Here is a 143721-nt window from a genome sequence, read left to right as displayed (position 1 = left end):
ATCTTGGATAAAAAAAAAACTCCACAGCAACCCCCCATGGATAATGTCTTCTTTTTTTTCCTTTCTTTTTTTTAGGCTGGGACAACTGAATCTCTCAAGACCAAGGCAAGCTTGAGTTACTTGAGACTCGGGCAATGACGTCAAAAATGTGTAGCAACTGAAGTTTTCTCAAATTCATATTCTGGTGTTTGGTGTTTGTTTTGCTCACGGGTGTTGTCAGAACTGACTTGATGGCAGTAACTGAATGATTCTGATCACTTGAGTCAACAGTTGTCCTTCTGCAATCACGCCTGAGGTCTTCATAACAGTAGATCTCGAAGTCAGCCTCCCTATGCATCTAAGGGAAATTCACACAGTTGAACTTCTTGGGCAGCTGTAATGAGTAATTAAGAAAATGGACATTGAATTTAGGTTTCTTTGTCATTGCGCAATTTTCTCGTGGACCTCTTGTTGACAGAAAGCAGTGCTGTCTGTCTTTCACATCACCTTTTCCCATGCCAGCTACAGGATCATGGAGGATCATGCTGTATAGCGGGCCTCATTACAGCCTGTCATACAACGTGGACCTACAGCGTATCTTCGTGTGTGTGTGTGTGTGTGTGTGTGTGTGTGTGTGTGTGTGTGTGTGTGCGTGCGTGCGTGCGTGCGTGCACTTATATATCCAAACACAGACACTAACAAGGCAGCCATAGCAGTCACAGCTTGACACCAGAGAAACAGCCTTGGACAAATGTTGATGACCTACATTCCAATACGCCTGCAAGAACAGTACCCTTCAACAATCACATCACTGCCAACCTTGCTGCTCTGTGCAGCAAACAGGATTTGGTTTGCAGGCACTCTTGTCATTGAAGAAGTTCATCTACAATCCTTATTTCCCAGCCATGAGTGGGAGGGAGGAAATTTGTCTTTCTTTTCTAAGTTAGTGGCATCATTGAGTTTGAAACATGATACTATCTCATGTGTAATATTTCACCCTCTGTGATTAAACAGAAACTCTTTTTGTTTTTCAAACATTATTCATCTTGGTTAATTTTGACCTAATAAATTTCAAATGGAAATGGGATATTGCATAACACGTCTCCATGAGAGTTTTGTTTGATTTGTTGCTCACGAAAGAAAAAGCGCATTTTGACCAAACATTTAAAACATTTATTTATAAATTCATAATATTATACATTTATAAAACCCACATATGATGTTGTTATGGACGTGCGATATTTTTATGTTACTATAGATCATATGTATATATTTTTAATATCATACTCATACTACAGTAGAGTAGAATACATCGTCCGGTGAGTCATAGTAGTAGTAGACCGTTGCCTACCAACACGGGGATCGTCGGTTTGAATCCCCATGTTACCTCCGGCTTGATCCGGCATCCCTACAGACACAATTGGCCGTGTCTGTAGGGTGGGAAGCTGGATGTGGTTATGTGTCCTGGTCAATGCACTAGCGCTACCTCTAGTCAGTCGGGGTACCTGTTCGGGGGGCGGGGGGGGGGACTGGGGGAATAGCGTGATCCTCCCACGCGTTACATCCCACTTGGCGAAACACCTCACTGTTAGGTGAAAAGAAGTGGCTGACGACACCACATGTATGGGAGGAGGCATGTGGTAGTCTGCAGCCCTCCCCAGATCGGCAGAGGGAGTGGAGCAGCGACCAGGACAGCACGGAAGAGTGGGGTAATTGGCTGGGTAAAATTGGGGTAAGGAAAAAAAAGGGGGGGGTCCAAAAAAAAAAGAACACATTTCCATCACATTTACTTTCTGTGGGTGCATGATATCTTTGCTTTGGAATCATTCTTTGAAACACACGTGTTAGGTGTGTAAATATATTTGATGCAGGGCCTATTTCAAAATATGGTGTTCGACAGTGCACAATCCTCTCATAGAACCATACCTTATTATCGCTTTTTGCAAAACGTGAAATTTGCACAAAAGTACTAAAATCACAGTCTTCTCACTATGGCTTCAGTATGGCAGAGGTGCAGAGCGAAACCAAAATGTTATCAGTGAGCCAGGCATTGACAGTCTGGAGGTGGAGAAGTGTGGGGGAATAATATGAATGAAAAACAGATTTTCGAAAATCCTTGTAAATGTCTTAAAATAGGTTTTAATTGGTAGACACAGTCAGAGGATATGATGAAGAGATTTCAATCTCCTTGTTGAGTCCAGGAGAATTTGCATATTTGTTGGCTGCCTGTGGCCCTGGAACGCTAATGTGTGTTTTCTGCGGATACACTATCGCTAATTACTCTTGCGGTTGTCTGAGTGCCCTGTTGGATGTGACTCAAGACTACAGTGGCTTCCTCCAACTTTCCAGTCACATTTGAAGTGTAGTACAAAGCTACATTGGAATATGGAGGAATAATTTCCACCATAACACCACAGTGTCCTGTTTGAGTAAAAACGGCTCCTTGGTGAAGTGGAGTGTTCACCAGGTGGGACTTATAGCTGGATTGGGAGAAAAGGGAATAGCATAGTCAGCGGTCAGTGTAGAAAGTTGAGATACTGCAGACTTCTGAGGGCAGGAAAGTAAGGAACGTCTCATCTGCTCCGTTTACTGCTATCATTGCCAGTCCCGTGTATGAGAAGACCTGTGTGGCGCTCTGCGTGGTGCTGAAGTCACGAGTTTTGAAGTTGAAAATGTTCCTGGCTAAATTATAAGTCTTGCTTTTTACCCAAAAAAACAGGCAAAATCTAAATCCATGCAAAATTTGAAATTGAGGTTCATCATCTCTTTCAGTCAAACATTTGCAAGAGACGTACGGCATAGCATTCCAATGCTACACTTGCCCTTCCATTTGTTTTGCATTAAATACATGAAGGAGCAAAACACAGACCCTTTCTCTAGTGATTTTTTTCTTCATCACTTTCAGTGAGAAGGGTTTTGTTGTTTAGAGTTGTTCTCGGTGTCCAACAAGATTTTAAGTAAGTCAAATCTATTCAGAGACTTTGACCGCAAGCAAGAAAGAAAAAAGAGAGGTAAGGTACGGAGGCAAAATGGATATGTTATAGAAAATATATCAAGATGACATCTTCCACTCGCAAACAGATTTGAGGGAATCAAGCCCGGAGGGTACTTAGCTTCCTGCTTGTCCAAACCTATTCTGGAGATTTCTTCTGTGATGTGTTTTATGGCGACAATAGACATGAAACGTTCCCCCGGCAAAACTGGCAGATGAAAACCTAAACGCACGACTCACAGACAGGGAGGTAACAGCAATACTCGGTGTAACGGTCAAGGCAGGCAGGGGTCACTACACAGGAAATCAGTCCAAGCAAGCAACCAGATAGAAAAGGGGCAGGCAGATAGGCAAAATAGGTTCAAAGCTTAAAGTCAAGTTAGCGGGGTTTTCAGTCCAAACAGGCAATCAGACGAGGGGCAGGCAAGAGAAACAAAATCCTGAAACAAGCAAAAGACTTCAAACATGTTAAACAGGTAGAACATAGGCTAGTGCAATGCTGGATAGATTGGCTGCACACACAAAACACAAGACAATCTGGCAAAGGAACAGGGAAACCAGGGGAGGATATGTGCTGGAGCCGATCAGGGAATGGGGAACACGTGTGAGATACACAGGGTTGACTGAAGACAATACCAGGAGCAGGAACTGACATGACAAAACAGGTGTCCATCCATCCATTATCCAAACCGCTTATCCTACTCAGGGTCGCGGGGATGCTGGAGCCTATCCCAGCAGCCATTGGGCGGCAGGCGGAGAGACACCCTGGAGAGGCCGCCGGTCCATCACAGGGCCGACACACACACACACACACACACACACACACACACACACACACACACACACACACACACACACACACACACACACACACACACACCTAGAGACAATTTAGTATGGCCGAGGTCAGCTGACCTACATGTCTTTGGACTGTGGGAGGAAACCGGACCACCCGGAGGAAACCCACGCAGACACGGGCAGAACATGCAAACTCCACACAGAGGGCGATCCGGGATGACCCCCAAGGTTGGACAACCCCGGGGTTCGAACCCAGGACCTTCTTGCTGTGAGGCGACAGTGCTAACCACTGCGCCACCGTGCCGCCCACAAAACAGGTGTATACTTCAAAATAAAACAGGGGAAAACAACTTTTTTTCCACTTCCAGTGGGGGAAAACAGCAACGCAAATTCACATTTGCAGGGGGGCTCACCCAGTACCGTCCAGACAGTGCCTTTGTCCACTTCTGCGTCTAAGTTTGTCTTCATTTGATTGCCGGGAGAGCTTGGTCTGCTACGCCTGTGGGCCCAGGGACCACGGCCCTGCCTGGAGCTGTTCCCGAAGAGGTAACACTGAGGGCGTTCTGAAAGGATGCAGAGGCAGGGCAGGCTAAGCTAACTGCTAGCCCATGCAGACTGGCAGTTCCAATAACACTGAAGGCAGTCAGGTGGCGGCCTCGCCTAGCCTTGACTGTGTTTTTAGTGTCGTCGTGTGGAGTGCGGGGAGGTGTGTCGAAGATGTCTGGCTGGGAGAGCTAGCATTGGATCAGCTGAGGGAGCCTGGTCTGCTGCATCCTGTGGGCCCAGGGGCCACGGCCCTGCCTGGAGCTGCGCCCAAAGAGGAAACACTGAGGGCGGACTGACAGGATGCGGAATTGGGGCAGGCTAAGCTAACTGCTAGCCCATGCAGACCGGCAGTTCCAAGTCATCATGGCTGGCGTTTGTTTTCCTGTACAGTGATTTTTTTGTTTTTTAGATATATGTGTTAGTTTGGATATACTATGTGGTCTTGTAGTTTTTTTATGTGTTTTTGTCTTTGTGTTGCACTGCTGTGGGCTGGGGGAAATGATGTTTCGTTTCATTTCATGTGTGCAAGTGCATGAAATGACAAAATGTTTCTGATTCTGATTCTGAACAACAAAGGCAAACTGTAAGCCTAAATAAGAGTATGCGGTTATCGGTTTCTTTCTCCTTGTACCAAATCAGAACAATATTTTCCAAGAGGCACAACCTCATGAGTTTCACACCGATCAGCCAGAACATTAAAACCACTGACAGGTAAGTGAATAACACTGATTTTCTCGTTACAATGGCACCTGTGAAGGGGTGGGATATACATGTGAACAGTCAGTTCTTGAAGTTGGATGTGTTGGAAGCAGGAAAAATGGGCAAGTATAAGAATCTGAGCGACTTTGACAAGGACCAAATTGTGATGGCTAGATGACTTTGTAAGAGCATCTACAAAATGTTAAGTCTTGTGGGGTGTTCCCGGTATGCAGTGGTCAGTACCTACCAAAAGTTGTCCAAGGAAGGACAACTGGTGAACTGGTGACAGGGTCATGGATGCCCAAGGCTCATGCGCATGGGGAGTGAAGGCTAGCCCATTTGGTCCGATCGCACAGAAGAGGTACTGCAGTTCAAACTGCTGAAAAAGTTAATGCTGGCTATGATAGACAGGTGTCAGAACACACAGCACATTACAGCTTGCTGCATATGGGGCTGTGGAGCCACAGACCAATCAGAGTGCCCATGATGACCCCCTGTCCACTGCTGAAAGCGCCTACAATGGGCGTGTGAGCATCAGAACTGGACCATGAAGCAGTGGAAGAAGATAGCCTTGTATGATGAATCACTTTTTTCTTTTACATTATGTGGACAGCCTTGTGTGAGTGCATCATTTACCTGGGGAAGAGCCAGGTACACCCCTTCATGGCAACAGTATTCCCTGATGGCAGTGTCCTCTTTTAGCAGGTTAATACACCCTGCCACACTAAAAAATTTGTTCAGGAATGGTTTGAGGAACATGACAAAGAGTTCAAGATCTTGTCCTGGAGTCCAAAGTCCCCAGATCTCAATCCGATCAAGCATCTTTCGGATGTGTTGAAAAACAAGTCCGATCCATGGAGGCCCCACCTCGCCACTTACAGGACTTAAAGGATCTGCTGCTAATGTCTTGGTGCCAGATGCCAGAGGACACCTTCAGTGGGCTTATGGAGTTGACGCTTTAATGGGTCCACGCCGTTTTGGTGGCATGAGGGGGACCTACACCATATCAAGCAGGTGGTTTAAATGTTTTGGCTGATCGGCTACAGTTGAATTTCTCTGTTATCAGCTTCTTTACTCTGAGACTCCTGTGAGTGTTGCCAAGCTACATACTTTTTCTTCTCAGCAGCAAACAATGCATATAAACACCACGCTGCACCAGTGTTTGAAGTGTAATGGACTGACTGAGAACCGTCTGTGAAAGCCCCAAGAACGTAACATGAGTCAAGTTGGTGGTGACAGAAAACCTTGTGAGGTTTCAGATGCTTGTGAGATAGTTTTGCTTCGTATCATCCTCGGAGAGGAAAATGATGTTATATTTATCAGTAAACCATTTCAAATTGCATTGCTTTGCTTCTACAATGTGGAGGGAGAAGACAACATTTAGTCTCATTTGAACACCGAAGGACCTGCAATTGTTTTGGCTTTTCTGTCTTATGCCATCCCCCCCGTGGTAGCAGATGAGCATGTTAGACTGCTGATCCATTCTGTCCAACAGGTGGTCCTAATCTTGTGCAAACATTTTTTTTTGATTTCCCCCCCTTTTTTTCTCCCCAATTGTGATTGGCCAATTACCCCACTCTTCAGAACCATCCCGGTCACTGCTCCACCCCCTCTGCCGATCCGGGGAGGGCTGCAGACTACTACATGTCTCCTCCAATACATGTGGAGTCGCCAGCCGCTTCTTTTCACCTGACAGTGAGGAGTTTCAGCAGGGGGACGTAGCGCGTGGGAGGTTCATGCTATTCCCCCCAGAACAGGCGCCCCGACTGACTAGAGGAGGTGCTAGTGCAGTGACCAGGACACATACCCACATCTGGCTTCCCACCCGTAGACATGGCGAATAGTGTCTGTAGGGACGCCCAACCAAGCCAGAGGTAACACGGGGATTCGAACCACTGATCCCCGTGTTGGTAGGCAATGGAATAGACCACCACGCCACCCGGACGCCCCTGTGCAAACATTTTAATTATCTGTATCATACAAGCAAGCTTCTCTATTTCATCTACTTTATAATAGAGATGAGTAAATATTGAATATCACATGATCGCAACATCACTGATACAGCTTATAAGTCTATCTCAACTCCTGCATATCAGGACACTTACTGGTTTGTGGACAGATACAACATGTCTACCTTTAAAAGATGAACAAGATCTTTCCATATTGCTCAAATCTGGAGCAACTGACTCCTAAAAGGCAGGAGAGATGGGGGAATGATGAAAAACTGTTGGAAATTGCCAAGCATCTTCCTGCTTCCTCTTGATCTTGATGATTGACATGAATTTATTCAGAGGGAGAGAAGATGCGAGATTGAAGGAAGCAAGGTGTCATTTACATTGAGGCTCATTACAACAGTACCAACACAGCACCCAAGAGAGAAGGTGTAATATCAGTGGCATGCCGCTAAGGCAATGTTCAGACTGGCAGCCCAAAACTGATTGTTTATTTCCTATCTGATTTGACTCCGATTGCTACTCAGTAGTCTCTACAGCAAACAAACAAAAAAAAAGGGTAGGTATCTGCTGGTATGACTAACAGGTTTCTTTTTGAATTAGGTTCTAACCACATATGCATGTGGTTTAGCATCCAATTCGAAATGCATTTCCGGAGAAGCATCTCAGTTTTGACAGGGGTGCATTTCCCTAAAGCGCTGTTGTCTATCTATGATTCCATTGGAAGAAACCACAGGAATCGGCTATGATGTAAAACCCCCAACAGGTCCTCTGCATGTCCTCTGCTGTGCCGGGGAAGGTGATGCTGTTGGCCTTGTGAGCAGTAACACCAAGCTGCGACATCTCTCAAAACACAATCGGAATATGCAATACAGAATATATATTTCCACCAGCCAAAATTAGTCTGAAAATATTTTAAAACATTCAGTGACATCACTGCAGAAATAAAACGGTTTATTTATTAAACTCTCAACTACGTGTCTCCACCAGCCCTCAGTTCTCTCATGCATCCATACTCTTCGCTGCGCATTGATGCCAGTGGTGACAGAGTTGTTAGAAAATGTGCCACTAGTCAGTGTGTGCTCGCCTACACCATTGCCATAGCAACTCACGTCGATAGACCAGCAAATGAGCACAGCTGCCTTAACACACCAATTCCATCTGATCACTTGCAAATACCAATGAGGACACTCAGTCATAAAGATCAGATTAAAAGGCCAAAAGGGATTTGTCTGCTATCTGACCTTAGCCTAATTCCACCATTCATTCATTCATTATCCAAACCGCTTATCCTTACTCAGGGTCGCAGGCATGCTGGAGCCTATCCCAACACTCATTGGGCGGCAGGCGGGGAGACACTCTGGACAGGTCACCAGTCCATCACAGGGCCCACACACACACACACACACACACACACACACACACACACACACACACACACACACACACACACACACACACACACACACACACACACACACACACACACACACACACACACACCTAGGGACAATCCTGACCTACATGTCTTTGGACTGTGGGAGGAAACCGGAGCACCCGAAGGAACCCCATGCAGACACGGGGAGAACATACAAACTCCACACAGAAGATGACCCGGGACGACCCCCAAGGTTGGACTACCCCGGGGCTCGCACCCAGGACCTTCTTGCTGTGAGGCAACTGCGCTAACCACTGTGCCACCCTGCCACCCAGGTGCCTCATTAATTCCACCAATTCCACCTAATTCCCCCGATGACAATCAAACCACATCAGGCAACATTGTATTAGACACAGAATCTATTAATCATTTTCATTAATGACAATGTGTTTGAAATGATTGAATACAGGTGTTCAGCAATGCAAGAGCAAAGCAACTGGACAAATTGTCTAAGGGCTGGATTCATCATTGGAAAAACACCTTACAAGTTTTACTCACTGTCCCGATAAACCTAGACACATGACTAATATGTGATCTATCATCAGCCTGACCATAAATATGAGTATATAAACTGTATGTGTGTAATTGGACCTCGCAATGTTAATTGAATTCTAGATCGAAAACTAAAGTGCAGCCTGACCCTTTTTGTAGCATGCAAAAGCGTTATAACTCTAATAAAGGTAGTGATACATGAGGGCAATTTTGCAGCGGAACAGCAAAAAAGTAAAATGCCATGACAAAACACTATTTGGTTTTTCCTGGATAATTGATACTCTTTCCCGTTATAGTTGCAGTCTTCAGGCAAATCCTGAGGAACATCAGCATTGATCGATCATGCAGTCTTTGTTTTAACCTGAGGGTGGCAAAAAAAAAGACTGTGTGAGTCCACCTCCAAGTTTTTGGAGCATGGTCAATAATCTTGAAAAGCATATTAATCTTTATGCACAAGGTGAGTGGACATTAAAACAGGTTGCCAAGAGTCGTGATTTATCTTTTGATCGGCACAGTGCACACGTGGAATATCTTCTTAACCCAAAACACATGGTGGGTTTATGGTTACCCTCAGCTGTCAACTTGAATGTGACACTATAGCCAATAAGACAACTTCCAGTTCTGCCATTTAGAATATTTACAATCATAAGTCTTGACAAATATTATAAGTGCTATAAATAGTGCTCTCCTTGTGCTATTCATGAAGAAATCAGGAAAGGTGAATAAGAGAACATAACCATAAACACAAACACAAACTGTGATCTTGTGATCTTGAGAGCCATAATTAGTTGTGAACAATTCCCTACTTTGGACACAGAAAGCAAACCCTGCTATTAAGTGCTCACATTATTTTAACTGTAAGTTGAGTCAGTACTTTTTTTTCCTAATCCGGCAGGGGTTTGTTTTGCTGTCCTCCCTCACACTGTCACTGCATTGTTGTAATTCAGTGTTATGTTAATTGCTATTGGTGCAATGGAAGAGACTCCGTCTTTGATTCGTTATCAGTGATTTTTTCTTTTTCTTTTTTAGGAGTGGATGCCTCAAGTTTCTTACATAGCGGTGCTGAAGCACTCCTGTTGTTCACCATGTTGGGGGGGGGGGGGCTGGTTATTGCTGCCATATAAGAAATGAACAAAGGAGGAAGTCTCGAAACGACCCATGATGACCCAGCAGGCTTTTGTAAAGATCAATACGGTTCCATTTTTAAAGCACAAAATAGCAGTAAAAAATAAACAAAAACAAAATATGTAAACTTGACATGTCTTTATAATCCAGGTAAGAAAATCAAAGAATATTGAATCAGTTCATCTGGACACAACGTTTATTGAGAGAGAAACGTTTCATCACTCATCTAAGTGACCTCTTCAGTCTCAATTGACTGCAGGTATCCCCACCCTTATAAACAATACAGTGGCATAACGACTGAAACCAACAATCGGTTTCATATTGCCGTGAGCATTAACTTCAGTTTTAATTGCACTGTGTACACTGCGCCAGAAATAAGTCCACTCCAGGGATCGGGTCCCCCGGCACAAACAGAGCAGTATAGTGTACACTGTTAAGTGCCAGGAGTGCCGTGACTTGTACATCGCGTCAGGGAAACCAGCCGGCCAAGAGGATGGTACAACACAGAGGAGGTACCAGGTCAGGCCAGGACTAAGAGTCTACACCCATCTACAGGCCAGTGGTCACTCTTTCAAGGGTGAGGATGTGCACATCCTTGATAGGGAGGAACGCTGGTTTGAATGGGGAGTCAAAGAGGCCATCTATGTGAAGAGGGAATTGCTGTGACTTGTACATTGCGTCGGGGAAACCAGATGCCGGCCAAGAGGATGGCACAACACAGAGGAGGTACCATGTCAGGCCAGGACTAAGAGTCTATACCCATCTACAGGCCAGTGGTCACTCTTTCAAGGGTGAGCATGTACACATCCTTGATAGGGAGGAACGCTGGTTTGAATGGGGAGTCAAAGAGGCCATCTATGTGAAGAGGGAATTGCCGTGACTTGTACATTGCGTCGGGGAAACCAGATGCCGGCCGAGAGGATGGTACAACACAGAGGAGGTACCAGGTCAGGCCAGGACTAAGAGTCTACACCCATCTACAGGCCAGTGGTCACTCTTTCAAGGGCAAGGATGTGCACATCCTTGATAGGGAGGAATGCTGGTTTGAATGGGGAGTCAAAGAGGCCATCTATGTGAAGAGGGAATGACGAGCCCTGAAACGGGGGGGGGGCATAAGAATATATCTGTCACCATCTTACAATGCTGTGATTGCAACCATTCCCAAATCCTCTGAATTGTACACATGGCCATTGAAACTCTAGTTATTGCTCACGTCAATTTGCGTATGAAACCAATTGTTGGTTTCGGTCATTATGCCACTGTATTGTTTATAAGGGTGGGGTTCCTGCAGTCACAGTATTGTTTATAAGGGTGGGGTTCCTGTAGTCAGTTGAGACTGAAGAGGTCCCTTTCTCTCAAGAGACGTTGTGTCCAGATGAACTGATTCAACTTTCTTTGAGTAAACCTGGCAGTTTTGGCCCCTGTGGGACTGTTTGATGGAGTTCAGACACAGATGTTGCTGCCATATTCTCTAGTTTTGCTTTATGCCAACGTCCTTAGGTTGCCATCTCAGCAGAGCCAGCACAGGTACAAACACATTATGCTCCTTTAAAGGGTCATTGTCTGGTGTCGTCCGTTTCATACAGGCGGTCTCTATCCTACACCTAATACCATGCCTCCCATGGTCGCCTCATTTTCTTATTCTGTATCGGCTGGCATCCGTGGTTTAGATGTTCTTATTAATTATGCTCTCTCTTTTTCGTGACTATCTCTTCTGCCGGTGTCCTCTCCGGTACTGTCAGACTGAGCCAGCTTGAGGCTAAAGCGTTTAAAGGAAGACCGGCGCTTCTTAAGTGTTTGTGGATTTGTGTGATGTCGTTAATTAGTTGCACATTCTACTTTTCTGGTTTGGTTTAGTTTCCTGTTTCCTGGATTTATTTATACAAATACAGTGGTATGAGGGGGGAAAAATGTGGTGTATAGTTTCTTCATGCATGCTCAATAATCCAGGCAAGAGTTGAATCAGTTCATCTGGACACCACGTTAACTGGGAGAAACGTTTCATCACTCAACTCAGTGACCTCTTCAGTCTCAAATGACTGCAGGTATCCCCACCCTTATAAACACTGCAGTGGCATAACGACCGAAAATAACCACCGGTTTCATATGCAAATTGCCATGGCCATTAACTAGAGTTGCAATGGCCACAGAGGATTGGGGAATCGTTGCAAACATGCAAGCTCATGGTGTCCAGCATCTCTTTCAGTAAATGGACAGCTTCACACGGGAGTTTTGCAGTAGTAGTCCTTATATTTCAAATGTGACGTTAAACAGTGACAGTTAGAGTGCGTTAAATTTGCACATGAAGTACAAATAATCGATTCTAAAGAAAAAGTATCGTTTTAACAGTGTCTTGAAGTGTTTGTCATGCTCATCAAAAGATTTAAAATTCTACTGGCATTCTGTTTCATAAAGTTTAGTTGGAAGGATAGCATAAAGACAATACACAGGTATATATACAGGAAGGTGACAAATGAAAGGAAAATCCTGAATGTTTGACCCCTCTAGTGAGGGGGTCTGGGGGATCTGTTATGTTGTGGGGGGCATTTTCCTGGCAGGGTTTGGGTCCACTTGTCCACTTAGAGGGAAGGGTCACTGCAACTCAATACAACGTTATTCTGAGTGGTCACCTTTATCCTATGATGAATCATCTCTATCCTGATGGGAGTCGTCTCTTCCAGGGTGACAATGCCCCCATCCACAGGGCACAAGGGATCACTGAATGGTTTGATGATTGTGAAAATGGTGATAAATCATATGCTATGGCCTTCACAGTCACCAGATCTCAACCCAATTGAAAACCTATGGGAGATTTTGGACTGACGTGTTAGACAGCACTCCCCACCACCACCATCTAAACACCAAATGGGGGAATATCTTTTGGAAGAATGGTGTCCATCCCTCCAGTAGAGTTCAGAGACTTGTAGACTCTATGACAAGGAGCACTGAAGCTGTTCTGGAGGCTCGTGGTGGACCAACACCTTACTAAGACACTTGATGATGGTTTTTCCTTTCATTTGTCACCCGTCTGTTCACACAAAAATAGTACTCTCTCAAAAGTTAAAGCCTGTGCATTCAACTTGATGACAGCCAAAGTGATGAGTGTGCCACTGTCCAAAATAATTACCGAGCTCGCTGTATAACACTAGGTCATTTTGCATAACTTATGTTTTAAAAATTGCATACACAAAGGCAACGAGCAACTCCGTGTTAAAGCCCAACTTTTTTTTTCCTCTCCAATGAAACTTGACCAATTACCTCACTCTTCCGAGCCGCCATGGTTGCTGCAGGCGCGTAGCTAGAAATCTGATTGTGGGTGGGCACAGCCAGAAGTCAGATGGGCACAGTCCGTATGTGCATAGCGGTATAACAGCAACAGCATAATCATATAACATAAGCTATGCATAGAGCGGCTGGAATTTCTGCATGCGCTCTGAACATTTTCAGAGGCTGACAAAAATAACCTATAGTGGAACATATTTTAAAATATTGTGCCATATTGCATTAGTGTTATGCAGCAGACTTCCTTTCCAAATCCATCACAGCGAGAATAATCACAAACGTTCAACAATCAATAATAGTCAACATGGTAACGCAAATAACATTTTTTTTATTTATTAGTAACAGTAATATCATTACTCAAATTAGGTAGTAGTGTGTCGCTACACTTGTGACCACAGAAACTACAGTAAACCTCTACTTTGCAATGCGTACTTCCAACTCCAATAGCTACACAAGCACCAAGAGACATGCAGTAGGCTAGCCTAAGATCCATGACCCTACAGACACACAGCAGACACTGCGACAGCGTCATCAAATCCAACCGCAGTTTCAACCAAAACTACGCAAAACAAATATACAGTGAAATAGACAATAATACAGTCTGCAATAAATTAGCCTACCTTTGATTATTAACCTGCATCATGAGACGACGAGGCTTGCTGTTGAACACTGAAATTATGTCATTATAGTCCAGTGATTCAGTCAGTTTTCTCTCAAAGGAGAGCAGGGACAGAGTTTAGACTGTGTGCTGTCATTGATGCCCTGATGCCAGTTTTTATCCGATTAACAGTAGAAAACAAGTCTTTCTACCGTGCAACTTGTCATTGGTAGCATAGGCCGCGGAACGCATTTCGAATGGGTAGGGCCAAGAATGACGTGACCCCCCCCCCCAAGCCACACTCGTAATGCATAACTTTATTTATTATTGCCGTTTTTATTTGTCCTGATTATAGCCTACACTTGAGTCACAATCAAATAGTATAATCAGTATGATTAGAAAGCATAAATCATTTGACACGTCAAGTCCAGTTGCATAGGATTAAAAAATGTCAACACTCACCACCCCGTCTTAAACGCTCCCAGAGACGTTCCTCCGTCTCTCGTTGTGCTGGATGACGTCACTGGCAATGGAGACCATCCACATTGGCCAAAGCATCCGTGTGTGTGGCTGCACATCAAGTCATTGAGTCTCCTTTGAGTCATTGTTGACCTTAGATAAGTCTTCATACGACGAAGGGTTGAGAAAGAAATCTCGGCGCTGGCAGTTGACACGGGAATTGTATAAAACAATTTCAACAGCCTGTGTACATCTGGCGATAGGCTCATAACGTTGAGGGTAGCGGCGGCAGAGAGGCTAGTTGGAGCAGCGGCAGTTAGAAATTCTACTTCTGGTTCCTCACAGGGCTCATTGTGGGCTGGAGTGACGGTGGTTGTCTCAGCTACCTTGGTTAACTTTGACCCGAAGAAATTAGTCAATTGTTCGACGCTTCATCATTCATTTTAACGTTACTATTGCTTAAAGTTTAGCGAACACATTAGCAGTTAGTCTACTTACATAGAGCGCTGGTATTTTGTTCTGTGAAATTCACGTCCGTGTGGCGCTAAACTCACGTGACACAAATAACCAATCAATCATTAGGAAACAGAGTTTGTTGCTTGTGATAGGCTACGTACTGTACGCAGGCTTACAGCTAGTGGAAATTAGCCCGGGAAGCGCGCAAAAGTGCAATACATTAAGAATGTAACGTATTTGTGATTTGAATTTTTACACATGTTTATGTTTGATGCACGCTGTTAAAGTGTGTTGTTTCCTTCTACTAATGAGACTTTACAACTCGTTTCAACCCCACTGGGCTATAAACTTTAATAATAACTTCGGCACGTAAGGTTATGCATCATAATCGGTCCGTTATTCCAGGTGCAACAACATAAACGACCCCTGTGTAAACAAGGAACTAAACAATGGTTCCTAACAATAGTTCCTATTGTTACATCCTTTCTCTTTTCAGAGTTTCTTCTTTTTTTAGAACCTTTAATACATTTTTTAATTGTCTATTGCTGTAAACAATAAAATACAAACAAAACTCTTTGCTACTAACAGTGTACGAATATCAACATTCAAAATGTTTTTCATATCAACAATGACATATATTTATCAGTTACTTATAGCTCCTAATGAAAATTAACATTATCAACGACTGTGTATCAAAGTGCTATGGCTTTTCTTCACAGTTTAACATAACCAATGTTTAAATGAATACCTCAACTTGCAGATAACCAGGTGAACAAGAACACATGTACACAACATTTGTGATTCACTTTTTTTCCTTTTTTTTTCATTCATGCCCCCCCCCAAAGTCCATTAGTGCTACAGATCCATTCATCTGTGTGAGGTCACAAAGTCTTTGTATCGCTGCGGCTGCACAACAGAGCGGCCTGATCTGGTGGTAACAGGGTTGGCCCTGTCACCAGTGTCCTTGGTTTTGTTTCCTGCTAAGACACTGCGAGAAGGAACACTCTCTGAATGTCCGGGTTCAACACTCTCTGGCTGACTGGGGCTGCTGATCTTCATGTCCATAGCGTCAGTGAAGATTGCTCCTGGTGCATGCCTGAGGTGTCTGCGATTTCTCCTGATGACACCACCCGTGTGCAGCTGGACCTCATAGGATCTCCTATCGACCGGCCTCAGCACCTTGCCCACTCTCCAGCCAGTGTGGGGTGCGAGAGGCTGAACTCTCACACATTCACCTGGGGCAAGCGTGTCCAAGTCTTTAGCCAACCTGTCGTAGTATGCCCTCTGCCGTTGTTGGTTATTTTGTAAATCCTGTTTCACCTGCACAACTTTCGGCTGTAACAGGCTTGCCTTGGTTGGCAGTAGTGTTTTGGTACGGCGACTGAGCAGCCGCTGTGCTGGTGTGGTATCAGTACCCTGTGATGGTGTGTTGCGGTGGTCCAGAAGGGCGAGATAAGGATCCTGTCCAGCAGACTTGGCTTTGAGCAAGAGTCTTTTTGCTGTCTTAACGGCTGACTCAGCTTTGCCGTTGCTTTGCGGGTAACCTGGTGATGAGGTTTTATGTTGAAATCCCCACAGTCGACTGAACTTCTGGAATTCTTGTGACGAATACTGTGGGCCATTGTCCGAGATTACAATATCTGGGATACATTGGTGGGCAAAATTAGCTTTCAGCTTCCGTATCACTGTGGTTGACTTGGTATCTGCCAGGTAATCTATTTCCCAAAAATTTGAGAAAAAAAATCAACAATTATGAGGTAGTCTTTGTTTTCAAACATGAACAGATCCGTGCCCACCTTTGCCCACGGCCTGCTTGGCACATCATGTGACATTAGTGTTTCTTTTTGTTGCTTAATGTCCATTGATCTGCAGATGTCACACTTTGCTATATATGATTTTATTTGGTCGTTCATGCCCTGCCAATAGACACATTCCCTAGCCCTCTGTAGGCATCCTTCCACACCCAGATGTGATGCGTGTAGGCGGCAAGTGATGTCTTTCCTCAATGCATCAGGGATGACAGCGCGCTCACTCCTGGACACTATTCCATCTTGGTGGCTTAACTCCTCTTGGAATGAGAAGTAGGGCTTGATTTCCCTTGGTGTTTTTGACTTATCGTCAGGCCATCCTTGCTGCATCATTTTGATGAGAAGCTGCAGTGTTTCATCCTCTTTTGTGGCAGATCGTATATCATGTAGCCTGTCTGCTGCGATAGGTAAGTGTTGTGCCATGTTGACAGTCTCTAGTTCTGCATCCAGTGCACTCTCAGGAAGATAAGCTCTGCTCAAAGTGTCTGCTATCAGCATGTCTCTACCTGGCACATATACTACATCTAGATCATACTTTTGTATGCGCAGCATCATTCCCTGCAGCCTTTTGGGTGCACTTAGTAGAGGTTTTCTCACTATTGTTTCCAACGGCTTGTGATCACTTTGCACCGTCACTTTTCGGCCGTATGTGTACTGGTGAAATCTTTCCATGCTAAAAACCATTGCTAAGAACTCCTTTTCTATTTGTACATACCCACGCTCTGTTTGAGTGAGTGCTCTGCTTGCAAATGCTATTGGCTTACCCATCTGCATGAGCGCTGCGCCTAAGCCTGTGTCTGAAGCGTCACACTGCACTGTGAGTTCCTCATCTGGGTTGTAATATTTCAGTACTGGGACCTTTGCTATAGTCTCTTTCAATTTGAGGAAAGCCTCCTCGTGCTGTGCTGTCCAGTTCCACTCCCTGTTTTTGTGTGTCAAATCTCTCAACACTATGCACTGGTCTGAGAGGTGGGGACAAAACTTGGCTAGATAATTTACCATACCTAGCAGCCTTTGCACTCCTTTCACATCAGTCGGTGCCGGCATCTTCTCACACAAGCACTTTCTCTGGATCCGCCCTGAGTCCATCAGCCGTCAGGCGGTGTCCAATGTATGTGGTCTCCTTTTGTCTCAGCTTGAATTTGTCTTTGTTCAGCTTGATGTTCTTTTGTCTGCATCTTTCAAGAAACAGTCTCAGTTTTCCATCATGGTCACGCTCAGCTTCCTCCTGTGTTTCCCCTTGGCCTGTGATCAGTACATCGTCAGCTATAATGTACAAGCCCGGTACACCGTCCAGCGCTTGTGTGAGCTTTCTCTGAAAGATTTCTGGGGCTGGACTAATCCCCATTGGCATTCTCAGCCACCTGTAAGGTCCGAATGGAGTGGCAAATGTTGTTAAATAGCTGGACTCCTCCTCCAGCTGCACATGCCAGAATCCACTCTTGACATCACACACTGTAAACACTTTTGCTTTTGACAAGTCCAGTAAAATGTCCTCAATGGTTGGCAGTGGGAACTGACTGCGCTTTAGAGCTTTGTTCAAAGGCTTGGGATTGATACACACTCTTGGTTTCCCACTTGGTTTCTGTACCACCACCATTGCACTGATCCAATCTGTACTGCATTCCACAGGTGTTATGATCCCTCTTTGCTGTAGGTCCTGTAGCTCGTCCTTCAGTGGTTTCATCATGGCGACTGGGACCCGCCTCTTTGGCAGCTGTACTGGTTTCACTGTGCTGTCCACCTCTATTTTGTATTTTCCCTCAAGGCAGCCATCGCCAATGAACACATCAGCATACTCATCTTTAATTTGTCCCATTATCCACTGTCCTGTTGTTGTTTCTGTTGTGACAATACTGTCTATTGTCATGATGTTTTCATATTGCACTTTTATCAATTTCATGGCCTCACTGGCTCTCCTACCCAGCAGAGGCACTGTACCAGCTGCATTCACCACCTGGAACTCTAAGTGATATAGCTTGTTGTTTCTCGGGTTTCTTATTTTCACTTTACATTTTCCCAGTGGTTTTAATTTGGTTTTATTGTACATTGCTAGTACACTCTTCGTGTGTTCTAATTTGGCATCTGGATTCAGCAGGTTAATTGGGATGATATTGCAACTGGCACCACAGTCTATTTGGAATTTGATCATGTCCTTGCCTAGAAGCATGCCAGCATAGAGAAGCTGAGTTTTCTTCATTTTCTCAGTTTCTTTTACATCCTCTACAGTCTCTGTATGCACATCTTTCCCTGTGTCAGTCTCTACTGCATCCAGTTTTTTTCTCAGTTTCAGTGACACAGGTGATAATATCTTCATATTCATCACTCTGATTCAGTTGTTATTTTACTCACATATTTCTTTTTCCTTAGTTCCGGTTTTACTCTGCATTTTGCTGCAAAGTGGTTCTCTCTTCCACACTTTCTGCACTTCTTCCCAAACGCTGCGCACTTTTGTTTACTTTTCTCATGCGTTTTTCCACAATATCTGCACTCCACAGTGTTGCTCGTCTGTTTCCGATACTGTGCTCCTTGCACTGCATGTACCTCTTCCAACATCGATCCCGAGATGGTTTTCACATTGTCCTTTGAGAGCTCAGCGGCTCTGCACAGCTGCAAACATGTGTCCAGTGTCAAGTTTTTCTGTCGGAGCAGTCTTTCTCTTACGATTGTGTTGTTACCTCCACACACAATTCGATCCCGAATGAGCGAGTCTCTCACTGTCCCAAAGTTGCATGTTCTTGCCAACACTCTCAGTTCCATGACATAATGGTCTATATTTTCACTGGTGCTCTGGTTTCTTGTAAAAAAAACGATAACGTTCCACAGCCTCGTTAACGCTGGGGTCGCAGTGATCATCAAACTTCTTGATAACGTCATCTAACTTCCATGCATCTTTCGGTGTGTCGCCCAGTAACGTGTCCATAAGTTCCCTGCCGCTCTCCCCGACAAGATAGCTGAACAGTTTCACCCTCTGTTTGTCATCGGCGTCAGCCATGGCTAAATCCACATACAGAGCAAACTCGTCCCTCCAGGCCTTCCATGTCTTCGAAAGGTTGCTTGAGTCCAGACATAACGTTTGCGGTGGTTTTAGCCCATCCATGTCACACGGCAGTCTCACGCTAGCAGCTAATGCTAACATATACTGAACGTTGCTTAGGAACACTAACCGCTCTCCCGCTCCTAGAAACTTTTCCGCACCAAACTTCAAACCGAGTCGTCCGCCGCTGCCACCATGTTAAAGTGAGTTGTTTCCTTCTACTAATGAGACTTTACAACTCGTTTCAACCCCACTGGGCTATAAACTTTAATAATAACTTCGGCACGTAAGGTTATGCATCATGCTCGGTCCGTTATTCCAGGTGCAACAACATAAACGACCCCTGTGTAAACAAGGAACTAAACAATGGTTCCTAACAATAGTTCCTATTGTTACACACGCCAAAGTAGGTATGGCCACGGCCCTACTGGCCATACCGGTTCCGCGGCCTATGATTGGTAGGGTGAGGAAGGCCTGTAGCAGACGATTCATTTGGCTTTAGCTAGTGGACAAACTAGAGTGGAATACGCGAAAGAAAGATGAGACTGGGGACTGCTGGCATTTGCGAAATACACTGCCAATTAAAGTGAAGCTTTCTGATTGGATGGGCAGGCGTGCCAACTGGGTGGACGTTCCCCACCTTTGCCCACCCGTGGCTACGCGTTTGGGTTGCTGCTCCACCCCCTCTGCCGATCCGGGGAGGGCTGCAGACTACATGCTTCCTCTGATACATGTGGAGTCGCCAGCCGCTTCTTTTCACCTGACAGTGAGGAGTTTCACCAGGGGGACGTAGCGCGTGGGAGGATCACGCTATTCTCCCTAGTCCCCCCCCCCCGAACAGGTGCCTTGACTGACCAGAGGAGGCGCTAGTGCAGCGATCAGGACACATACCCACATCTGACTTCACACCCACAGACACGACCAATTGTGCCTGTAGGGACGCCCGACCGAGCCAGAGGTAACATGAAGATTCAAATCGGCGATCCCCGTGTTGGTAGGCAATGGAATAGACCACTACGCTACCCGGACGCCCTAAAGCCAAACTTTTTAGAAAAAAAAAGCAGAAAAAACCTTGATGAACCTATAGACTAAAGTAGCAACACCAGATGCAGCCGGGGGGGACCAAGCACTGGAAAAGCAAGACAGAAAATGACATTTGGAGAGAGAAATTCAAATTCTTGCAGGGACTTGTTAGCATGTTGTGGGAAAGAGGGGACCTGCTTTGAATACCTTACATAACAATCACTCAGTGCTGCCACTCTACAGATAGTCCAGGAGGGGTAGGCAGTTCCGGCAGCACATCTATTTCCACATAACAGCAGTAAGAGCTCTTATCCCTCTCTGCAAGCCCACACTCTGACAAGAGGCTAAGGCACTTGATGAGCAGCAGCAAGGCCAGATACCGTGATTAAAAATTGATGCTAATGTAGAGTGAGAGAGAATGTCAGCACGATGTTACTCTCTCTCTCTCTCTCTCTCTCTCTCTCTCTCTCTCTCTCTCTCTCTCTCTCTCTCTCTCTCTCTCTCTCTCTCTCTCTCTCTCTCTCTCTCTCGCTCTCTCCCTCACTCTCGCTCTCGCCCAATCTCTCTCACACACACAAATATGATAATAATAAATTAAAGTAATATTGCTATCTCCGGATTGGGTGCTCATCGGTGGGTCATTGATTATGGTGAGTGAGCGTAACGTGCTTCGATGTAAGAGAGCCCGGTCCCCAGGGACACACATGACTGATAGTTGTTCTACCACGATATCATCCTCTGCTTGTCAACCAGTCAGCACAGCAGAAAGTGTGTGTGGGGGGGGGGGGGCACATACCGTACCAAATGATGAATGGCATCTTTACGAAATGTGATCTTTAAAATGTTGAATACCAGGAAACCTATGGTCGTATCAGTGGGAAAATCTCTTCTTTATCAAAATGCTCCTATACGTGCAACGTTTGACTCAAAGAACGATTCTTGTTTCCATGTCAGAAAGAATGCTAGAGAGGAAGAGAAACACAGCTGAGTCTTGCAGAGGGCAGGTTTAAATTGAAACTAAATGTGTTAACGTAGGTGAACACTGAAGATTATAGATTACCTTAAACCTCAAATAAAATCAGAGAATAAAAGAAGAGCAACAATAAAATCAAAGTAGATTGGTTTACTTTGAAATGGGGAATTATAGAGGGAAAAAACCTTCTTGCTGTCGCCTCACAGCAAGAAGGTCCTGGGTTCGAGCCCCGGGGTAGTCCAACCTTGGTGGGTCATCCCGGGTCGTCCTCTGTGTGGAGTTTGCATGTTCTCCCCGTGTCTGCAAGGATTTCCTCTGGGTGCTCCGGTTTCCTCCCACAGTCCAAACACTCTGGGAGGAATCAGATGAATCACCATACTAAATTGCACTTCGGTGCGTGTGTGTGAGTGTGTGTGTGTGTGTGTGTTTGTTGGCCCTGTGATGGCCTGGCGGCCTGTCCAGGGTGTCTCTCTGCCTGCCGCCCAATGACTGCTGGGATAGGCTCCAGCATCCCCGCGACCCTGAGAAGGATAAGCGGTTTGGATAATGGATGGATGGATGGCTGGATGGAATAATAAAACAGTTTAGCTTGCTTACAAACATTCCTAGTTTAAAAAAAGAAGTGCTTGAGAGGCCCACCTACATTTCCACTCTTACCGAGCGTGATATTTTTATCCACTTTTCCTGATTTCTGCAAATGAGTGATATTCTACAGGAGAAGTTCTCAGATCCCCATTTTGCATGCTGCCTCTGGAGTATCATATCACCTATCCAGTCAGATTTATGATGGAAAAAGAGATTAGGGATCAGGTTAGCCCAAAGTCAACATATCAAATGTTGACATGAGAACATCCCTCACTTGCTGAAATCAGGATGTCTCTGTGGCACTGTTGTAGTACTCAAGTCCAGGACTCGGACTTGCGTCCAACTCGAGTCCTGATTTTCAGGACTCGTGACTCGACTTGGACTTGAGCACTGATGACTCGGACTCGGACTCGAACACTGGAGACTCGAGACTCAACTCGGACTCACGGTTTAGTGACTCGACTACAACACTGGTGTGTGTGCACATGCTTGCGAGCGCATCTGTTTGGCTAGTGTGTCACAAAGTAAGTAAACTCCCTTTGAAATGGTGACATTTTTGTTTAATGTAGACCTTTTTTATTTGTATGTCAGCTTTTTTACAGTGCCAGAGTGCAGCACTGGAGCCTATCTTGGAACTCGACTCAGACTCAACCTTGATGACTCGGACTCAGACTCAGGTAATGGGGACTTGACTCGGACTCGACGACTCGGACTCTTCTTTGGGGACTCAGACTTGCCTCAGACTCGAGCACTGGGGACTCGAGACTCGACTCGGACTCGAGGTTTAGTGACTCGACTACAACACTGCGGTCCACTACATCAAACACAACACTTATTTCTAAAAGTACTCGAATGCGCACCCCCCCCATATATATACATATATATTTAGCAATCTTAATCAGTGTTGTTTCAGTGGTATGTGTGTGTGTGTGTTTGGCATAGGAACCAATTTCTCAACTTTATGCTTGGTTTTTAAAGAAGTAAACTTTTAATTACTTTTTTTTTTTAGCTGGAAAAGTGGGTTTTTTCTACATAGTGGTGAAACTCGTTGCTCTGGTGCTTAATTAGACAAAAAAAAAAGAACCCATCGCCCAGCGGGAGCCGAGTGGAAAAGATGACATGCCGGCATTAGCTAACTAAACACTCTGGGTAGACTTGTGAGAAGCTAGGGCAAGGTGCGAATGCCACCTTCAGCCCCCCCCCCAATTACTGTCCACCCACCATCACTGGCCACCCCATGCCAACCCCCAGCACTGTCCAACCCTGCTTCCCCCATCACTGTCCTCTTGATTTCCACCTCTTTTTCAAAATGTGCGGCTAAAAATGAGTGTCTACTTACTCTATGAATATTTACGAAACGGCACATTTTTTTTTCGGAGCTTCAGAAATATTTTTCCTGGAAACATTTGATTACAGACTGGTCTGTATTTGCAGAGCAAAGCAGAGACTAGTGCTCTCTTTTTCAGAGGAGAGCACTATTTCACTCAATAAAAGTGTTAAGTATAGTTGGAAAACTTACAGTCTGCAAGGGATGGTCGACAATGCTTAAAACTTTCTTGGCTGACAAGCCATAAACTTTGCATAAATGCTGGATGAGATGGAATTAAGGTTTACAGTTTTGGATCTTCAGCCTTTGCACACTTTTTTGCACCATCACCAGCAGAGAAATATAATAATCTGTGTTCAAAAAGCATGGCAAAATTATTGCATTTAGATGCAGAAAGTAGGCCGTGGTCAGCTACAAAGCAAGGGTTTGATGAACAGTTCAAAGTTACATATGATATTCAAGGATTGTCTTCTGGAAAACTTGGCTGTCATCGCTAATGAATTGATTATAATTCAGAAGGCCTTTAAAATTATAAAGTTGTAACTGCAGTTTGGTGGGATGGAATACTCCCATCCACCCATTTTCTGAACCGCTTATCCTGCTCTCAGGGTCGCAAGGATGCTGGAGCCTATCCCAGCAGTCATTGGGTGGCAGGCAGGGAGACACCCTGGACAGGCCGCCAGACTATCACACAGGGCCAACATACAAACACACACACACACACACACACACACACACACACACATTCATACCTACGGACAATTTAGTACAGCCAATTCACCTGACCTACATGTCTTTTGACTGTGGGAGGAAACCGGAGCCCCCCAGAGGAAACCCACGCAGACATGGGCAGAACACGCAAACTCCTCACGGAGGACGACCTGGGATGAGTAACCCGGACTAACCCAGGGCTCGAACCCCGGACCCTCTTGCTGTGAGGCGACCACACTGGATGGAATATTTAATCTACCCCAAATAACGCTGACTCCTCATATTTTTTAATTTATTTCTTACCTTTTGTTAATCGATAAAGAGGCAAGGGAGCTGATAATTGCATGTAATTTTGCATTGAAAACTGCCAACCAAATGATTTCCTCAGCGGGGAAAAGGGAGAGTTATTGACTGTCTTAAATGGGGCTATGATTTTTTTTCATTTGCTGCTGAGTCAAGACATTTCATTATCCCGTTAAAACGTACATTGCATGGCTTCACAATGAGAAGTGACATCAACGATCAGAATCAGCAATATCATTGTAGGCAATATATCTATTGAGACTCCCTGAGAGATTATCAGCTCCAGACTGTGTCCATGTTCATCAGCGGGTAGATTGATATGCACTATGAAATCTATACAGGCGTAGAAGATGAGCTTCATACTTTTGGAGTCAGCAGGATTGTCTGCATGTGTTTTCCCTGACAATGATCCTGTTGCAAATGGAGTGATGGCATCTCAGAGCGCTCTTCGGCAGACATGGCACTCTATCTGGGGGGAAGGGGGGGGTCACTTTGGTATAGCTGTTGGTATAGTAGGTCTCCATCTTAACCGACAACCAAACGACAGTCTCTTATGACAGAATCAGCATCAGAATAAGAATCTTTTTTTTTTCCTTTTTTGGATTTTCACCTTTTTCTCCCCAATTGTACCCGGCCAATTAACCCACTCTTCCGAGCCGTCCGTCCCGCTGCAGACTACCACATGCCTCCTCCGATACATGTGGAGTCGCCAGCCACTTCTTTTCACCTGACAGTGAGGAGTTTCACCAGGGGGACATAGCGTGTGGGAGGCACACGCGATTCCCCCCAGTTCCCCCCCGAACAGGTGCCCCGACCGACCAGAAGAGGCGCTACTGCAGCTACCAGGACACATACCCACATCCGGCTTCCCACCCGCAGACACGGCCTATTGTGTCTGTGGGGATGCCCGACCAAGCCGGAGGTAACACCAGGATTCGAAGCGGCAATCCTCGTGTTGGCAGGCGACGGCCACCCGGATACCCATAAGAATCAGTTTTATTGGCCATGTAGTTTTGCAAATACATGGAATTTGACTCCGGTTTCGTGGCTCTCTCAGTGTACTTAACATAGAATAACAACACAACAATCTTCAGATATATACACAAGGATTGACTATATACAGGCAAATTAAGAGGTGATAAAGTGCAATGGTGCAGAGAGCAGATATTAACATTGAGCAGTGCCTCCCTTTCTCTTGCTATTTATAGTTAGTTGCCTGTGATGAAGTACCATCAGGCAGGTGCTTTGATTCCAACCAGCTGTTCAATGGTGACAGCTTTCTATTCAAAATATAAAATGTAATTTACAATCCTACATTCGATCATGAGTAATAATTAATCGCTAATAACTGCTTGTTAATGACCAAAAGATTAAAAGTGCCATTTTGAATTTTGCAATGCAAATATTTGGTACCATTTGAGCCCCATTATAAGGGAGAATATGGCAATCACCAGCAGGTTATTTAACGGGGGCAGAAGGTAATATTTTCCTCAAAATCGTTCATACCGGGAAACCATGGCCAAAAAAAAAAAAAACAACAGAAAAAAATAAAAAATAAAAAATCCCACAGCCTCAAACAAAGCCACAACACCAGAAAACAGCTCATTCCTCTGGCTAAGTGCATTTTGATTTCAAATCTTTGCGGATACGTTTATTTTGATGCAACAAAATGTGAGTGGTCCAATATTGGATTGTGCTCAGCAAATATCTATGACACAATATGAATAACACAATACAGCTATGAATCAGCCAGCTATACATTCTGTGCTCTTGACCCCAACAAATGAAAACTGTCAGCACTGATTAACTGTTATGATTATTCATCTGAAGCAAACTTTGCTGTAACTTGGTGCATTTTCCGTAAGAAATAGAGGGTGCAGAGTGAAAAGTGCAGAAGTTACCGTCCAAAATGTGCTCGAGCAAATGTGTCCTTTCTGATCATTGTGTGGCTTCGTACTGCCAGTGGTTAGCGCTGTTGCTTCACAGCAAGGTTCAAACCTCAGGCCGTCCCGGGTCATTTCTGTGTGGAGTTTGCATGTTCTCCCCGTGTTTGCATGGGTTTCCTGCAGGTGCTCCGGTTTCCTCCCACCATCAAAAAGACATGCATGTTATGATTAATACTCCTGTCTGTGCCTCTGGGCAAGGCAATGGAAAGAAGAACTGGAGTTGGTCCCCAGGTACTGCAGTTGCCCACTGCTCCTAGCTACGCAGGTAGGATGGGTTAAATGCAGAGTAAATTTCGTTTGATGTATGTACAAAATGACTAATAAAGAGTATTCAATTATATTATTCTGTTCTGTACACCCCTAGGCACAAATTACCAGCACAAATGCACAAAAGATGGATTTATCTTTAAATGCTCTACTGATATACCAGGATATAAACCGAATGGGAATGGTACAACAACAGCTTTGCTGTGGACAAAATCTCCCATTTGGTGATGGTCTCATACTGTTGTTAAACCAGGCGCTATCCTGGATTATTCATCCGCTAAAGTGTTGGCTAAACAAGGCTCAGTTTAGCCCTTTAGGTCACTGAACAGTTGGTGAAGTGCTGTAGTGAATAATGCAGGCAAGGAGTGAGATGCGTTCAGCTTGATTGGAGCTCTGGTAGTTTGGTATGGATGCTGCAGGGTGTCACTAGCTCATTAATGCAATTATATGTTGAATCATACACAATATTGCATTACATTTGGGGCAGAACAAAGGGCATGATAATTCATGGGTGGAAAGGATAACCTTTCCTTTCACACTGGAGAGGAATGCAGTGGGGGGGACACCATTAGATATCTAAATCTTATGTAAGTTATCTCAATTTATCTCTGCCAGGTCTTCTCTTTTACGGAGGCATATGTCTGCAATAGTTTGTTGTCTTTGGCCAGGTATCTTCAACAATCAATGTACAGAGCTCTAAATACCCTGCTGGTGCTCCTAAGATGATCCAGTACTTCTGCAGATGGAGGGATTTGAACGTTGCTTTGTTTCAGGGTTAGGATGTTCCTGGAATGGATAATGGAAAAACCCTTCCTAAATTACCTTTCTCTGAGGACAGGGCTCTGTCATTAATTCAGTATTTTGTGGTGTATCATGTGGAACCTTTGTTTTTTCCATCCTGCAATGCTTAATTTCCCAGGGCAGATTTGCTTAAGAATCATGTTTTGTTTTGTTTTGTTTTGTTTTGTTTTTGCAGAAAGACTCTACATTACACTCATCCAGCATGCACAAATTCATATCTTAGTGAAGCTTAGTTCATCCATATAGTATTGTATACCCATATAGTATTGGCAACTGGAACAGTTTGGGACTCAACTGGAGCAAATGGGGGGAAAGGCTGAAGCCTAACTTTACCTTGTTCAAAAGATCCCTAATAGAGGGGAATAAAACCGTGACCTGACCGATTGACTCTCCGACCCCTCTTTAAACAAGCCACAGCATCATGTTGACCCCCACCCATGATGCGCTGATCAGCTCCCATAATTAATTTAGCAAAGCACCATAAATCTTTTGTCCATGTAATCTTACAAACATGTTGGCCAAGATAACGGATTTGCTTTATTCTCCATATTTGCAGATACTTTTTTGGAGCCCCACCTCAAGGTGGACACATTGTACTACAGTGTAACGAAGAAACGAAGCAAAACGGACAAAGATCGAGCCACAGCCCCCCCCCCCCCCACACACAATAAGTATTCTGCAGCAAAACGGAATATAATTTTGCTTTATCCAAATGTTCAGGGAATGTTTTCAGACAGCGTGTCTCATCACTGGCTGCAAGTCTTACATATCTGTGTACCCACGGGAATTCTTTGCTGGCCATAGTTCATTTTTTTGTCTAAACTTGAAATGCCCTAGTGTACTATGCACAACAATGATTTATAGGCACTCTGACCTTGTGGATTTCACTGTTCTCCATGTTGTGGAATCGCACACAAGTGTCATAAATTACTCCACTCTCCCTTAAACTGCTGTCTAAAGGGCAGCTCTAATGTCACGTTGAATTTCATTAACCCCTCAATGGAGGACATGATAACCACAATCAATCAATTTTAGTTTGGAGCCTTTAAATATAAGGTCCAAACAACACGTGGGATTTTTCATTTTTATTTTTTATTTTTTGTCAAGTTTAACTCTTGTTTTGCTTTTTGTTTATCGCACATACATTACCCTCCCACCCCATACCTCATTAGGAAAGACATCCCATGCAAAGCACTCGCTATAGCACACAACACTAGCCCCCCCCCCCCAGCAGCATGTATGGGGGGTGGGCTTTTAGAGATCATGTCTTTTTAGATATCATGCACCTTTTCATGTAGTATGTCATATGTGGCAGTACCTGTAGATCTAATTGAATGGCAGTGTATGTATATATACATGTGTGTGTGTGTGTGTGTGTGTGTGTGTGTGTGTGTGTGTTTGTGTGTGTGTGTGTGTGTATATATACACTACCGTTCAAAAGTTTGGGATCACCCAAACAATTTTGTGTTTTCCATGAAAAGTCACACTTATTCACCACCATATGTTGTGAAATGAATAGAAAAGAGTCAAGACATTGACAAGGTTAGAAATAATGATTTGTATTTGAAATAAGATTTTTTTTTACATCAAACTTTGCTTTCGTCAAAGAATCCTCCATTTGCAGCAATTACAGCATTGCAGACCTTTGGCATTCTAGCTGTTAATTTGTTGAGGTAATCTGGAGAAATTGCACCCCACGCTTCCAGAAGCAGCTCCCACAAGTTGGATTGGTTGGATGGGCACTTCTTGCGTACCATACGGTCAAGCTGCTCCCACAACAGCTCAATGGGGTTCAGATCTGGTGACTGCGCTGGCCACTCCATTACCGATAGAATACCAGCTGCCTGCTTCTGCTCTAAATAGTTCTTGCACAATTTGGAGGTGTGTTTAGGGTCATTGTCCTGTTGTAGGATGAAATTGGCTCCAATCAAGCGCTGTCCACTGGGTATGGCATGGCGTTGCAAAATGGAGTGATAGCCTTCCTTATTCAGAATCCCTTTTACCCTGTACAAATCTCCCACCTTACCAGCACCAAAGCAACCCCAGACCATCACATTACCTCCACCATGCTTAACAGATGGCGTCAGGCATTCTTCCAGCATCTTTTCATTTGTTCTGCATCTCACAAACATTCTTCTTTGTGATCCAAACACCTCAAACTTGGATTCATCCGTCCACAACACTTTTTTCCAGTCTTCCTCTGTCCAATGTCTGTGTTCTTTTGCCCATCTTAATCTTTTCTTTTATTGGTCAGTCTCAGATATGGCTTTTTCTTTGCCACTCTGCCCTGAAGCCCAGAATCCCGCAGCCGCCTCTTCACTGTAGATGTTGACACTGGTGTTTTGCGGGTACTATTTAATGAAGATGCCAGTTGGGGACCTGTGAGGCGTCTGTTTCTCAAACTAGAGACTCTAATGTACTTATCTTCTTGCTCAGTTGTGCAACGCGGCCTCCCACTTCTTTTTCTACTCTGGTTAGAGCCTGTTTGTGCTGTCCTCTGAAGGGAGTAGTACACACCGGTGTAGGAAATCTTCAATTTCTTAGCAATTTCTCGCATGGAATAGCCTTCATTTCTAAGAACAAGAATAGACTGTCGAGTTTCAGATGAAAGTTCTCTTCTTCTGGCCATTTTGAGCGTTTAATTGACCCCACAAATGTGATGCTCCAGAAACTCAATCTGCTCAAAGGAAGGTCAGTTTTGTAGCTTCTGTAACGAGCTAAACTGTTTTCAGATGTGTGAACATGATTGCACAAGGGTTTTCTAATCATCAATTAGCCTTCTGAGCCAATGAGCAAACACATTGTACCATTAGAACACTGGAGTGATAGTTGCTTGAAATGGGCCTCTATACACCTATGTAGATATTGCACCAAAAACCAGACATTTGCAGCTAGAATAGTCATTTACCACATTAGCAATGTATAGAGTGTATTTCTTTAAAGTTAAGACTAGTTTAAAGTTATCTTCATTGAACAGTACAGTGCTTTTCCTTCAAAAATATGGACATTTCAATGTGATCCCAAACTTTTGAACGGTAGTGTATATGCATCTCTTTTGTAATTATAAATAAATAATGCCAATAGACAAATACCATTAACATTTATGCAACCCCCCGCCCCTTTACTGGATGGTTAGCGATCACACGTTTTTGAAAATTTTAATGTAGGTACCTCCCCCTTCCCCCATTGGACGTTGTGCAGGTGATGTGCATCAGGAAGCAGTTAATGGTATGTTCTTTCCCATTGAGCTTTATTGACAGCTGATGATTGCTTGTGGCATGAAACAGGCTACTGTCCATTAAAGAATTTATTTCGATCACTGGATTATTTTGCTCCTTATTTGCTGAGCACTTTCCCTACCGTTGAGTGTTTCATTTAATGACGTTATATATATATATAATATATCACCATATATCAACACGGATACAGGAAAAATATCATAATGCATAGCAGTACAGGCCTGTTTCGTGCGTCTCGCACTCATCAGCTGCTAACGCACGAAACAGGCCTGTACTGCTATGCATTAAAATATTTTTCCTGTATCCATGTTGATATTCTGCTCCTCATTAGTCAAACACTCAACACCACTGACGGTTTCGGAAAAACTATATATATATATATATACACTACCGTTCAAAAGTTTGGGATCACCCAAACAATTTTGTGTTTTCCATGAAAAGTCACACTTATTCACCACCATATGTTGTGAAATGAATAGAAAATAGAGTCAAGACATTGACAAGGTTAGAAATAATGATTTGTATTTGAAATAAGATTTTTTTTACATCAAACTTTGCTTTCGTCAAAGAATCCTCCATTTGCAGCAATTACAGCATTGCAGACCTTTGGCATTCTAGCTGTTAATTTGTTGAGGTAATCTGGAGAAATTGCACCCCACGCTTCCAGAAGCAGCTCCCACAAGTTGGATTGGTTGGATGGGCACTTCTTTGAGCAGATTGAGTTTCTGGAGCATCACATTTGTGGGGTCAATTAAACGCTCAAAATGGCCAGAAAAAGAGAACTTTCATCTGAAACTCGACAGTCTATTCTTGTTCTTAGAAATGAAGGCTATTCCATGTGAGAAATTGCTAAGAAATTGAAGATTTCCTACACCGGTGTGTACTACTCCCTTCAGAGGACAGCACAAACAGGCTCTAACCAGAGTAGAAAAAGAAGTGGGAGGCCGCGTTGCACAACTGAGCAAGAAGATAAGTACATTAGAGTCTCTAGTTTGAGAAACAGACGCCTCACAGGTCCCCAACTGGCATCTTCATTAAATAGTACCTGTTAGAGCCTGTTTGTGCTGTCCTCTGAAGGGAGTAGTACACACCGGTGTAGGAAATCTTCAATTTCTTAGCAATTTCTCGCATGGAATAGCCTTCATTTCTAAGAACAAGAATAGACTGTCGAGTTTCAGATGAAAGTTCTCTTTTTCTGGCCATTTTGAGCGTTTAATTGACCCCACAAATGTGATGCTCCAGAAACTCAATCTGCTCAAAGAAGTGCCCATCCAACCAATCCAACTTGTGGGAGCTGCTTCTGGAAGCGTGGGGTGCAATTTCTCCAGATTACCTCAACAAATTAACAGCTAGAATGCCAAAGGTCTGCAATGCTGTAATTGCTGCAAATGGAGGATTCTTTGACGAAAGCAAAGTTTGATGTAAAAAAAATCTTATTTCAAATACAAATCATTATTTCTAACCTTGTCAATGTCTTGACTCTATTTTCTATTCATTTCACAACATATGGTGGTGAATAAGTGTGACTTTTCATGGAAAACACGAAATTGTTTGGGTGATCCCAAACTTTTGAACGGTAGTGTATATATATATATATATAGTATATACACACACACATGAAACAAGCTTGTACTGAAATGCATTAAAGTTTTTTTTCCTACATCTATCTTAATATAGCGTGTGTTTATTTATATATATATATATATATATAGAGAGAGAGAGAGAGAGAGAGAGAGAGAGAGAGAGAGAGAGAGAGAGAGAGAGAGAGAGTGATGGATATATGGTGTGTGTGTGTGTGTGTGTGTGTGTGTGTGTGTGTGTGTGTGTGTGTGTGTGTGTGTGTGTGTGTGTGTGTGTGTGTGTGTGTGTGTGTGTGAAAGTGAGCCTGTTTTCTGACCTGAAGAACTTGTATTTGGATGTTTGAGGGTGAACATATATTTTGATGTACAGCCTGAGGTAACAAATGTCCTCAAGCAGGACATAAAGTCTTATCTATCCATCTTATACTCACAGACCCTCTACTTTCACATATGTGTTTGATGTGTTATTGACTTGAGATTGATGTGATACTGACCTTAATTGACCGACTCGTGCATACGAATTAGCGATTGGGGGGGTGACTCAATCCAGAGAGAAGTGAGCTTCACTTCTGTGTAGGCCAGGTTACTCCGCGGTTGAATGACAAAGATCTGCGATGGTATTGTACACACACAGTAGCTTTGTAAATCAGTTGTTCGCCCTCTCCTGTAACCCAGAGTAATAACATGTTTCTCAGTACCGTAAACACCAAACGAGGATTAAAAGGAGATGTTTAATGTCGTCTTTGAAACAAATGTCCAATGTGAGGTTTATGCAATGACCCTGAGCTACCGTTCACAAGTCTGCTACCCCCCCCCCCCCCACCACCACCCTGAGGTTACAGTACTCCAGAGGGACCCTTGGGACCTACAACACCTCGGTGATTTACAGCACACAGCACTTAAACGCAGGGGTGTGAATGGGCCTGAAAGACTCTCTCTGCTTTCCTGTTTATGATTTACTACAGTCTCTGGAGAACCCAGCAATCCTGCCACGGCTTGATAAAGATTAATAGCGGCAGGAAATCATTAATCCTCCTCCTCCATTTTCTATCAGAATGTAGCTTTAAAGTCCCATACCAAGTGCTCTCAGACTGGGAGATAGGAACCGAATCCCATTTCTTACTGTTTAGGATTGCCCTGAAAGCAGAAAGAAGGCTAAAAGAAGAAAGAAAGAAAGAAACACTGAGCTTGTAGCATTACTCCAAAGTGTTTTTGCCTGTGTTTGTGAATTTGTGAAATAGTGGGTAATTTACTTGAGATAGACTGACTTTATTTGTGCCTCCTATTTTTAAGCAACTTACAAGGACGAGTCAAGAGATGGACGGGCCGTGTTTTCGCTCTCTTGTTTTAAGGTGGAAGAGCTTTCCACACTCTTGACTAAAGTCTCTCTGTCTCTCCGTCTCTCTCTGCCTCTCTGCCTCGCCGTCTCTCTCTCTCTCTCACACACACACACACACACACACACACATATCTCTCTCTGCCCCCCCCTACCTTCTTCAGATGTATGTTAAGTCCCTCCAGAAAAAGAATGCCAGCAGTATTTTCCAGCCTCATACCACCTGAGAACAACAAGTCAGGTATGTTGCTGTGAGATCAATAGCTTCTAACATCACCGTATTTCATGCCCATCTTCCAGCACACTGGACCTGTCAAAGCATGTCTCTTCCTCTCTGCTGTCAACACGGGATGGAGGAAAAAAAACAGGTTTGGATTGTTCTTCTCCCTTTAACGAAAATTGCGTAAATTATTAATGGTTTACATTAAAGATGAAGGCTCGCTCTCTCGAGGGACTCGAGTTTTTCCTCCCAACGAAGAAGTGATGTGGGCCTATTTGGCTTGCGCTGCCCCAGTCAGCAGAGGTGGGGATGACTAGTCAAAGGAGCCAGCCGGGTTGCTGATGGATGGCTCACATCGATGCTGTCAGCAGGCCAGTGGGCTATAGGCAACATCTCTACCCCAAGTCTCTGACAGTGTTGACGTGAAACTAGGGGAAAAGAGTGATTTCAACATTCTCAGTTCTCAGTGGTATAGGAGAGAACTGCTCTCACCTTTCATTTGTTTTTCCAGTGTCTTATAGTTGGTTTACCTGAAGGCTGTTGATTCACATTCACTTGCTTCTACTTTAGCTAGAAAATAAGGGACCAGGTTTTGCTTAGCTGCCTAACGTGCAACATCACACTGGCGCATTTCTTCAGAGGAGGAATGAATTCAGGAGGATCTGGAAAAGATGAAAGTGACTGTGATATTACCTAGCCAGAATCTGTGGAGATGAGGGCTCACTGTCTGCTTTAGAGTTGGCACTACTACAAATGATCAGTGTCAATAAAAAGGTGTCTCTCTTCTTTTTTCTGTCAGTTTAGCAGGTCCAGAGTGTGCATTTTAACATATGACATCTCAGATTAGACTCTTGGTTGACTGGTTTTTCTTCTGGTGTGGAAAGGTGGTGGCACGAACTTACGTTTGCAGCAGCCTCACCCAGTACCGTCCATGCAGTGTCTTTGTCCACATCTGCGTCTAAGTTTGTGTCTTCGTTTGATGGATGGGAGAGCTGGTGCTGGATCGGCTGGGAGAGCCTGGTCTGCTGCATTTGGTGGGCCCAGGTACCATGGCCCTGCCTGGAGCTGCACCCAAGGGGGAAACACCGAGGACGGTCTGACAGGATGTGGAAGTGGGGCAGGCTAAGCTAACTGCTAGCCCATTCATGTACGCAAGTGCCTGAAAAGAAATGACAAATAAATGTTCCTGATTCCTGATTTATTTGGGCCAGATTCAGCTGGAACAGAAGCCAGCATCCCTCGGTTCGTTTTCCAACACTTTTTGAGGGTTGGCCATCTCCTGTTGCAATGAAAATAATTAGCCTACTACTTTAACGTAGTCTCGCTCAGACTCACCAGTCTCTTGCCAGTCTCCCAGTTTGTGTTCCCACCCCCAAAATTTCACACAGCATGTAAGCACAGGCTGTTCATGTTTACACAAATTAAACTAAGGTGCTAGATTTAGGACGTGTTCTTCACCAAAAATCTATTTACCAAGAAATTTTCACGAGGTCAATATCTAGGAAGAAGAGATAGCAGCTCTGTTTACTGCATAACACTGAATTGTTGGAAGCAAAACAAACCTGAGGTTTCTGCTGTGTTCCCTCCAAAAATTCTTATTGAAATGGTGGACCCTGTGGTCGCTGCATTTTAAAACGGTAAAAAGAGAGAGAGAGTGTGGTATGTTGAGTGGCTGTGGGCTTCTCCTCTCCACCCCCCGAGGGAGGTGCTATCTTCCATTGGATATGAACAAGGCGCATGGGCTACACAAGCTTGTTAAAAATATGAGCCTTGTCTTGGTCCCCAAGAAATCCCAAGTGCTCCTATCTCATCTTTCATCTGACAGAGTCATCTCACTAACTGCGTTGGGCAAAAAAGTGAGATGAAATAAGTCTGAGACTGTATCATTGTTCATTGTTTCTGAACTGCAACCAGCCAACAGCAGTTGACTCGGTCTGCAGCTGATTGTATATTGAGGGGAAAATTGTGGTAATTTTCATCAAACAAACATAAAAAGCCTGCATTACTTTAAGTGATCTCAAACCGAACCCAGCTTATGAGTTAGATGGTTACACAGATGACAAGTACTGCTGCGGTGTTGGAGCCCATGCAGCAACAAGAGAAGTGTGTGTGTGTGTGTGTGTGTGTGTGTGTGTGTGTGTGTGTGTGTGTGTGTGTGTGTGTGTGTGTGTACATGTTTAGCTATCCTTGTGCGTACCAAATGTCCGCACAAGGATAGCAAAACCTGACAGAACGTACCTTGTGCAGACCTTTCAGAGGTCCGCACAAGGAAAACGGTCTATTTTAAGGTTAGGAGTTGGTTTTAGGGTTACGGTTAGAATTAGGGTTAGGTAAAGGTTAGGGTAAGGGTTAGGGTTAGGCATGTAGTTTGTGTGGGTAACGTTAGGGTTAAGGGCTACGAAATGAATGTAGTCAATGAGGGGTCCGCACAAGGATAGTGAAACACGACTGTGTGTGTGTGTGTGTGTGTGTGTGTGTGTGTGTGTGTGTGTGTGTGTGTGTGTGTGTGTGTGTGTGTGTGTGTGTGTGTGTGTGTGTGTGTTTCCTCCCACAAGGCCTTGGTCTGCAGATCCCTGGGTTCTGTCTTGCGGATTGTTCACTGACATATACATGTACGTAACACGTAAAATGTAGAAACTGCATGTGAGTGTGTACACTCATGTACATACTTTTAAAAAGTAAACTATCTTCTTCTATTTCAAAGGCCTTACCATCCGGGGATTGGCCTTTGTTCTTGGCAGCATGAGGAAAAAAAAAAAACAGAAAACTTGGTGACGTATATTTACCTCTATTTTTTATTTTACTTGGTTTTTGTTTTATTTAGGGTGGGAGTAGGCTCACCGTATTTGACCCTAACCTAGATAGATGGCTGAGATTGAGAAACTTTTCAACATGGGTGACACTTTTTTTTTTTTTGGGTGAGAGATTGCTTGAAAAGGCTTTGCTGGGTGTACCTCTAGTTTATCTTTTAGGATATTGAGTCATCGTTGTATGCTGTCTCATCAGATAAGCAAAAAGAGCAGAAATGTTTGCATGGTGAGCTGATACCGTATTACAGTTTGCTTGTATTTCCTACTGAAACTGAAGAGGAGTTTGAACCATACTGAGAAAATGTGGGCAAAGATTGAAAGACCAAGTTGGTTCATATTACTCTGCTACAGTAAAACGCAAAGGAAAGATGCTGCGTTCTCTTCAGACTGCCAGAAACATGGGCGAGCAGTGCTGATGCAGATGAAGTCTAACAACATGCTGCCCTCTAGTGGAAAGCCGGCACCTTACCCTTTAAGAAGATTGTGGCGATTTGTGTAAACATGAGCTTGGCCGAGGCCATCGTTTGAAGAAAATGTGGTGGGCTGTGAAGCTGTTGCAACATAAATCAGTTCCTGATGGGAAAATTAACATCGGTCCCAATATCTAGTTAAAGTCCACAGAAGAATAAAGAGTCTATAAACAAATAAATATGTCAATTTATTACACTCTAATTTAAAGAAATTGTGTTGAGAGAAAAAGCAACAGGATGATAATCGGATTGCTTTCAAAACATCATGGTCGTTTTTTTTCCCTTTGCAGCTGTATGATCCAAAATATAGAGAAAAATCACTGCATTGCAACGGAATCAAGAAAATGTGAGGACACCACATTGCTGATCTTACATTCAAAATGGTCCTGCTCTTGTAACAGTTCACATATTATAGGTAGTGGAAAGATCACCTGTGATTAACCTCTCTCTTTGAGTTATGGTGGTTGAAATCTAAGCATCGGACCCCTTCTTTCGTGGACTCTGACTTTTTATAAGTGCTGAGACTGGTAAAAGACGTTGGTTTGACCTTCCAGTAAGAGCTCCCCTGTGTTCTTACAGTAGCACCAATACCAGCCGTAGCACCCAGAAAGTGCAAGGTGGAGGATGGGGCGGGGGGGGGGGGTTAGGAGGAAACTGAGCCAGTGTCTTCGGCGTCCGTGGAGTCATTTTCATCAGCAGATTCTGTGAGGGCTGGGTACGGTCGAGGCTGGTCCAGGTTGACATAGGTGACCTTCAGGCTAATGTAGTGCTCTCCCTCCAAGCTTGACAGGATGTTGAGGACAGCAGACACCAGCGTAGCAAAGCTGGGCCTCAGCTCTGGGTCAGGGTCCCAGCACTGGAGCATGATGCTATACCTGAGGATCGTAAAGAAAACCTTCAGCCGAGCCAAGCAGATTAACTTGCTATTGATACATACTAATGTTGTCAATGTGAAAAAACAATTCAACAAAGCCATAATAGAGATGTGCAGTTCAGCTTTGATTTTTGTTTAATCACTTTTGAGTTATTTTTTCTTTTCTGATGATGTTTTGTTTTTTTCTTTCTCCTTCATTGAGATGTTTTACTAACCTTGATTTTTATAACACTCAAAGAATTAATTGTTGCTTTTCTTTTCTTGGATCCAGTGTTTTAGCATTTTAGTTACTAAAGAAGGTCTAAAACCTAACTGCCGATCAAAGTAGTTCAGGCGTTTTGAGGTCATCTGTTTCTGGAAAGAGCACTACTGTAAGTGGATAGATATGTTTGGGGGTGTTTTTCGTCCCCTTTTTCTCCCCAATTGTATCCGGCCAATTACCCCACTCTTCCAAGCCATCCCGGTTGCTCCTCCCTACCGAGGGGGGGGGAGGCTGCAGACTACCACATGCCTCCTCCGATACATGTGGAGTCGCCAGCCGCTTCTTTTCACCTGACAGTGAGGAAGGAGTTTCACCAGGGGGATGAAGCACATGGGAGGATCACACTATTCCCCCAAGTTCCCCCTGCCCCCCGAACAGGGGCCCCAACCAACCAGAAGAGGCACTAGTGCGGCGACCAGGACACATATCCACATCCGGTTTCCCACCCGCAGACACGGCCAATTGTGTCTGTAGGGACGCCCGACCAAGTCAGAGGTAACACGGATATTCGAACCAATGACCCTCATGTTGGAAGGCAACGGAATAGACCGCTATGCTACCTGGAGACCATCTTTGATTTTTTTTCTTAGTTTAGCCCTCTCATTAGTTATTGATTTATTCTCTGACACTCTAAGTCACTGAGAAAGAGCTCACAGACCATGTGAGTCAACATTTAAGTTTCTGAAAAACAGGAAAAAACAAGTTAATTTTTTTCTTATAATCTCTCCAATTATGTGCACGGTTGTGTATGTGGGAAGTGTTCACGCACATGCATTTTGCATGTGTTAATGTCCTTGTGCATGTGTGTGTGCGCGCACATGTGCGTACATGTGAGTCCATGGTTTTGTAACCTTAAATAAATTGTAATCTTTGAGGGGAAGTATAGCAAGGAACATTAACCTAAAGACTGCATTGTTTAACCACATGGGGGCAAAACACAACGGGCAGTTTAAGGATTATTCAAAGTAGCTTGACCATTCTGACACCGTGCTGTTCCTGCCAGCACCATTTGCTTCTCTGCCTTGTAGAAAGAAGTGAATTATCATTAGCACTACTTACAATGGGTCAGGACAGTACTGCGGCTGGGGAAGCCTCCTGCCTTTCAGTAAGTAATGGGTGATGTCATAGGGGTCCACCTCTGGGTAGGGGCTAGCTCCTCTTGTTAGCATCTCCCACATGAGCACCCCAAAAGACCACTAAATTGGGGAGAGCAAAATTAATTAAACACACACACACACACACACACATATATATATATATATATATATATATATATATACACTACCGTTCAAAAGTTTGGGATCACATTGAAATGTCCATATTTTTGAAGGAAAAGCACTGTACTGTTCAATGAAGATAACTTTAAACTAGTCTTAACTTTAAAGAAATACACTCTATACATTGCTAATGTGGTAAATGACTATTCTAGCTGCAAATGTCTGGTTTTTGGTGCAATATCTACATAGGTGTATAGAGGCCCATTTCAAGCAACTATCACTCCAGTGTTCTAATGGTACAATGTGTTTGCTCATTGGCTCAGAAGGCTAATTGATGATTAGAAAACCCTTGTGCAATCATGTTCACACATCTGAAAACAGTTTAGCTCGTTACAGAAGCTACAAAACTGACCTTCCTTTGAGCAGATTGAGTTTCTGGAGCATCACATTTGTGGGGTCAATTAAACGCTCAAAATGGCCAGAAGAAGAGAACTTTCATCTGAAACTCGACAGTCTATTCTTGTTCTTAGAAATGAAGGCTATTCCATGCGAGAAATTGCTAAGAAATTGAAGATTTCCTACACCGGTGTGTACTACTCCCTTCAGAGGACAGCACAAACAGGCTCTAACCAGAGTAGAAAAAGAAGTGGGAGGCCGCGTTGCACAACTGAGCAAGAAGATAAGTACATTAGAGTCTCTAGTTTGAGAAACAGACGCCTCACAGGTCCCCAACTGGCATCTTCATTAAATAGTACCCGCAAAACACCAGTGTCAACATCTACAGTGAAGAGGCGGCTGCGGGATTCTGGGCTTCAGGGCAGAGTGGCAAAGAAAAAGCCATATCTGAGACTGACCAATAAAAGAAAAGATTAAGATGGGCAAAAGAACACAGACATTGGACAGAGGAAGACTGGAAAAAAGTGTTGTGGACGGATGAATCCAAGTTTGAGGTGTTTGGATCACAAAGAAGAACGTTTGTGAGACGCAGAACAAATGAAAAGATGCTGGAAGAATGCCTGACGCCATCTGTTAAGCATGGTGGAGGTAATGTGATGGTCTGGGGTTGCTTTGGTGCTGGTAAGGTGGGAGATTTGTACAGGGTAAAAGGGATTCTGAATAAGGAAGGCTATCACTCCATTTTGCAACGCCATGCCATACCCAGTGGACAGCGCTTGATTGGAGCCAATTTCATCCTACAACAGGACAATGACCCTAAACACACCTCCAAATTGTGCAAGAACTATTTAGAGCAGAAGCAGGCAGCTGGTATTCTATCGGTAATGGAGTGGCCAGCGCAGTCACCAGATCTGAACCCCATTGAGCTGTTGTGGGAGCAGCTTGACCGTATGGTACGCAAGAAGTGCCCATCCAACCAATCCAACTTGTGGGAGCTGCTTCTGGAAGCGTGGGGTGCAATTTCTCCAGATTACCTCAACAAATTAACAGCTAGAATGCCAAAGGTCTGCAATGCTGTAATTGCTGCAAATGGAGGATTCTTTGACGAAAGCAAAGTTTGATGTAAAAAAAATCTTATTTCAAATACAAATCATTATTTCTAACCTTGTCAATGTCTTGACTCTATTTTCTATTCATTTCACAACATATGGTGGTGAATAAGTGTGACTTTTCATGGAAAACACAAAATTGTTTGGGTGATCCCAAACTTTTGAACGGTAGTGTATATATATATATATATACTGGAAAAGCATACTGGTATTGTCCTAAAATGAGTTTGGGTGTATCAGGAGATTTTATTCAAACATGAAGATAATTACCATTAAATATGCTTACAAACAAAATTGTTTGTCATTTTACAAATGTAAAGATTTCAAATCTACTTTATATGACTTAGTTATCAAAGCTGAAACATCTTTATATGGTCTCAGAAAGGTGAATCAGTTCATCCGGACATAACATTTATTGAGAGAAACCTGACCTGCAGGTACCCCCACCCTTATAAACAAGACAGTGGCATAACAACCAAAACCAATGATCAGTTTCATATGCAAATATGGGCATGACCATTAACTAGAGTTACAATGGCCATGTGTACTATTCACAGAGGATTTGGGAATAGTTGCAATCACAGCATTGTAAGATGGTGACATATGTACTCTTAACCTCCCCTCGGTTCATGAATGATTGTTCCCTCTTCACACAGATGGCCTCCTTGACTCCCCATTCAAACCAGTATTCCTCCCTATCAAGGATGGGCACATCCTCATCCTTGAAAGAGTGGCCACTGGCCTGTAGATGGGGGTAGACTCTGGAGTTCTGGGCTGACGTGTTAGCTCTTCTGTCTTGTGCCATCCTCTTGGCCAGCGACTGTTTGGTTTCCCCGATGTCTAAGTCACGACAATCTTCCCAGGAATTATTGAAACCATTCCTCAATCCTCTGTGAATAATATACATGGCCATTGAAACTCTAGTTAACGCTCACTGCAATTTGCATAGGGAACCGATGGTTGTTTTTGGTCATTATGCAGCTGTATTGTTTAAAACGGTGGGGGTACCTGCAGTCAGTTGAGACTGAAGAGGTCACTCAGATGAGTGATGAAACATTTATCTCAATAAACGTTGTGTCCAGATGAACTGATTCATCTTTCTGGGATTTCCTCATCTGGATTATTGAGCATGCAACAAGACATATTTTTATGGTCTTGCCCACAAGAAAAATATATTGTCACCCAAGACTTTGTCTTTTATACTGAAGCAGGACATTATGTACGTTGGTGCCTCTTACTATAGGAGTGTACCTCTTTGCTTAAAATGATAAACACCTCCACTGAGGTCTTCATCTCAGTAAAGTTGGACTTTTTGTTCCTTCACTTACCACATCTGACTTGGCAGTGAATTTCTGTGTTTGCAGACTCTCAATGGCCATCCACTTGACAGGCAGCTTAGCCTTTCTGTGGTCCTGAATACTGTAGTATTCCTTATCGAAAACATCTCTAGCCATGCCAAAGTCCGCCACCTTGACCGTGTAAGACTCATCCAGCCTAGGGACACAACGATCAAGAGAATAGAATAGCGGCCACTAGTAACTCCACTAAGTACTGCATACATAAAAAAGAATCAAAGTCTAATTTCCCTACATCTCCATATGTAGATCAAAGTAGAGTTAAGGCCCAGTAGCACTTGACTGAATTGGCTGACTTCTTTGCATATCTCCCTGCAATTACTCACATGCAATTTCGTGCTGCAAGGTCTCTGTGCACGAACTTCTTCTGGGCCAAGTACTCCATCCCCTTTGCAACCTGCAGCCCAAAGCCAATCAAATCCTTCACAGTAGGGTTCTGACAAGATAAAGACCAAACAGGAACTTGACAAAGATTCTGATCTTCAACCATTGTAAATATTTCATTTAGTGACATAGGTTTCCAGTAGTGCTGGGCAATATGGAAAATGTCACTATACTATATCACATTATCTGCTTACATATGCAAAAATACCATGTTTAAGAATCCAACTGAGGATAATTACATTAAACTGTTTGGCAATGTAACGTATTATATCAAATCAAAACTAGATTTCAAACAATACTCACGCAAATATTTTGGACCTCATTTTGTGAGAAAATTTAGGTAAGAGATTCTCATTATCATTAGTTTAAACAACAAAATTGTGTCTAACGATGTGACAAAATCTGAATTTCATCCCAATACAATACCACTGAAAGACAAAACATAATTTTGAATGACTGCCCAGCCTTAATTTCCAGTGAGTTGCAAATACGTGATTGGATCATGAAATCATTGACTTTTTTTAGCTTTTAGTTTTCATGCAGCAATCTAACCCTCTTCTCGCAGCGGATGAAATGGCGCAAATCCCCATGCTTGATGTAGGGCAGCACAACTAGGGGGAGCCCCTCCTGGGGCAGCAGGATGCCAAGCAGAGACAGCACGTTGATGTGATGGAAAGACTTCATGATGATGCCCTCCTTCAGAAACTGCTCCACCTCCTCCACATCTGTTATTCCTGAGATCACGCACACACACACACACACACACACACACACACACACACACACACACACACACACACACACACACACAGAGAGGAAATGAAAGAAACAGAGAAGGACAAGGAGACAGGAGAGAGGAGAGAGGAAAGAAGTGAGAGACAGAGGGGGAGAGGGGGAGAGAGAGAGAGAGAGAGACATTAATACACAATCATAGTCAACAATCAACAACTAAGGCCAATTGTTCAATAAATGTTCAATATGATGACTACCACGCTGCACAGCACCATGGGGCTGGATCCAGGTGGCAGTGATTTTACATTAAAGTTGGTTACATGTAGGGTAGCAGTCTCCACACATGAAAAACAGTCACTTTTTTCTCACAGGTGTTTTATGTTATTAGTTAAAGCTGAAACATGTGATCCCCCCCCATTAATACAGAGATACTTTACCCACTTGGACAATGGAGTCAGGATACATAATACCAACTGGGATCTTTACTTGGGTTGGAGACAATCTCCACATACAGTGTTGAAGTATTTGACTGGGTAAAACAAACACTGGTGCAGCAGCAAATATGTTCCCACGAGTGATGCACAGATTAGCTCTGGAGCCACCTAAACCTGCTCCCGACTTTGATAGACCCACCAAACCCATGGTGGGCAGAACCACAACCCTCTACTTCAAACCCACTGTTTAAAAAAACGCTATGGCATCCGGATAGCATAACGGTCTATTCCATTGCCTACCGACACGGGGATCACCGGTTCGAATCTCCGTGTTACCACCGGCTTGGTCGGGCATCCCTCCTGGCACAATTGGCCGTGTCTGCGGGTGGGAAGCTGGACGTGGGTATGTGTCTTGGTAGCTGTACTAGCAACTCCTCTTGTCGGTTGTGGCACCTGTTTGGGGGGGGGGGGTTAACTGGGCGGAGTAGCGGGATCCTCCCACGTGCTACATCATCCTGGTTAAACTCCTCACTGTCAGGTGAAATTAGCAGCTGGCGACTCCACATGTATTGGAGGAGGCATGTGGTAGTCTGCAGCCCTCCTTGGATCGGCAGAGGGGGTGGAGCAGTGACTGGGACGGCTCAGAAGAGTGGGGTAATTGACCAAGTACAATTGGGGAGAAAATAGGGGGGAAAAAAACAAAAAGAAAATATGCTTTGAATTTTTTTTTTCCTACTTGTAAATAAATTATGAAAAGGAAAGAAAGTATTATAGCTGCTTATCCACAGCTACTTACTCACGGCCAGTCGTGGACTGTTGCAAATGAGTCAGTCTTACTGAATAGACGTGTTGATTAATATCTTGAGTGTGTATTACCTAGTATGTTAGAATTCTAGCAGAAATACAAATTTCTCCACGAATTTGGAAATTGACTCTGTATGTTTTGGGACACAACCCATTTTCATCATTAGATTCACACCTGAAAATCTAGTTCCTTCTTTGTTAATGCATTAAATGAATTAAGAAGAAAAACTAAAGCGCATCTCACTTACTGTATCCCAATACAGAGTTTAGCCTGGCCCAAATGGGTTTTTTTTTATTATTCAAAACGATGCTCAAAAATGGCTCAATCAGCTTTTTCCTGCCAGCATTTGAAGGGTGAAATCTGTCTGATGCCAAGGAAAGTACATCTGTTCAGTACTAAAATGGACATCTGCACCTTAATAAATGTGTTTATATTCTGGCCCAAGCCAATTTTCATACTTATATTGACATCTTAACACCCAGGTCCCTGTTCGCTGGAAAAGACTTCAGTAGAGAGTGATCATGTATAGAGTAGTGATGAGCAAGTTTAGGGCTGGATTTGGAGCTTTTAGTCACTTTGGTCCCACCCAAATCTGTTTTTCCCCAAAGAGAATCTCATTTAGTGTACACCAACATAGAGTTCAGCCTGGCCCCAATTTTTTTTTTGATTTTTTTTCTCCCTTTTTCTTCCCAATTGTATACGCCAATTACCCCACTCTTCCAAGCTGTCACAGTCACTGCTCCACCCCTTCTACCTATTTGGGGAGGGTTGCAGACTACCACATGCCTCCTCCGATACATGTGGAGTCACCAGCTGCTTCTTTCCACTTGACAGTGAGGAGTTTCGCCAGGGAGAAATAGCGCATGGTAGGATCATGCTATTCCCTCCGGTTCCCCCTCACCCCCAAACAGGTGCCCTGACTGACCAGAGAAGGTGCTAGTGCAGCGACCAGGACACATACCCACATCCGGCTTCCAACCCGCAGACACAGCCAACTGTGTCTGTAGAGACACCCGACCAAGCCACAGGTAACATGGGGATTCAAACCAGATATTCCCATGTTGGTAGGCAATGGAATAGACCGCCATGCCACCCGGACACCCCCCAAATGGATTTTTATGCTCAAAAATGGCTCAATCAGCTTTTTCAGAACAGCATTTCAAGGGTTAAATCTGTTAGGCCCAGGTAAAGCACACAAGTTCTGTAAAAAAAAAAAAAAAAAAAACTGGACATCTACATTTTGATAAATGTGTTCCTGTGTGCTGTTTTGACTCTGTCGGCTTTTTCGGGACAGTGTTTGAGAAATAGGATTAGAGTAGAATGGACTTGTTCATTACCATTCTTTTGCTGAGTTTTTTAGAGTTAATATGGAACTAGGTTATAAACTGTGAATTTCAGCATGAAAAACTGCTTGTGCATGAACAAAAACTTAGGGTCAATTAGAAGGGTTGAATCTGTTTGCACCAAGTTCTGGTCCAAATAGATTTAGACTGTCAAATGCTAAAAGGAAAAGCTAATAGATCCCTTTTTGAGCACCATTTTGAACATGAAAACCCATTTGAGCCTGCTAAACTCTACATTGAGGCACAGTAAGTAAGATGCTCTTTGGAGCAAAACATAGGTTTGGGTGGCCCAAAGTAAATAAAGGCTCCAGATCTAGCCTCAAACTTGTAACTCAACACCTTATACATGACCATCCTTTTACCAAGTCTTTTCCAGCGAATAAGGAGCTAGGTTGAAGCTGTGAGATTCAGCAGGAAAAACAGCTTAGGCCAGGACAGAATCACATTTATTAAAATGCAGATGTCCAGATTTTTACAGAACAGATATACTTTGCCTGGCCTAAACAGAATTATCCCTTCAAATACTGTTCTGAAAAAGCTGATAGAGTCATTTTTGAGCACCATTTTGAATATGAAAACCCCTTTGGACCAGGATAAACTCAGTGTTGGGGTACACTAAATAAAATGCTCAAGATGTTAATCAGCTCTTGTGTTCAAAAGATTGACTCATTCATAACAGCCCATGACTGACTATGAATAAGTAGCTGTGACAAAGTAACTGACTGCAGATTTGTACCCGCACGTGCTGGGGATACAACCACAGGTAACACAAACTTAATAGTTCCTACTCAAGCAGAAAAATAGATTGACATATAATAAGATGGTAGGCTTTAATTCTGTTGGACAGGTAATCTACCTATTCTACGGTCAATATTACAGTATATTTGTTTTCCAAAATAGTTTGATGTAGTTTGTAGCACATTAAATTGCCTATGTTAGCTTTGTCTGAGGATGATATATTACAGGGGTGGAAACAATTTACTGCCTAACTGCTACACCTTGTTTGTAATTCTCACTGCCAGACGGAGGGATGGATCAGGGAAATTGTTGATTTTGGCTTCAAGAAGAAGATACTCACTGTTCAATGATTTCACTGCACAGTGGATTTCTCTGTTGTTGTGGTCTGTGAAGTAACCATGACAGACAGTGCCAAAATGACCTGCAGGTATGAGACAGGAAAAAAAAAATCAGGAGACAATAAAACACTTCATATGACAACATCTTAAGTGTTTCATTTAACCACATAAAGACAGTGATGCTCCTAACCCTGCCCTATGATCCGGTGGTACTGGACAATGAGCATCTCAGCTGGAATGAGAACGTCCTTCACTTCCTCCAGGAGCTCAGGCCTAAAGCTAGAGATGGAGATCTTCTCTGGGGGCATAAGTGGAGTGAGGATAGGGTCCATGTTGCTCGCAGCATAGGCCAGGCTTGGAAACACTACCGGCCCCGCCAGCGTGACGGGCGGACTAAGGGACACTGCTGGTAAGAGCCAGGGGTAAGGTTAGTTTTATAAACATAAACATGTTGAGAGCAGAGATTTAGATCAAGTTTAAATTGAAAGTTTGAGGGATACATTTCAGTGCCTTTATTCTGAGCAAGAATGTCACCTCTCCTGTAGTCCCCGATGGGTGACAGCTCCACGCTGCTGGTGCCAGAGCGGTTAGGGTTATGGGCCAGACGGGTCTCCACCATGGAGGCTAAAAAAAACATTTCACAACACTTCTTCAATCATCAACCATAGCATAACAACACCACATCACATGTACGTCCTACGCAACTAGAGTTGTTCTGGTTGAAAGGATTGTCTAATCCATCTCAAATTCTAAGCTGTTGTAGGTTGTGATTGTATAAGCTGGTCTGGTCAAGGTCCAGACACATCGTAGGAGGCCACCTTTCTTCTTTTTCCTCAGGTGCTTCATGACGACAAAGGCCAGCACAGCCCCGGCCACCAGTGCTGCCAGGATGCCCAGGACGATTCCCACCATGTAGTGGTTGCTGACCCTCACTACTGTGCCAACATTGTGGACCTGCCCATTGATGGAGATCTAGAATAGAGGAATAAGAGTCCTTCAAGTTAATCTTGTAACGCTCACACATTTCATGTAAAATTTCCAGTAGAAAAATTACAGTTATATTGTTTTAACATATTAACATATTGTACAGGGTTTCATTGAATTGAGCAAGGTCAATTTCTTCTGCTTACAGTAATATTTTGCACGGCTGTGAAGCTGCAGTTTACATTTACATGACTAATTTGGCAGATGTGTTTATCCAAAGTGACCTACAAGAGAGTCAGCCATTAGCCGATAAAATTTGTGTGTTACCAACCGGCACCATAGTAATCATATCAGAGTCAGGACAAAAGTACATGTCAAGTCAAGTGCATTTAGTGTAGGTGTGCCTTTGCTCATAAAGAGGTGAAGAGGACGGAAACAAGTACAAAATAGATTAAAGGGTGATGAAACCCCCAGTTTTATCATCTCTCAATCCACCCCATGGTGAGTAACAGTGGAGAGGGAGGGGCAGCAACGAACATTGTCTCGTTCTCCAGAAATGACTGTGGGACAAACAAGGCCCATCACTACCCAGGGTTCTCCAATACAGAGACATGGATGCCGATGCTGATAAAAAAGAGCCCAATAGCCACTTTATTGGTTTTGTGTTTGTTTGTGCTTAATACCAGCAATTAAAATCAACTAAAATAACATGACATCTGCAGAATATACTTTCACTCTGACTATCCCACTTCTGATTTGCCAACCTCTTCCTCTGTATACGTTCCTATACTTCCTCATTCCACCACCAAGTCTCCTTGTCTTCCTTCCGCTGTCCTGATGACACACCAAGTACCTTCCTAGCTGTCTCCCTCAGTATTTCTGCAAAGTCTTAAGACCAGCAATCTGTTAAATGTATTTATAAAAGGGGCGGTGAAATTTTTAAAACAGATGACATGGGTGTACTAAGGTACACCATGGAACATCCAATGACTTTTGTTCTCTTTTGATTTTCAATCCCCCAAAAAATGGAACAGTGATTTAGCCCCTCAAATGATGGAATTTCAATCGACGTGCTTATTTGTGGAGAGTTCATGCCTATTACTTATTACTTTGTACCTCAAACGCCTCACAAAACATTTTAGTGTTTCTGACCCTTTTACTATTGCTACAAAACAGAAAAACAGGCAAATTATACCAGAGAGCATGAAAATGGCAAGTGCAAATAGGAAAGGGCCCAACAGTAGACAATGATGCTAAGTGGTAAATGGTGAGTGGACCGCATTTTTAAAGCACTTTTTCTAGTCTACTGGCCATTCAAAGCACTTTACAGTGTATGCCTTACATTCACCCATTCACAGACACATTCACACACTGATGGAGGCTGCCATGCAAGGTGCCAACCTGTTCATCAGGAGCAGTTAGAGGTTTAGTGTCTTGCTCAAGGACACAATAATAGTATTTACATAAGTAATAGGGCAAGGCAAGGCAAGTTTACTTGTATAGCACCTTATCATTGCAGAGGTCATTCAAAGTGCTTTACAGGCAAAAGATAAGAAAACAAAAGAAAAACAAAAGCATAAAATAAGATAAATAGAAGTACAGACAAATTTTATAAAAGTACAGGAAAGTTTAAAAATTAGTTAGTAAAATAAAACTTTGTGTCATGAAAACTGATTAATTAAAAATAACAATTGGAGCAGAATATATGAAAATAGCAAAATATACAAAACACACACACACACACATACACACACACACACCACACACACACACACAAACACACACACACACACACACACACACACACACACACACACACACACACACACACACACACACACACACACACCAAGAACTTAGCCGTAGGCTGTTTCGACAAGTAATGTTTTTAACCTGCTTTGAAAGTGGCGGGTAACTGAGCTCAAATCTGTGTTTTGGGATACCCATACCCCAAGAAAACATATCAGTAACCACCCAGCCAATTCTGTATGATTAAAAATGTTGCGAAGTATATAAAACAAAGCTTCAAAAACGTGTAAAAATTTGCAGTGTCCACTGGTTTCAGACTCTGGGGGCGCGGCACCGAAAGGAAGACGGCGACGTCACCAAGGAAGCCGGCCAAAAAATCAAGAAAGGAAAACGGGAAAAATACCCAAAAACGGTCTAACTCCGCAAATCAGTTCTATACATGGTTCAACACATTTTAATATGTCAACAGCAATACATCTCCCACATTTATAAAGTATTTTGAAGCAAATCTGTCAATTTGGTTACCCTGCTCTTCAAATGTGTTCAGTGTGAGGGTCTCTCTCAGGTCCTCAGGCAGGGCGTTCCATCTACTTGGGGCGTAAATACAAAATGCAGCTTCCCCTGCTCTAGACCTAGCACGAGGGATGGTTAAAAGACCACTGCCATTGGACCTGAGAGTTCTTGCTGGTTTGTAAGTAATTAGCATGTCTTTTATATAGTGTGGTGCAAGGCCACTCAGTGCTTTGTATACAATTAACAGCACTTTAAAATCAATTCTAGTTTTGACAGGGAGCCAATGCAGAGATCTAAGAACAGGTGAAATACATTCATACTTTTTCGTTCCGCTAAGAACAAATGCTGGCGCATTTTGAATTAACTGTAGTTGGCGCACAACTGATTTTGGAAGGCCGGTGAATAGTCCATTACAATAGTCCAATTTACTTGTTATAAATGCATGGATTAATTTCTCACAGTCTGATTTTGATAGAATGTCCCTTAGTTTTGAAATGTTTTTAAGATGTTAGAAGGCTGATCTTGTGAGATGATTGACGTGACTCTTTAAATTTAGATCACTGTCTAAAATTACGCTGAGATTTCCAGCTTCGCTTTTGCACTCCAGATACAGAGAGCTGAGATGAGCTGCAATTCTCTGTCTCTGAGTCTTTGCACCAATAATAAGTAATTCTGTCTTGTCTTTGTTCAATTGTAAAAAGTTCTCTGAGATCCATAGATTAATATCATCAATACACTGAGTTAGGGAATGTATGGGATTTAGGTCATCAGGAGATAGGGATATGTACAGTTGTGAATCATCTGCATAATTATGGTAATTTATTTTTTGTTTCTGTATAACATGTGCAAGTGGGAGCATATAGAGATTGAATAGTAATGGTCCAAGAATCGAACCTTGGGGTACCCCACACATTATACCCACTTTGTCTGAGGAAAAGTCTCCTACAGACACAAAGAACTGCCTGTCATTTTGGTATGTTTTACACCAGTTGAGAACCGGGCCAGAGAGGCCAACCCATTTTTCTAATCTTGCTAGCAAAATATCATGATCAACAGTGTCGAAGGCGGCACTGAGATCCTGGAGCATAAGAACATACCGTGGCGCCCCCAGAAATTTTTCATAGGGGTGGCCAAATGGGGCCACTAAAAATCTTGGGGTGGCACACCAAAACCAAAAGCCATGACTGAATTTCGGGAATTCTATGATGCTGCTGTAGTATACTGTATAGGCTAGTTGAAAACTGTCAATATGAGAGTTAAGAAAAATATACATTATTGATTTTAAATGAACAGCACCTAATGTAAAATATCAGATAGAAGCATATTATGCATAATCAGAAGCATATTCTGCATATGCGACTCGTAGCTGGGGGGGCCAGCGGGGGGGCCAGGAATAGTATCAGGGTGGCCATGGCCACCCCTGGCCACCCCTTGCGGGCGCCACTGACAACATATAATTTTTTTGAATCCGTTGTTCATATGCAAATCATTCACAACTTTGATAAGCGCTGTTTCTGTGCTATGGTGAGATCGAAAACCTGATTGATAAATGGCTAGAAGTCGTTTGATATTAAATAATTATTAACTTGAAAATAAAGTCTTTTTTCAAGTATTTTGCTGAGAAATGGTAAATTGGAGATGGGCCTGTAGTTGGCAATAGCTGTCTCATCAAAGTTGCTCTTCTTCATAAGTGGTTTAATGACAGCTGTCTTAAGTGCTGCAGGAAATATACCTGCCTGAAGAGAGCCGATAATCATTTCTAAAACATCATGTGCTTTGCAATTAAAAACGTTTTTTCAGAAATATGGTAGGGAGATGATCCAAGCAGCAGGTGGAGGACCTAAACTGCCCAACAATATTGTCTAGACTTTTAAGGTCAAGACAATAGTAATAACTAATTAATAGTAACAACTGGTGCCAAAATTCCTATCTGAAATCATGATAGAAACCTTACTACTGGGCTGTCCGGATAGCGTAGCAGTCTATTCCGTTGCCTACCAACACAGGACTCGTCAGTTCTAATCCCCGTATTACCTACGACTTGATCGGACGTCCCTACAGACACAATTGGCCGTGTCTGTGTGTGGGATGCCGGATGTAGGTATGTGTCCTGGTCACTGCACTAGTGCCTCCTCTGGTTGGCCGGGGTGCCTGTTCAGGGGGGAAGGAGAACTGGGGGAATAGCGTTATCCTCCCACGCGCTACGTCCCCCTGGCAAAACACCTCACTGTCACTGTCAGGTGAAAGGAAGCAGCTGGCGACTCCACATGTATTGGAGGAAGCATGTGGTAGTCTGCAGCCCTCCTCGGATCAGCAGAGGGGGTGGAGCAGTGACCGGGACAGCTCAGAAGAGTGGGGTAATTGGCCGAGTACGATTGGGGAGAAAAATGGGAGGGGAAACCCCCCCCCCCAAAATAAAGCTTACTATTATTCAATTTAAGTCAAAGTTTTTCAAAAATGACCTGGAAGAGTGTAAGTAAAAAAAATTTAAAAAATAAGAAGCAGAGGAGTAGGAAAAGAGGTGTCACCTTCTGTAGCATTCATGCTAGCAAGGAACATGACCTCTACATACATAGAGCAGTGCCAGCTTGGCTGAGAAACTGTTAGTCCTATGTCAAGTATGAAAGCCATCCAAGTACTGTTCAAGCTACATCACATAGTAATTCTTGAACTGGAGTACACCCATACAATGCAGGTCAAATGGACCCAATGTGAGCAATTTTACAAATTCAGGGTTACCTCTAATACAGCGTGGCCATTTCACATCCTGAAACCATGAACATCCATGAACTGAACAAACTAAATCAAAACATATTTTTGAACTAGACAAGCAGTCTAGGTAATAATTGTACCCTTGGGGTTTTATTGAGCACATTATATGTCTGTATAGGATCCAACCATCTGAACCTCAAGTCCGACCAACCTTCACCGGCAGTCCTTCACCAGGGATGGTCATGTTTTTGGGTATCCTGCAGGTGATCTCATTGTCTAGGACTTTGGCATCACAGTCAACTCCCGCCACGGTCATCTTGATCGTCATACAGGAGCTCACAAGGTTCAGCTTTTGATGCTGTGGACAGAGAGAGAAATTCAAGATGTGGGGAATAGAATATAGAAATCTAAATAAAATAAGAATGTATATAAGATAGGATACAGATTCCCTGATGGCTCCGCCCTTACATGTAGTGATACTTCGTCAAACCCAGGGTACAAACTCAGCACTCGTCCTTCTGTTTCGAAGGGTATGGGCTCGCCATAAGGGTGGTAAGAGAATTCTCCATTCCAGAGTCCAACAGCTCCATCCATGTCAAACGAGAGTTGTCCTTCCTCACTCTCATCTCTGGGGAATGCGGGACTGACACACTCCATCCTCGTGGGCAAAGATTTGCCTTTGCACACCTGCAGACAAAGTAAAAACTACCTTCATACTCCTGGACAAACTTGTAATTAACTGTAATTGTGAGCATTCGAAACAGGTGACACAGGAGGAAAATATTCAATTTTAAAAATTGTGTAAAAAGAATAATTGTTAACATAAGCAGAAAAAAGGTGTGTTTGATCAACAATGAGGGTGAACATAATACCGTGGTCATAGGTTTCAGGTGGCTCTCATTGGGTTTAAAGCGGATGATAGTCTGGTAAACAGAATCCAGGTTTTTCCCTTCAATCACAATCTTTGACCCCCTGCAGTTTACAGAGAAAGACATGTATGAGGGATGGTGACACTTTCAAAATCAAAGGACAGTGAAAACCTTAACGATTACACATGAAAACAACAGAGGAAGTTAGTGTGTGTGTGTGTGTGTGTGTGTGTGTGTGTGTGTGTGTGTGTGTGTGTGTGCGTGCGTGCGTGCGTGCGTGCGTGCGTGCGTGTGAGTGATTGGGGGTGGGGGGGGTGATCATCTTTCCCAGAGAGAAAATAAATTGGATGTCTCTCGGCGTTGTGAGAAGATGGTGGCACGAATTCATGTTCACAGCGGCCTCATCCAGTACCGGTGTGGGAAGATGGTGGCACGAATTCACATTTGCGGCAGCCTAACCCAGTACCGTTGATGCAGTGTCTTTGTCTAAGTTTTCGTCTTCATTTGTTGGCTGGGAGAGCTGGCGCTGGATGGGCTGCGAGAGTTTGGTCTGCTACGCCGTGGGCCCAGGAACCGCGGCCTTGCCCGAAGCTGCACCCGAGGAGGTAACACCAAGGGCGTGCTGTGAGGACATGGAAGCGGGGCAGGCTAAGCTAACTGCTAGCCCATGTTGACCGGCAGTTCCGATAACGCCGAGGGCAGTCTGGCGGCAGCCTCACCTGGCGTTGACTGTGGTGTTTTTGATGTCGTCGTGTGGAGTGCAGGGAGGTGTGTCAAGGGTGCCTGGCTGGGAGAGCTGGCACTGGATCGGCTGGGAGGGCTTGGTCTGCTTCATCTGGTTGCCACAGGGACCATGGCCCCTGCCTGAAGCTGCGCCGAGGAGGAAACAGAGGGCGTTCTGACAGGATGCTGAATCGGGGCAGGCTAGACTAACTGCTTGCCCATGCAGACCGGTGGTTCCAACAGTCATCATGGCTGGTGTTTGTTCCCTTAGACAGTGATTTTTTTTTTTTAGTTTGGATATACATATGTGTTAGTTTGAATATGTGTGTTTTTGTAGTTCTTGAATGTGTTTTTGTCTGTATGTTGCACTGCTGTGGGTTGGGGGGAAACAGCATTTTGTTTCATTTCATGTGCGCAAGTACATTCCTGATTCCTGATTCTTCCTAATTCACTGGCCCACCTGTCAAAACTGCAATCAGGCAGTACTGCAGTAATCTCGGGGTTCTCTTTGTAGTAAAACACTTTGGTGGTAAGAACACAAGACTTGTCTATGAAGACGCTGAGGGGGACATCCCTGACCTCCGAAATTGGCTGAGACAGACAAATAATGGAGGACAAGTTGCCTTTAGGCGGTGTGACCCTGCAGTGGGGAAAAAAAAGTAAAAAGGGAGTTGGTTTATGGAAATCAGTCCTACTCAAAAAGGTTACAGTACAGTGCAATCTTAGAGTCCAAAAGATCATGTTGTGACAATATAGATTATAGTTTATTTCATCTTGTTTCTGGCACAAATAAACAAGATATGCTTTGTATAGCCCCCCCCCCCGCCTTTTTTTCTCCCCAGACCTTTCGCAAAGTCCCGCCCCCCCCCGCTTGATTACTGTTGCTATGTCCATCAAGCTTTTCCGAACAATCCAGGAAGTAGCCGGAAAACCAAAAAACATGAAGGAAGAAATCGGCACATTCCCAGAGAAAATAAGTGATGTATTTTGGAGTAATTCATCTTTAATATCATCCCGTGAAAGGCAGAAGGGGTTACAGTATGCGGTGGCGGGATACATTCAGAATATTAAAAGTAAAACTGACTTGCATGGACTCCGGGCTGCCGGGTGCGACTGTAATTGAGGGTAAAGCTTACCGGTCGCAATCAAAGAATGAGAAAACCCATCAACTATTTCTGAAACACATTGTGGACCAATTGTGCTCTTGCACTGTAGGGTAAGTTACATATTTTAGCTATTATTGGTATATTTTTAATAATCCATTGTCAACATCACCGTATTTTAGTGTTGATTTTGGCCAAGGTTCCCCATGGCGTGCTTTTATCCAGGCTTTTTCGGGGGTTCTGTATGGGCTCCTGGGGATTGCAGGGAGGCCAGGGACATGCCCCAGGGCCGGGGGAACTGCCCCATGATTTTTTTTTATTTTTTTTAATTTTTTTTATCTTCGGACCAGAACCGGTATTTTCAACAAAATAAGGCAAACGAGATGCCTCTGCGGGTGGGATGACTTTTCCGATCGGCCGGCCCCCACCTGGAGCTCACAGGGGGAGAGAAACGTTTAAAATAGACTGGATATGGGGAGGTCAGACAGACCAGAGACCATCCCAGCCAACCCTTCCCGCGGGTCTTTTGCTCTGAAACGAAAGCGGAACCTCGCTAACCTGTGGGCTAGCTATTATTAGCTATCATTAAATTAGGTATCTATGGCCACAGACTAAGCTGGTTACGTTAATCAGGTACATTAATAATGTTATTTTGTTAGTCAGTAATGCATTGATATGTTGATAATGGTATTAATCATTGTGTGGGTAAAGGTAAAAGTAACAGTAATAATATGTTAGCTATATTAGCCATCAATAATAGCTAGTAGCAAGCTTAGTTTGATCAGACAGGTATTTTTGTTGCTTTTGGATGGATTAAGCTGGCCATGGGGTCTGCTATACTGCGAAATCCATTGCCGACATTGCGCTTCTTCCGTTCTGGTTTTCGGGAAGGGAAAGAAAATGACACCCCCTCCAAACTTTTCAGATATCTAGTATCCGATTTGCAGATCCCATAGGCACACCGTTTCAGCATTTTGCTGTCTGTCTGAAAGCTCGACGAACCTCTCTCACATAGAAACCGTTGCTAAGGTAAGATTGGACAAGCACCGTTCTGGGGCGGTACTTTGCAAAAGGTACTCGGCCAATTACCCCACTCTTCTGAGTCGTCCCGGTTGCTGCTCCACCCGCGCTTCTGATCCAGTGAGGGCTGCAGACTACCATATGTCTCCTCCGATACACGTGGAGTCACCAGCCGCTTCTTTTCACTTGACAGTGAGGAGTTTCGCCAGGGGGACATGGCGCATGGGAGGGTCACGCTATTCCCCCCAGCCCCTCCCCCCCGACAGGCACCCCGACCAACCACAGAAGGTCGGGGTGCAGCAACCAGGACACATACCCACATCCGGCTTCCCACCTGCAGACACGGCCAATTGTGTCTGTAGGGACGCCCGACCATGGATGTATTAGTAGAACTGGATACGGTGCCGCCGCTCAGACTTGCAGCCAATTTTTTTCCAGTGGTCACTCGCGGTATTGAAGCGAAAAATCCCCTGCGGCCCAGAAAGCATTTTGCCCACCACTGTAAAAGAGACGCATGTAAAACTTGACAGGACACCTGCAGCTATAGGTAACCGGAAGTAACCCGGAAGCCAGAAACTTTTTCGGCGTACGCGCCAGGCGAGCAATTCTCATAGGAATGAACAGGCGCCATTTTGGATCCGGTATCCAGTTCTACATCCATGTACCTGACCAAGCTGGAGGTAACACGGGGATTCGAACCGGCGATCCCCCTGTTGGCAGACAACAGCGTAGGCCGCTACGCTACCCGGATGCCCGCTTTGTATATTTTTACTTAAAAAAAATGCATGCAGAGCTTTATAGCATCTAATAGGGTGAGTGTAAATGACCTTTAATGTAGCCCGGCATACTCCCAGTATCTATTACATTTCATGTTTACTCGTTTGTAAGTGTTTTTGTAAGTTTAAGTCATTAATAATGTCATTAGTTTATAGTTTAAGGTCAATGCTTTTATTTTGAAAGGTTAATGTCGCACATTTCCAAAAACCTGTTAAATGAACCGTAAAGGGGTGATGAAAAACACGTAAACAAAAGAAAGGTGTACATATCACCATGTATCTGCATAAACCAGAGTTGTCGCCTAATCGTGAAATAGCTTAAACGTTTAGCACATGGCTGATAAAGGCACGCCCTGTGATGGCCTGACGGCCTTGTCCGGGGTGTCGCCCTGCCTGCCACCCAATGACTGCTGGGATAGGCTCCAGCATCCCTGCAACCCTGACAGCAGGATAAGCGGTTTGGATAAAGGATAATTCTTCTACAAATGTTGGAACAAGTATAAGTAACAGGGAAGACGAAATAATGATGCTTCTAGCAATGACGTATTTTTTCACCTACTACAAAGAAAAGTAGGACGTCTTAATTTAGTGGTCAAAAAAATTGAACTTGATGAGAATTAAGTCAGTGAGGGGTTGAAAATGATGTACAATGCATGTCTTTATAGGTCAAACCTTTTTATAGGACAGGGCTCATCATTGAGAGTGATCCTCCTGGTCTTGCCAGCATCCAGGTGAGGCCCAGTCACAGTGATCAGTGTGCCCCCAATACGAGGCCCGTAGTTGGGCTGGATTTCTGTGATGTTGGGAATCTAAGGATGAAATTTATCATTTATGTAAAACGATTTGTCGCTATGTTATCAGTGTATTACACACACACACACACACACACACACACACACACACACACACACACACACACACACACACACACACAAAAACATGTATAAAATGGTCCAAAAAGAACAAAATTAGATGTTAAAAGATATAATGAGAAATGTGGAATCTTGTAATGGTGATGTAAACATAGCATAGGCAAGATTACCACAAACGTGAACCCTGACATCTCTGCCTTCCCATCAATAGAATAGCGCCCCTCCACCTTGCCCTCGTGCACCTCTACCGTAACGTTGACTGGTTTGGACAGCTCAATTGCGCCAGAGCGAATCTTGCACACCAGGCTAAAAATCAGCAAAATAAAAGACTCTTTTCAGTCTGTCTGCAAATAACAGACATGTGTGCAGCACAAGTCAGTTGAAATTTCATGGTGAGTCAGCACTTTGACACTCAAAAAGGCATTTGATTACAAAGGCCGTCTCCTGCAATTGGAAAGTTGCTTTCAAGTTAAATCCAATTTAACTTGAAATCAAATTATAGTATTCCATTTTCTTTAATATTATTACGTAAATAGAACTACCATTTATACAGTTTGTTCCTGAATCTAAGAGTGGGCCCTGCATCGATACTGACTGTGTGTTGTTGCTCTTGACCGGCAGCACGGCACAGGATGCCGGCCCCAGTCTGACCTGGTGAGTTCTGGAGGTGATGGCGGGTCTTAAGGGGGACTGGAACTCCCAGCCGCAAACTGTTAGCTCAGTTTGACCATCAGGAGGCGCAGTCCTTGGAAAGAACTATGTCGATAAATCAGAAATGAAGTACTTTAATGAAAACCTTCACAGCTGAAATATTGCAAAATCATTGTATGAGGAAGAATGTTTGCGTATGCAAAGACAGGCACTCAGAGTGCTGGTGTTGCAATCGTTAAAAAGCCTTGAAAGTCAGGGCTTTTTAACTTTTGCAACACAGGAATGTGAGTGCCTTGGATTTCCATTTGTTTTTGCATATGCCTATAACCCTTGACTCCAAAGAGCACCTTTGCTTGCTGAGTGTTTTTTTTCTTTTTTTTGGGGGGGCGGGGGTTTCCCCCCTTTTTCTCACTAATTGTACTTGGCCAACTACCTCATTCTTCCGAGCCGTCCCAGTTACTGCTCCACCCCCTCTGCCAATCCGGGGAAGGCTGCAGAATACCAAATGTTTCCTCCAATACTTGTGGTGTCGCCAGCTACTTCTTTTCACCTGACAGTGAGGGGTTTCACCAGGGGGACATAGCGCATGGGAGGATCACGCCACCCCCCCCCCCCAAACAGGTGCCCTGACCAACCAGAGGAGGTGCTAGTGCAGCAACCAGGACACATACCCACAATTGGCTTCCAACCCCCAGACATGGCCAATTTTGTCTGTAGGGACGCCCAACCTAGCCGGAGGTAACACGAGGATTCAAACCTGCAATCCCCATGTTGGTATGCAACGGAATAGACCACTACACTACCTGGATGCCTCTCCTTCTCTTTTTTTTTTTTTTGCATATGCCTATTACCCTTGACTCCAAAGAGCACCTTTGCTTGCTGAGTGTTTTGTGCTACTTTTTTCCAAAGTTTTTTTTAACTGAAATATTTGTAGATAAAGGACATACTCAAATTTATCTGTTTTTGAACTCTTTAAAGATACTTGCATACTTGCATAGAATCAGTTGCAGTCTGCTGTACTGCGCAGAAATATTCCGTATGTGCAGCGTGTTTCATGAGCACAGCACATGGCGCGTGGCAATAACATGGCTATTAATAACATTATTAATATTATTATTATTAATATTAATAACATGGTATGGTCCAAGAAGTTGTGAACAGGTCTCACCCCTGTGATGCCTGGCGGACAAGACTCATTCCTCCAGTGACTGTCACACTCGCTCTCCCATGAGCACTCTCCAGAGCACCAGCCGCAGCCCATGAACTTTGGAGCAGTCAGACACATGGCGCAGGTCAGGAAGTGCTGACAGCCTGGCCCTCTCTGAGGCACCTGAATCATCTGTAACCAAGAGAAAACACTTTGATATTTCTTGTTATTATCATGTGAAAGTTTTTTATTTTTTATTTTGAGATACTATTTTGATCCCCGTAGGGAAATTACGCTCTGCGTTTAACCCATCCTAGCTGTGTAGCTAGAAGCAGTGAGCAGCCACCCTGCAGCACCCGGGACCAAATCTAGTTCGTCTTGCCATGCCTTGGTCAAGGACAAACAGGAGTACTAACCCTGACGTGCATGTCTTTTTTTATGGTGGGGGAAACCGGAGCACCCAGAGAAAACCCACCGCAGACACAGGGAGACCATGCAAACTCTACACAGTGGACAACCTGGGATGACCCCCAAGGGTGGACAACCCCAGGGTTTGAGCCCAAGACCTTTTTGCTGTGAGGCGACAGTGCTAACCACTGTGCCACCATGCTGCCAAAGAAGATCTCTATGACAGGCACCCAGAGGCGCCACCAGAGATTGTGGGGCACCATGGAAAGATTTCACATTGATGAATAAGAAGTTTGTGATATTCAAGGACAGGCTGTCAAGGCGCAGCCCAGGCAAGGAGTGTGTCCCTTTTGGGAACCTAAGAATTGCATATCTTCTCTTCACAGATGATGTGGTTTTGTTGGCTTTATCGGAGTGCGACCTCCAGCACGCACTGAGGTGGTTTGCAGCTGAGTGTGAAATGGCTAGGATGAGAGTCAGCATCTCCAAGTTTGAGGCCATGGTTCTCTACTGGAAAATGGTGGATTGCTACCTCCGGGTTGGGGGTGAGTTGTTGCCTCAAGTAAAGGAGTTCAAGTATCTCGGGGTCTTGTTCATGAGTGAGCGTAGCGCGGAGCAGGAGATTGACAGGTGGATTGGTGCAGCATCAGCAGTAATGCAGATGTTGTACCAGACCGTTGTGATGAAGAGGGAGCTGAGCTGGAAGGCAAAGCTCTCAATTTACCAGTAAATCTTTGTTCCAACCCTCACCTATGGTCTCATGAGCTTATGGTAGTGACCGAAAGGGTGAGATCAGGCATACAAGTGGCTGAAATGAGTTTCCTCCGTAGGGTGTCTGGGCTCAGCCATAGAGATAGGCTGAGGAGCTCGGACATCTGGAGGGAGCTCGGAGAACCACCGCTTCTCCTTCGCGTCGAAAGGAGCCAGTTGAGGTGGTTTGAGCATCTGATTAGGATGCGTCCTGGGTGCCTTCCTTTGGAGGTTTACCAGGCACGGCAAACTGGGAGGAGACCCCGGCCCGGGGTAGACCCAGAACTCGCTGGAGGGACTACCAATCTGGCCTGGGAACACCTTGGGATCCCCCAGGAGGAGCTGGAGGGTGTTGCTGGAGAGAGGGACATCTGGAGTGCCCTACTTAGCTTGCTGCCACCGCGACCCTACCCCGGAGAAGCAGCTGAAGATGAATGAATGAATGAATGAATGAATGAATGAATGAATGAATGAATGAATGAATGAATGAATGAATGAATGAATGAATGAATGAACAAATGAATGATTGAAAAAAATGATGGATGGATGGATGATGGATGGATGGATGGATGAGAAGCTAAAACCTTCTGGTCTAACATTTTTTGAGGGCCCCTGGAATCGTCCTAACTCCCCTCCTCCACATGGCGCCACTGCAGGCACCCCCAGTTGTTGATCACAAATGCACATGCCCATCTAAATTAAGCTAAAAACATGTAAGCTGATCTGCACGTTATTTCCTGTATGTTTAAAAAAATCATGGGGATGCCAACTTCCATACCTTGTCTCCAACCACAAAGAGGAGGTACTCGGTTGAGTACACAGCAGCGATGGAGGACACCCTTTGGTTCTCTACCAAAGAGTAATTGGCAAAAATGATGGGGCTGGATCTTGTCAAGACAAGCTGCCAAAAGAAACACAGCAGTGGGAATGTGTACATTAGCCAAGTAACAATAACAGCCGAAAAGCAACAGTTTCCAAAGTGTAAGATTATAGGACTTAGTCAAAGGTGTGTGTCCCCTTGTGTACCTGTAGCAGCCGTCCATTAGAGGTGCCGATGTGGGCCACTGTCTTGTTTTCTATGGTGGTGACCAGCAGAGAGGTGAGCAGGACATCCCTCATCTGCCTGTTGAACAGGTCCACTCTGTAGTAGGGCTTTGACACCATGGTGGGATGGTCTCTGCATGTGGCATTGTTCTCCATGCTCTAGTCATAAGGGCATAGACAGCAGATGATATAAAAAAGACACAGTAAGCATTGTGCTTGGAAAAGTATAGCATCCTCTTTGATTTGTATTAGAAGGTTTTTATTTCAAAACTTATTGCATGAGACTTACAATGAAAAAATCTAATACAGTGCAGGTCAGAGAGCCATAAAACCAACATAAAACCAAGGAAATGCAATTAAAGATTTGTGTAGCCTACAAACTTCCTCTCACCCCAGCACAGTATCATAGCTGCCCACCAAACTATATTGTCTTAACTACAGAAAGCAGTTCATGTGTAGCAAAAGCAGTTTTTTACAAAGACGAAGGAAGAAAGAAAGAAAGCCACTTTATTTTGTCATTGTATTGTTACAATGAATTGTATTCTTATAGTGACATTTGTTCTCTGCATTTAACCCATCCTATTGTATGGGAGCAGTGGGCAGCTGCAGCACCTGGGGATGAACTCCAGTTCTTCTTTCCATTGCCTTGCTCAGGGGCACAGACAAGAGTATTAACCCTAACATGCATATCTTTTTAATGGTGGGGGGAAACCGGAGCACCCAGAGGAAACCCATGCAAACACGAGGAGAACATGCAAACTCCAGATAGAAAGTCAAGTCAATTTTATTTGTATAGCCCAATATCAGAAATTACAAATTTGCCTCAGGCGGCTTTACGGCAACACAACATCCTCGCATCGGATAAGGAACAACTCCCTAAAAAATAAAAACTTTTAACAGGGAGAAAAATTAGGAAGAAACCTCATGGAGAGCAACAGAGGAGGGATCTCTCTCCCAAGACGGACAACATGCAATGGATGTTGTGTTTACACAATTTACAGAATACAACACTGAAAGAAGATAATAAAATTATAATAGAATTATAAAATATATGAAGAATATGATGAGGAGGATACCAAACAGTGTCCAGATGCCAACGGAACAGCCTAGGACCCAAGCCACAGCATCAGCATCGCCATGTAAAAAAAAAAAACAGACCTGGGACTTGAACCCAGAAACGTCATGCTGCGAGGCAACAGTGCTAACCACTGGGCCACTATGCTACCCAAAGAACAACCTTTGCTTTATAACTTCCGTATCAGAATATGCATTCAGGGGTCCTGACAACTTCCACAATTTTACACAACAAAATATCAAATACAAGTAACTGCCATATTTAGATTATCATTCATCCAGCAGCATATTAGACCATAGTTAGGCAGCCCAGTGGTTAGCACTGTTGCTTCACAGCAAGAAGGTCCTGGATTCAAACCCCAGGCCATCCCAGGTCCTTTCTATGTGGAGTTTGCATGTTCTCTCCATGTCTGCGTGGGTTTCCTCCAAGTGCTCCGGTTTCCTCCCACCATCAAAAAGACATTGCCATTGCCTGACCAAGGCAATGGCAAGAAAAATTGGAGTTGGTCCTCGGGCCCTGCATGGTGGCTGCTCGCTGCTCCTAGCTACTTGGTTAGGATGGGTTAATGCAGAGGATGAATTTCTCCATGGGGATTAATAAAAGTATATCTTATCTTCATTCTCTTCATGACAAGCCACAAAAACCTGCAGTTGAAGGATGACTATTCAACGAAGTACAAATCATTAAGACTGCTCAGGTCTGCGAGTTGACCGCTTTGTTGTGTTTTGGGGTCATCAGGTGGTTGTATTTAAGGGGAACACAAATCTGTCTCTGCATGAGAAAGACAGAACAGCACAACTTAAGCTGTGATTCGAGGCCAATTGTGAAACGAAATCATAACAGCCGAGATTGGCCAATACACAGAGTTTGTGACACCACAATAAATAATATAATAAGATGACATTGATAAATGGATGTTTGCCTCACCTCTGACTGAATAATTGCCCTGTAGCCTTAGATACAGTTATGAAGAGTATTGTTTGTTTTAGGGGCGGTTTACACTACTTTCACTTGTGACAAAATGTTAGCCATGAAAAAAAGTGTGTACTTGCAAGACTAGAACTCTGCTAAAGGTCAATTTAAAGCAAATTATGTAAAAGCTTTTCTTAGTCATAAGAGAGCAGTAAAGAAATGTACATGTTAGCTTTCCAATTTCTGTTCAGTAATATGTTGCAGCAGGCCTATATTGCATGCACAGTCTGCACAACACAAACAACATTGTTACTGACTTGCATACTTGAGTCACTTCCATCGGCATGGTCATTAACTGATATCTATCTCTTACCCTTATCGGAAGAACTGAAAACCTTGAAACAAACTGAGTTTCCTAAATAAGCCTTGGTGGTTTCTGAGCCTAATAACTTGGAAGCTGTTATTCGGGCAGCTGAAGGACAAAGACAGAAAATGCATCTCCCACAATGCAACACAACCCTGGTGAAGAATATTAACTGCTGTCCTTAAAGTCATTTAACTTAAGAAGAATAACAACAATAACATTAAAGACGAGACAATAAGACAATTAAATTTCTTCTTCCTCCAAATTAAAAAAAAGGGTAAAATGCTGTAAATTATGCTTCACTTGAGAGGGAGCATTTTTCCTCATTATCAGAAAACGATCTGTCCCTAAAAGGTCTATGCTTTACTTGCCAACAGACATTTATTTTGCAGGTTTCCCTGGTTTGTATGCATTTGGGAGGATAACACTGTAACAGGGCAGTGTGATGCAGAAAATGTGACATAGACTACATGTTCTGAGTGATGCAGTTCACCAACACAGTGATTAATGTATTACTGCCGTAATATTCAGAGAGCAGACAGATGAAGCGCAGATGATGTTATTGGCAGCATTTTATGTTTTGAAATGCTGGGGAAATGGAAGAACCAGAATTTCATATTCCTGGACATTTCTCTTGGCAGCTTCCTTTTTGTAGACTAACAGCCAGTGACAAGCAGCATAACAGAGCAGACCTCAGGAATAGTATACAATCCTGGAGTTCAACACTCCAGATTGACTCAACTATCAGTTGTGGTAAGCTTCAACTGTAAATCCAAGCGAGATCCTATTAACATTATGCAACTATTAATTCAAACTAATTCCAGTCTTTTGTCATCTGTAAAATATTCAGAGAGAGAAATTGTTATTTTTCCACCATGACACACAATGAGAAACCTGAGATGCTATAACAGGGTTATGCTAACACACTGGGTCATGCTTCCACTTTTCCCATGAGTCTCCCTCATTTTTTTACTCTTAGAGTGTGCCTAAGATGTTACCACTCTGGGTCATTTCCCATTTTTCATAACATTACTCATTAGCGGTTAAATTCAGGTTTTGCAACAGTCCTCTTTACTGGTGAATGATGGTCACATTATACTCTCTGGTTAAAACAGATTTTAATCCTGCAGTTCACCGCACATTCCAACTAAAGGACTGATGTTATTACAAAGTTATATTCAAAGTTATGCACCGTAATCTCAACATAATTTTAACCCAGGAGTGTGCTTTAAGAGCAGCATAACCACTGAGATGTGCTAAACAGGAAAAAAAAAAAAGAAAAAAGAAAGGTAGACGTTAGATTTCCTGAACAACCAAATGCCTGAAAATAAGTTGATTCTGTATCATCTATTTTGAATGCTTTACTAATTACACGGCACACACAAGGTATAACTCTGAGCCTGGGAACCACAATGGGAGCACATGTGGGGTGTAAAATAAAACGACCTTTCAGAAAAAAGAAGAAAGCCACTTTATTTTGTCATTGTAGGTTACAGTGACATTTGTTCTCTGCATTTAACCCATCCTATATAGGAGCAGTGGGCAGCTGCAGCACCCGGGGACCAACCCCAGTTCTTCTTTCCATTGCGTTGGTCAGGGGCGCAGACAGGAGTATTAACCCTAACATGCATGTCTTTGGGGTGGGAGGAAACCGGAGCACCCGGCGGAAACCCACCGCAGACACGGGGAGAACATGCAAACTCCACACAGAAAGGACATGGGATGGCCGGGGGTTCGAACCCAGGACCTTTTTGCTGTGAGGCAACAGTGCTAACTAGTGCTGCACGAATAATCTAATCGCAAACGCAATATCAGCCTGTGCAATTATATAACCACAAAAGGCTGTGATTTAATTAAATACTAAAATATGTGTGTGTGTGAACGTCTGTTTGTGTACAGTCTGCATATCTACGCCCATAAATAAGAGCTGACCAATCAGGCTCTGTTTAGGCAGTGACGCGTGTGCAGTCTACGGTCAGATGACTACACGTCTGCTGTGTGCAGATCAGAAAGAAAGAAGGAAAAAATTTATACTGATGACAAGGAGCAGGTTAATGCTGATGAACTAGTGGCCAAAACAAAACAAAAAACCTCTGTTATATGGCGATATTTTGGATTCAAACTCAGCGATATTGAGCAGAAAGAGGTACTGTGTAAAACATGCAAAATGAAAGTCGCGGCAAAACGATTTTGTATTATTTGTATAAATGCGTTTATTATATCGCAAATCGCAATCTTGTCGGCAATAATCCCCATATGACTTTTTCACTGAATCGTGCAGCTCTAGTGCTAACCACTGGGCCACCGTGCCGCCCATGTAACGCTACAATTCAATAGCTAGGTTAAAGTGTTCATTGCCTTACAAGTTCAACTGTTAATGAAACACACAACAAGTCTCCTTTCATTTCAAGTTTTCAGGGCTTGGGGCTCATCCGGGAGTCGAACCCGGGACCTCTCGCACCCGAAGCGAGAATCATTCCACTAGACCAATGAGCCCCGGTGATAATATTTCTACCAGGAGTGGGGCTCGAACCCACGTGGACATATGTCCATTGGATCTTAAGTCCAACGCCTTAACCACTCGGCCATCCTGGTGTAGACACATATTGGATACTCAACCATAAATAAGCCATAAAAAGTTAAAGTAGTGTTACTAAAGGCCAGACGGCTACTAGAAGGGACTCTTTCGTGTGTGTGTGTGTGTGTGTGTGTGTGTGTGTGTGTGTGTGTTTTGAAGCGGGGGGTTGATTGTGTTTAGTTCATGGTTTTGCACGGTGGTTTAGTGCAACACACTGCTTCATCTCCTTGGGCATACCTGATGCCTTGACTGAAAGAAAAACTAGAGGAAATCCCTTTGCTGTTGTATTCTTCCTACTGGGTAGGAAAACCATCCATAACCACTTATTTATTTATTTATTTGTTTGTTTGTTTTTGGGTTCAGTTTCTCATACAAGGCATGGTACTGCTGTTGACAAGGAAACCATAGCTACTTTTGAACCACATGCTTCATGGCACGATATCCTAAATGTCTATTTAAAATTTTAGTTCTGTAATTCCAACGCAAAGTATTTTTCAATAAAATAACTTCTTTCTAGTGTTCCCAAAAATTGTCAAACTGGCATTATTCTAGAATGCATAAAAACCAAACCCCCTTCCTGACACTGAACATTGGAGGACTTAGATGAAAAAATAAAGAAGTTGATATGGAAAGTATGCTTGGAATCATAAAAATCCCTGCAGTTTACCCAAGGGAATTGATATATTGCAAGTGATCACTGCCATGCCATCCAAAAATATAGCCAGCTGTACAATATGACTCTAAAAGGATATCAACCATGAATTCATGACAGTCATTTAACTCAAATGAGAGTCAGGAAATCACCGCCACAGAGATATGGCATACAGCATTTGACATGAGATGACATGAGGTCATCTTATTGTCAGATATAACCACCTCCTCTCGCCCATCAGAGAGATCAACTCAAGGGGTTATGCAAAGTAACCTCACTTCCAGTTGGCCTCCATCCAATATCCATTCAGCCATTAGCAACTGCATAATGACAAGAGCGCAGGCTGACTTTTTCCATGTTTTTCCATCCAAAAAGGACTTTGGATCCAACCATGTTCCCTCAGATTTATCACTGTTCATATTTCCATTTCCCTTCCTGACGCCCCTGGGAGGCTGATGATCCAAACAACAATTCAAAGACTGCCTTCGTAACCCAAAAGAAACTAAATGAACCTTGACTAACTCCACATTGTGGTTTCTTATTCACTGGTACATCATCTGAGGGGGTTTGAGGAGATGCAGAGGATGTGTCAAAAGTAAATGAGTCCCCCCCATGATGGGAAAAGGAGGGGAAAAAAACCATGTCTGTGACATAAACAATGGGAACAATTCACTCTGCAAGTCTCTAATAGTCACACACTTTCTTTAGGTGCGAAGGGAATCCTCCTATAAAAAAAAGAAAAAGAAATGCACACTCAAGATGACTTAAGTCTCTGTTTGATTGGTTAGGGGTTGATTCGGTTTGTTTGTCCCTTGTCTTGAATCGCTTTCATTGTTTCCGTGGGAATTAAGTTTTGCAAGTTTAGACACACCATTTCCTAATCTTAATTGCTTAGGCATATATCTAAGAAAAAAATATCAACAGTATCGAACAAGCATTTATGTTCATATTCTTAGTCTGCAAATTGTCCTGCCGGGAAAAGGATGCTGCTCAGTGCAATGCCTTATCAATGGATCACATATTTCCTATTTCAACTGATGTTATTGAGAAAGTCAATGATCTGCATTGCTGCCAACACAGAGATGTTCTGGAAGAGTGGGTATTTTTTCCTCTTTGTATCAGTGGTGGTGGTTTTTGGGATAGGAGGGTTATGACTGTTCAAAAAATAAATGCTTCACTTGCAGTGGTGCCTCTGTTGTGGATCATGTTATGCTGTTCCTACAATACAGCATCCTTCTTACAGTCATCACTGGATCAGAATCAAAACCAGACCGATTAGTTCAGCAACTTAGAAGGTAACATGCGAGTAACATACAAGGACCTGACAGGATGCTCTCATGAAATACATTGGGCATAACGCACAATTACCACAAGAAATTATAAATTCATAATCTGTCATTTACTACTACTGTCCCGGCCACTCTTTACGTTGTCTCCTTTGATTCAGCATCTCACAGTTTGGGGGGGGGGGGTTTGTCTGTTTTTTTCCCCTTTTTCTCCCCAATTTTACTTGGCCACTTACCCTATTTTCCAAGCTGTCTCGGTCGCTGCTCCACCCTCTTTGCCAATCCGGGGAGGGCTGTAGACTACCACACGCCTCCTCCGATACATGTGGAGTCGCCAGCCACTTTTTTTCACCTGACAGTAAGGAGTTTAGCCAGGGGGACGTAGCACGTGGGAGGATCACGCTATTCCCCCCAGTTCCCCCTCCATCCCAGATGCCCCGACCAACCAGAGGGAGGCGCTCGTGCAGCGAACAAGACACAAACCCACATCCGGCTTCCCACCTGCCGACGCGGCCAATTGTGTCTGTAGGAACGTCCGACCAAGCCGGAGGTAACACGGGGATCCGAACCAGCGATCCCTGTGTTGGTAGGCAATGGCATAGACTGCCATGCCACCCGGAGGCCCACTCACAGAAATTTAAAATGGTACCATTTTCAATTTAGAAAGATATGAACAAAAAACAAAAAACAAAAAAACACACACAAGACAAAATATAGCAAAATGGAGACAGACGAGATCATTTTGCACTCACCAAAACAGTTACTGAAAAGTAATAAATTGCAACCACCCAAATAAACAGTTAATCTCCACTAATGCCTCCATGCAGGTGGAGTGTTTGGCTCACCTCATGGGGACAGCTCTCACAAGGCTGGAAGTGGCAGAGTCCTCTGGAGAGCTGCTCTGGTCCGGATTTGCAGCAGTCATCCACGCCATCATCGATGGCTTTGTTTACGTTGTCCATGGGGAAGGCACACAGGGCGGAGTCATGCTCTGTGACACCGTTGTCATCAGTAACAGCAAAAACCCCATAGAGGATGTCCTCTTTCTCCTCAGCCCCTAGTTCTTCTGCCAGCTCCCTGCCTGCCTTGCCAAAGTGGGCCGCCTGTACCACATTGTAGACCACATCCTTGTAGGGCTCACTGGCCACGTTCCTCCTGCGACGCTTTGGTTCGAATCGACACTCCAGAATCAACTCGCGATACCGCTTCATTTCCCATTCGTTGCGTGGGAGCCGACCAAGCCGTGTCTGAAAGGGAGATGATTCCTGATCAGGGCTCTCTCTCTGGACAGACAGGAAGTAGACAAACTCCTGGGTGAAAAAGCTGTAGACATAATCGATACTGTATGTCCTCCGCAGGCCTGGCAGGACTGTCAGGCCACGCACATCACTGTAGAAACCGTCCTCGGTTGCCAGCGGGCGGCGGACAGATATAGACTTCCTACCATAACGTTGTGTCACACTGTCATTGACAGTGGCTGCCACAAAGAAGTACACAGTTTGACCCTCTTCCACCATGGTGACTTTGGTACCAAAAGGGCTGGCTAGACAATCTGGGCAGTAGGCAGCTGAGTTTGAATCCTTTCTGAACAAACATTTGGAGAGAGAAGGTGGCTCTCCATTTGTGTTCAGCTGGTGAAAATAGCATATGCCATACTGAGAACTTCCACAAGAGTATAAATACATAAAGAGAGTATCCAACAATAAGACTTGATTGTTTGTATTCTCTAAAAAGTTGGGATCCTTGTCAATGTCACACAAATCACATATCTTACACTCTGGGCTACCCACTGGTCCAGTACGAAGCTCCCAAACCTTCTCCAGGCTTCTGTTGACACCTTCGATCAGATTTTGAGAAGCCACGTACACCTCCTGGTACAGGGAATTGTTGACAATGTTCTGGATGGGGCTGCAAGCCTGAAAGAAGGGCATGGTGTAAACCAATGAGAAGTTGACAGGGCTTGGGGCCATCAAGGGACAGCTGGGTGATGCAAAGGCCAGCAGAGTCTGAAGCCAGACGCATGTACCCCACTGTGTGGTCCAGTGGACCATCTCCACTCTGAGGTGCAGGGGGATGACAGTACAGACAATTCGGGGTTACCTCCAGCTCTGATTATGGAACAAAGGCATGCTTTTTAATCAGCCAGCAAATACCTAGAGGGAAATGATAGTGTAGAAAAGTCAAAGTCACTAAACAGCCATTTTTAAAATCACTCAAAAAATATGACAAAGATCCCTGAAAACCTGATGTAATCCCATTTTCTAAGAGATGTTACATGACCTCCAGAAAATCATTAATGCAATTATTGCGAAAGAATATGTGCGATTTTTTTTTGTTTTGTGTTGGTTTGTTGATTTGTTTATTTGTTTGTTTGTTTGAAGGGTTACTTTGTCCTATAAGAAAACAAGGTTGAAATCAATACCATTATTCTAAATGACATCTGCGGTAGAAAGGAACATGTAGTCATAAAGTGGCCATCATAAAAGCCTCCACTGATGACCAAACAGTGGAGGTTATTGTTTACATAATCATACAGAAGCTTTCTAAGGTGATCAGTCATTGTCTGGTCATTTTATCCATTTAATGTGTTATTCTGAATGTTTTGTTTCTCTCTCTTCCCCAACTGAGTGACAGTTATTTCATGCAAGGAGAGATGGTATAATGTACTAATGAAGTCAAAAGTGTAGAAATAAACCATTTTACTCACTGTTCCCATTTTCTTTGCCGGCGATGTCTATCTATCAGTCAATCTATCTATCTATCTATCTATCTATCTATCTATCTATCTATCTATCTATCTATCTATCTATCTATCTATCTATCTATCTATCTATCTATCTATCTGTCCATCCTAATCAGTCTCATAACAGGAATGAACTGAAACATTTCTTCACATTGAACAGAAGCTGTTTGGGTGGATTATTAACTAGACACATCGCAGTAAAGTTGCACACAAGAGACCTGGCCTCCCTGCTTTGCATTCCTGTCACAACCACTACGTGCCTTTCTGAGGAAAAGATGCGCATGGACTGATTGTCAAACAAGGTGTACCTTTAAAAGTCCGATGTGAAACAGGGACATCTTGGAAACACATCAAGGAATTTCGTGGAAACGTTTCTTTTTCTTTCCTTAGGTCACGTGGAAGGTATTTTGGTGTTAATTTTCATGTCGTGAGGCCACATAGCCTCACTTTAAGCGGTCACATGGAGAAGTTGAAAGTCAAGGGTCTGGTGTCTGTATGGCATCAATAATTCATAGAATCCTGCTGATGACGTGTTACAGTTTAACATTTGCAGCTCCATGTGAGAACAATCCAAAGTTAGGGTTTCAAAGCAGTAAAGACATGGGCATACATATAAATGGCACTAGGATAGGCTCCTGCATCCCTGAGAGCAGAATAAGCGTTTTGGATAATGGATGGATGATTGACTTTCTTCATGTTCATGGTTAATAAGGCAAAGGGTTGAAAATGAGTTTCCATTCATTATGCTATTGTACTACTGTGCTGTTTACAAGCAAGCTAGCCAGTTGATAATTGAATAGCTGCAAATTGTACTGATGAAGACTTCACTGTAGAATAAACGGCATTGTAGCAAATTCCGGGGGGAGCCGCGGGAACCGCCACAGCCGGGACGCGAACCCGTATCTCCTGCACCGCGGGCGACAGTATTAACCAGTCAACTAAGGGGTACGACCCGTTAGCCAAGGGCCAACGTGTCTACTTATCCGCGCACGTTACAGTATGCTTTAAAAAAATGAAAAATTGAGGCAATGCTAGCAGGAAGACTTCATGGATGTGTAGTGACGTTCAAATGCAGAGGGGGGAATTTTCAGTGTCACTGACTTATTACTTTAAGGGCAAAGTCAATCAGTGTCAGTCATCAACACGATCATATAGAGTGAATCCCCATGCTCCTCATCACTCAAATCATGGCAGATCATTTTTACAAGCACTAAAATCCGCCTGAGACTTTGTAAAATATGGTGGGGATCGCTCTCGTTCTGTTTAAAACTGTGAATGACCATTTATGATTACCACTCCATCAAGACACAAAGGAGTTGTTGGATGATGTCATTAATTGTTAGTTCATAGTATTATAGTGCAACTGAGCTGTTGTAAAATTTCACGTGGCAACAATAGGTACTTGATTTGATAGTAGTTTTTTTGAGTGAAATAATTCCCACGCAGCAATGAAGCCGGGCATAGGGTTGGGCTCTGAACACTGACTGGAGGATCCATGCTTTGGCTCAGCAACACTTCGGAGATGTTATTAAAGGCACTGCCCCTTCATCAACACCTGGAAAGATTATTCTTTCACTGTGCTGTCTGCTTTTCCTTGATTTATTCATTATCTTAAGAAAAAAAAATCAAATCTTAGTACTCATCTCAAAGTCAATGAAATCCTGTCTGCACTCCAGTGAAGTCGAGCGCAGGTCTTGACTCCATTCCTATCCTAACTAGCATGAAATTAGAGCCAAATGCACATGTGCAACAAGCGCACAGGACACATACACACACGTGCGCGCGCACACACACACACACTAAACAGCAACCTGGACCGGACATGTGTATATATATATATACGGGACATATATATATGGGACAGGGTTGTGCGTCACACGTTTGAATCAAAAACTTTTCACGATATCACCCTAACACTATCTAGGAGGTAAATTCAGTGAAACTGTCTGCAGCCTGACTTTTCATCACACGCCACAAGTTACCACGAAAGACATGAACTTGAGTAAGTAAAAGGAAACGCAACTTCTTACCTGTATAAATCTGTTCAAGCGACGTTCCCCCGTCAATGTTGGTCCTCGCTTAGTTGTAAGAGCGGAGGATGGCTCAGTTGTCCTCAGGTATTTTTGTTTTGGGTTTTTTTTAAGGAGGGGGGTGTCGGAAAGGACTAAAACCGGCTTGTTTTTTTGTGTTAATACTTTAGCCACATTGTAGGTGTGATCTAATAAGTGTGGCCAAGGCGGGCTAGTTTCACATCCTCCTTCAGTTCTCAATGGAAGTGGCACTTGGTGTCTTGTGTTGCTCCGCCCCGTGACGCACCGCTTTACTAGTCCTGAAACCGAGCCGAGCGTCACTGCGTTACTTCTTTATACACTGTCGCCTTTCGTTTGGGTAACGCAGAACCGACAGTTCACATTTTAGGGCCGGCTAACGCGATCTGACCAGAGAAGAATGTTAACAGTCGTCCTCCTCGCCATAAACAAGTCGAAACACAGAAAACACAGCGTCATTACAGATGATAAACGAGGCATCTGGTGTGTCATTCATTTATTCAGATATTAGAATAACACGGGTTTGTTTGTTCTACAGCGGGGATTGGGACAGCGTCAACCTCCAGCTATGTCAACTTATTACTAGTGTAGCACAAAGGCCATTACAGTTAAGGCATGGACAACGCTGGCAAGCTTGGAAATAAAATGAAAACCTGACATAGATGCAATTTTATCATTAGTAACAGCAATAACTAACCGGTTTTTTATGTGTTTAATGTATGGATAAAACGGGCATGGATAGTTACAGAAGCAGTAGTTACAGATTTTTAAAAAAGACTACAAGTGAACATTTTTATAAAATGTAATGTAAAAATACTGAAATATTAGTAGTATTGCATTCTTCTTCCACATCATTGCATAACAAAAATAAGTGTTCAAATAAAAAATTAACAAGAATCCAGAGGATTAAGCAAATACTCATTGAGTTTATGTGCATGAACGTAAAAATTAAATCTAAATGATGGATTGAAATGACATAACTAGTCATAAAAAGTATAAGATGAATGGAATGTAGGTGGTTAACTCATTTCTTAATTATATTTCATACAACAAGAACCTCTCACCTGCCTCTTACAATTCATGTAGGAGCTTTAGAGGATTCCAGCTTTCTGTTTTCAATTTTTTTCCCTCTGTTTTTAAGAACCAGGTTGGTATCACTACATCAAGTAGAGAATGTCTAATACCTTGATTTTTGACACCATCATTCAGTAGCACCACAAATTCTACTAGTTTTTACTGTTATCTCATGTCCTACCACCACAATTTTTAAATCATAAAAATCTAGCCGGCTAAAACATTAGATTAATTTGTCTTTAGTGCACTATCTGCTTGTATCACAAATCACAAGTCTGCACTTGAGAACAGTGGAATCTAACAGCAAGAGATGCATAGCACTTGCAGCCATATGTGGATCCCATTTGAGTACCAAATCATCTGCAACGTTCAATAGTGACCAGCCACACATTCTCCTGGTTGAAGCTCTGAACCAGCATGTCATAAGGATGTCTGCTTGGTAGTCAGGACTCAGTATGTGAGAGGACTGAGGATAAAGAGACGGTCCTCCTCCCTCCTAATCCACTTCAGCAGCTTGTTGACAGCGGACACGGCCAAGGCTTTGGTAGCCAAGGGACTGAAGCAGAGGTAAAGTTCAAACCCACTTGTCACCTGAGCAGAAAGGGCATGCAGAGACAAGACAAGGACCAAGACATGAAATTAATGCAAACAGGCAAAGAGGGAACTTCTTTCCAGTGGATTATTGCATCTCAGAGCAGTCAGCAATACCAATTCAGCCATTCATTGCAAAACACTAGACTTACCCATGCGAGTAGGTTTTCAGTTTCTGCACTGTGATAGATGGAACGGAGTGGTCTGGTTGGATGGTGCAAACGGCTGTGGAGATCCTGGTACAGACCCATCAGTCTTTCTTGTTCTTCGTCAGCCTGGTACACTATGGGTAAGTCAGGGCTAGCATGAGAACAATGCAGTAAAAGCTATAGTTAATGACTGGACATTAGAAACTAAGTAGTATTTTAAGTTCACTCATTTTTCTAATGCTTTAGAGTGAAAATTAAGCTGCAAATAAGTTGCAAATAGTAAAAGTACACAATTTATATTAAATGGTTTCCAGATAGAAAAAGACTACAGAAATGGTAGAGTGCATACAAGCATTATTTCAGCTCTGAAAAGAAAGAGGGTACAAATATTTCACCAGTGATCAATGACTTGATAACTGAAATGCTAACACTTGTACTCTCTTCCTTTGTCATCAAAATATTACTGGTGTGTTCTCTACAACTCCTGGCATCATTTGAATACAGAGACGCTATAAAACAGTGATATTGAGCCATGTGTATGGAGGGCCAGGGTACAAAGGCTTTCATTCAAACCCAACTCTACACCAGCTGATTTTACTAGTTAATCCTCCCCTGTCAGATTGAGAATGCATTAGTTCGGGAACTCAGCTGGTGTAGTGTTGGTTTGGAAAGAAAACCTGCATACACATGGCCATCTGTGTTCCATGGCTTAAAACCACTGCTAAAAAGCAAAATCCAACACAAGTAGTTTTCTCACTGTGTTAGAGGATATCCTACCCACCTGGTGTACAACCCTGAACTTTTGGACTTATACAGGAAGTGCCTGAGCTCTGGGATGCCCACTTGCGCTACAGAATAGCTGGGACATTTAACAGCTTCCTTCAAGGACTCGTAAGCACTGCGCTTGCTCAGTCTTTCCAGGAAGCGACGCTTGCAGTCAGACAAGTTAAAAAAGTCCTCACGGTCAGTGGAGACCAGGATAAGACAGAGGTCTGACGCTGGTTCAAGGTAGGAAATATGAGCATGAAAAAATCCTGCGGTGTTGAACTTTGGCAGACAGATGGGTGTCCAGCCCTCACCCTCTCTAAATGAAGAGGAGGAGCCAACGAGGTTGAAGACCAAGTGTAGGTCCATGTGGTGTAGGTATTGATCCCTTTTCCTCACCAGGGTCACAAGGCGGTCCCCTGACAACAGAATTGAGAAGACAAGGCTCTTGGCTTTTGCAGCCTGCAAGCTGGATGAGACCATGTCCCTGGTGGAGCTGGCCAAAGGGAGGCAGGTGACAGCACTCAGGAGCAGTCCTGGGTCTCGATCTAACCGATGAAGTAGGTTGTCAGTGAGGTGTTCAGATCCAGCAAGCAGGCGCCGCAGGTCATAGTTCTGCTTGTGCTGGAAGATGTGATTCAGCTGGGTGAGGGTGAGCAGGCTGACAATCTGGTAGTAGATGTACTGTAGCTCCCGTGTGAGTTCCTTGTCTGACTGGCAGGTGCGAGACACACCCACCAAAACTAGAGGGCTCTTGCTGAGAAATACCACTTTGTATCCATCTAAACAGAAATGTTGATATGGGGTAAAATTGAGTCCGAGCATTTCTCGTGATATGAAATTCACTTGACATACTTATGGCATTTTATCAGCATGTAAAATTCAACACAAAGGCACATATAGCTGTGTTATTTTCTAATTGTAATACACATCATAGACCTTGATTATTCTCTGACCTGCATGAATGGAGCGAATGATGTTCTTGTCAGCTTCAACAAAGGAGACAAGGGCCATCATTACCCCCATGGTGCTGGAAAGAGCCTCCTCTGTGCCATAGCGGGAGTAGATAGGCTTGCCTGCCTCACTTAAAACAAACACGTGCTTCCTATGGCTGCGCCATGCCTCACTAGACACATCCTCATCTTTGGTCCAGCTCTCTGCCCATGTTTCCTTCTTTTGCTCTTCTTCTGTGGTCTTTTCTCCAATCAGCACCTGAAACTGTGCTTCAGATTCTCCCAATTTGTTTGGCTTGCAGTCTCCTCCAGCCTCCATCCCAGCCACCTCCTCAGTCTCAGCAGTCAGATCTTCAAAGGACTGGGCATGGACAAATATAGCACTCTCTTGACCAGCACCTGTGTGGATTAAACAAGATATCTGGAAGACTTCCTCACAAATCAAACAAAGCTTTTGCCATTGTTAGGCATACATTTCTTGTCTGTTTATTTCATTGGTGCATGACAGGTCACAAATGAAAACAATGGCAATTAAATAGTTTTGATTACAAACTGGCAAAGCTATACGTTTAAAATTTAGAGGAAAATGGAAAATAACAAGCTGAAATTTATTGTAACTCCACTAGACAACATTTCAAAAAAAATGTCACTCCTTTCAAGATAATAAAGAATAAATGGAAAAAGTAAATGATAATTAACGACTTAGAAATGTGTCCCTGGATTTTTTGGGATAAACTTGTGCTGGTTGCTGCAGACATACTTTCACTAAGACATCATGTAGTTCTGTTACAGGAATAGGTCATAAAATTCCTATTTTAAAGGCTTACAAGAAAACATTGTGTAGCCTCACAGGGGAATTCTCACAGAATTATTAGGGGTAAGCAATTATATTTCATACCATAAAAAATTATTTACAAGTCAGTTCAGAAAGATAATAAAATGTTCAGATTTTGGGGTAATTACCAAGTAATTATCCCAAAATCTGAACATTTTAGAACAGCCACAGAAAGGTGAAATCAGTTCATCTACACACAACATCAATTGAGAGAAACGTTTCATCTCACATCTAAGTGACTTTTTCAGTCTCAACTGATGGCAGGTATCCCCACCCTTATAAATACAGTGGCATAACGACCGAAAACAACGATTGGTTTCATATGCAAATTAACGTGGCCATTAACTAGAGCTACAATGGCCATCTGTACTAGTCACAGAGGATTGGGGAACAGTTGAAATCTAAGCATTGTAAGATGGTGACAGATTTTTTTTTTGATATACTGTAACGATGCCCGTAGGCAAATTACGCTCTGCATTTAACCCATCCTAGCTGTGTAGCTTGGTGCAGTGGGCAGCCATCGTGCAGTGCCTGGGGACCATCTCCAGTTCGTCTTGCCATGTCTTGGTCAGGGACACAGACAGGAGTATTAACCCTAACGTGCATGTCTTTCTGATGGTAGGGGAAACCGGAGCACCCGGAGAAAACCCACCACAGACACAGAAAGAACATGCAAACTCGAACACAGAGGACGACCTGGGATGACCCCAAGGTTGGACGACCCCAGGGTTCGAACCCAGGACCTTCTTTGCTGTGAGGCGACAGCGCTAACCACTGCACCACCATGCCGCCCAAGGTACTCTAAGCCCCCCCCCTCTCGGTTCAGGGACAGTCGTTCCCTCTTCACATAGATGGCCTCTTTGACTGCCTGTACAAACCAGCATTCCTCCCTATCAAGGATACAGTGCATCAGGAAAGTATTCACACCTCTTCACTTTCCCCACATTTTGTTATGTTACAGCCTTATTCCAAAATGGATTAAATTCCTTTTTTTCTCATCAATCTACACACAATACTCCATAATGACAAAGCGAAAAAGGTTTTGTAGAAATTTTTGCAAATTTATTAAAAATAAAAAACTGAAATATTGCACGTATATAAGTATTCACACCCTTTACTCAGTACTTGGTTGAGGCACCCTTGGCAGCGATTACAGCCTCAAGTCTTCTTGGGTATGAAGCTACAAGCTTGGCACACCTATATTTGGGGTATTTCTCCCATTCTTTTCTGCAGATCCTCTCGAGCTCTGTAAGGTTAGATGGGGAGCGTCGCTGCACAGCTATTTTCAGGTCTTTCCAGAGATGTTCAATGGGGTTCAAGTCTGGGCTCTGGCTGGGCCACTCAAGGACATTCACAGACTTGTCCTGAAGCCACTCCTTCATTGTCTTGGCTGTGTGCTTAGGGTCGTTGTTGTGTTGAAAGGTAAACCTTCGCCACGGTCTGAGGTCCTGAGCGCTCTGGAGCAGGTTTTCATCAAGGATCCCTCTGTCCTTTGCTCCATTCATCTTGCCCTCGATCCTGACTAGTCTCCCAGTTCCTGCCGCTGAAAAACATCCCCACAGCATGATGCTGCCACCACCATGCTTCACTGTAGGGATGGTATTAGCAAGGTGATGAGAGGTGCCTGGTTTCCTCCAGACGTGACGTTTGGCATTCAGGCCAAAGAGTTCAACCTGGTTTCATCAGACCAGAGAATCTTGTTTCTCAAGGTCTGAGAGTCCTTTAGGTGCTTTCTGGCAAACTCCAAACGGGCTGTCATGTGTCTTTTACTGAGCAGAGACTTCCGTCTGGCCACTCTACCATAAAGGCCTGATTGGTGGAGTGCTGCAGAGATGGTTGTCCTTCTGGAAGGTTCTCTCATGTCCACAGAGGAACACTGGAGCTCTGTCAGAGTGACCATCAGGTTCTTGGGTCACCTCCCTGACCAAGGCCCTTCTCCTCTGATTGCTCAGTTTGGCTGGGCGGCCAGCTATAGGAAGAGTCCTGGTGGATCCAAATTTCTTCCATTCACGAATGATGGAGACCACTGCTCTTCGGGACCTTCAAAGCTGTAGAAATTTTTTTTGTACCCTTCCCCAGATCTGTGCCTCGATACAATCCTGTCCTGGAGGTCCACAGACAATTCCTTTGACTTCATGGCTTGGTTTCTGCTCTGACATGCACTGTCAACATTGGGACCTTATATAGACAGGTGTGTGCCTTTCCAAATCATGTCCAATCAATTGAATTTACTACAGGTGGACTCCAATCAAGATGTAGAAACATCTCAAGGATAATCAGTGGACACAGGATGAACCTGAGCTCAATTTTGAGTGTCATAGCAAAGGGTGTGAATACTTATGTACATGCAATATTTTAATTTTTTATTTTTAATAAATTTGCAAAAATTTCTACAAAACCTTTTTCACTTTGCCGTTATGGCGTATTGTGTGTAGATTGATGAGAAGATAAAAGGAATTTAATCCATTTTGGAATAAGGCTGTAACATAACAAAATGTGGGGAAAGTGAAGGGGTGTGAATACTTTCTGGATGCACTGTATATACATCCTCATCCTTGAAAGAGTGGCCACTGGCCTGTAGATGGGTGTAGACTGCAGAGTCCTGGCCTGACAACTCTTTTGTGTTGTAACATCGTCTTGGCCAGCATCTATTTAGTTTTCCTGATGTACAATTCATGCCAATCCTACTGGCACTTTCCTACTGGATTCGTACCCCTAATAAAATCGATAGGCTACATTGTCCTTCTTAATAATTCTGTGACTGAGTAGATATTAAAGCAGCTGTCAGGTGTGCTGCACCAAGGTAAATTGTGCCCCCCCCCAAAAAAAAATTGTTAGCACCAGCCGCCACTAGAGAAAGTGGTGATTGAAGCGGACTTCAATGGGCATGTTGGTGAAGGCAACAGAGGTGATGAGGAGGTGATGGGTAGGTATGGTGTCAAGGAGAGAAATGTGGAAGGAAAGATGACGGTGGATTTTGCAAAAAGGATGAAAATGGCTGTGGTGAATACATATTTCAAGAAGAGGGAGGAACACAGGGTGACGTATAAGAGTGGAGGAAAGTGTACACAGGTGGACTATATATTATGTAAAGGCGCGATCTGAAAGGGATTGGAGACTGCAAGGTGGTGACAGGGGAGAACGTAGCTAGGCAGCATTGGATGGTGGTCTGTAGAGTGACTTTGGAGACCAAGAAGAGGGAGAGTGAAGGCAGAGCCAAGGATCAAATGGTGGAAGTTGAAGAAGGAAGACTGCTGTGTGGACTTCAGGGAGGAGTTAAGACAGGCACTGGGTGATAGTGAAGAGTTGCCAGATGGTTGGGCAACCACTGCAGAAATAGTGAGGGAGACAGCTAGGAAGGGACTTGGTGTGTCATCAGGACAGAGGAAGGAAGACAAGGAGACTTGGTGGTGGAATGAGGAAGTACAGCAAAGTATACAGGGGGAGAGGTTGGCAAAGAAGAAGTGGGATAGTCAGAGAGACGAATAAAGTAGACAGGAGTACAAGGAAATGCAGCATAAAGCAAAGAGAGAGGTGGCAAAGGAAAAGGTGTATAGTGAGCTGTATGAGAGGTTAAACACTAAGGAAGGAGAAAAGGATTTGTACAGATTGTCTAGACAGAGGGACTGAGGTGGGAAGGATGTGCAGCAGGTTAGGCAATCAAGGATAGAGATGGAAATGTGCTGACAAGTGAGGAGAGTGTGTTGAGAAGGTGGATGGAGTACTTTGAGGGGCTGATGAATGAAGAAAACGAGAGAGAGAAGGTTGGATGATGTGGGGATAGTGACCCAGGAAGTGCGGTGGATTAGCAAGGAGGAAGTGAGGGCAGCTATGAAGAGGCTTAAGAGTGGAAAGGCAGTTGGTCCTGCTGACATACCTGTGGAGGCATAGAGATGATTAGGAGAGATGGCAGTGGGGTTTTTAACTAGACTGTTTAAAACAATCTTGGAAAGTGAGAGGATGCCTGAGAAGAGAAGAAGCATTCCGTTACTGATTTTCAAGAATAAGGGCAATGTGTAGAACTGTAGCAACTGCAGAGGTATAAACTTGATCAGCCACAGCATGAAGATATGGGAAAGCGTAATAGAAGCTAGGTTAAGAGGAGCGGTGACGATTAGCGAGCAGCAGTATTGTTTCACGCCACGAAAGAGCACTAAAGATGTGATGTTTGCTTTGAGAATGTTGTTACGGCCTCCTCTTCCTGCCTGCTAGCTTTGTCTCTGTTTCAGTTTCAGGTTGGCGTGTTTCACGCTTTGTTGTTCCTGCGCTCCGAAGGAGGCTTCTTGGGGATCTGCACGCTTCCTGAGACTTCCGGATCCCACTGCTTCCTCTCTCCGACCAGCACATTGTTTTTTGAACTTTATTCATCTCAACTTGTCTCCCTTCTTTTGTTATGTCCCTTGAGCCGGGGTTGTAACGATGTTGATTGAGAAGTATAGAGAAGGCCAGAAGGAGTTACATTGTGTCTTTGTGGATTTAGAGAAAGCATATGACAGGGTGCTGAGAGAAGAGGTGTGGTATTATATGATGAAGTCGGGAGTTGCAGAGAAGTATGTAGGAGTGGTGCAGGATATGTATGAGGGACAGTGTGACAGTGGTGAGGTGTGTGCTTGGAATGACAGATGGGTTCAAGGTGGAGGTAGGATTAAATCAAAGATCGGCTTTGAGCCCTTTCTTGTTTGCAATGGTGATGGACAGGCTGACAGACGAGATCAGGCAGGAGTCTCCATGGACTATGATGTTTGCGGATGACATTGTGATCTGTAGCGAGAGTAAGGTGCAGACTGAGGAGAGCCTGGAGAGGTGGAGGTATGCACTGGAGAGAAAAGGAATGAAAGTCAGTAGGAGCAAGACGGAATACCTATGCGTGAATGAGAGGGAGGACAGTGGAATGATGAGGATGCAAGGAGTAGAGGTGACGAAGGAGTATGAGTTTAAATACTTGGGGTCAACTGTCCAAAGTAATGGTGAGTGCGTAAGAGAGGTGAAGAAGAGAGTGCAGGCAGGGTGCAGCGGGTGGAGAAGAGTGTCAGGAGTGATTTGCGACAGAAGGGTATCAGCTAGAGTTAAAGGGAAGGTTTACAAGATGGTTGTGAGATCAGCTACGTTATATGGTTTGGAGACAGTGGCACCGACGAATAGACAGGCGGTGGAGCTGGAGGTGGTAGAGTTGAAGATGCTAAGATTTTCATTAGGAGTGACGAAGAACGACAGGATTAGGAATGAGTATATTAGAGGGACAGCTCAGGTTGGATGGTGTGGAGACAAAGCAAGAGAGGTAAGATTGAGATGGCTTAGACATGTGTGGAGGAGGGATACTGGGTTTATTGGGAGAAGGATGCTGAATATAGAACTGCCAGGGAAGAGGAAAAGAGGAAGGCCAAAGAGGAGGTTTATGGATGTGACGAGAGAGGACATGCAGGTGGCTGGTGTGACGGAGGAAGATGCAGAGGACAGGAAGAGATGGAAACGGATGATCCACTGTGGCGTCCCCTAAAGAGAACAGTCGAAAGTAGTAGTAGTAGATGTGGTAGAGTGGTTAATGGTTAGTATTTTTTTTTCAATTCTGAAGCATCCAAAGGAGGTGAATCAAGTGCAGAGTGGCGCTTTTGTAGATATGAGTGGCGCTTTTGTGTACTCATATCTATGGCTCTGTTAGCGACGGGCATTGGTAAACATTGGAACTCAAAGAGCCATGGACATCTATAGCTCTGACAACGACTCCAAAGAGGATACATTCTGAGTCTCATCACCAGCCAGTCAGACTAGCTTGGTCTAGTCAGAAAGGCACGAACTGAGGAAGCCTCTTGGATGAGAGGCGAAACGTCTTCACGGATATATACCAAGTCCAGTTGCACTTGATTCAACTCCTTTGGATAACCATGACCTGGATGAATGAGAACATTCACAGACAAATGCTGAAGCATTGCTCAGCAAGAACTATTTATAATATAACATAACCAAGACAAATTGTTTGTCTTTTCAGACTGTTTGTATTGTCCATAAGGATAATATAGATATCATTCTTATCATATCAAACTGTGGTTTGATTTTATCATGCGCTGGTTTCAAGACTATAGTTTGTGACTTCTGTATTCTTTTCATTTTGGCAAGTCCATCATAATTGTAAGAATAGTCTATTGCAATTATTTACAAATCTCAATTGAAGCCATGTAAGCACTGTAAGTAGCACTTATTTGACTGAAAAGTTTTTGCTGCATTTGATTCAGTGGCTTGCAAGCTGAAGCTGAATAAGGAAAAGACTGATTATATGGCTGACTATATTCAGTATAATGATGGAGCCATGGATGGATGGATGGATGGATGGATGTTGAGTGCTGTTGCTTCCTAACTGATCAAGACTGAGGCCTCCAAATTAAAGCATTTAAAATGTTTAAATTGTATTCCAATACCAACTGTGATGACATGTACATAAGTGTTCATGTGCATTCCGTTTTTAATCAGTTTCACCTATCCAAACAATCCATTCCCCCAAACAGACCTCCATTCTCTGAAGGTCTGACTAAATTAGACCTCAGATAAGCTTGAGCCTGACATTGCATGATCAGTGGCTTTCTGGTATAGGCAAAATTATCTAACGTCAGCCAGTCTCACCTGGTTCCGTCCCCTCCACCAGACCCGGTGTGGGGCTGTCCGCCCTTTCAATGCGGAGATGGTCCATCTGTGCCAGAGTACAATTCTGGACCTCCCATGACGCCCCTGCCTGGTGGATGTCTCCATCCATCACTGCTACTCAAGGCAAGGACACACCTGTGAGGGACACACAATAACATCGGGTCCAAAGGTCATAAACTAGTAGTTGAAGAACCACCTAACTTAACTGGCTTTACTTTTCAATATGTAACGTACGCATGCTAACAAAGTATGCATCCATCACTTTTGGGGGGTTTTCGACTCGTCTTTTCAAAGCAAATACTGGCATTAACAGTTGAGCTAAGCACTGAAATAACTCCTGTGACTAATTCTCATTACCTAGCGCTTTACAGAAAAACTCGGTTCGTTTCTTTCCGAGACATACCATTTTACTGTGAGACAACTTTTGCTTTTAGCCGTTTTATTTTACTATTTCTCTTGCTAGCCGGTTTGTCACAGTAGTCGGATTCGCGGATACTGCACTAAATGCTTGTGGTGATTGCTTAGGCAGAAAAACTATTAAGATAGTTAGATTTTGTATGCCTTTTTGATCAAAACGCCTTGCTTACACTTACATCAGTCGCTGGATTATTACCTTCAACTTCAGGAAATATTCATTTGGACTCGCTTGTTTCGGATAGCTCGCTAGCTTAAAAAGTAGAGACAAACTGTTCAGGCTGGCGGGTCAGCCCTGCCTTTTTGCGGAAGTATGGATTCTGGGATATGTAGTTCTCTTCGGAGACAATCTTCCGGGACGATCGAAATAAGAAGTACATTCAAAGATAGCGTTTGGTAGAATGTATTTCATAAACGTTGTGAAGTATGTGCCACTTGGCCGAGTGCAACCAATCTCAAATATTAGCTTTGCTGTTTCCATACATTATGAGAGCATCGGCTAGTACTCATTGCCTTCGTTGGTTGAGTTGGTTAGGTTTAGGCATGAGGAGTGAACGTTTCTCTCGATAAACGTTGTGCCCTGATGAACTGAATCGACCTTTTGTGAGATTGGTTAAGGTTAGAATATCAGGGTAAGCCAATCAGAGACAGAGTAGGGCGGGTCACATGTATTTATTTATTTATATAAACGATACATTTACAACAATAAGGCAAACTTTCCTCCTCTAGAAAACAATAATCAGACACCACAAGAGATGTAAAACATGTAAAAAATGTACACAAACCATAAAATGCATAAAATAAATAAATTAAGCAGAATAAACTGTAAAATAATAAACTAACTAAATCGTAAATAAGGACTGACTGGACGATTGTTAGTTTTTAATATATTAAATTGGTCAGATCATTTTCTAGTAATCCGTAGAGCTCTTTGGCAAATTTTGATTTCATTAATTTCAGGGACTTAATATAGAGTTGAGTTTCATTATAGTAGCAATTGAAGATGAGTGGAGTCTTAATAAATTTAGCCTTATGAATAAAGACTTGGCTAGAATAAGTAAAAACATTGATCAGCGGGTCCAATTTTTTATCTTCCAATAACACACCAAAAATAATACTATTATGATCTATAATATGCATTGTTGTGGTTTTTCTACTTAACCATCCCATATCCATAAATTGTTTCCAGAACAATTGGGTATGAGGGCATGAAACTAAGAGATGTTCCGTTGTTTCAATATCACCATTAAAGAAAACACATTCATTATTCTCAAATCTCAATCTTAATCTTAAAAATACACTGGAAGGATAGAAATCATTCATTATTTTGTAGTGAATTTCTTTTGTTTTGGGTGGAACTGGGTATTTGAAGATTTTTGTTCTCAATGTGGATACAGTTGGTTGGTCAAAAATGTTTAAAATATAATTTCTTTAAGACTCCTTAAATCCTCTAATCTCAGTGTGTTACAGAAGTCCGTTATGGTGTTGTTATAGTTATGTGTGTCAACCCTTGATGGGCACCTGTCTTCCCATTCATCTGGGGTCATATTAAAGTCTCATTTTCATTTCCTCAACCAAAGTGCCAATATCTGACAGCAAATCCTTGTTCTGTGTGCTGTTATTGTAGCCATAAAGATGGCAGAGAATAAAAAAAGGAAGAATCCTCTACATTCACAACTAACACAATCCAATGACCATTTGTTTTGTAAACTATGACCTTCCCTTGGCCATCGGATAAAGTAGGCGGGTCACAATTTCGCCACTGTAGGAAATAAAAACAACACGCCCCGTAAGGGGCGGAGAATACTTTCGAACTCGAAGCGCTGAAACGCTGTGCGACCGGAGTGGAGTACATGCGGCTTGTCTCTTTATGGCATAAAGGTATAAACCTTAATTCCGGAGTGGATATTCTGTTAGTATAGCGATGCATAATGAAATTGTCAAGAAGTGTTCTCTGACGTTGACGTGTGGTAAGTATTCACTTAATGTAGATCAGCGATGAGTTAAGACAGCTAACGTTAGCCAAATCCTCAATGTTAGCCTTAGCTAGCATTACAAAAGGTTACAAGCCCAGGGCCTTGCTACCCATATATACTTTATTAACGAGACTTGGGCTTTGTTGACATGCCCAAGGAATAAACATTGCAATACATATGGACTGAGATAGGACTGTAACAAACTTTGCAACCACCTCACCGATTTAACTAGATCCTTTGCTTTCTTTCAAAGGGGAGTTTTAAGATGCCTATTCGAGCCTATTGCACAATATGTTCTGACTTTTTTGATCACTCCAGAGACGTTGCTGCCATCCACTGCGGACATACTTTTCACTACGAATGGTATCTTACTATAGAATATCACCTAAAATATCGATAGAAAATTCCACTTGTATGTATGCAATACTTTCACGTACAATTATTGTTTGTGTCTCTCCTGGCAGTCTCCTTCAGTGGTTTCAAACAGCTCCTCACAAAACGTGTCCACAATGTAGAAAACAGGTACATTAGCTGCATCGCTTTCCTCCTGAAGCAGACACTGTCAAATTGCAGTTGGCAATAGCCATACCCTCTAATGAGAATCACTTTCTGTGGCGTGCATTAATTTTTATGTCCTTTGTGTATAGGTCAGCAACAGACATATTATCAGCAAACTTTTCTTTGACAATGGTGGAGGAGATGAAGGATCAACTGTAGACCCAGAAAATTTGCAGGTACTAAACGTTTGCTACCTATCCAGGCCCATTAGTGTGTGTGACATGGAATGAAACTGATTTTAACTTTGCAATTGTGGAGAATTTAGAAAACTATCCCCAGTTGAAAAGATGGAATCACAAAAGACTGACAAAAATTTAGTTATGCCATTACCCTTTCCTAATGTGAAATTACATATTTAAATTGTCAGTCTTGTTTTTTCTTCAACAGAATGAACTTGATCGAGTGAAAGTCCTTTTAATTACTAAGGGTAAGTATGTTATAGACACTGCTTGTGATAATATGTTGCTAGAGTTTTAAACATTTGAACCATTTCTAGATTTTAAAATTTTTCAACCATTTCAAGTGATCGGTTTTTTTTTCAGTTGTTATGCCACTATTGTTTATATGGGTGGGGATACCTGCAGTCAGTTGAGACTGAAGAGGTCACTTAGATGAGTGATGAAAAGTTTCTCTCAATAAACGTGGTGTCCGGATGAACTGATTCAACTTTCTTTGATTTCAACCACTTAAGTGCTGATTTGTGTGTGTTTCAGAAAAAGACTGGAAGGATAAACAAAAGGTAATAGACAGCTTGAAGAACACAGTGGACAAGCAAAGGAGAGATTTGGACAGTGTTCGGAAAGAGATTGCTGAGAGGGAGATGCTGTGTGATGCTCTCAGAGTAAGATTTTTGTGCTGTGCTTTGTAATCCCAGAGTCTAATACAGACTATTGTATCCACTCTTAGTCTTCCTAATGGTCTCTGCTGTGTTTTTTTTTTATCCCATAGAAACAGATGGCTTATCTGGAGACCCAGCAATATGACGTCCAGGCTGCCAGAGAGGAGGCACGCAGACTCAGGACCAAAATGAAAACCTTTGAAAGGTACATGCACTCGCATGCACATTCAGTATTTTGGGTATTTTCTTCCTAAACATAGTGCTGTATCCTTTAATAATTCCATTCCATTCCATTATCTGAACCGCTTATCCTGCTTATCCAATCGCGGGGATGCTGGAGCCTATTCCAGCAGTCATTGGGTGGCAGGCGGGGAGATAACCTGTCCTTTAATAATGTCAGTCAAAATCACAATTTAAAACAGGAGGATCTAGTTTCTAACAGTTGGCTTTTGTATCAGAGCCTAAAGAAGTTATCCTGGTGCTGTGAATTCCTGAATTTGTTATAGTAAAACAAAAGTATTATTCTGTTTTTTTTTTCTTGATTTCTATAATGAAGAAAATTGTGCATATAGAGAAGGGACAAGAATAAACCAGTAATAGGGTGGCGATTTGAGAAGGATTGTGATTATTATTTAAGTATTTACGGTTCTATAGTATTGCAATTTGATCATAGAAAGTTAAATCAGTTCATTTTGGACACGTTATTGGGAGAAACGTGTACTATTCACAGAGGATTGGGGGATAGTATTCCCTAATAGTAACTATTCCCCAATCCTCTGTGACTAAAACACATGGCCATTGTAACTCTAGTTCATGGTCACGGAAATTTTGCATATGAAACCGATCGTTGGTTCGGTCGTTATGCAACTGTGTTTTTTATAAGGATGGGGATTTCCTTACCTGGACTATTGAGCATGCATCAAGACATTGCAATTTGATATTACTATTTTTCTGTGATTTCTGTTTACTTTTTAATGCTATTACAAACCATTGATTGTTACTTTCAGTTAAATATTATCACCTCTCTATTCTATATCGTCATCATCATAATAATAATAAATCAAACTTATAATAGCGCTTTTCTAACACTCAAGTCACTTTACAATAAACAGCAGTGAAACAAGACAACAGATAAACATAACACAGACAAGAGGGAGAAGCGGCAGCCACACATGACGCCAGCAGTACTCTCCGACTTAAACAGATACAAAAGGGCAAGAAATAAGTAAATAAGTAAAATTTTTAATAAGAAGAAGTGTGTCTTTAAAAATTTTATGTGTAAGGCTATATTTTTCTGAATAATCAAAAAATACCTTACAGGCAGGGTACTGTGGCTTGCAACATAAAGATCAGATGGGTCTCATAAATTAACAGTATGTCTCATGCCGTTTGATTATTCAGAATAAGAATTTATAGTATAACAGGCAACAGTAGGCGGGGTTTGCATTACAACACAAAAAAATTTAGTTTTAGACCCATGCATATTTCAAATGTTTATTTAAAAATACTGGTAGTTCATCTTTAACGAGAAATAAGGCTGCCAATAATTTTCAGATAAAATCAAAACGACAAACTGGATACATTTCCAGTGTGTTTTGCCTTCCTGCATGTTTCTGTTTACCTCTGGATAGTTTTGAGTCAGATGCACCCGCATATTCGCTGTATGACCACAATTTGACTATGCCATGACAAAGTTCAAAGTTTTCATGTCAAGCTCCACAGCACCTTTTAAATTGTGCAGTCTAAAGTAGTGCCAGATGTTGAATTTAAACTGGACAGGTCCTGCTCAAATCTCTACTGGTGTTGAATTATGATGTATAAAACAGTACTTGGGACTGTTTCACATTTCGGAATTATCATCTTCCATCTTTGTTTTTGCTTTACCTCTAATTGTTTCATACGCCTGTGCATACTCATAAAAACAAAGGAAATGTTGAATTTGTTTAAGTGCAGCACTTTCTGTGTTTTACCCGCTTTGAAAACGAGAAAACAATCATTTCTAGCCTCTGTATGCCAACTTAAAATATTGATTCTGGAGTCATTATAGTGATGTATACATGTTTTTGTTTTTTTGTTTTGTTTTTTTACTGTGGATTCTATTTCTGTAAATAAAATTATATAGGGACGGTTGTGTCCCCAAATACTGGAACTCACGTCACAGCAGCACAACAAAGGTTAAGTTTGGGCACTATATCATGATGATCATTATTGGTCATAATTTTTTATAACTCCTGCTGTTGTTGTACTTCGGTATATCCTATTCTACAGTCATTGACTGCAGTGTATTAACATGAGCTATGCTGGCTCCAGTCTGGATGTGTTGTTACAGGGCCAGAGAGCTGAGGTAGAGTCCATGATCACAGACATGGGTATCAGCCAGGCTGCTGTGGAGCAGCTTTCCATCTATTGCATCTCCCTCAAGAAGTAAGGAACACAAGGGCTGTTGCTGATTACCTTAAGTGACCAATCTAAATCTAAATAAACAGAAAATAACAATGTTCAGTAATGAAACTCTCCACTTGTCCCCTTTTTCTTTACTATTGTCTGTGTAGAGAGTATGATAACATAAAAGGGAGCCTTAAGTCCTCAAATGAAATATGTGAAAAGCTGAAGAGAGAGGTGTTTACTTCAAACAACAAGGTAAATGCATAACATTTTGTCATTAATCTGAAAGAACATTGATAGCAAGGAGAATAGATGTTTGCATGCACTAATGCCCATTGAATCCAATTGGATTCGTGCAATTGCAGTTACAGAAGGCCACAGTGGAGATGAGAAGGACCAAGGAGGATATGAAGGCTGTGCAAAATGATCTAGCTAATGCTGACAAAGAGATCACTGTAAGTCAACTGTCCCTAGTGCTTCATCTTAGAAATTTAAACAAATCCATGGTTGTGATGCCTTCGACATATGCATCATTCCAGAGTCTCAAGAAAAAAGTAGAGATCCTTCAGAAGACCCTTAGCACACCAACACAAACAAATGAAGCACTCAGTCGACTACTCTGTGAAAGGTCTGTTACGTAGCCACTTGACTGAATGTTTCACAGTAGGATTACTCATTGAATCAAATGCAAACTGTGCTTCTTTTTTTTGTATTGTTTTTTTTTTTTTTTTTTTTACTCTCCCTACCCATCAGCCCAGCCCCAGTGGAGTTAAAGCAGCCCCATCTCCACCAGCCTACAGGTGGTGAGGACATAGACCTGAACATGACCTATGAAATCCCCACCCCTGATAATAGGAACAAGAAAGTCCCACCCAAAAAGATGCATCTGGATCATGCAAGGTGAGTGTCATCTATATTGTCCAGGAAATGTATATGAAGCAGACTCTGCATTGGCTGTCACATGATAAAGTGTTAATAATTATTAAATCTCCTGTAGGTAACTGGACAGGTTAGCAATTTTGACACAACATCCCCTAAAAAATCCACTCTCCACCCTTGCTCTGCTTCCTCCTTTCCTCCTATAACCCCTCCCACCAAACCAGGTTTATACACATGCATACATTCACCTGTCATAACTGGCAAAATGTGTATTGTCGTTGAGAATCTATGCATGTAAAAAATATTTGTACTTAACGAATCTCCACCATTGTTTTGAAGCACTGTTTTACTCAGCGGTGAAGTATTATGAATGATCACTATTTCCAAAGCTCTGGCACCTTGTTTGAAAACCTCTGCCCAAAATCCATATCAATGCCATGACGACACTGAAATGTATCGCAGTCAGTCTATACATGTCATTTTTTTTTCCCTCCAACGAATCTGTTTGTACACTCCCACACTGTTCACAAAAAGCCATTTTTTGACCAGCAGTACTTGGCTGGAGTGGGGTTGGCTTTCCTGCGTGAGCACAGGAGCTTGATTGGCATTGAGTTAGGGACTCTCCTTAGCAGTGATTAGTTACTTCATTCAGACCAAATGGATTCTTGCGAATCAAAATACAGCCCCAGGAGCAGCCAGAGAGACCAAATTTTTTCTCAGTACATTCACTTGACAGATACCTATTGGTATATAATGGAACTTTAACCAAATATGATGAAATGGTGTTAAAAGAAATTTACCTACAGCAGCTATAATTATTGTGAGGAACTTTACTGGCTCTGTTTAGATATGTCTTCATGATGATGTAGGGCCAGATTTGTTGACTTGGTGTCACATGTCACTGTTGATAGAGAGATACTGGAAAGTGCTGGAGACTTATGGCTGCCCCCAGAAACTAATCAGCATCATCAGACCTTTCCACGATGATATGACAGGGAAAGTATCAATTGGAGGGGACATCAGCGATGCTTTCAACGTCAAGCATGGAGTGAAGCAGGGATGTGTGCTTGCACCGACCTTATTCATGTTATATCTCGCTGCAGTCCTAGAAACAATGTCAGCCAACTTGAGAGGTGGCTTTTACATCAGGACCCGAACAGATGGAAACTTCTACAATCTTGTGAGACTCAAGGTGTTTACCAAAACAAGAGAACACTGTGTTCGAGAGCTTCTCTATGCAGATGACTCAGCTCTGGCTGCCAATGATCCTGGAGAAATCCAAGAGATAGTAGACCACTTCTCTTCAGTGGCTACCCTCTTTGGACTGAAGATCAACGTCTCCAAAACAGAGCTTCTGTACCAGCCTCCCCCTCAGAAAAGCCCTGAAGAAGGTCAGCCCAGTATTTTGGTTAATGGAGCAACTCTGAAGACCACTGAGTGCTTTACCTATCTGGGCAATGCTGTGACAGATACAAACTCCTCTGACTTAGAAGTGGACAGAAGAATCCAAGCGACCACAAAAGCCTTTGGTGCCCTCCACAAACGACTTTGGTCCCACCATGACATCAGGCTGCCAACAAAGATCAAGGTCCACAACACCGCTGTTCTCCTTTCTCTACTATACTCCACTGAATGCATGACCCTGTATCACAAGCACATCAAGAAGCTCACCAGCATACAGCTTCATCATCTGTGAAAGCTGCTGCAAATCAGATGGGAAGCCAAGGTGCCTGACGGGAAAGTATTGAGATGTGTTGAAGCCCTAATAACAGCCTCCCAGCTCAGATGGGCCGGCCACATGAGAAGAATGCCAGACAACCGCCTACCAAAAAAGGTTTTCTACAGGGAGCTGTGCTAGGAAAAAAAGGAAGCAGGGAGGCCAGAAGCTGCACTTCAAAGATGTGCTCAAGCGTCACATGAAGATCTGCGGCATAGATGACTCCAGCTGGGAGACGGTGGCCCTGAACAGGCAGAGATGGCTCTCCATAGTAAGGCAATCTAGAACAGCTGTTGAACAAAAGAGACAAGAAACCTATGATAAGGCCGACCATGCAAGACATAACCGACCAACTCAAATAACATTTGTCTGTGACAAATGTGGACGATATTGTTGCTCTGATGCGGGCCTGATGGCCCACAGGCGTGCTTGCCGAGCTTAAACTGCATCACAGTCATCATCGTTTCGATGGACTGCCGAAGAAGAAAGTCACATGTCAATTTCTGAGAACTACAGAATAAAGTAGAAAAGGATTTTTTTTTTATGTCATGCTTTTTTTTTTTTCAGGTCACCTTCAATGAGACACAATGAGAGCAGCTCATCAGGAAGCATGGTAGGTGTGGATTTCAGAAAGAAATTGGCAGTCAACGTTTTCTTAAATAGGTGTGTATGTCACCAAATATGTTATTTTACCCCTCAGGCCCCAAACAAGGAAGAATCCATGGATACCTTCTTCAGGAATTCTCTCTTATTTAGAAAGAAGACTTTTGGCAGTATGTTGCAACAGCCGAGGAATAAACCTGGAGCTGTAAGCACAACACATCCATCCGTTGCCCTTTATGTGCTGAACTTTCAGGCAGTTTGTAACTTAAAATTTGATAATGTACCACTTAGTACTGAAATGAGATACAGGTTCCAGTTCTCTTAAAACTTCAGAAGTATCATCTTATTCTGTCTTTTCCATGGTATGACAGAAGGAAATGTTCCTTGTGTTTCAGGTGAGATCTGGCTATGATGGATTAGGAGGACGGACAAAATTCATCCAACCTGTATCCTTTTCTCATTGTTTTTGGTAATGGGTGGATTTATTAGGTTGACTGTTTGAAATGAAAACTTGCTCTAATTAATTTTAAGAAACAAATACAAGATATATCATGTCATAGAAATGTTTGAAGAGACATGAAAAATTAAATTGTCTCCCTCAATACTGGAAAGTTGTAGAATTTATTTCAGTTGTTTTTTCACTTTAAGTCTATATTGTCAAACTTGGCTGCCTGTAAAGTTGTTCTTGATAGACTACTACCCCAAATAATAAATTTCCTGCTTACATGTAAATTATCTGACACTATATTATAATTGGCATAAACCTAAGAAGATCTAAGACAGCTGTTCAAAAAAATACAATATTTGCACATACAAATCAAATGTGGAAAAGGTGCTGTAAAATATTTTGTGCAAAAAATGATTAGGAAGCCAGTCAACACAGGAATAAAATCTCACTGATGTAAATTGGATGGTATCTCTCCTTAATCAAGCCTTCCACTACAGTCTCCGCTGTCAGAGATTCGCCCGCTATTGAAGGCTAAAAGGAAAAAGGTGACCCGGCCTCCTCCTCCCAAGATCTCAACTTGCCTCACTATGGACAGTTTTCTTGAGTAAATGGTGACCTGGATGTTGAACGTATTGTGTTTGTGTTGCCGTGTCTGGAAAAAATTAGCTTACCCGAAGCTCCTGTCACTCAGTACAGAACATGGCTTATAAAATCTAATTTAACAGACTTTTTTTTCTTTATTTTTACCATAATTACCATCCTTCAAGAGGACAGACTGTGAGCTTTTGGTAAGATCAGCTAAATTCTTGTATATTCATCTATTTGTGTTAAAAGTTATTTGAACTCACGTGGCATTCAAAGTCAAACTCTTCACCAGCCTAATCCTCGGAGACATGTCCGCTGGTTAAGAGGTGGTGGACACGGAAATGAGTACCCTATGTCATCGATTCATTGTAAATATTTACTAGGGGCAAATGATATCTGTTCTGAGCAACAAACAAACGTTCTGTATATATTTTGTCTTATTCAAGAGCTATTTTCTGTGTTGATACTGAATTCTACCGACTTGTAGTTGTGGAACCTATAGATACCTGCACAAAGGTAACATTATTTTTAATAAGTGAAAATTAAAACGTGTGAGATATTAAACGGTATTCTGGACGCTACTTTATGTTCTTGCGTCTCCCTGAGCGTCCTCTCCTGCAGAGGGCAGTATAGGCAACGTTTCTTACACGTGGAGTCCTGATGAGAAAACAACCAAGTGGTGTAAACCCAATTTCACGGAAAAGGTTTGTTTTAGCTGAGGGAACTCGAGAAAAAAAATAATTTATTTCATATGCTTTTTTTTTCTTTCTTTTTTGTGTAAAACCTGAGATGTACATTGTTATCAAATAACAAAAAAGTACATTGCAAATAATTTATTGGCATATTTAGTTTCCGTATTCAGCCAACTACAATGCCCCCTTTCTCAACAAAGGTGTGTAACGATAGTGGATGCTTTGTCGTGTTGAACTATAAATATAAAGTTTATTTTCCAAAGAAGCTATTTCTTATATATGGCACAAAATCAAAGCTCAGACTTCAGTGTGGTGGTGTGAAGCTTCCCAACACTGAACCAGTGAATAAGTATATCTAGAGTCTAAGATAGGCCTATTATGATGATGATGATGTTGTTACTACAGCATTTGGGTAGCTGAGCAAATTATTCTACAAATCAAAGTAGGGAAATGCACATTTTCCATCAATACCGCCCTTCAAATTCAAAGAACTTCCATGTCCAGTTAATCACATCACTCACAGTATCCAGTCTGAAATAACAGATTTTTCGTTCACACAGTCAATACCAGTTTTGTGACATGTTTAAATACATAATGTAGTTGAAATTGTATGTTTCCTTGCCTTAGTTATTGAATCATTATGACTATTGATTAGTGATTCGAATTGTGTCATCCCATATGAGTTAGTCAGTGGTGATCCATTATTAATGTCATGTTACTTCCCCTGTAATCTGCATAAAAGTCACTCCTTTACATCTCACTTAATAGTGTAGAAACATTCATGTACAAATACAACACATGCCATGCAGTACTTTTGGATCCAGTAACAAAAGCTTCCTTTGTCCCAAGATATACTGCCTATACATCTTTTGGAGGCGGAGAGGTCACCGGTTTCCTTAGGGGAAATGGATGTGGAAAAATATCCCCTTTCAATTTAAAGTGTGTAATTAGATATTATAAAGGAGGGGGGAAACAATCAATAGTCTGAAATGCTCCTTGAAGTCCATTCAGTGACACTGAAATGTCCTGTACTCCTCGTGTTACTGCCTTAAATTGTCCCATTCCCGGTCGGATGATGAGTTGAGTTGCCAAGTGGGCTCCATCTCCTTCAGTCAATATTCATCTTTGACAACATAGCCGTGATGAAGATTAATCACAAGTACTTTCACTGTGTGATAAGGTCTTCCATCCAAGAGGCCACATACAAGAAACCAAAACTCCACTGGATTCTTGATCCACCTTTCATGTTTGTGCATGAAACATCTTCAGGAGAGGGACAGCAGCTAATGAAGCTAAATGTTGCTTTAACACTGTGCCATTGTTTTGACCACTGCACATCCCATCGTACCCTTGTGGTGTTGACTAATGAGTACATGGGCTGGGCTCACTGTGATCTGTCAGGCTCAATCTTGGACTCTCCGTTTTGTTTGTCATTAGACTTCTGTGACAGGTGCGTGGACACTGTGGCCGCTTGCACGACGGCTTTGAAGCTGCGCTTGCGCTTCTGGACGTTCTGCTCTGGATGGAAGATGATGACATAGACCTTGGGGATATAGAGCATGCCCAGAGACACGGTGGCACTGAGGCTCATGGATACTGTCAGCGTAGTAGTCTGAATAAACATCTGCAACAGAGGGAGAACAAGATGGAGACGTTCAAAATTCGTTAATGTGCAACTATGACAAAATCGAACATCTTGAGATATTTTTTTAATCCACTTCCAAACATCAACTGTGGTTCTCATGAACATCTATCGTTGTGAATGCAATAAATAATGTATGGTGGGGGTCACATTTTTGTCAGTGGTATCCCCCTGTTACATTCTCTGTGGCGGTGTGCATGATGGTAGCCATGCTATTGTTAGTGGTATTTCCCATTTACTTGAAGCCTACGTTATGCACAGGGTTAAGAAAATCCAGCATATGTCGTCTCATAGGGACTTGAAATGCAACCTTAATAACCTTCATTTGAAAGCATGGCAGGCAGTGTTTTTTGTCTGGGATGAAAGATTTATGGCATGGTATATGTATTCAAGAGTGGTGCACTATTCATGGGCTTTGGCCATGTCTACCCACTGCTGCTCCTCCATTGTAAATCCAGCAATAATAATAAGAACTGACGTTGACCATGAATTCATTAGCAAAGCAAACTGTAGGGTATAGCCTAAGTCATGAATAAATCAAGATGTATATGTCATAAATTAGTCATAGCATACATATGTGCTATAAATAAGCTATAAATTACAGAACATGCACTAGGCAAATATCCACGGCAGAACATTCCAATGGGTCACCGACTAATGTCTATAAATTTTCCTTTATAATCTCGGGCATGTTTTCTATTAGTGTTTTTCCTTCTCAATGACCTAGCCAGTAACAGAAAGAGCTGCAGTGATGCACGACTGACCATTTGAGCCTATTAATAAAAGCAGCCTGCATTCATGAGTTTTGCCCCAGGCTATAATAACAATAACAATAGGTATCTCCCATAGCCAAATACAGACTGGATTCCAGCAAAAGGAAACATCAGAAAAGGGAGCCATGATTGACATGAGTATCAGTTGGCAGATTATCTTTCTGGACAAAACAGATAACCCAAAAATTGAAGGAATCTATTTAAAATATTGTTTTGTACTACTTTATATCAGAGGTTTTTCTTCATGCAAAAATTTATTCCACACTAACTTTCTCTCACCTGAGCCTAAAAAATCCTTTATTTTGAGACACAAATTGAATTTAAAAAAATGCTAACTTGGGTCAGATATCAACATTTGTTCAGCTCTTTTCAGCTGTGGAAGTCTTCAAATGCATGGCCTATGTCACCAGCAGCTTGTGATGAGCGGTGGAAGTGGCTGTTGCTATATTTAGGCCTTCCCTAAGTTGTTTTTAATTGAAGAGAACAGCTAGTTTCGTCTGTGAGTGGGCCCCGCAATCTTTCAGTTCATCTGACCTCTTTTCACCTCCTCCATTTGAAAGAGGTGAAAAGAATTCAAAAGCACCACAGGGTTTGATTGTTTCAGCCCGACTGGTTTCTAATACCGCTGTCTGGTCGAGCTAATGTAACTCGACTTTTCAAATCCTCCTCACCGTCCACCATTGCTTTTCCAAAGCAAAATAAATAAATTAACCTTCTTTATTCTGTTCAGTGGATTCTGGATGGCCTACACAGTAGAGTAATGCAGAGTACCAAAAAAAAACCAAAAAAAAAAACATCTCCATTATTGAGAAGGACAGCACTTTACCACCAGCAATACAAGTTAAATGTTTAATTTCCCACCTTCTCTGTGGATTGCGCTGTGCCGAAGAAGATTGGGACGAACGCCAGCCAGATGATGCAGGTGGTGTACATAGTGAAGCCGATGGGCTTGGCCTCATTGAAGGTCTCAGGTACTCCTCTGCTCTTGATGGCGTACACTGTGCACGTGATCATCAATATGATACTGTAGCTCAGACACAAGATGAGGGACAGGTCAGACATGTCACACTTAAGGACCCCTCGAGCGAACTCTGGGTTTGGTGGTTTCTGCTCCTCATAGTCGATGGTGGTATGAGGGGGCATCACACCAAACCAGATGAACACGGCAAGTACCTGCAGAGAAAGGCGTATTTGCATCAGACAGAGGTACCGCAAATTAATACAGTGGACCTGGTGAAATGTGTACACACACACACACATGCCAAACACAGACCCTACCTGCACTGAGATGAGTATAAAGGTGATGATCAGCTGTGATGTGGGGCTGATGAACTTGGGGGGGGTGACTGACTTCTTGCCCTGTTCAAAGATACGGTAGATCCGGTTGGTCTTGGTGAGCATAGCAGAATAGCTGATAGACATGCCCAGCCCCAACAGCAGTCTGCGGAATGCACACACCGCCACACTGGGCTCAGCGATCATGAGGAAGGTGATGAAGTAGATGAGGAAGATGCCCGTGAGCAGCACATAGCTGAGCTCTCGGCCGGAGGCGCGGACGATGGGCGTGTCATTGAAACGGATGAAGGTGATGATGACTCCAGAGGTGGCGAGGATGCCCAGGATAGCCAAGAAGACAGGGATGATGGCCCATGGAGAGCTCCACTCTAGTTTGATGATGGGTGTGGGACGGCAGCCTGTGCGGTTCTTCAAGGGCCTCATGTCGAAGGGGCAGGTGTCACAAGTGAACTCGTCCAGCTGGTACTGGTAGCCATCACACAGTTCGCAGTGCCAGCAGCAGGGCACCCCTTTCACCATCTTCTTCCTCTCACCGGGCTCACAGGGGAAACTGCACACTGAGTCGGGGATTTTATGGTCACCACCTGACCACTGCATCTCCTCTGACTAGAACGGAAAAACACACACAAATTAACACAGTCGACCTCAAACCATCTCAAGGCACTTGGAAATGATAAATGTTAATGATAGCAGAGGTGTGGACTCGAGTCAGACTCATGACACAAATTTGATGACTTTAGACTTGACTTGACAAAACTGAAAAAGACTTACAATTCAATTTTGACTTTATCACCATTGACTCAAGACTTCACTTGGACTTGAGTCTTTTGACTTGAAAGACTTGATACCTTTTCCAACCCAAAGTCAAAATGCTTTTAAAAAGTGTGCAGCCAATCAATCCTTCATTTCCACAATCACAGATCCACTTTGTATCAATCTGTAATAATACAATGTTTAAAATGCATTAATGGTTTGTGTAAATTTTGTATAGTAATTATTAATCTGCTGTTAAAATTTTGTAATGGCGTTACATTTAGTGAAGAGTGCATAATGACTTGTTATGGATTTGAAACTCAAAGTTCAGGACTTGGGACCTGACTTGGGACTTGTCAGTCTTGACTTAGGACTTGACTTGGGACTTCAATGCCAAGAGCTAAGGCTTACTTGTGACTTGGAAAGCAATGACTTGCTCCCACCATTGAATCATAGAAAGCCAGAAGCAAATATTTACATTGAGTCGGAGATGGTTGGTCCACTGGCCGATGACTTTGTAGCCAGGGTTGCTGACGTTGGAGAGTTGGTACTGGAAGATGTCATATCGACCAGGGGCATCCCCATTCTCATTGAACATCACCCCAGTTCCTGCGCTGCCTGTTTGTTGAAGATACACACATTCAGTGAAAATGTGCATCACCAAAAAAAGAATTATAAGACACAAGAAGGCATATACTCTGAAGCGGAACTACGTGCTTCCATCTAAGTGGTGGCGAACACACCCACGCACCATCAAGCCCATCTTGCATTTTCTTTCTCTGGTCTTATGCAACTGTCAAGACTAAGTGCTGGATGCTCTTTAGTGAAGTTCATTCCTTCATACACACAGTCTTAAGAGCTCTTTGGTCTGCTGCCCTAACGTGATTGAATGTTCCTCCCAGGTCCCTGCAGGCACTCAATCCAAAAAGCTTGCGAACAGGCCAGGGTCACCCAGCAAGATGGGAGAAGTAAATAGGAAGGCTTTCATGGAATACTTCTTACATTCTGAACAGTGCTTTTTTATGGAAGATGAGGATGAAAAGAAGAGTATTGTGTACTGGAGATTGTGGAGAGGTAGCCCTGGGGAAAGGAAGTGCGTTGAACAGTTGTGCGGCATGGATCGGTGCATTAACAGGGAGTTCGCAAGGCTTATGCAGGGTGCCAGCTTTAAATCAACCTCCTTTTTAACCTTTTTTCCCCCTTAAACTCTGAATTATTATGGAAAGCAGCATTAGAAAATAGGATTTTTCAGTCTGTATCTCTATCAAATATTGTTCAGCTCTCCTTTCAACACCATAACATTTATCCACTTTTTTATCTATTGATGTTGTAGGCTACATTAATTGTCCCCTTTCTTTATTTGATTCTGTAGAGCATTTTCTTTGTGCAAAAACTTTGCTATATTTTAACTATTTGTATGTAAATATTTGGGCATCATATTGCAAAATATCTTTCAATTACAAAAAAAACCAAAAACAGCAAATTGGAAAGAAGAAAGCTCATAATGTCTTAAAACTGCTGCCTTACCATTGAAATTTACAGAGCGAATGTACTGGAGAAGCATCCTCCCTTCCACAGGATCCATCTTGTCACAGACACCCATGGAACCGAGACACAAGTCCATGTGCATGCTGTGTAAGGCATGAGCCATAGCATACACCGCATCTATCACAAACTGCACCTTCCCCTCCTGTTCATACTGGGAATCTCGACTGATTCTCTCCTCACCTGTCAAAGGACAGAGGTTTCTGCTCACTGTGACCACCGAGGCAATGACAGAGAAACGTCGTTTCCCATAAACCAAGTTATTTCATAGCACTGACCTGTACATTTTCTTCTGCTGGAGTCGTACTTGATGCCAGGCCGAGTTAGTTTACACTTGAAGTCATCCTCCCAGAACTCTGCAAACCAGATGTTTCTTCTATTGTTTTCCAGAGATCTTGAAGTGAAGTACTGGTCAAACCCTGAATTAGTGCAGCCAATACATTATGTTCAGAATTTGTTCCATACACTATGGAAATGCCATATGATGCACCCCTGTTAACTCCACCCAAAACATAAATTGATGTGCATCTCTGCTTGGTTTTTCATGCATTTACTGAATGGTATTTGAATTTGGATCCTTGTAAACATATGCAAAATTTTAAAAATCAAAATTCAAAATTTTACAATTTCTTTATGCCATACATTTGAGAGGGTAGAATAATCTAAAGCAAAATCCCAATGAGTACTCTGTGTATGTACAATTTATCATTGGTGTGATTTCATTATTAGCAGATATATTATTTTTCTTGAGTTGTTTAATTAGACTCAGTCTATCATGTATAACTGTGACCCTGACTGGATATTAATATTTTCTATACCATCAATGGAGGCTCTTTTGGGCAGGATGGTGACAGCACCCTCTGCAACATCCTCCTGATCTAGAATAGGTGAACTTTTTGCCCCCCAGCTGTCAGATCCAACAAACAGGAAGTGGCCTGTCAAGTTTGCCTTTTTGGCTGCTTCCAACACCCGTCTGGAAGAAGATAAGTCATGTCTTACAAAAAAATCTCCAATTTTCTTCCTCTGATAAACTAAAGGCAATGGCTGAAGAGAATTCATAAAAACAGAAGTCAAGGTGAATCTAGCAGATAAAAGAGCAATTCGTGCGATAGTGTTCTACTACTATGGTGTGGTATCAATGCAGTCAATAAAAATACAATAACATGATAAAGTATCGCAAAATATATTTCTTGCATTTATCTTGCAATAACAAGGAGGGAGCCCATACAGTAAAAGAAGTGTGTTTTGATTTATCGTCTGTCATCTGACTGATATCAGTTCTCTAACATAAAGTGTGACTTGCTTGATGTCATCTTCATTGGCAAAGATGATGACTCCACGGGCATTGGAGGTCTCCATAAGTCTCTTGATGATCTTATCAAATTCCCCTTGTCTTGGTTCTCTGGGTATCTTTATGGACTGGGCAATACACAGCCCCCCTATATCAAACACACAAGAAACAAATCCTAATCATAGTACATCCCTCTTCACCGGGAATTTATAACTGACCGCTATAAATAGTATGTATCCCCGCGACCCCGAGAGCAGGATAAGCGGTACAGATAATGGATGGATGGATACCTTTTAATTTCTTTTTTTTTCGGCTTTTTTCGCGTCTTTTTCTCCTCAATTGTACTTGGCCAATTACCCTATTTTCCAAGCCGTCCCGGTCGCTGCTCCACCTCGTCTGTCGGTCCGGGGAGGGCTGCAGACTACCACATGCCTCCTCCGATACATGTGGAGTCGCCAGCCGCTGACAGTGAGAAGTTTCGCCAGGGGGACGTAGCACGTGGGAGGATCACGTTATTCCCCCCAGTCCCCCCTCCCCCCTGAACAGGCGCCCCGACCGACCAGAGGAGGCGCTAGTGTAGTGACCAGGACCTCATCCAGATTCCCACCCACAGATACGGCCAATTGTGTCTGTAGGGACGTCCGACCAAGCGGTAACGGGGATTCGAACCGGCGATCCATGTGTTGGTAGGCAACAGAATAGACTGCAATGCTACCCGGATGCTCCTGTAAATATCATTTACATAGGATAACAAATTACAATTATGGCTACGAAACAGGGAAATTAGACAAATGTAATTTTTTTTCTGTGATTTTTTTTTGTCATCTAAATAACATTGATCCCATCCAAGACAGATATGGATCCACAAACAAAACATTCCATCTCTAAATTAACACTCAACAGTAAATTTCATTCCACAATCAAACAGTGACCTGCTTCTCTGGATATCTGGAGGAAGGCATCAACACCGCTCTCTCCATAGTTTCCCTCAGAGGCCAGGGTGGAGACGTAGTTCCAGCCCATGGCTTTGACAATGTCCACCATGGCCTGGGCCTGGTAGGAGTCAGGAGGCACCACGCGGGAGAAGAACTCGTAGCGGCTGTTGTCGCTCAGCTCAGGGGCTGTGGAGGCATAGCTGATCTGGGGGACCTGAGAGAAACACAGGGGCATCATACAACAAGACGGTCGGGTCAAGTGGAAAATCAGTCCAGAGGTGACTAATAGGCAGAAAATTGAATTCAAAGGGGGACAACATGACGAAGAGAGGCCTTATACCATGTCATGGGTAAATTCACATGACTACAGACCAATTATCCCCCCTATTGTCTAGACAACAGGCTGAACAAGTGTAATTATAGCACTTCCACATAATACCATACAAGTTGCCGGACATTAAAAGAGTAAAATTGCACTCTCATGGGGGATATTCATCTCTTGAACTGCCAATGTTCTCTGTAATCCTCACGTCTGGGGTAACTTTGCTGTGTGATCTGTCCAGAGATGGTTTGTGCTGAGGATACACTAGTTAACATCATAGTAAAATACAGATGGAATGAGTCACTGCAGTAAAAGCATTTGTTTGAAAAAAAAGGGGGGAGTTGGAGGGGTTGAGAAGATTAATTTACTGGTGTGCTGCTTCCTTAATGACACAATTTACGTCGACTGCGTCAACCTTGACCCTGCTAATGCCAGCCCGCTGGCTTTAAAGCTAGTTCTTCTGGACGGGCGAGGGGAGAAAGGTAGACACAAGGGGTTGTGAAGGGAGAAGTGGAGAGGAGCGAGAGAACCATTTCACAGATTATCTGGAAGGATTATAGGGGTTTTAGTCAAATTATGTTAAGCACAGAGGAAGGCAGACAGAGATCAAGAGACTAGAAAAGGGTTAGCATTTTCTCAGCTGTAAGCCATACAATATATTTAATTCTGATGGCCACGCGCAGCTTAAATTCACCGCTCTGCTGCGTTAACCCTGTCCTATCCCGTCCTAACACACAGTTACCGCCTGTCCTGCACATTATGGACTATATATGATTGTCATCCCGGTGAACTCTGGGGAAAATGCCATATCAAAAAGCAATAATCTTTGAGTCAAATCGACAAATTCGATAAGCTAAATTCATCGGTGTCCTGAGGTGTCTGATGTCAGGGTCACCAATCTTGTCCAAAAGCTACCAAATACAACTAAATGTTGTTATAGGCAATGTGTTATATGTTATATGTCATATGTTATAGGCGATGTGTGAACTGATAGACTCTCAGAAATCAATGAGCTATTTCTGCACAATTTCTTATCAAAATGTAAATTTGCCATATTGCAAAAGCTGCTTATCAAACTCCATCATGTCTTGGATATATTCTGTGAATTAAATATGGTCCGATAGCTTTTACAGTCCAAAAATCTGAAAATGTAGATGTTGTTTTACTGTAGTTAGACATTTCTAAATGTGTCATCTCAGTCCTGTTTAGAAAAATTCAATCACAAAGGTATCCCTTTAATATTTTTTTCAATTATCTAACCAGGTACATTACAAGCTAAACTGTCTATGTGAATACTGTTGATGCAGCACTACATATTTAGTATCCATATTTAGATACTGTTGTTGCTGCACCTTTTTTTCTAAACTCTTTGAAATGAACAACACTAATTATATAAGACGTAAACCTGAACTATGCCCATACATGCTGGATTTGTAGGTTAAATGCGCTCTTAATCATTTGTACAGAAACATTATTAACTGACTACATGGTTCATGAGCTTATAGAGGAATATGAATTGTAAAATTAGACGGTCATCAACAAAGCTGTGATGAGGATATCATAAACCACCACTGATTCATCAGCTGTTGATGCATTTCAAGAAGGCAGGTGTGCTATATGGCAATAACTCACCCAAAGTGTTGCACTATGGCAAAAAATATATATAAATGGATGTAATTTTTGCAAAATTGACACTAACTGAACCATTTTAGATAAAGACTTGGGTGTGCAAAGTTAGGAAAGGCACAGTGGATGTCAGGCTGAAGAGGCATCACAGTCATTGTCCAAAGAAGCACATATGGACAGCAGAAGAAAACCCAACATCTAGCTAAACCCACCCCACACCCAGTGGGCCACAAGTTCCCGAGATCCTAGAACTGATGTCATCCCTCTGCTCTGATGGTATATTTTCAGCCCAGTGTCCTGAGCAGCTGAGAGGGGCTTAATGGGAGATGGGATCTATAATTCTGTAGTTAACATCTGCCCCATACACCAGCTGACTCCTTGATTCTCAACTAATATCCCCACCATAAAGAACGTCGCAACAAGTAGCATACAGTCGGCGAGAAATGATAGGCATCATTCCCTCCTCTAGAAAAAAGGACAATCAGTTTGACCCAGTAAGAACTGTTCCTTTTCAGAAACAAACATTGCCAGATTAATTACTGACCATATTACTAATTCAGTAAGAACACAACACAGAGTAATGTGGGATTTACACAGAGACAGTGTGCCATCACCACACTGAGCATTACAATTAATTACTACAGGTCAATCATCTCTAGAAAAACTCAACTGTGCATTCCCCACACACTCAACAAATGATATGGATTAGCTTGTGGAGGGCGCCACTGATGATGAACTCACAAACCCACCAAAACGTTGCTGTAGAATTTAGCTTTTGCTGCAATTGGCTGTAACACAATAAATGAAACGTTTTAGTATTTTTTTTATGTAATGCTCAGAGCGACACAACATAATTATACAGTGATGGCTGTGCCCCACACTATGCCCCATATGCCTTCAATCACCTAGAAAATATACATCATAAAATAGAATGGTTATTTGACCTTTCTACCAACTACAAGATGCCAACTGTGATCTTATAACTCCTGAAAACAAACCTTTTACACCATGTGTTGGTGTGAAAGTGAGTGTGGTGTGCAACAAAATAATGTCACAAGTACCTGTAAATGGCTGTATAGCCAGTTATCAGTAGAAATTGACACGTGGTCAAAAAACTTTAACCACATTTGCAGTAGAAAATATACAAATGGTCAGAAGTACTCTTCATTTTCACCTTTCCTCTTTATGATCAACATGTACTAAGTAGCTCCCTGGGAATCTAACCGACACTTGTACAAAAAGTTGTACAAAAATAAGAAGGATGAAGTTCAAGAGTATTTTTTGCTAAAGCTTCTGATAAACCGCAAATGCAGTGGTGTGTGTGTGTGTGTGTGTGTGTGTGTGTGTGTGTGTGTGTGTGTATGAGTGCATCTGCATGCATGTGTGTGTGTGCATACAAAAGTGTACCTATGCACACACATCTGTGCGTGCATGTGCATTTGTGTGTGCATGTGTGTGTGTGTGCATGTGTGTGCGTGTGTGTGTGTGTGTGTCAGATCCTGTTTCAAGATATCTCACCGCAAACAATCTGAGAACATTAGCAACCATGATGGACACAGAGCTGCCAGACGCCCCAATCACTCCAACCACCCTCTCTGGTTTGGCGATGATAGGGGGCTCTCCATTGGCGCAGCGCACATCTGAGTTGTCTTTCTGGATGAGGGCCTGAACAAAGGTGAGCGACTGCTCCAGAGCATAGGTGTCTCTGGAGCAAGTGTCCAGGATCCGTGCCCCCAGTGTGATGTTCGGCAGCAGGTCAGGGTCGCTGTTGATCTGGTCGAGAGCATACAGCATGGCCTCCATACGATGTATCCCCTTCTCCCTCTTGATCTCCCCACAGGGCACCCCGGCTGGCCCCCGAGAATGCACTGGGAACAACCCACCCAGCGTGATGTCCCCCTCGATTTTGATGGAGTGGGGCTGGGTTCCTTGTTGGGCCCATGAGCTCGGACCTAGACCCACAAGCGGCACCCACAGCAGCCGAAGCCATGTTTTGAATGGACATCCAGGTGGTGTACCTCGCCGGAAACACGGCTGAAATGACTTGGCCAGTGATGTCATGATGATAGCACCAGGCGTCTTGCTCTACCTTTGACACCTATGGACAATGCCAAAAAGAAGAAAAGAAACACACACACACACACACACACACACACACACACACACACACACACACACACACACACACACATACACACAGAAGATAGTATCACTGCACCATGTCTCTAAATATGAGCTGGTAAGGACATTTTATCAATAATTTCTGTCATTTATTTACACAAAGGAAGATGGCTAGAGTCTTTAGTATTTACAAGTGACAGACTGTAGTGTAATAGTAGCTTTTGTGATTCTCATATCAGGTGTCAATCATTTATCGCATATATCATTGAGGGAACACTACCATAGCCTTCTACACCTGTTGTGAGTTTTATTATATCTTGAATGTACAAATATTACATTGCAGATTATTATATTATTTTATATTATATTATATTGTATTATATTATATTATAGTGTAAAAGATCAAAAATAAAAATAACATGAAGGAATATAAAATCAAATATGGGATAATCCTGGATGAATGTCAAGGGCTTTTATTATTACGTTTTTGAAAACATAAATGTTAAAAAAAAGATCAACTGAACTGTCAGTTTCAATAGCTGAAGGAAGATTATTACATGCCCAAAGTGTCAGAATCTCTTTACAGTAATCAGGAATGTTACAATAATCAGGAATCAGGAATTACAGTAATCATTTGTGTGGGGCCAGTTCCAACAAAAATGAAAACATTATGGATTAAAATCTTGGAATACCACACAAGATCAAATCTTGTTAAGGCAAGTAGTTTGAAACATTCTGGTGAACATATTTCTACAGCGACTTTTATGTTCGCATACTGGAATGTGACAACGCTTTTCTCAAATCAAAAAGTAAAACTTGGTTTGCAGTGCAACAAATCAGAGGTGAATTTGCTGCTTGCATCTAACATGTACAAATTATTACACATCTAGTGATGAGATTAGAAATCATCAGAGCAGATCGTCAGGGTCGATGGACTGAAAATGTGCAATTCAAACACACTAGAACCAGAGCTTTGTCCCTCTTAGTTGTGACGGTAGCTGAAGCTTGAGACGATCCCATACAGAGCTGACTTACCTGCCCATTTCACACACACCAGTCCTGCTTTTGTCAATCACATGAGCGCTCCCGAGCAGGCCTTCATCCAACATGGTCCAATATCTGATGATATTTAGAGGCAATGTTCTCCTCTCACCCCCAAATTTAAATCCTTTATCATCTCAGACAGTCTGTGTACTTGCTCAAAATAAATGCAAAAGGTCTAAAATGATGCGATGGCATAAAAAAAAAAAAAAAAACGAAAAGAATAAAATTTGTTTCGTTTTTTTATTTATAAAAACAAAATGAAAGCATTGACTTTCAAGGCTTTTGGGTATAGCATCATGGCAGAATCACAGAAGACTAGAAAAAAGGACAACATTAGGCTAGTGAGATTCTGCAAATCACTGGCAAATCCCTTAAAAGCTCTCCCTCTCACTCACTCCTTTTCCCTCTCTGTGTTTGCATCCTTGTCCTGGGTGCGCTCCCCCCACCCCTCTCTCCAATGACCCCCCCCCTTACTCTCTCTCTCTCTCTCTCTCTCTCTCTCTCTCTCTCTCTCTCTCTCTCTCTCCCCCCCCCTCCTTCTCTGTCCCTCCCTCCCTCTCTCTCTCTCTCTCTCTCTCTCTCTCTCTCTCTCTCTCTCTCTCTCTCTCTCTTGCTTTCTTTCTCTCTGTTGAAACCTCTTCTTGCTCTTTCTCTCAGTGCATTAATGGCCACAGATTGGGATTATCATGTGGCCGTCTGTGAAGAAAGCCCTAGGTGGACTAGCCCATATTTTTTTCATACAGCTGAACGAAATGCCGAGTCCCCACCCACCCCCATCCCACCCAATATGATGGAACTCTGTCACTTTGAGAGATTAGATGAGTAGCGATTTGATTCATACTGACACAGACACACATATGCACTCCCTATCGCTCTCACACACAGTTATGGAGAGAATCCAGCATGGAGGTTCAAGCACCAAACAATACAGCTATATCTCATCTTATATAACTTATATTATGCTTTAAATTTAAGTGTCTTCTTGGCAAATATGATCATATCTGCACCAGGATCAGCTATTCACACATGGCATTATTAAGCTTAATGCACATACTGATTCATACAATTAATATATATATATGTATATACACACACACACACACACACACACACACACACACACACACGCACACACATATGTGATATGTGATCTGCCACCAATGCTGCAATTCACCGAAGTGAATGAAATGAAATCCTGTTTGTTGGAAGATAAGGATAAAAGGCACTTTTTGCTGGTGCCTTTTCACTTATTGCCTTTTAAAACACAAAATTAACATTTTGTGTTTGAAAAAAAAATGTGTATAATGTCATCTCACAAAAAAAGAGATTTTATCCAGCTTGCAGTGCCTTTGCTGTCAGTCAAAATGTTGAACTGAGAACTCCTGCAGCCACCCACTCACTGTCTCAGTGTAGAAACCCCATCAGATCTGCTTCCCTCCTCAAAGCACATGAGGACAAAGCACATTCAGCATCCTGTGCTATCAAAAATAAACCACACACACATATGCATTGGATCATCTTTTTTTATTCATCTTCAGTACAACAGTTTACAGTAGGTGCTCAAACAAAACAAAATGACATATACTTGTGGCATCAAACAAGTCTGCAGAATCAAACAAATAAAAAAGTAAGGCTTTTTCAGGAGAGACTGGTAGAAATGTGAAGCAACTTTTTTTTTTCTTAATTATAAACTACCCTAAGAAAACAGACCTCTCCAAACCATCTTCCACTTTTGTATACTCCAGGTGGGCTCTGAAGTAGCGGCTTTCGTAGCGCGGGTTACCGCGTATATATGTCAGGTATTCAGGGGCTCCTGGGCAGATAACATTGTCTGCCAACAGGACGCTGCCTTTCCTAAGGAGACCGCACTTCTGTGGGGGAAAGGAAATTCAGTTTCACACACAGCATTCCATAAGGGGAGTCAAAAGTGTTCAAGTTTGACCAAGTTGGTATGAGCTTATCAAACTTGCCTCCATCAGCTTCGTGTCAGGGAGGTAGTGATCCTTCCAGTGGTCCAGGAATACCAAGTCAAAGGTTTCAATCCCGAAACGTTCTTTCATTTTAGGGATCCAATCTCCGGATGCCCCTTCAAGTAACTGAACCTGTAAAACACATTTGAAAGGGCTTTGCCAAACAATGTACTCTCCATCCATTCATTATCCAAACCACTTATCCTGCTCTCAGGGTCGCGGGGATGCTGGAGCCTATCCCAGCAGTCATTGGGCGGCAGGCAGGGAGACACCCTGGACAGGCTGCCAGGCCATCACAGGGCTGACACACACACGCACGCACGCACGCACGCACACACACACTCACTCACTCACACACACACACACACACACACACACACACACACACACACACACACACACATTCACACCTAGGGACAATTTAGTATGGCCGATTCACCTGACCTACATGTCTTTCGACGGTGGGAGGAACCGGAGGAAACCCACGCAGACGTTGGGAGAACATGCAAACTCCACACAGAGAACGACCCGGGATGACCCCCAAGGTTGGACTACCTCGGGGCTCGAACCCAGGACCTTCTTGCTATGAGGCGACCACACTAACCACTGTACCACCGTGCCACCAAACAATGTATTTGGACCTACAAATGATTCTCGCTGAATTTGTTTTACTCCAGCTGATCACATCTGCTTTCACCTTATCCTCCAGTCCTGCCCAGGAAATTACTTGCCGGGCAATGGCAGCATTAGCAGGGTTGAATTCCAGCGTGAAGAACCTGGCACCAGGTGCAAGCAGGCTGGCGATGCGAACTGTGGAGTAGCCACAGTAGGTTCCCAGCTCCAATACGTTGGTAGGATTGACTTCCGACACCACTGAGTCAAGGATGGACCCTGAGACACGCAGAGGGGACAGAGGCACACAAAGAACAATGAAGCACGTTTCCTATTTCGATATTGAAACATGAAAAGAGTACTTTACCAATAGCACAAAGTTGTTACATCCACACCGAAACAGATAAATACCTTTCTCATCCCCCACGTTCATGGCCCATTCCTCATGTCTGCAGTACTGATCAATGGCTTTGACCACGCTGCAAGGGTCTCCTCTAGTGGCCTTTTTCTGTACCACACCCAGAATCCTCTGAAAGAAGCAGTTGAGACAACTTCAGGACATTGTATTTTACCAGGGTCAGCACATTCTGCAAGTCACAAAATACTTCTTGGTGTCAGAAAGTACACAACGTCGTGTTATCATCAAAGGGTTGCCTCATAATGTCGTTTTGGCATTCTGCAAAAATAATATTGGTTTGAATGCTTCAGAACAGATGTTGCAGCTAGAAAAGCGCTATATAAAATGCAACTTGATTGACTGATTGATGTGTATTTGGTGTTGTATTTGGAAAACCTCACAGAAAAAATAATATAACAAAAAATATACATCATATAACAAATAGATTGCTGCATTCATATAAAACACATTTCTCTCCTGGAGATGGTGTGAACCTAAAACACTGTCTTCTTTATTTGTTCCCCTTCAACCCTCCCACCCTTTTACCCTCTGACCACCTTAAAAATGGGAAGCCCACCCTCCCAAGCCCACCCTCCCTAAAGAGGGAAAAGGGATAAAAATATGTTTTGACACATGCTCAATAATCCAGGTAAATCAAAGAAGGTTGAATCAGTTCATCTGGATACAATGTTTCATCAATCATCTAAGTGACCTCTTCAGTCTAAACTGACTGCAGGTATCCCCACCCTTATAAACAATACAGTTGTATAACGACCGAAACCAACGACCGGTTTCATATGCAAATATGGGTGTGACTATTAACTGGAGTTTCAATGGCCAAACTCTAGTTAATGCCACACCCACATTCACATGAAACGCTTATTAATGTCACACCCATATTCATATATGAAACTGGTCATTGGTTTCAGTCGTTATGCCACTTTATTGTTTATAAGGGTGGGGATACCTGCAGTCAGTTTAGACTGAAGATGTTGCTTAGTTGAGTGATGAAATGTATCTGTATCTGAATGTAAACGTTGTACCCATATGAACTGATTCAACCTTCTTTGGTAAAGAGATGCTTGACACCTCTGGCTGTCTTCACAGAGGGTATCTGGTCATTAAGCATCTGATCATTTTCAAAAAACGTGTCACAAACAGGAGCAAGGCTTCAGGTTCAAGACCCACAAAGCTATCCATAACACAAAACACTTGTTGTTGTTGTTGTTTTGTTTTTTGTTTTTTGTATTGTAAGCCGATATGGATTTTAAAGGTTTGTAAATGGTGTTTTATATGCCAACAAATAACCATCGTTTCATCTAAGATCCTGAAGAGAACAGTGCACAGACATTTAGAGGGGCAGGGGCGATGGGCAACAAAAAGGGCACTCTGCCCCCTCGGGGGGGGGGGGGGAATGTTTTGTCATTACTGCTCAGCAGTGCTATCTGGATAGACTGTTGAGTTTCATCCAGGTTTTATGTATTTAGCTGTTCCGATCTTATCCGCAGTGACATGTTTGAGTTCAGAGTGCTAGTTGTTAACATGATAGAGTAAACATTTGCAAGAATCAATACTGACCCATCCCAAAGTAATATCTTTGAGCACATAACAGCCAAATTTGTTGTTATTTCTATATTGATTCTGTGATTATCTCCTGTAATAAGAGAGTGAGACACGCACAGAATTTGAGATGCTTAATTTGTGGGGAAAATAATCCTTGAAAGGAAATGGTTTGGATGCACACAGCATATTTTGCACACAGGGATATTTTGCAGTACAGGGTAAATGTGACTGTCTGGATCTTCTTCAATTGAGGATGGCTGCATGAACTGGGTAGGACAGGCAGGCTATTATACGTTCTGAAAAAGCTAAAAGGTGAAGGGTCAACTGTTCCTAAGAAAACTGACTGATCAACAAGCAACAAAAAACACAGAACTGCTGCATTGATTTTGTAACTGCTTACACACACCTGACCAGCCATCTATGATACTGACTGTAATATGGTTAGTATAAATATTAATGAGGAATGGCGTAAGGATACATCATGAATACCTCAGTTGCAAAGCACACTACTGCTGCCTCTGGCTACGGGTGTGGAGCAGAATGTGCATATTAATGGTGGGCAAAATAAACAAAAGGATCAAATGAATGTTTAAATGAATCATTTTTGAATTCAGTATGAATTGAGAATCAAATGGCACATGGCCTAATGAATAACTGGTAATATAATATCCATCCATCCATTATCCAAGCCGCTTATCCGAATTCGGGTCACAGGATGCTGGAGCCTATCCCGGAAGTCATTGGGCAGCAGGTGGGGAGACACCCTGGACAGGCCATTAGGCCATCACAGGGCGCGCACACACACACACACACACACACACACACACACACACACACACACACACACACACACACACACACACACACCTAGGGACAATTACTATGGTCAATGTCGATTCACCCGACCTGCATGTCTTCGGACAGTGGGATGAAACCGGAGCACCGGGAGGAAATCCATGCAGACATGTGGAGAGCATGCAAACTCCACACAGAGGATGACCCCCAAGGTTGGACTACCCCGGGGTTTGAACCCAGGACCTTCTTGCTGTGAGGTGACCACGCTAACCACTGTGCCACCGTGCCGCCATAATATGGTATCATTAGTACGAAATGATTAGTACTAAATAAAAAACAATTACCTTTCTTTATCATACACTTCACTGTCACATTTAATATTTACATAAGCCTAATTTTTTATGTGAAATAGTTCAATCAACTGGCACAGTATGGGGGGAAAAACCAGCATATGACTAAATTCTTTCAAAAAATGAATTTTCAACATATTGCTCAGTGCTGCAAATACTTTGGCTTAGTCAAAATGGTCAGAAATGGTCAAATTGCTGAATATTATTGAACAGTATGCAAGTTATCAGTGAATATCCAGTCTGCCATTGCAAAATTCACCGAGTACGTGTCCCTCTGCTAGACTGTTGAATGCACTGCATTAAGAGGAACTGAAGAGTCATGTCCAAGATGTAACGGAAAATCAAAATATTTGGAACGTTTGAAAGTCTGATTCATTGACACATCCTAATTCAAATCAGCTGATTCAGTGAAACTAACTGATGCACCCATCACCCACCACCCTTCTCAATTGGAATTTTACAGTGTTTGTGCATTTGGTTTGGCTGCAACCACTTCTCAAAGGGTGGATGATACCTTTTTTTAATCATGCAACCTATCATATGTATTGCATAAGGGTGTTTTTCCACCCCTTTCATTTAATGATGAAGGGGACTTTTTAAATATCCATCCATCCATCCATCCATTATCCAAGCTGCTTATCCTAATTAGGGTCACAGGATGCTGGAGCCTATCCCAGCAGTCATTGGGCAGCAGGCGGGGAAACACCCTGGACAAGCCGCCAGACCATCACAGGGCCGACACATACACACAAATTCAAGGCTGGACTACCCCGGGGCTCGAACCCAGGACCTTCTTGCTGTGAGGCGACCGCGCTAACCACTGTGCTACTGTGCCAACATTTTAAATACAAAATATGAATTTTAAACATTTTATTCAAAGGAGCACTATAGGACTGACAAGGCTAAGCGGCAGGGAACGCAAACCCTACTTGGACCCTTCCTGTGCATAAAATACGGCACAAATGTGTGATTGTTTATGTGACAAGGTCTATTGACTATTTACACACAACACTTTTTTGATGCATTTATAGTACTACTTTTTTTCACAATATCAACATTTAATTACTGGACTTCTCATAATAATGCAATAGTTTGTACAGTTAGTCATCAACTGGTCTTGTGAACATTCAAAGCAAAGCGTTTCCAAAGCAGTCATACCCTAATTTTTCCAGCACCAGTATTGTTTTCTCTTTCAGAAATTAATACTGGCAACTTTCAACTCCTATTCCCACTTCCCTGACTTCTGGGCATCATCTCCCACATTCAAACTGTTGTCTTATAGATTTGGATTCACAGGATAAGCTGTTGTGCCACACATAGATCATGAAATAAATACATTTTCATCAGAGCTATGGCTGGCTGGGCATTTCTTTCTCTATTTATTTGATAAGTGATGCCTTCTGTCAGCTTTCACCCTATTATCAGTTTGTATTTTCCTTACTTAAGGGATTATTTTAGACAAAACACAAGGGCTGAGTGAAAACCATCAGTGAGGGAGGCTGATAACATGCACACACCAATGTATGTATGTACACACAGTGGTGTGTGCTCTCTCTTGTGGTGCAAAGAATTAAACCCCAAACGCCAAGTTCATGATTTTAGAGTGAAAATCCTCAACAACTGATTTTCTTGGCAAACCTGGGGGCGTGTGGATCGGGTCAAGGTGTCCAGCAGCCGCTCAACAATAACATCATGCCATATGAGAGCCAATCCACTGTGATACTGTGCCGCTGTGGGGATCACCCATCGATAGAGAGTGTACAGCACAGCTGCTCCACCAGTACAACTGTAAAGAAGAGTCTGCCACATGCTAAAAAAAAACAAAACAAGACATTAATTAACAATAACACATTAATGTTAGTTATGCTGCAAAGACATAATACTGTGCTATTTTCCCCAGCAAAATACTATATATATATATATACAAGTTACACACTATATAAATATGACATTAGCAGATGAAGAGTGCGCGACGCACGAAAAAAGCCTGTACTGCAATGTATTAAAACTTTTTTTTCCCCTGTATCTGTGTTGATATTCCGCTCCTCATTAGTTGAGCACTTATAACAACACCATTGACAGTTTCGGAAAAAAAATGCTATATATATACACTGCTCAAAAAAATAAAGGGAACACATAAGCAATGCAATGTAGCTCCAAGTCAATCACACTTTTGAGATATCAACCTGTCCAGTTAGGAAGCAACACTGATTTGTGAATCAATTTCACCTGTTGGTAAATTGTCTAATTTCCACCTGGTGGAAATTAGACAATTTGCAAGACAACCCCTATAAAAGGAATGGATTTGCAGGTGGTGGCCACAGACCATTTGCCTGTCCTCATCTTTTCTGGCCGATCTTTGGTTAGTTTTTCATTTTGCTAGTGCCCTCACCACTAGAGGTGGCATGAGGCGGTATCTGCAACCTACAGAAGTTGCTCAGGTAGTGCAGCTCATCCAGGATGGCACATCAATGCGTGCTGTGGCAAGAAGATTTGATGTGTCTCCCAGCACAGTGTCCAGAGCATGGAGGAGGTACCAGGAGACAGGCCAGTACACCAGGAGACGTGGAGGGGGCTGCAGGAGGACAACAACCCCGCAGCAGGACTGCTATCTGGTCCTTTGTGCAAGGAGGAACAGGAGGAGCACTGCCGGAGCCCTACAAAACGACCTTCAACAGGCCACTAATGTGCAGGTTTCTGCTCAAACAGTGAGAAACAGAATGCATGAGGATGGTATGAGGGCCCGACGTCCACAATTGGGGCCTGTGCTCACAGCCCAACACCGTGCAGCCCGATTGACCTTTGCCAGAGAACATCTTGGTTGGCAGATTCGCCATTGGCGCCCTGTGCTCTTCACAGATGAGAGCAGGTTCACACTGAACACATGTGACAGACGTGAGAGAGTCTGGAGACGCTGTGGAGAACGTTCTGCTGCCTGCAACATCCTCCAGCATGACCGGTTTGGCGGTGGGTCAGTGATGGTCTGGGGAGGCATATCCTTGGAGGGCCGCACAGACCTCTACGTGCTAGCCAGAGGTACCATGACTGCCATTAGGTACCGGGATGAGATCCTCAGACCCATTGTCAGACCATATGCTGGTGCAGTGGGCCCTGGGTTCCTGCTCATGCATGACAATGCTCGTCCTCATGTGGCCAGAGTGTGTCAGCAGTTCCTGTATGTCGAGGGCATTGATGCTATGGACTGGCCTGCACGTTCCCCAGACCTGAATCCAATCGAGCACCTCTGGGACATCATGTCTCGTACCATCCGCCAACGCGATGTCGCACCACAGACTGTCCAGGAGTTGACCGATGCCCTGATCCAGGTCTGGGAGGAGATCCCTCAGGAGACCATCCGTCGTCTCATCAGGAGCATGCCCAGACGTTGTAGGGAGTGCATACAGGCACGTGGAGGCCACACACACTACTGAGCCTCATTTTGAATCGTCTTGAAGAATTTCCACAGAAGTTGGATCAGCCTATGTTCTCATTTTCCACTTTGATTTTGAGTATGATTCTGAATCCAGACCTTAATGGGCTAATGATTTTGATTTCCATTGATCATTTTTAGGTTATTTTGCTCTAAACACATTCCTCTGTCTAATAAATAAAGATTTTCAGCTGAAATATTTCATTCGTCGAGGTCTATATTGTGTTTTTAGGTGTTCCCTTTATTTTTTTGAGCAGTGTATATATATATATATATATATATCAACACGGATACAGGAAAAGGGATTTTAATACATAGCAGTATAGGCCTGCTCCGTGCGTCTCTCACTCATCAGCTGCTAATGTGTTTAATTTTGCTAATATGTATGCGATGTGATATATATATATATATCCATCCATTATCTGAACCGCTTGTCGTGCTCTCAGGGTCGCGGGGATGCTGGAACCTATCCCAACAGTCATTTGGCATCAGGCAGGGAGACACCCTGGACAGGCTGCCAGTCCATCACAGGGCCGACACATACACACACCTTCACACCTAGCGACAATTTAGTACAGCCGATTCACCTGACCTACATATGTTTGGACTTTGGGAGGAAACCAGAGCAAAGGAAACCCACACAGACATGGGGAGAACATGCAAACTCCACACAGAGGATGACCCAGGACAACGCCCAAGGTTGGACTACCCTGGGGCTTGAACCCAGGACTTTTTTGCTGTGAGACAACCGCGCTAACCACTGTGCCACTGACCCTCTGCTGTTTTCTTAAACATAGTATTTTTACATAACCAGATATTGTGATGTACTTTGATACCAAGTAAAATCAACTATGACTGTGATAATATTTTCCATGTCACCCTGCATTACTTCACAATTATGTAATTTATCCTTTGTTAATGTAAATAAGTGGATGCTAAGAGTTCTGTTTCTACTAAACTCCATGGTAGAAAACAAACAGCAAAGAACATGTCAATGAAATGAGTGGTTATGGAAATTAATGGTGATAGCTCTTGTCAGCACCGTCACTCCTCCTTTTATACTGAGCTAATGAGATGGGTGTTCACAATGCAGCATATGACACATCGGCCTGTCTGCCATTAGCATTCATCTGCTGCTGCTAGGACCACACAGATGTGCCAAGCCACACGGGTCACATTGGCACCAGCAAACATATAAGTTTCCCTCTACCCAGAACTGAAATGTATCAACAATAAACACATGATATACCACGAGTGGTTTTTGTGTTGATCTTTTATCAGTTCTCATGAATAATACTATCTATACATGGAAAAGCTGAGTACAGCTGGGTTGAGGGGGAAAAAAGACCAAAGCAAAAAAAAAAAAAAAGCCATTTCTAGGATTTTAAAAAAAAACCTTCAATAGGAAAGTGCAAAAGAGCATGGGTAGAGGCTCTTGCACCTTTTTATTGGACTACGCAACAGTGAAAGACCGACAGTCTTTGAGGTAATGCTTTCTGAGTAGGGCTTTGAGTTGCATGGCAACTGGCTGAGGGTTAAGAGCTGTGTGACAAAAGCTACTGCACTGGGATTTGGGTCATCTTTACTTTGGCTTCTACCCACATGGGCACTTTTAATGGATTCTCCAGAAAGGAAACCCGGGCTTTGAATAACAAAGGCAATTGTTTTGGTATTGCTTCTAAACTATGCTCACAAACGCGTCTCTTATGATTAATGATTAATAACATGAAGCTAATGAGGAAAAACACAGGGACGTTGTAATGATTAAAAGAGCACAGTGCTGCAGGTCACATGCTACTCCTACTCATCAGCTTCACGTGGATTTACAACAAATGTTATGAGAAAAGACACAAAGATGTTAGCAAAAATTAAGAGACTAAGAATATGCATGATTAGCCTTTTCACAGTGTTAAAGATCAAATTTGATGGAACGTTTTTTTGAATGCTTAAGGAAGCCCAGAAATGAGTAGATTAATCTGAGGCAAAATAAGAAATTCCTGAAATGACGTGACAGAAACAAAAAAAATCCCATCAGCTGTGAGCTTGGATTACTCATGTATACAGCCTGTTTCATTTAGCGGCTACATCTTAACAAAAAGTGCCTTGCAAAAATGTGAGCACACATGTTTTGGGGTGTGCCGCCAAAGGAGAGATAAATAACAATGCAAGTCTTGGCAAAGTGCTGAGCAATGAAAGGCCAGTGACATTTTCTTCCCCCTTATGCTCACAGGATCCTCGTCACTGATATTTTTTTAGCCACAAACAGATCTGTGCTCTTCAAATATTTCCCACCACTAGCTAATATATAAAACAAGGCTTACATATGTGAGCAGGCGGTGCTGCTGGTCCTCTTCACACCTACTCTTGTTGTCACCTTTGGTAGAGTACAAGCTGTTTCACACTAGTTAGATGGTAACACACAGGCATATGCTCATGTTTCCCCGAGACTAACTCCTCCTCCTGCCTCCCTTTTCCATCCCCCTCCCTGAGCAATGCTGAGTTCATGTGAGCATGCGAGGAATGCAGAATAGGTCACATCTCACTGGGGGAACTATGGTTCACTACATTTCCACACACACACACACACACACACACACACACACACACACACACACACACACACACACACACACACACACACACACACACACACACACACACACACACACACAGGCGTGCAGCCAATGAAACGATAAATCCCAGGGGACCATAAACGATAACGCAGTTTGGTTTCCATATTCCAGTAATGGTGGAGTTTCAGCTCAGGGACATTGTCTTATTTATTGCAGTTCAAAGATCGCAATTGAAATATGATTAATTAAATAGTCTGCCACCAATGTCACCCATTAGTACAAGATTTGATTTAATTGTTTTGTATAATTTCTCAATAAAACACTTATTTTCATTCATCTAAAGTGTTTGGGCAATCCAAGAAGCAATCAACTTTCTCATCAAGGGTACATATAACATGATTACTTTCATGGATTACAGTAATAACTTTTTTGTAATCCAATCACTATAATCCTATTACCATACACCGATGAGCCAAAACATTATGACCACATGACTAATATGCTGTTGGTCCTCCATGTGCCACCAAAACAGCTCCAACCCAATGAGGCATGGACTCTACAAGACCCTCGAAGGTGTTCTGTGGTATCTGGCACCAAGACATTAGTAGCAGATCCTCCATGTCCTGTAAGTTGCGAGGTGGAGCCTCTATGGCTTGAACGCGTCGGTCCAGCACATCCCACAGATGCTCAATCGGATTGAGATCTGAAGAATTTGCAGCAGAACATTGCCCAGAGCATCACACTACCTCCACCGGCTTGCTGTCTTCTCACAGTATATCTTGGTGCCATCACTTCCCCAGGTAAATGGTGCACGTGTACATGGTCATCCACATAAATCATAAGACAGGACTCATCAGACCAGGCGACCTTCTTTTACTGCTCCAAGATCCATTTCTGATGCTCTCGTGCCCGTTGTAGGTGCTTTCAGTGGTGGACAGGGGTCATCATGGACACTCTGACCAGTCTGTGGCTACGCAGCCCCATACACAGCGGGGTGTGATGCATTGTGTGTTGTGACACATTCCTCCCGTAACCATCATTAAAATTTTCTGTGACTTGTACCTCAGTAACCTTCTGGCGTTTCGGAGCAGATGGGATAACCTTCTTTGCCCTCACACATCAGTGAGTCTAGAATGCCCAACTCCGTGTTGCCGGTATGTGGTTTGTCCCTCCTCAGACCACTGTTGGTAGGTACCCACCACTGCTGACTGGGAGCACCCCACAAGCCTTGCCGTCTCAGAGATGCTCTGACCCAGTTGTCTGGCCATAACAATTTGGCCTTTGTCAAAATCACCCGGCTCTTTATTCCTGCCCATTTCTCCTGCATCCAACACGTTGACTATGAGAACTGATTGTTTGCTTACCATCTAATCGACACAGACCTTGATATGTGCCCTTGTTTGGAGATGATCAATGTTTTTCAGTTCACCTGTGAGTAGTCATAATGTTTTGGCTCATCAGCATATATATGGAATCCATTTCCTCTTGTTACTGTTATTTCCTCTTATTACAGGCTTTCTCTTTATACTTCCTTATGTTCTTATTATAAAGTCAGTCAAATCATATCAAAATAATCACAGTCCTGATATCAATTTCTTGAAGCCTCATCAGTGTCTGACAAAAAGTGTGTTTCACAATTTGGCCTGATGTGCCTCAGCCCTTTCAGTACAGTTTGATATAATCTGTCATCTAAGGACACTGAGTGGTATCAGAGGGCTTGCCGGTCTGCCCTACGGGTCTGAAAGGAGTTATCATTTTATTGCATATTATCTACAAAGCTCTGTTAAGGAGTTCAGCAATTTTAGCTCACCCCTTTGATGTATTTTAGATTAGCCAGTTGTTTTACGAGAACAACTGAGCAAGAACACTTGATGCTCCCCATTTTAAATCTAACCTGGGGAAAAGAGGATTTTAAATGTATGACTCCATTGAGATGGAATGAAATACAACACGATCTCAAACTGGACAGTCTAGTCTCTTTTATTGAATTTAAAGGCTTAAGCGAACCTTTTAATTTTGTTTTTGCATGTTATCCAGATTGACCGATTAATCTACCTCATTGCATAATTATTGACTTATCTATTTACCATCCATTCATTGATTTTAACCATATTTTCTTATACTTTATAGTTATTTGGTATTGTCTTTTTTTGGAAATTTTTAAATACAGTTTGTTTCACATGTGTTCCTAGTTGTACGCTGTGTGCACAGGGCACCTCTGTAAAAGAGATCTGGTACCCTCATTGTTTTTCTTTTGCTGTATAAATGAAGTTTGTATTGTCTCTTTTTACCCTTCTCAGAACTAACTATGGAAAACTTGAAGCAGAAATTTAAAGTGTCCGTGTCAGCAGGCACTGCCATGGCAGGTGTCGTTTCATATTGGTTGTTGCTGCAATATTTGATGTGACAAATGCATGAGTGCCACTAGAATACTTGCACACCAAATAATCTAGCTGGTATCAGTACTATTAACTGTGTGAGGAAATTATGAATATGTACCATCTTTTACTTATGTTTAATAATCATAATTGTTTTATTAGTACTCTAACTATGGACTAACGTGAGGAGTGGTGGGCCCTGGCGAGGAGAGATGATAAGCTCTGAACTTCTGCCTGGGACATGGAAGAACTTGAATGAGATCAGATATGACATCTAGCCACCCTGGGCTGCTTTGTCTGTTGTACCAAGATAAGTTTGCTAACATATAGATACTATGCCCGATGGTCTATGAAGACAGTATAAAAAAACCCTAGGCAGACGTGGGTCTTCAGAACTAGGCTATGAATGTGTTATTGTAACTCACCAGTCTACTTCTGTGTAAGCTTCCAATAAACAGTGTATCAGTATATCTACTCAATCCTGAAGTAAGTAGTTATTCCTTTGGGCTAAGCAAACCTTTGGAATAGATCGAAAAGAGATTTCTACAACAAGTGAGATATTATTTGGTTTGCATTAAACGTTGTTTTTTTTTTTCCAAATCTGCGGTCACAGAGCTGGTATCAGATTACGATTCTGACAAGTCCAATTTCAATTTCACAACTATCATTATGTCCAGGAACATGTCCATGCTTCCTCCCTCCCCCAGTAGAAAAGCAGTTGAAAAGCTGCAGACAAGATGAAAGCTGTCTGTCTAGGAGGTGATCCAGGGGTGTTTGAGACACTGGGCAGCAGTGGCTCTTTTGTCTGGGACCAGTTCCAGCATGGTCAAGAGGAACGAGCTGAACTGGATGGCTTGTTCTTGTGGCCACTCGAACTTATCCAGCAGGATCTCATACAAACTCCATGGTTTCAGCTTGGAGATGTGCCGCAGTTGTCCTAAAGAGGGTACAAAGTGGCTCAATCACCAGTGGTTATGACATTTTACCATGAGATTAACGATGCAATATTGTTTATAACTCTTAAAGGCTAAGTGTCTGCATACAGATGATGCCTGTATCTTGAAGCATAGTGGGACATAACTGTGTTATTACTGCATTTTGAAAGAGTCCAAATTATATTTTTACCTTTGTGGTTAAAAAATTGCTTGGAATTTCTCCCTGACAGCGCAAACTCAGAAGGAAGCGGTCCCAGTAGTTCAATAATATGGGCAATGTGATCTAGTGGGTAAAAAGATGAGATGTTAAGCACATATATTTAAATTGAGAGGGATAAAGTAGAAAAGAGAGAAGACAATGAAGTGCAAAGAGCATAATGATTACACAAACCTTCCTCTCTGGAGAAAGTGTCTCCGGCTTGGGGGTCAAACAGATACTCCCCTGTGGCCAGCTCAAACGCCTACATACAGAGGAATGAAAAAGATTGTTCTGACACACCTGAACATTTCAATGCCACATGGGTATTTGAAATACAAAATGACAGCATATGAAAAAAACACATAATAAAAAATATCTAAATATGTAAGTAAAACAGCAATGAATAGTGGTCCTTAACTCACCATGCAGGCGGTGCTCCAGATGTCGGCTGGCGTACCATAGTTGGCACCTATAAGGACCTCCACGGAGCGGTACTGACATGTCTGGATGTCTTCAGTGAAATGTCTGTGCTGAAGGACAAGAGAGATGAGACAAGAGGCTCCGTAACGAAACTAATCTAAACTTCTATTATCACCATGTCACAAAGAATGGAATTTAATCTGCAAATGCAAGATTCACTCTATTTCCACTTATCAAATACAGGTATTAAATAATTGGGTGGGTTTCAGATAAACTCTCATATACAGAAACTGGTTGCTAGTGTGGGATAGCGAGAAGGCCAAAATCAATGGACCACTATGAGAACAACTTGTATGATAAACAAAGTGTATGTATTCTTTACAGTGATAAATATGATTGATAAAAATGAGCTGCATATGGTATATTAAACTATAGACCTCAAACTGCAAATGTACGCAAAGATGAAAAAAAAAGTATAGGATTAACCATGACAGAATGAAAAAATAACACATAATTCTTTTTTATATAACCTTAACAAATTGAATTGTCATGTCATGGTGTTTGATGCACTTTGGGTGTCTAGGAAAGCGCTATATAAATGTAATCCATTATTATTATTAAAAGATGGCTATATTGATCTGCTGTTTTATTACTGAAAGCAAACATTTCTGTCTTTCTTGTACTTCTAGCGGTAGTACTATTTACTTTCATATACAGACAGACTAATGGATGGATGGATGGATGGATGGATAGATAGATAGATAGATAGATAGATAGATAGATAGATAGATAGATAGATAGATAGATAGATAGATAGATAGATAGATAGATAGATAGATAGATAGATAGATAGATAGATAGATAGATAGATAGATAGATAGATAGATAGATAGATAGATAGATAGATAGATAGATAGATAGATAGATAGATAGATAGATAGATAGATAGATAGATAGATAGATAGATAGATAGATAGATAGATAGATAAACACCCATGATGTAAATCATGCCATCTGTAGAAATTTTGTTTTTTTAGCTGAAGTTACTCACCACCCAGCAGGCATTTCCTAGGTCAGCGATCTTAATGGAGATTTTATCAGCATTCTGGGGCTTCAACAGGTTCACTAAAAGACCTGACTCACCAACACCTTAAATGCACAAAACAAATTTGATTTAACTTTCCTGAATCTGCTGGCCACAAGCATAAAATTTGCCTGTGTAAATGTTGCCGTCTAATCTCCTTATTAGCAACGTACTCGTATGGGCACAAAATTGTGGCTATTTCAAACATGAAAACCAAGCCAAACAACTATAATGTCATCAACATATACTTGGGGGGGGGGGGGAAGGGAAAATACATATGACATGATAATGACCATATGAGGCGGACAGTGATGGGGGATGTGGGTCTTTGTCTGTGGTTTGATGGAGCAAAACGGATCTAGACCCCGAGAGAAGATGATTCGTAGCAAGGACTGGCCGTGAACAGACTACATCTTGATGACTGTGTTCTGTCTGTGGAGCTATGTCCAGTCCCTTTTCAAGCACTGAGGTCTCTCTGCTTAAGGCATGTCCTGGTCGAGGAAGCTTAGAGGAAGGATTGGTGGAGCTGGGGGCACCGGAGGAGGTGGTGACATCACAGGTTGACGCATGAGGTCGGTCCGTTTGACTGTGGTCGTTTACACTGTCATCTCTTCGTCGACTCTTCTTCTTTGTTGTTAGTCTGTTAATCTGGCCCCTGGTGACTTTGCCAGTCTATGGGAGATGGTCAGTTTGGAGGGAAACAACAATGCACAAACATATGGCAAAAAATCAACCATCCAAGCATTCCGTGAACAATCACAATACCTCTGCATCAACTTCAGAGGCGCTGTCACAAAAGTCATGACAATCGAAGGAATCATGAAGGCTTATGAATGAAGATGCAGCTTCATTGACTGTTAACTATCAATTGTGTGAACAAGATGCAGTGAGGAGGTATGTGATGACAGGCAATGTGCAAAGAGCCATCTTACCCACACCCCTAAAGTCTGGAGAACCCCAGTCAACTTCCCCAACATGTTGGACATACTCTGGGGGATTCATTAGATGAGCAGTAAGGCAACGTGCAAGTAATTAAGTAATCAAAAATTAATGAAATGAATGAAACAATGAGATTAAGAACTGAGGGGGATGGACACATTTTGGAACAATTCGTAAAGTATGTTTCAGCCAAACCAAAATCTGACTTTCAGGGAACCTTTTAGCAAGAACATTTTTTTAAAGCTCCACACCTGTTTTTCTCTTGGGCAGCTGTTCACTGGCATTGGGAGAAGTTCAAAATGTCCATATATGGAGAAAAAAGGAACCAAACATCAACAGAACAGCTACAAACCACAGCCATCTTCCAAATTTTTTTCTTTTTGATGTTGCACCGTTCACCCGGTATCATCCAGTATCCTATATCAGCCTTAACTGGCTCATTCATTCATACTCACTTTACACATTTATTTGTTAAAATTGAAATTGATAGACAAAAGATCAATATAGAGGTAATGGATCTGCTAAAGCAGATGACAAACCTGAGGAGCTGGTAGGAACAGGGGACACTGGCAATTGCCACAACTTGGTGTTGGCTGCCAGTTCCTGAATGTAAACCTCTTCCACTCTCAAAAGGATGTTTTCTGGCTTGATGTCTGTGTGGATAATCTTGCATTTAGTGTGCAAGTAATCTAAACCCTGGAGAACCTGCGATATGGGATGAAAATGAAGCAACTATCACAACACTGCCCATCCCTGGGAAGCACCTGGTACCGAAAGAAAAGAAAGAAAAGTGATTGTATGATGGTTGAAAATGCAGGTGACAGGAGTTTTGGATCAAGCAAGGAGATATGGCACCTGGCTGAGAATGCTCTTCACACAGGGCAGAGGGAGGCCGGTGTAGTTGGATTTGATAATCCACTTGAGCAGCTGGTGGCCAAGCACCTCCAGAATCATGCACACATCTTGTAAACCATCGAATTAAAGACATCTTTCATAAGACTCGAGCCAAGTGCAGAAAGACATTATTGTTGGAAGCCACTGCTTTAGAGTTACAACAGACATGTGGAAGGCAGATATACAGATATTTTCTAATTTCTTAAGACCATTCCAGTTCTTCAATATTTGACAACACTGTTTAAATGCTTTCTTTGTCTTTTTCTTTTCTTTTTTTGTGCAAAGGATACGTTCACCATTAACACCAGAGACCCTGAAGTCATCAACGAGGTGCACAACTCTTTCACGTTTAAGATCCTTCGGGTCACTGTCTCTCACCTAATGACCATAATAAAAACATTGCATAAAACTGCATAAAATCAATCCCACATATAAAGTAGTCTAAACATTAAATGCAGAAGTATAGTAGATATTCACGCTGTAAGTAGATATTGTCATACCACATTATCTACATTAAAACAGCCTCATAGTATTACACCATGATAGTACTCTAGCTGCTGGACAGCATGGATGATTAAGTTTCGCTTGTAAGTTATGGTCCACTTAAAGAACCACCAGAGTACTATGGGTTCACAGAGAAGGATATTAGTGGGGTTTTTTACTGGTGTTTAATGCTTTGAGTATGGCTTGGAATTTACTCAATAAAGCCTTGGGGATGACATGTTCCTCATTTGATTGTCTATGATGTGAACAAGACAGAGAACAGCCAGTTTCTTACACAATGTAATCTCAATACTTGCTCCATGATAAGATAATCTTAAGACTGCCTCATTACATGAAAATCAAAAAGAAGACAGATACCTGATATTTCTCACAATGTCACCTGGTCAGCCTCCTTTGTGAAAAGAGCCAGAATATACACTGATGAGCCAAAACATTATGACCACCCACAGGTGAACCGAATAACATTGATTATCTCCAAACAAGGGCACGTGTCAGAATCAGAATCAGAAACGCTTTTATTTTTCATTTCATTTCATGCACTTGCGCACATGAAATGAAGTGAAACCTAATTCCCCCAGCAGTGCAACACAAAGACAAAAACACATCCAAAAACTACAAGAACTACACGAACACATATCCAAACTAACACATATATCTAAACTAAACAAAAAAAGGAAAAAAATCACTGTCAAGGAGAACGAACGCCAGCCAGGATGACTGTCAGAACTGCCAGTCTGCATGAGCTAGCAGCTAGCTTAGCCTGCCCCACTTCCACGACCTGTCAGACCACCCTTGGTGTTTCATCTTTGGGCGCAGCTCCAATCAGGGCCGTGTCCTTGGGCCCACAGGATGTAGCAGGCCAAGCTCCCTCAGCCGATCCAACGCTAGCTCTCCCAGCCAGACACCTTCGACAAACCTTCCAGCACTCCACACAATGACACTAAAAACACAGTCAAGGCTAGGCGAGGCTGCCACCAGATCGTCCTCGGTGTTATCAGAACTGCAGGTCTGTATGGGCTAGCAATTAGCTTAGCCTGCACTGTTTCCGTGTCCTATCAGACCGCCCTCGGCGTCACCTCTTCAGGCACAGCTCCAGGCAGGGCTGTGGTCCCTGAGCTCACAGGACGCAGCAGACCAAGCTCCCCCAGTTGATCCAGCATCAACTTTCACAGCCATCAAATGAAGACAAACCTAAACACAGACATGGACAAAGACACTGCATGGACGGTACTGGGTAAGGCCCCTGCAAATGTGAATTTGTGCCACCAACTTCCATGTCATGTCAAGGTCTGGGTAGATTAGATGGTAAGCGAACAGTCAGTTCTCGTAGTCAATGTGTTGGATGCAGGAGAATTGGGCAGGAGTAAAGACTTGAGTGACTTTGTCAAGTGCCAAATTGTTATGACCAGATGACTGGGTCAGAGCATCTTTAAGATGGCAAGGCTTGTGGGGTGCTCCCAGTCAGCAGTGGTGAGTACCTACCAACAGTGGTCTGAGGAGGGACAAACCACAAACCAGCGACACAGTGTTGGGTGCCCAATGCTCATCTATGAGCAAGGGCAATGAAGGCTATCCCACCTGGTCCGAACCAATAGAAGGACTACTGTGGCACAAGTTACAGAAAATTTAAATGATGGCTACAGGAGGAATGTGTCACAATACACGATGCATTGCACCCTGCTGCATATGGCACTGTGTAGCCACAGACCAGTCAGAGTGTCCATGACCCCTGTCCACTATCGAAAACACCTACAATGGGCATGCGAGCATCGGAACCAGACCTTGGAGTAGTTGAAGAAGGTCACCTGGTCCAATGAGTCCCATTTTCTTTTAGATCACGTGGATGGCCGTGTACGTGTGCACCGTTTACCTGGGGAAGTGATGGCACCAGAATCATCTGTAGGAAGACAATAAGCCGGTGGAGGCAGTATGATGCTCTGGGCAATGTGCTGCTGGGAAACCATGGGTCCAGTCGTTCATGTGGACATCAGTTTGACACATGCCCCCTACCTAAACATCATTGTAAACCAGGTACATCCCTTCATGGCAACATTATTCTCTGATGGCAGTGGCCTCTTTCAGCAGGATAATGCACCCTGCCACACTGCACACATTGTTCAGAAATGGCTTGAGGAACATGATGAATGTTCAAAGTGTTGCCCTGGCCTCCAAATTCTCCAGATCTCAACCCGATTGGGCATCTGTGGGATGTGCTGGACCGACAAGTCCAATCCATGGCATCTCCACCTCCCAATTTACAGGACTTGAAGGATCTGGTGCTAATATTTTGGTGCCAGATACCTACCACAAGACATCTTCAGGGGTCTGGTAGAGTCCATGCCTTGGTGGTTCTGTGCTGTTTTGGTGGCACACGGAGGACCAACAGCATATTGGGCAGGTGGTCATAATGTTTTGGCTCATGCATGTTTTTAGCACACTGTAAATAAAACCAAACATTATATATATATATATATATATTTAAAAAAAACCTGGAAGTTCTATTATAATTCAATGAACACTTTCTTCAGGGGGGAAAAAACATACAATCCCAAATAAGCACTGATTAGAGAGCCTGAAATGGTATTAGAAATTACATTTCCTGTTTCCAACCACCACTGTAAATCTTAATGACCATCGGTTAGTTACCAAAACAGTACAATCCCATCACAAAGTGCCCTCCACTACTGTGGGAATTCCTGAGCCAATTACTTATTTTGTGTTTATTGTCCACTCTGATAATAATACCGCTATAGCCAAGCATATTTTACTCATATTACTCATGTATTACTAAGTAACTATGAGGAAGTCACTCAGTAAAAGTTTTATACTTATTTGTACTGTTTGTACTAACTTTGAAAACATTTCGGCACATGATGTAGCAACAGTTTAAAAGTTTGGATGACATCAATACGTGAGATGTAGAATGGCACACTAACACATTTCAGAAGTTTGATCTCATCCAATGCGGTCTCTGTGAATGTCGCAGCACTCTTCACCACCTTCAGAGCCACAAAACGTCTCTTCCTGCACACAAGCCATTATTGCAGAAGGACACTTACATTTTTATGTCGTATTAAGGTAACTGAGTGCACTTTTACATCTTTACCAAAAAGATCAGCGCTGTCGCTATACTTACACCATGTCCCAGCAAAGCCACACAGTGGAAAAATGACCCCATCCCAACTTCTTGACCACTTGGTAACGATCAGTAAAGATCTCTCCAATTTCCACAGGGCAGTAGCCACCTTCAACACAATTTGCAGCCCATGTCATATTGCATACCTAAAAGCCACCGCCTTCAACATTGGGTCATTGCTTACCTATGCAGTAGTCATCAGGATTCTCCTGCTGTTCATCATAAAATCCAGCAAATTCAGCTGCAGCTGTGTATACATCTACAGCCGGTGGGTTTATAATGACAGGGCCTGGGGTGAGGGAAGGTTTAGAGCTAACCACTGTCCCCGGGTCAGCAGGTGGACTAAGGGAAAGGGCTGATATGGCAGCTGCATACGATGACATGTTCAATTCTGGAGAATTGGGGCACAGCTGAAAGTGTGTCCAGATGACAGCAGCGGTAACAGTGTTCTGACCTGCAAGAAAAGTATACGGATATTTTCACAAATGTGTGTTGACGGCACAAACAGTGAACAGCCGTCGGTTACGTGTCGCAGCAGTCGCAGTTTCTCCATGTAGTCGATTATTCCCAAAGTCTGTTTGCGACGACATTTCAGCTGGCGCGGTGAATGTGTATGTTTATTTTTAGACGGGTTTCGGTGAATGGCATGTCAACGTAAATAGCTCCTGAAACTCGCCCAACTGCAGCTGAGCTCTGCCTGACGGTGCATGAACGGATATACGTGCTCGTAAAACTGATGTCACGATCACCACTGACATGGTAATTAATGTTTGGCAGAAAAAAAGAACAAAGAAACAAACAAACAAAAAACTCACTATAAATTAGGAAATCAGAATATAAAGACAAGTACATTCTTTCACTCTGGGAACTTGCGTTATGAGCAGCCTACATAATCCATGACCGAGCAGGTTTTGGCAAATTCCGTTTGTGCGGGACTGTCGACTTCGTACAGTGAACGGACTGACAGCAAGTCACCTACAGGTCCATACAAACAAATCACTGAACAGTACTAGTCCCATGTTGTCTCCGTGTGTGTGTGTGTGTGTGTGTGTGTGTGTGTGTGTGTGTGTGTGTGTGTGTGTGTGTGTGTGTGTGTGTGTGTGCCCCTATCCTCTAGTCCTAATCAAACGTAAAGCGCAAAGGGCATTACTGCATAGTGGCGGACTTACCGTTGGGTGCCGTGTGGGAGACTCCGGGGTCTGACTGCGGCGGAGCTGCTTACTTCTCTCTCTGGGTCCTCTCGTCAGCGTACGCGCCGACGTGCACGCGTAAACACGCCAGAGATGGACCGACCAACACCAAGCCCATTCCCCCCCACGCTCCATGTAGATCTGACGTATATTAACTCTTCTAGCGAGCAAACATTACACAGTAGTTTTTTATCATTACTACTTGAGCACTTTATGACAATTGCCTCTCTATATTCTTTATTTTACATTAGTGACTTTTCCTATAGTGAGTGTGTGATCTGTTATTTATGGTTCAACTGTGTAAACTGTGTTACTCTCCTTCTGACCAACAGGGGAACTCTCTTTCTCCTTTCTCCATCACGTATACAATTACACTCATTGGGAATCTCTCTCTCTCTCTCTCTCTCTCTCTCTCTCTCTCTCTCTCTCTCTCTCTCTCTCTCTCTCTCTCTCTCTCTCTCTCTCTCTCTCTCTCTCTCTCTCTCTCTCTCTCTCTCTGAAAAGTTTGGACACCGATGCACACTAGAGTTTTTCTTTAACTTTTCTAAATTTCACCAAATGAATCAACTTGTGGTGTGGGGTATTTCAAAATGGTTTTTTTATGTAAAATTGTTTTGGAAAGAAATTCAGGAATAGTCAACGAATTCAAGATTTAAAAAAATATATATTCTCTCTCTTTCTCATATATATATACACATACATACATACATACATACACACACACACACACACACACACACACACACACACACACACACACACACACACATATACATATATATAGCGTTTTTTTCCCCTGAAACCATCAATGGTGTTGATAAAGGGTGCTCAACGAATTATTTAGATGTAACAACAAAAAAAACTTGGAAAAAAGCCTTTAATTCATAGCAGTACAAGCCGGTTTCGTGCGTCACGCACTCATCAGCTCATCAGGTAGCCAACTTGGTAGCTGATGAGCGCGCGACGGACTAAAGAGGCTTGTACTGCTATGAATTAAAGTTTTTCCTCATTTGTTGAGCACTTTCATCAGCGCCATTGGTTTCCGAAAAAAAAATAAACGACATATATATATATATAACACGGATACAGGAAAAAATATTTTAATACATTGCAGTACAGGCCTGTCTCATGTGTCGTGTGTATGTATGTATGTATATATATATATATATATATATATATATATATATATATATATATATATATATATATATATATCCAGTGAGTCAAGTAAATTCTTTATGAGACAGTACAAGCCTGTTTCATGCCATAAGTAATCATCAGCTGTCTATATTTATGCCCCTGACCAAGGCAATGGAAATAAGAACTGGATTTGGTCCCTGCCTGCTGCAGCTGCCCACTGCCCCAAAACAATAGGATGGGTTACATGCAGAAGACAAATTCATTGTAAAATACGATGTTAAATAAAGTGGCTTTCATTCATCGTTCATTTCATATGGGGATTGTGTGTGCGTGTGTGCGCGCGCGTGTGTGTGTGCGTGAGTGTGTGTGTGTGTGTGTGTGTGTTGGTTGGGCAGCCAATGGTTAAATACGCCATCTGGTGGTAAGGTCTTGTAACGTGTTTGACACCGTCAAAGGCTTTTGAGGCCTTTCTGCACAAACCACCTCACTCCCTGACTGGCAGGTCACAGAGGAGGTAACCCCCCGTCCCGGCTTATCATGCAGGCTCATGAAATTACTGTTTCAAGTCTCTAAGTGTAGACAGTTATGAGAGCCACTTTATTTGACATTGTGTTCTTACAATGAAATTGTTCTCTGCATTTAACCCATCCTATTGTATAGGAGCAGTGGGCAGCTGCAGCACCCGGGGACCAACTCCACTTCTTCTTTCCATTGCCTTGGTCAGGGACACAGACAGGTGTATTAACCCTAACATGCATGTCTTTTTGATAGTGGGAGGAAACCGGAGCACCCGGAGGAAACCCACGCAGACACAGGGAGAACATGCAAACTCCACACAGAAAGGGCCTGGGACAGCCTGGGGTTCGAACCCAGGACCTTCTTGCTGAGAGGCAACTATGCTAACCACTGGGCCACCGTGCCACCCCAACACATCATGTTACATGTCAGATGGTATTTATAAATTGATCTAGATATATAATTGAGTTGGCATTTTTTTACCTTTATCATACACCAACAGTGAAGAGGCAGACAGGAAATGGGAGAGAGGGGGGGGGGTATGACCATGGACATAGTATGTCTATGGGTATGACACTCAACAAAGGTCGCCAGCTGGAATCGAACCGTCAACGGTTGCAACCATATGGTCATGTGATATGTGCTGTAACCATTCGGCTACGGAGGCGCCCCCAAATCTCTTTTACTCATTTCCAGATGATGACATTGGCCTGCAACGATGTGGGTTTATTTTCATTTACACATTTGCAAATATTATTACAGAGGTATGTGCAACTGCATACAAGTGAAACTGTAAAAACTCTTTAGATATTTGTGAACAGCTAATTATAGTTGTTCAACACCACAAAGACCACTGCATTTACCATGGTTGAATTAAAAAACAAACAAACAATAAACGCAATTGGACATTTGGTGTGGTATTTAGCCTTTCTAATTTTAGGCAATGAACTACACCTTTGCTTTTTTTTGGGGGGGGTGGGTATTTTTCCCCCTTTTTCTCCCCAATTGTATCCAGCCAATTACTCAACTCTTCCGAGCTATCCCGGTCGCTGCTCCACCCCCTCTGCCGATCTGGGGAGGGCTGAAGACTACCACATGCCTCCTCCAATACATGTGGAGTCGCCAGCCGCTTCTTTTCACCTGACAGTGAGGAGTTTCGCCAGGGGGACGTAACACATGGGAGGATCACAATATTCCCTCCGGTTCCCCCTCCCCCTTGAACAGGCGCCCGACCGATGAAAAAAGGAGGCGCTAGTGCAGTGACCAGGACACATACCCACATCCGGCTTCCCACCCATAGACACGGCCAATTGTGTCACCTTAGCTTTTATAATAAAATATCTAGTAGTTCCATCATTATTTCAACTGGAAAAAAACAACAACTGACAACTTGTCTGTGCTGGAAATAATAGCAGTTTTGTTTATTTCAACATGACACTTTATTTAGAATGAATGCACCATTTCATACATACAAGGCAGGCCTGTAATAGCCTGTTTAGGCTACCCTTAATTTGTAGGCCTGGCTACAAAGACAGGAATGATGAAAATCTATGTTTAAATACCCCAAATAAAAGAAATACTGATACATTTCTAACCGCTAACTGAAATCCTTTTAACATGTTCCCACCCTTTCACTGATGAGAATGAGCTGAACAGCTACAAAATGCTATAGGTTCATAAATATACAGTATCGTTTCGTGAATAACTTTGCTTTAGAGCTAAATCAAAATCATTTATTTTTGAGTTACAGTGTACATTATATGAAACATACATATACAACCCCCAGTGCACAGCAGTTTGGTCATTGATTTCAGGTTTCACAAGCTGGAAGAACCCATCACGCCATGATACCGAAATGAATGCAAAAAACATGAGATGTTTGGGAGGGGAAACAGATAACATTGCATGGTGCGCTACCGTTAGTACTGGAGAAGGAACATCAGCATCTCAAACTTTTCACACATCAAAAAACTTACATTCAAATGAGTCCAAGATGGCCGGAGACAAAACACATATGTATGAACGTGTCATTCAGCTAACACGTAATTTTCAGTGTCGTCTATTTTATTCGTCGACATTTGTCAGAGTGCTGTCAAATCCTGATTACCAGCACACACACACACACACACAAAAAAAAGTAATGACACATCGCTACTGCAGTTTAGAAATATTTTGCTTATGTTAAGGGAACAGACGCAAGAACCTGCTTTACCCGATGAAATGATGCTATGACATAAATGCTAAATCATTTTGAAAACCAGACGGTATGAATTCTCATACACGTTTCTTCTCTCCAGTAGTCTGGCATGAGGCCTGCTCATGCCATCAGTCAGCACGCCAGCAGCCCTATTCAATCAACACTGTTCCTTTGTTTTTGTTATGTTTTTTTTTTAACCAATTAAAACAAGTCATCACGCCTAATGTGGGTGAGTTGGGGGGAATGCTGTTACTAAATACTTCTCATGTGGTTAATTCAAATGATGCATTGTTAGTCGGGAAGTAGAATATCAGCTTGTAATTCATCAGTACAACCTATATATATTTATGTATATATGTATATATACACAGACCATCAATCAGGTACACCATTAGCAGACACTGGCCAACGTATCTACTTTTTTTTACCCCCCCCCCCTTTTTTTCCCAACTGTATCCGGCCAATTACCCCACTCCTCCGAGACTTCCTGATCTCTGCTCCACCCACTCTGCCGATCTGGGGAGGGCTGCAGACTACCACATGCGTCCTCCGATACATGTGGAGTTGCCAGCTGCTTCTTTTCAGCTGACAGCGAGGAGTTTCACCAGGGGAACATAGCGCGTGGGAGGATCACGCTACCCCCCCCCAAACAGGCGCCCTGACCGACCAGAGGAGGCGCTAGTGCAGCGACTAGGACACACCCACATCCGGCTTCCCACCCTCAGACACGGCCAATTGTAGGGATGCCAGACCAAGTCGGAGGTAACAAGGGGATTCAAACCGCCAATCCCCGTGTTGGTAGGCGATGGAAAAGATAGCCATGCCACCCTGACTCCCCCCACATATCTACTATACTACGCTTATTGCCCCTCCTGTCTAACATCTCTATGCTTCTATCTTCTCGCTTGGAGACAAATTCCAAGGGTATTAAGGCTTTAGACATTTATAAAGTGCTCCGTAGGACACTGTCAGATTTCCCACAGCTAAATGCAGAAAAGCTGACTGACGCGACTGAATTACTGCAATGCAGAAATGCGCTATTGCCATACAGCAGGTCTGATAACAACCCTCGGGTTATCATAGAATTGGTCTAACTATTCTTTCATGTCAGCACAGAAGAGAGAGAGGAAGAAAAAAAAGCTGCACCACTGCATCCACAGCAAAAAGTTGAATGGACGTGACATCAATCTAAATACCCTAATTTTGTGACATCGTGACCTGCTTCCACTTCTTTAATTAAAGAGCGATCTTAGAAAGGCATAATGCTAGCATCGCAGATTATTAGAGAGCACTTTAACCTTTTTAACAAAAGTTTACTTTTTGTTTATTAAAACATGTAGGCACTCCTGTCCGCTACTCCAGTAAGCTACAGTGCATGGCCCCTCGCGTTTATCAAACATGAGAAGTACAAACAAGTGGCAAATTAAGAGCAGATGAAGACCGAGACATGTATTGGCTGTATATAGTTTACAAACACACATTCACCAGCATGTCTAAATATTTCTCAAATGACATGACTTCATACAACATCTTTGTAAATCACAAGACTGATGAGCAATAAATTACCTCTTTAATATAGCTATTCTTTATATCTCAGTAGATACAAAATAGTAATTTAGAGTTTTGTATAGTCTGTAAAAAAGTATACCTTGGAATATTTATCAGGGATAACAGGAAGGACCTTTCCGCTTGAGTTTTGACCAGGAATATGAAGCGGCATATCGCGTCATACTGTTATTAGATGCTCCAGGAGAAAATTGAGTCAGCTCCAATGCACATCCACATTTAAAGTACTGAATCTAAGTCCATATGCTGTTGAGCTCAAACATAATGGGTACTCGCCAAGGCCTGTCACACTTTATAGCTACGGTTATTCATTCCAGTCTTTTTCTGCTGAGGTTGCAACGTTATGCTTAGCTTTTGAGGTCACATCATAGATCACCTTGTGTGTGTGTTTACGTGTGTGTGTGTGTGTGTGTGTGTGTTTGCGCGCGCGCGCACGTGTGCATGTGTGCATATGTTCATTGCTACCTCAGACGAGAGTCCCTGGGTCTGCACTGGGTTCTTTTGGGGTTACCTCTTGCATCTGTGGTTGAGGAGGCTCCTGATAGAGGGAGAACTCCATTGTCCTGTGGAAGAAACAATGCATGTCAAAACAGCACTTTGCAAACAGCAGTGGAAAATAGAACCAAATAAACTCTGTTTATATTCTTTCATAAGGTAATGATAAATCTTTATGACAATTATATATTTATACATTACAGAAAAAAGGACCGGACTTATGTAAATATATGGAGAAATGTTAAATCTTTTAATCCTCTTTTAATTTTTTGATCAACTTTATATTAGAATTTAAACAAATGTGAGCTCTTCACTAATGATGATCACAAAAGCTCCCACATAAGTTTACTTGTCTTTTATCTATAAATAAAAAGCAGGTATAAGAGAGCCAACTAAACTTACCTCCCATGTAATGGATGACCATGGAAGCTGGCTGACTGGGGTATCTGAGGCCTGTGGAGATTGAGAGGTTCCCCTTGGATAGACTGGGCCTGGTGCACAAGAGGGTGCGGGTGGGAGAGGCGAGAAATCCCTGCTTCCTGGCCCTTTGAGGCCCCAGCAGTGTATCCCAGAGCATTCCTCAGATACCAGTCTCTCAGTCCCTCCAGTGCCAGGGCTTTGTGCAGGCTCCGCGTAGAGTCTTCTGGAGTTGGGAGAGAGAACTGTGGGGGCCTGCGATGGAAAAAGGGGCCAGACAGCTCAGTCTGGTAAGGGTGCAGGTTGGGTATGGAGGAAGTGGTAGTTCCTGAAGCAGGATGAGGAGATTCATAAGCCGACAGCAGGATGGTGTCCTGCTGCTGCTGCTGCTGCTGCTGCTGCTGCAGGGGGATGAAAGGCCCACAGGACTTGGTTCTGGTCACTTTGACTCTACGCGTCTCAGCCTGGGACCCTCTGATTACCATTGGACTGTAAGGAGGTGCAGCACTGGGAAGGTGTACCTGGGAGTGGGAGAAGCCATTTGCATGGGGAGGCACAACCGCAGTGGAGGAGCGAGGGGAGGTGGCGTCCTGCCAGATCCTACCTGTTGACTGGTACAGGTGGTGCTGCACCTGCATCCTCTGCTGTTTCCCCCAAATATACTCCATCAGAAGATCATTGTAGCCCCCCCCTGCTCCTTTGCCCCCCATGGACAGACGCATTTTGGCCTGCTCCACAGAGCCGTCCACATGTCTTTCAGGGCTTCCCAGGTGGATGTGTCGCAGCTTGCCATCAGTCAGGGTCTCCGAGCTCTTGTAGGGCCCGCCCTTGGGGGGCATCCCATTTCTAGGTGCTGGATCCTCAGGGAGGCTGGAGCGGTCCAGCAAAGCCTCAGAACTGTTGCTGCGTCTTGCACGGGAGCTGTAGGGGCAGCCGCGGCGATCAGAGGAAGAGCCATCTTGGGCCAGGGGGATTATATGTGGCACATCCAGGCTTCCAGACCACTGTTTCAACGTGCTACCTCCTGACACATCCGATCTGATGGAGATATGAAGTAACTATTACTGGAACGGAGGAAAGGCAACCTTCATGGAAAGGACCACGTGACTGCATTTCATAGGAGTCACTTGGAGAGGACTTCATTTTTATTTAATTTTTTTTAACTAAAGAATACAGGATGGGCCAAAGCTGTTCAATAATATGACACTAATTGTTGTTGCAACTGTGAATGACTATGTACATACAACTAAATCATTTAGCCATGCTGTCAACCTCCTAGTCATCACAATCAGTGGGCATTGTAGCTGCAGACATGCTGCAGTAAGGCAGAAGCAGAAGAGTGTAAAGATTACCTGACATGGACGCTGATGGGGGCTGTGCGAGCCAACAGTGGAGTTGCTGGAACGCTTCTGCCTTCAACATTTGATGCACTTCTCGGTAATGAGTGATTTGGACTGGAAAAAAAGGATTTACTGACATTAGCCCTCAGAAGACATGGTTGTGTTTTGCACTGATCAACTATCACATGTGTGCGCGTGCACAAACAAACACACACACACACACACACACACACACACACACACACACACACACACACACACACACACACACACACACACACACACAACGACAAACCCACTAATCAAGCTAAATAATGGTGCTTTGTGATTAAACTTCATTGGGCTCGGTACCTAACAGAGCTGGTGACGGAGTTGCGGCGTGTCCTCATCTCGTAGTAGATTTCTACTGGAGATAGCTTCCTGCTGATCCTGTGATCAGGGCTGCCCAAAGTGAGTCGGGGCTGAGACAGGGAGCGCTGTTCAGCAGCCACGCTGGGAGAAGACTCTTCAGGGAAACACGAAAAAGGAGTTATCACTTAAGCAGCTTACTCACAGATGTCACACGAAATTACCTGCTAATCCTTTGCTGCCTGGTGTTAGCAATTCAATCCTGATATTTTGGGTTTGAAACTAAAATGTGATCGCTCATTCTTATTCCTTCACCAAAAGCCACAATTCAAACCGAAATGCAGTCCGCATGACAGTAAGCAGAATAATTCATTATATCATTATGAATAGCAAATCATTAGCACATATGTGTAATCTTTTCTTTCACCTGACTGTCTTTGCGCCTAAACCCAATACAGACATGGGATTATGCATGAGTCAGAAAAAAAATTCTTTAAATGCAGACATTGATATTAGCTCACCATTATCATGGGATGTTGAATCTGACATGGAGCTGGTGCTTTCTGACATCACGGTGTCCTCTGGAAGACAACAAACGTACCCAAATGAATTGTCATCAGAGATCATATACATGTGTGGTGACTTGTAACACTTACATCAAAGTCTGCTTATACAGATGAAATTGACTCATAATAGTATCAATTAAAGAAATATGTTGTACACAGTGTCAAGCATTTACACTACTGCTTCGTCTTACCTGTATGACACCCCCTATGGACTGTCCTCTTGCTGTTTGGGACATTTCGGTCTGATTCCAGCTGTCTGTACAGAGCACTGGTGAAGAGGCCTTTCATCTGCTTTGTCTGGCCAGACTCATCCTGTTTGGGGCAACAAGGCATGTTATTGGACAGGACAGGACACCCAGAAATACAGCTGCTAGGCATCCGGGTAGTGTAGTGGTCTATTCCATTGCCTACCAACACAGGGAGCTCTAGTTCGAATCCCTGTGTTACCTCCAGCTTGGTCAGGCGTCCCTACAGACACATTTGGCCGTGTCTGCGGGTGGGAAGCCAGATGTGGGTGTGTGTCCTGGTTGCTGCACTAGCACCTTCTCTGGTCGGTCGGGGCGCCTGTTCAGGGGGGAGGGAGAACTGGGGGGAATAGTGTAATCCTCCCACGTACTACGTCCCCCTGGCAAAACTCCTCACTGTCAGGTGAAAAGAAGCGGCTGGCAACTCCACATGTATCAGAGGAGGCATGTGGTAGTCTGCAGCCCTCCCCGGATTGGAAGAGAGGGTGGAGCAATGACCAGGACAGCTTGGCCAGCCAGGACAGGTACAATTGGGGAGAAAAACAGGAAAAGAAAGAAATACAGCTGCTGCTGCATACACAACACCCTTTACTTACGGGCTTCCTTACCTCCACCTGTGTGATGGACGTTAGGCCTGCCCTGCGCTGCACCATGGGGGGTTTCTCTCCTGTCTCCAGGGGGAAAGCCCGTGGCAGCTTCCCAGTCAGCTCCTGTGAAGGATCTTTATTAATTTCCTTTGGCTGAAATTAATTCATTTTTTACACCGGTCTAGAAAGTTTAAAATTCTGACATAACATGATAATAGTATGTCACTCTAAGTCTCAACACAACCATCCTTCAAATATTTTATTGTACAGAAAAACATCTGCCACAACCAATGTCAATACCCTCACTGACACAGAATGACACCGCAGATGGATAGCGCATAGAAATGTCAAAATTAGGAGAGACTCAAAAGGTGTGAATAGTATATGCAGAGACAAAATGAGAGGCACGCCACAGAGGGATGTGAGGAACAGCTTATAATGAAAAGCCGAGGCAGCTGTGGCTTTGTTAAGTGTTGCCGGCATGGCCTCTGGAGAAATCGAGTAAATGTTTTGGTGCAGCCCATTTTTGACAGATGTGACCCTAAAAAAAGTGTTTTAGACTTTCAACAAATTCCAAGCGCTGTCTCTCATATTCGTACATCTTGGGAGTTTTTAAGTCAATTATTTCACGATGGTTTGCTGAACATTAAAACTGTGCCTCTGTGAAAGCAACCTATATAATAAATACACACGTGACAGACCAACTAACAAATCAATGGCCTCTGTCACAAATACACTTAAGGTAAATGTTTTACAGCCCTGAGCAGTGTAGACATCAAATGTTAAGTGAGAGCTACTGACCGCCTCCAGCAAACAAACTTGTTTGAGCTCTCCAACTCGACTGTTGAGGAGAGCCTCCAGGACCTGCTTCCTCTCCTGCAGGGCTGCGACCCTCTCAGCTTGTAGCTTGCTATCCTGGCAGCCTTGAAGATCTGTGCAGGAACAAAACATATCAAGCACCTTTGGAAAATCTTTGACAAATGAGTCAGGATGTTTAAGCCCATATCACTGCATCCAACATTTAAAAGTTCAGAAATTATGATACAACAGTTATATATGTGTTTTCTTTTCATTTTGAATAACTAAACTACAATAGGTATTTGGTTGTTTTTTTGGTGCTATTTTTCTTGCTTACAATGGCTGCTTCTTTGGGTGTCTTTCTGTAATCATGAGCAAGATGTCTGTTCACGGTCACTTAGTGGTGATAATATTCTGTCAGTTGTGACTACACAAGAGCTCCCTCAAACATTCAGGGGTTTTTTTCTTTTCTTTTTTTTCTTTGGCAGTTTCCCCAAACAGGAACACATTTATTTTCTCGGTTGAACGGCCAG

At 43.0% G+C, this 143721-nt stretch overlaps 7 protein-coding genes and 2 non-coding genes across 13 annotated transcripts in view; 1 reads left to right on the top strand and 8 right to left on the bottom strand.

The window, feature by feature from the left end:
* Window positions 1-37175: 37175 nt before the first annotated feature.
* Window positions 37176-74365, bottom strand: mst1rb (macrophage stimulating 1 receptor b). Of its 2 annotated transcripts, none has more exons than XM_056273784.1 (21): window positions 74141-74365; window positions 70213-71520; window positions 62483-62659; window positions 62235-62357; window positions 60320-60490; window positions 59096-59256; window positions 58671-58806; window positions 58301-58437; window positions 55190-55369; window positions 54010-54109; window positions 53606-53824; window positions 53349-53495; window positions 48058-48211; window positions 47774-47863; window positions 47430-47645; window positions 47242-47322; window positions 43402-43583; window positions 42792-42901; window positions 42439-42604; window positions 39448-39584; window positions 37176-38127 (listed from the first exon to the last, which is right to left on the bottom strand). In XM_056273784.1, the coding sequence occupies exons 2-21, from the start codon at window positions 71416-71418 to the stop codon at window positions 37896-37898; spliced, it is 4125 nt and encodes a 1374-aa protein (XP_056129759.1). In that variant the 5' UTR covers window positions 71419-71520; window positions 74141-74365; the 3' UTR covers window positions 37176-37895. The 2 variants fall into 2 exon arrangements, with proteins under 2 accessions (XP_056129759.1, XP_056129760.1); XM_056273785.1 differs by having other exon boundaries at window positions 47430-47642.
* On the bottom strand, window positions 67276-67347 carry trnap-cgg (transfer RNA proline (anticodon CGG)). Its single transcript has one exon. It is a non-coding gene; the product is annotated as a tRNA-Pro (tRNA).
* On the bottom strand, window positions 67364-67446 carry trnal-uaa (transfer RNA leucine (anticodon UAA)). The gene has a single exon. It is a non-coding gene; the product is annotated as a tRNA-Leu (tRNA).
* Window positions 74366-74660: 295 nt separating the features above from the next.
* Window positions 74661-85861, bottom strand: mon1a (MON1 secretory trafficking family member A). Of its 3 annotated transcripts, none has more exons than XM_056273862.1 (6): window positions 85775-85861; window positions 85141-85296; window positions 77694-78089; window positions 76754-77519; window positions 75976-76123; window positions 74661-75823 (listed from the first exon to the last, which is right to left on the bottom strand). In XM_056273862.1, the coding sequence occupies exons 2-6, from the start codon at window positions 85268-85270 to the stop codon at window positions 75683-75685; spliced, it is 1581 nt and encodes a 526-aa protein (XP_056129837.1). In that variant the 5' UTR covers window positions 85271-85296; window positions 85775-85861; the 3' UTR covers window positions 74661-75682. The 3 variants fall into 3 exon arrangements, 2 of the variants coding, with proteins under 2 accessions (XP_056129837.1, XP_056129838.1); XM_056273863.1 differs by lacking the exon at window positions 85775-85861 and adding an exon at window positions 85755-85769; XR_008809809.1 differs by having other exon boundaries at window positions 75811-75823; window positions 75976-76106.
* A 1577-nt stretch (window positions 85862-87438) lies between these two features.
* traip (TRAF-interacting protein) lies at window positions 87439-95648 on the top strand. Its single transcript, XM_056275031.1, has 16 exons — window positions 87439-87456; window positions 87805-87914; window positions 88016-88073; window positions 88199-88285; window positions 88497-88536; window positions 88823-88950; window positions 89058-89152; window positions 91258-91371; window positions 91500-91587; window positions 91698-91787; window positions 91872-91960; window positions 92086-92232; window positions 94496-94541; window positions 94629-94736; window positions 94927-94977; window positions 95477-95648. The coding sequence occupies exons 2-16, from the start codon at window positions 87817-87819 to the stop codon at window positions 95585-95587; spliced, it is 1350 nt and encodes a 449-aa protein (XP_056131006.1). The 5' UTR covers window positions 87439-87456; window positions 87805-87816; the 3' UTR covers window positions 95588-95648.
* Window positions 95649-97640: 1992 nt separating this feature from the next.
* LOC130106823 (metabotropic glutamate receptor 8-like) lies at window positions 97641-116103 on the bottom strand. Of its 2 annotated transcripts, XM_056273085.1 has the most exons (12): window positions 116075-116103; window positions 113383-113398; window positions 107958-108353; window positions 104489-104705; window positions 103569-103704; window positions 103084-103238; window positions 102544-102684; window positions 102248-102448; window positions 101199-101338; window positions 99950-100573; window positions 99533-99844; window positions 97641-97880 (listed from the first exon to the last, which is right to left on the bottom strand). In XM_056273085.1, exons 3-12 carry the CDS (start codon window positions 108240-108242, stop codon window positions 97641-97643), a joined length of 2451 nt encoding a protein of 816 aa, XP_056129060.1. In that variant the 5' UTR covers window positions 108243-108353; window positions 113383-113398; window positions 116075-116103. The 2 variants fall into 2 exon arrangements, with proteins under 2 accessions (XP_056129060.1, XP_056129059.1); XM_056273084.1 differs by lacking the exons at window positions 113383-113398; window positions 116075-116103 and having other exon boundaries at window positions 107958-108452.
* On the bottom strand, window positions 111119-121184 carry comtb (catechol-O-methyltransferase b). Its single transcript, XM_056273103.1, has 6 exons — window positions 121043-121184; window positions 116930-117101; window positions 112598-112715; window positions 112272-112465; window positions 111575-111706; window positions 111119-111475 (listed from the first exon to the last, which is right to left on the bottom strand). The coding sequence occupies exons 2-6, from the start codon at window positions 117098-117100 to the stop codon at window positions 111296-111298; spliced, it is 795 nt and encodes a 264-aa protein (XP_056129078.1). The 5' UTR covers window position 117101; window positions 121043-121184; the 3' UTR covers window positions 111119-111295.
* Window positions 121185-123262: 2078 nt separating this feature from the next.
* Window positions 123263-133016, bottom strand: LOC130106824 (SRSF protein kinase 3-like). The gene is made up of 15 exons (XM_056273086.1): window positions 132953-133016; window positions 131968-132237; window positions 131784-131892; window positions 131584-131671; window positions 128434-128521; window positions 128105-128211; window positions 127789-127954; window positions 127501-127526; window positions 127243-127299; window positions 126604-126982; window positions 126278-126375; window positions 125229-125336; window positions 124999-125068; window positions 124798-124890; window positions 123263-124609 (listed from the first exon to the last, which is right to left on the bottom strand). Exons 2-15 carry the CDS (start codon window positions 132164-132166, stop codon window positions 124425-124427), a joined length of 1773 nt encoding a protein of 590 aa, XP_056129061.1. The 5' UTR covers window positions 132167-132237; window positions 132953-133016; the 3' UTR covers window positions 123263-124424.
* A 5842-nt stretch (window positions 133017-138858) lies between these two features.
* ccdc120b (coiled-coil domain containing 120b) overlaps window positions 138859-143721 on the bottom strand; it is a 5158-nt gene continuing 295 nt past the window's right edge. The window contains exons 2-9 of the mRNA XM_056273087.1: window positions 143192-143322; window positions 142412-142513; window positions 141750-141870; window positions 141514-141573; window positions 140996-141149; window positions 140657-140758; window positions 139290-140342; window positions 138859-138955 (exon numbers count right to left, since the gene is read on the bottom strand). Coding sequence (XP_056129062.1) covers window positions 138859-138955; window positions 139290-140342; window positions 140657-140758; window positions 140996-141149; window positions 141514-141573; window positions 141750-141870; window positions 142412-142513; window positions 143192-143322 — 1820 coding nt within the window. The remainder of the gene's footprint in view (window positions 138956-139289; window positions 140343-140656; window positions 140759-140995; window positions 141150-141513; window positions 141574-141749; window positions 141871-142411; window positions 142514-143191; window positions 143323-143721) is intronic.

The sequence above is a fragment of the Lampris incognitus genome, chromosome 2 (assembly GCF_029633865.1).
Source record: "Lampris incognitus isolate fLamInc1 chromosome 2, fLamInc1.hap2, whole genome shotgun sequence".
Classification (NCBI taxonomy): Eukaryota; Metazoa; Chordata; class Actinopteri; order Lampriformes; family Lampridae; genus Lampris; species Lampris incognitus.
This window is presented reverse-complemented; position numbering and strand designations above follow the sequence as displayed.

What these genes read in the sequence shown, in the direction of transcription:
- LOC130106824 (XM_056273086.1), bottom strand. Translation starts at nt 132,166, where the DNA reads ATGTCATCGTATGCAGCTGCCATATCAGCCCTTTCCCTTAGTCCACCT. An exon ending in TGGCTTTGCTGGGACATGGT is followed by an intron (nt 131,672 to 131,783) that starts GTAAGTATAGCG and finishes GCTTGTGTGCAG; the next exon opens with GAAGAGACGTTTTGTGGCTC. An exon ending in TCCAGACTTTAGGGGTGTGG is followed by an intron (nt 126,983 to 127,242) that starts GTAAGATGGCTC and finishes CATCTCCCATAG; the next exon opens with ACTGGCAAAGTCACCAGGGG.
- mon1a (XM_056273862.1), bottom strand. Translation starts at nt 85,270, where the DNA reads ATGGATGGAGACATCCACCAGGCAGGGGCGTCATGGGAGGTCCAGAAT. An exon ending in CATTCGCTCCATTCATGCAG is followed by an intron (nt 77,520 to 77,693) that starts GTCAGAGAATAA and finishes ATTTCTGTTTAG; the next exon opens with ATGGATACAAAGTGGTATTT. An exon ending in CTGAAAACCTACTCGCATGG is followed by an intron (nt 75,824 to 75,975) that starts GTAAGTCTAGTG and finishes CTTTCTGCTCAG; the next exon opens with GTGACAAGTGGGTTTGAACT.
- mst1rb (XM_056273784.1), bottom strand. Translation starts at nt 71,418, where the DNA reads ATGGTCCACTGGACCACACAGTGGGGTACATGCGTCTGGCTTCAGACT. An exon ending in TGTCAGGGTTCACGTTTGTG is followed by an intron (nt 58,438 to 58,670) that starts GTAATCTTGCCT and finishes TTTCATCCTTAG; the next exon opens with ATTCCCAACATCACAGAAAT. An exon ending in ACCTGAAACCTATGACCACG is followed by an intron (nt 53,825 to 54,009) that starts GTATTATGTTCA and finishes CTTTGTCTGCAG; the next exon opens with GTGTGCAAAGGCAAATCTTT.
- comtb (XM_056273103.1), bottom strand. Translation starts at nt 117,100, where the DNA reads ATGTGGCAGACTCTTCTTTACAGTTGTACTGGTGGAGCAGCTGTGCTG. An exon ending in CCCGATCCACACGCCCCCAG is followed by an intron (nt 112,716 to 116,929) that starts GTTTGCCAAGAA and finishes TGCTTCTTTCAG; the next exon opens with AGGATTCTGGGTGTGGTACA. An exon ending in GAACGTGGGGGATGAGAAAG is followed by an intron (nt 112,466 to 112,597) that starts GTATTTATCTGT and finishes TGCGTGTCTCAG; the next exon opens with GGTCCATCCTTGACTCAGTG.
- LOC130106823 (XM_056273085.1), bottom strand. Translation starts at nt 108,242, where the DNA reads ATGGAGGCCATGCTGTATGCTCTCGACCAGATCAACAGCGACCCTGAC. An exon ending in TCGCTCTGTAAATTTCAATG is followed by an intron (nt 101,339 to 102,247) that starts GTAAGGCAGCAG and finishes TTCAACAAACAG; the next exon opens with GCAGCGCAGGAACTGGGGTG. An exon ending in TTATACTCATCTCAGTGCAG is followed by an intron (nt 99,845 to 99,949) that starts GTAGGGTCTGTG and finishes CTTTCTCTGCAG; the next exon opens with GTACTTGCCGTGTTCATCTG.
- traip (XM_056275031.1), top strand. Translation starts at nt 87,817, where the DNA reads ATGCCTATTCGAGCCTATTGCACAATATGTTCTGACTTTTTTGATCAC. An exon ending in TGCTGTGTGATGCTCTCAGA is followed by an intron (nt 88,951 to 89,057) that starts GTAAGATTTTTG and finishes TTTATCCCATAG; the next exon opens with AAACAGATGGCTTATCTGGA. An exon ending in AGTCGACTACTCTGTGAAAG is followed by an intron (nt 91,961 to 92,085) that starts GTCTGTTACGTA and finishes CCTACCCATCAG; the next exon opens with CCCAGCCCCAGTGGAGTTAA.